Source organism: Schistocerca piceifrons, chromosome 3 (assembly GCF_021461385.2).
Source record: "Schistocerca piceifrons isolate TAMUIC-IGC-003096 chromosome 3, iqSchPice1.1, whole genome shotgun sequence".
NCBI classification, from domain to species: Eukaryota; Metazoa; Arthropoda; class Insecta; order Orthoptera; family Acrididae; genus Schistocerca; species Schistocerca piceifrons.
In genome coordinates this window covers 276766701-276910879 of record NC_060140.1, presented here as the reverse complement: position 1 = coordinate 276910879, position 144179 = coordinate 276766701, and the positions used below count along the sequence as shown (strand labels likewise).

The window sequence follows — 144179 nt, the reverse complement described above, 5'->3', positions numbered from 1 at the left end:
GCTGAACAAAGGCCACACTGTGTATTTAGATCGATTTTATTCCAGTCCAGAGCTATTTCAGCAACTGGCAGAGAAAGGCACTGGAGCTGTTGGTACTGTGAACAAATCCAGGAAAGGATTGCCTAAAGATTTAGTATCTGCTAAGCTGAAAAAGGGCGAAATGTCTTTTCGGCGTAAAGATAATGTATTGGCAATGAAGTGGAAAGATAAGAGAGATGTGTATACATTGTCTACAAGGCATCAAGCAACATTTGGTACGCATACTAAGAGAAATGGGTCTGTAGTATTGAAACCACTTCAGGTACTTGATTACAACCTCAATAAAATTGGAGTGGATATTGGAGACCAACGCCTGCAGTACAATCCGTTCCAGCACAGAACTGTGAAATGGTGGCGAAAATTATATTTCCATTTGCTGCTTATGGGAGTATCAAATGCATTTTGGCTGTACAATGCAGTGCACAGGAAGAAAATTACAATAACAGACTTTATAACAGTGCTTGCAGTTCAGCTTGTTGAAGACGACACACTTGAATTCATTCCAAGAAATGAAGGAACTGTAGGTCGGCTAACAAAGAGACATTTTTTGCAGCACATACCTGCAACTACTAAGAAGTATGCTGCTCGTGTGTGTCACGTGTGCAGTTCCAGGAGCAAGAAACAGAGTGGCAAGGCTTCTCGCAAAGAGACACGATACGAATGTGAACAGTGTGGCGTTGCACTCTGCCTGGAACCTTGCTTTAAAATTTTCCACACTAAAAAACAATATGATTCTGTGTGAAATTTATATGTAATACTGTATACTATCAGAAACATGTAATGTAGTGCCACAATTTTGGTTAAAAATAAATCACAATTGTATTCCCTTATTCGTATGACTTTTTCTAAATTCTTAAAACATCTAAGTGATTTCTATAACTGTACCTTAAAGCTGTGCATTGTAAAGTAGTTTCTTTCACTCAGAATTAAAGTAGAAATGTGCAGCTTCAAGATGGTACCAAATTTGCCACAATCCAAACAGTAGATTTGATGCAGTAATTTTTTTAATATTGGTAAAATTGCCCGGTTTCTAGGGACGGGTGCATAAAATAGGCCTGGTACAGAGAGTGTTAACTTTATAAATCCCAGCTACCACTCCACCCTATCCCAACCCCCAAACCCCTCTCTCAACACCATAAATTCCACAAACCGAGTCCCCTAAATGTTCTAATACATTAATATTTCTCAACCCGTAATCAGTCATCCTCCACCTCCTCCCATCTCAGTCTTTCCAGTTAGTAATACTGAATAAATCAAACAGTGTCACAGTTAAGGATAGAAGCTGAAGTAATGGGTTAACTTTGTGCCACAGCCGGGACTTGAACCTAGGTCTCCTGCTCAAATGTGCTTATCATTACATCAATGAAGCACTGTGAATTGAAATTAGCATTAGTGACAGCACTGGACTAGGGTAGTCTGTGCAGCTGTGCTAGCCACAATACTGTGGAGATCTAGCGATTAACACACAGACTAGTAAGCAGGAGGCCTGGGTTCAAGTCCTGGCTATGGCACAAATTTTAATTCATTAATTCAGCTTCTATTTTTATGGAAGATGAAGATTAGACTCATCATCTCCAAGAAAATGTAGTTCTGTTGTCATCATTGTTGTTGCGTTTTTTCTATCAATTCCATTTTCAGATTGTTTTTGTAGACTTTTAAAAACATTTGTAGAATTTGAAACACCTTTTTAACGACTATGTTCTATATTTATCTCTTGTGGTAATTTTATATGACCGTATTATCACCAGGACTTTGTAACTTTGTAAACTCCATTTACTCCTCTCGTACTACCAACCCCTGCCTCCTCCACCACCCCCACAATATTGAATAAATTTAAATATTGCCATCAATGTTTTTCTAAATTTTGTTACCGAATTCCAGTTTTAGAAAACTGCCTATGCAGCACTATCTTTATAAAAAAAGTTTGAAGACTTTTTGTAACGGCTTTTTAGGGTGTATGTTCTTTATTTCTGTTGTAACATTGTTGCATTAATTTGTTCTGATTGGGGTGCTGATAATAAAACCGGGTTAAAAGCTGTGAGCTGTCTGGGGAAGTTAAACTTGCATTACTGAGCAACTGTTTCACCAGGTATCCAGTCTAGCTTACCAAATTCCCAACCAGACTAACATTAATTATAATCTTCCATATGACAACCAGTGATATATACATATAAAAAGAGAATTTAAATAAAAAGAAATAAATCAGTTTATATTTGGAAATTTATTTTAACATTGATCATTGAAATTTCAGCATATTAAACTTGATTCATAACTAAACTGGTGCCTTATTTAGGATTGTGAAAATGTGAGTTTGTAATCTTACAGAACACATCAAATATGGAGCCAAGATTGGGAGACTGCATACAACACTGCATTCATAAAATAACACACAAAGAACATTGAAACATATGCAAGAGGAAATTAACCACTACCAACCGATTCAATTTTCACCCAAAGAAGTTACGTTTGTAGCGTAATCCTGTCCGTCATGTAGTTACCACACACTGGTATACTAAATTCATACTAACTCTCTGTGAAATCTTCCCAAAAAGAATAGCTGAGGGCTACTTTGATGATTACACCACATGCTCACGTGGTCAACTTGGTTTACACAAAGAGTGTAACTCCACAATAATTTTGAAAATTAAAATAAATTAGATCGAAAAGCAATTTACAAAAGAAAAACCTCGAACTGGTTACTAACGTCTTACTATTAACCTGATGGGTCAAACAACTGTATAAGCACATGGTACTGGTCTCACAAAGTACACCCCACGTGGGTTGAACATAAAGAAAAGTTGCTATATTGAAAAATATTGTCAAGACGAGACGTTATAATCTTACGCACATTCGCATTTAAGATCACACTGCGCTGCAATTTAAGATAACATTACATATTTTAGAGCTAAACCAGAAATAAAGGTGATTAAATTTTCAGTTAGGCTGAACTTAAGAAATCCATTGTCCTACGGACTTAGCAGACACGCACTTAGCCGGAGATCTTACCACTTCAGACGCTCGCCGCAGACCGACTGGCCTGCGCTCCTACCGAGCGTGCTTCACAAATACAAATGCAAGTGACCAGAGAGGCAGCTCCCTATACCAACATGACAAGGGACGGACAGGTCCATACTAAGAATAGAAACCTCTCTGCTTTTAGAAAGCGTAGCTACCTGTTCCGACGTTGGTCCTACTGTTCTCTAGCAGACAGGCTTGTCTGCTACCATCCAGCATGCAACTAGAAATATATTTGCTCATTCATCCTCTCACACAGAATGGAAGGGGGATGACAGTATCTTATCATATACAGTATATAAAAGAAAGCGGATGTAGGTTCCATATGTGACTGTGTGACATGAATTACATATAAACTGTGTTTTAAAGTGTAGTAGTGTGACAGATCGTTCTTGTTTATGTGTAAAAGTAACACGTTTCACTGCTCAGTCTCCTCCCAGATAGTCAGAAACACCACAGTAAATTTAGAAGAGGAATTTATGCCGTAAATGACAACAGATTTAAGAAATTAACGTGAAATGAATCCAACAGAGACCTTTCACTGTCCTCTTGTTCATTTATATGATTGTATTTATCTTCACTAGTTTATAAAACTACATTTACCCCTACCCCTACCCCATCTGCAAACACCCATCCTCCACATCCACTACAGTATCCTATTGCTTTAAAACTGTATAATGTAATTGCTGCATCATCTGTAATTTCTGCATCATCTGTGAGCATGTGCTTTGCCCAGTTGTCTTATCTGTCTCACGACCTCATATTCACGTGCATACAGAAATTTGACTGAGATGTCTTCTATATCATTGTTTTCAGCATTATGTTTCATTTGCTAACACCTGTGGTATCAGTATTCTTTCTCACATTGTTTCTTTGCTTTTGTGATGACACTTCACGTTGTCTACTTCCAGGTCTTTTTCTCCCAGCGACCAGTACTGCCAGCCTCTTCCACTGTATGATGACGTTGTTTTCTCCACCACTAGCTAGAGGGAGTTTCTTCATTTCACAGTCATTAGGCTGAATTAAAACCTATCTCTGTTTGCTCCATACTCGCCACAACTTATCCGCTTGTTAATCATTTCTTCTCCATTTGTGGTTCTCAAAACTTCCATCTTCTTTTGCATAGCTCTTGATCAGGGATACACGTCATCACTTTCACTTCATGACTTTCTTGTTGCATTCTTTCAGTGCATTGAAACTTTGTTTTTTGTCCTCATTCATATTTCCTTAACATCATTGTTCCATATTACTTCTTCAGATTTAGGTATAGATGGCTATGGTCTCCTCACTATTTCAACATCATATGGTTTCATTGCATTTTTTGTGGACATACACTATTCTTCTCAAAGCTGAACTCAACTTTCTTTTCTATGAAAGGGATATTTTCAGTGCATTGACAGTTACCAACCTACATCTCAGAAAGGAAGCAGGAAATGAAAACAAGAGCACCCCTCAGAGAAACTGTGAATGTAACTGCACTACAGAGTGGACAGGAACAGCAGGAGCTGTGAAAGTCATATAGGTGATTTCTGGTAACACGATCTTAGTTTCATACCAGTCCACTTGGAACGCCTTAACTTTATCAGTCCTTCCTTGTCACATTTTCTCATTGAGCAATTTAAAGTCTTCTCTAATTGTTTTTCGTTTTGTAGGAAACAGAAGATGGTTTCATAACACTGTGTTCCTAATTACGATGTGTTGTGTGTATTGCACAATTTGAATTGTATTGTAATTATAATTATTGTTATTATTATTATAAATATGGTGCTCACATTCTGCTTTATTATTGCTCCCATCTGGAACATCAAGTGGGATAAATAATTGCATGTTTGTTTTTACTTCATGTCACAGTCTAATACATACAGTCACAATACTCTCTGGCGCGTAAGTTGTAACTGCTTGGAGAGCTGGAGCGACACTAGCGCTCCAAGTGGTGAAAAAGCTCAGTCACATGCATCATAAGCAGCATGTTCGTTTTTAATTTATTTTCTATTTGATTAACGAAATAGTTATATTTTTACATACTATGCGTTAGTAAATTATCAAAAGACATGAATTATCATGTAATATGAAAATAGCCAAATCACACTGATTCAATGACATAAGCTGCAACTTATTCATGAAGAAATACGTTGGAATTGTGTATATTTGCAGTTAAACTCTGCTAAAAGCAAGATAATGCAAACATGTATTTCATGCATAGGAAGCATGTATTTCTGTTGCTGTTTGTTGCTGTTACCATAGGAACTTTCGTGACACTTAAAATTATTTCATGGAGTCTTATGATTGGTCCATTTTTACACTTCTGTCAACTTCCTGATACACGAATATTTTTGTAAATGTAGATTACTATTGGTTCAAAGGCTAATTTGTTGGAGATTCTTACTGTTTGTGACTCAGATTTAGCAACAAGTGCGGAAGTATCGCTTTTCCTTAAGCTGCAGGTGTGGTGGCTTCTTTAGTACGTTAAATAATGTAGGTATTACATTCCATATAGGTCGCCTACAGTCCACATTCACTGATTTGGCTCAAAGTGTAGCGAACAAAATTCCACTTGGTTTGATAGATGAACGACGTCTTTCTGCAAAAGGATAGGTCTTCTGATGTTCATTAGCAATTTTTTGTTATGAAAGGAAAGCGACATTATTCATTAAATATCTGTGCATTATAAGATAACCTGTTCCGACGTTGGTCCTACTGTTCTCTAGCAGACAGGCTTGTCTGCTACCATCCAGCATGCAACTAGAAATATGTTTGCTCATTCATCCTCTCACACAGAAGGGAAGGGGGATGACAGTATCTTATCATATACAGTATATAAAAGAAAGCGGATGTAGGTTCCATATGTGACTGTGTGACATGAATTACATATAAACTGTGTTTTAAAGTGTAGTAGTGTGACAGATCGTTCTTGTTTATGTGTAAAAGTAACACACTTCACTGCTCAGTCTCCTCCCAGATAGTCAGAAACACCACAGTAAATTTAGAAGAGGAATTTATGCCGTAAATGACAACAGATTTAAGAAATTAACATGAAAGGAATCCAACAGAGACCTTTCATAACCCCAACGCTCCGGGAAAAGACGGTGCAGGGAATTTTCTGACCATGCTAGGACATTCCCAAGCAGGCTTCTCACCCCCAACTTAAACCAAAAATGTAAAGAAAAGGCAAAAGGTCACCAGCTACTTGCTAAAACACAATAATTTCAACACATCTTTAGAATCTACCAATTTCAAAGAAGAAAACAATCTGTGACACCTATTTAAAATATAGTGTTGACCTAATTCAGTCAGCAAGTAAAAACAATGGTCCCTGTGTCATTAATATGAAAACAATTGCTGGTTGTTACCCTTATGGGGTTCACCAGTATTTGCTCATTGCAAGAGCCAACTGATCACAGGAAAATTTTTGACTGTTTATTAACAAGTAAAATTTATGAAAATAGTAAAGGTGCCACAGCAATTTAAAAAAATATGAAAATAACATCAGTATTATTAAGCAGAACATTACAATGCACAATCCGCAAAAGCAAAAAAAAAATGATAAGAGAAAAAAACATGTTTTACAAAGTGGTTATCGCAAAAAAATTATATATCTTATAAAACTAATAATTTGTAGAATTAAAATAACTTTGTGGCACTAATTTAATCAATCTACTATATTTCAGTTGTTTGCAAACAATGATCACTGTGTCATTATACTGAAACTACAATTAATTATGTGATTGTTACCCTTATGGGGTTCCTCACTATAAATATGCCCCATGCAAAGGCTAATCGATCACAGTCCAATGAGACTGAATAGCTACCTGACTGATAAACGAAGCAATGCCACAGGAATGAATTTACGAAACAAAATATCACAAATCTAATACATCACACAAGATCAAACATTGATCAATAAAACAGCTCTGAAAGTACAATAGTCAACATCTAAAACAAACACCAATAAATAAAACACCTGCAAAATACAAGAGCAAAGTCGAAAAAAAAACAATAAATAGAACACCTGCAAAATACAAGAGTCAGTCTAATAAACACCAATAAATCGAATCCCTGCAAAACACACGAGTCAGAGTTTCTCTGACAGAAACACACATATATGGATTGGACTAAGAACCATATAATCACTGTTCACTGACACACTCAGTAGTTCCACTGTTCCGTGGCACAATATAAGGGAAGGGGGGGTGGGGGTTCGTCGCCGCAGCTGTCAGTAGGGATTTTTGTCCATCTGTTGTGTGCAATCCCGTCGTCTCTGCCCTCTCATGAAATTTCTCTTGGTGGCCCGTGTCACGTACATCTCGATTTGGTTCCATGTTTGTGTTGTCAAATTCGTGCGGTATCCTCGTTTGACACGCCAGGTTGATATTCCTGGGCAAGGATGACACTTAATGGCTCTTCTTTGTGCCACCCTTAGCTACCAGCGAACATCGAATTATGATTTACTGTCGCTTGACAGTGGGCATCCGCCAGGAAATGTTGATAGGCGTCGTTGAAGTCTGCCAGTTTCTCTGGACAGTATGACAAAAGGCTCCACGCCCCTTGTGTTGTTACATTCTTGAGTTATCCTCGATTGGCTCGCCGGTTTGATATTCCTGGGCAAGGATGACAGTTAATGGCTCTTCTTTGTGCCACCCTTAGCGACCAGAGAACATCGAACCATGATTTACTGTCGCTTGACAGTGGGCATCCGTCAGGAAATGTTGATAGGCGTCGCTGCAGTCTGACAATTTCTCTGGACAGTACGTGTCAAAAGGCTCCACGCCCCCTGTGTTGTTAAATTCTTAAGTTATCCTCAATTGGCTCGCCGGTTTGATATTCCTGGGCAAGGATGGCTCTTAGTGGCTCTTCTTTGTGCCACCCTTAGCAACCAGAGAACATCGAACTGTGATTTACTGTCGCTTGACAGTGGGCATCCGCCAGGAAATGTTGATAGTCGTCGTTGACGCCTGCAAGATTCTCTGGACAGTACCTGTCAAAAGGCTCCATGCCCCTTTATCCCCTGTCTTCTGTCGTTTCACCGCGGCCGTCTCGTCACGGTCGCATGCGTGTGGTGTGTTGCCAGCGGATGGATTTCCATGCGGTGGACTGCTCGGCCATCTCAGGTCATCGCCTCCACAAAGGGTCGCACTGCTGCGGCCGGCCATTAGCTCCGGGCACAAGGGAAAGTGTTTGTCCCGAACCCTTCTTTTGTTATGACTGCGCTCCCAAAGTGGCCCGGTTGACAGTGTGTCCTGCTGGGAAACCCACCCGTTTACAACTAGTCCTCCTCCTCGCTGTTCCCGCTGTCTCATAAGAGTTGAGCCGGTTCGCTTTCACGTTCTCAACTGCATTCGCAGAAATTGTTCATCATAGTTATGTGATTACACAATGTCATGCATAATACCACTTAGTATTGTCTTTCACAATTTTTAAGAACAAAAGTGAGACTTAATTTTTTTTAAATAGAAAAGTTAAACGAATCGACAATATAAAAATAAAAGTTAAGTGACTTGATAATATAAAAAGTAAAAGTGACATGATTTGACAGTATAAAAATAAAAATTAAATGAACTGACAATATAATATCTAAATCCACATCACTAATGTGGTTCACTTGCGTTTTAATAAATCAAGTGCTACTTATTAATTCACTAAAATGAATAGGATTATGCCTTGTGTAAGTATAGGTCGGGACAGCATAGGGTTCAAATGTTATTTACACACACACATGCACACCTGTTGACTATTCTACAAACTAACTACCCATAAAACATGAATTACTCAAAATTCTACTTCAATCCACTACTAGTTAATCCAACAAGCTACTTCAGTGCTACTTCAACACAGTGTTTATACCACTACAACATTCTTCTAATTCGTCCTCTTCTTGACGCTTGCGGCATATGTCTTGTCACATGATAAATAGGGAGAAACTTTCCTTAAACATACATAGTAAAAAGAACAATGGTTATTTACACGCCAAAACATCTATACCAGTTGACACACCTGATAACAGACTCGCAATTATACACATATCATACTCATATGTTTATACATAAAACAGTAAGATAATTTCATCTAAAACTACGTTATCACAAGAATTAATAACATAGATGACTCTGAGAAGGGTAAAAATATTTTCATAATACAGGTTATACTACATTTTCTTACCCATTTTGCTGCAATTTCGTTCCTTCTTTAAGTTACCTTTCGCTTCCAAATCACATATTTCGCCTGTGGTGGGTATTCTGAATTCATTTCTCATGAATGGCAAAATTGTGGTCTCCTCTATTCTGTAAAACAGTTTCATCTTAACATCGTCCGCCCCGGTAGCTGAGTGGTCAGCGTGACAGACTGTCAATCCTAAGGGCCCGGGTTCGATTCCCGGCTGGGTCGGAAATTTTCTCCGCTCAGGGACTGGGTGTTGTGTTGTCCTAATCATCATCATTTCATCCCCATCGACACGCAGGTCGCCGAAGTGGCGTCAAATCGAAAGACCTGCACCAGGCGAACGGTCTACCCGACGGGAGGCCCTAGCCACACGACATTTCCATTTCCATCTTAACATCCTATTGAACTTACAACTGCCACAAAAGATCCGAATCCTCCTGTAGTTTAAATGACAAATGTTTTGCTTCATCCTTATTACATTAAACCAAGCTTTCCTTCGGCCCCTTAGTCAAAATTATTTAATCTTCCTCTACTGTCAAGAGGGAAATTTCCTCAGTACATCTCATATAGGCTGTAGTGCATCCCACACCAGCGAAAACAGTAAGCTGCAATGCTCACAGCATCAGCAAAACACACAAACGTCACTTTTCTAGGACAAGTATTAACGCAGAATAATTTTTCAGGCTCTGGCTCAACATCAATCAAGACTACAGAAAGGATCCATATTTCTGTTCCATTCTCCATTTGCTGAAAAACTGCTCGTATTTGACTACCACAATAATATTTCAGGGCCACGTAAATTACACAAACCACAATTTTTCTTTCACCTTGAAGGGAATCGATATATTCAGACGAAATCCACAGACAGCACTTTACATACTCAGCTATAAAGAACAAAAAAGACATATATCATCAATATTAACATATCATCGCATATTGGGAAGCCAGTGGTTAAACAATCGTATTATTGCATCCTGTTTTCAAGATTCCAGACTTACTCATTGCTTTCTCAGAGTTCTCCTATCTTAAAATATTCATACAGCACGCATACTATAGTAAGAGATCCTCATTTATACTGACAGATATAGAATTGTAACAGATAGATAGTAGCACTGAAAGCAGAAAATCGAAAACAGGGCTACTAACAGCTGGGGACCTGGGTTTGCCAGACCCATAATACCCACAGATCGGATATTCCCCTGAGTTTCGCATTAATTCAATACAGATCTTGCTTCCTGCAGGAGCGACTCTTTTCAATTTACCCAAAAAAAAAAGCCATGAACATCACTTCAATCAATCACATAGAAACATATTTATCATTATTTTTACCAACATGCTATTCAAAATGCATTTATCACAAATGTAAACTGATCAATTGTTTCTCTTCACCGTCCTCTCTACTCCTCACTGTCCTTTCTACTCCATGTATGGTTTTACGTTTGACACATGGTGTAGCCCTTTTGATTTCTTCGATCGAAGAGTTTAAACTTCTATGGCGTTTTCATGGGGAATCTTCCTTATCCGATACGGGCTGTTAAAGAGATTAAAAAATTTCTTGCAGACACCTGACCGTTTGTTAGACAGCTTGTGGGATCTGATAAGAACTTTTTGTCCTACATGAAACATTGTTTTTCTCACGTTTTTCTTATACGCCTTGACTCTGGCTTCTGCTACACGCTTGATGTTACGTAAAGCTAAGTCAACAATTGCGTTCCGGCGTAGTCTCGGCTCTAGTGGCCAAGGCACCACCTCTTTGATTTTGCTCAGAGGCTCCTTGTTTTTTAGCACAGTGATTGGCGGAAGCTTTGTTGACGTATTAGGCAACTCATTAATTATGTTCTGAAATCCTTTTAGGTGTATGTCCCACGATCGGTGATCACGACTGCAATATAACCTACATAATTTTCCTAATTCAGGCATAATACGCTCACTGGGGTTTGAGCTGGGGTGAAATAGATATATATATATATATATATATATATATATATATATATATATATATATATATATATATATATATATATAGGTTTAATTCTTCTCCTTCGAAGCATCCGCTGCCAGTATTGCGATCTAAATTGAGGTCCATTAACCGAGATAACCTTTTTCACACGCCCAACTTTATGCAGAAACTGCTTTGCAAATGCAGATGCCACTGCCCTTCCTGTGGCTCGCCTCAACGGAGTCAGACACACAAACTTGGAGGTTAGCTCCACCGCTACGAAAACATATGCAAAACCTGCTTTAGATCGTATTAGTGGCCCAAATAGATCCACGGCCGCGAGGTCACAAAGTTTGCTTGGTATTATCGGGTGCAATGATGCAGCATACGTCACTGTGGCCGCCTTTGCTCGCTGACAAGGTCCGCACGCTCTAAGTACACAACGAATACGCCGTAGCATGTTATTAAAATAGCATGTCTCCTTCAGTTTTTCGCGACATTTCTGTGCTCCGAAGTGACCATAACTCAAATGTATGTACCATATAAGTTTGTTTACGAGTTCCTCCGGAATCACCAACACCCATCTGGAGTCGTCCGGGGCTCGTTTCTTGAATAGTATTCTATTGCGCACTAAGTAGTACTGGCGTATTCCTACATTCTCCTTGTCCTCCCACTTCTTCTTTATATCTTTCAATACTGTGTCCTTATCCTGTTCGTCCGCTATACTCCCTAAAGAGGTGGTAACAAAGTTCTCGAATGCTACATTCTGTAAGTATAGGACGCTAAAATTATTTTCACCGAGTTCCCCTTCTTCTGTATGAACCAAATCTATAGGAATGCGCGATAAAGCGTCAGCAATTACATTTTTCTGTCCCGGAATGTATTCTACAGTGAAATTATATTCCTGTAGGTATAGTGCCCAGCGTCCTAGTCTCCCATGCGTGATTTTTGTGCTCATAAGAAACTGGAGTGCACGATGGTCAGTGTACACCCTGGTGGTCCTCCCAAATAAGAAATACCTAAATTTTGATAATGCCCATACTATCGCCAGTGCTTCGAGTTCTGTCACGGAATAATTTTTTTCACATCGAGAGAGCACCCTGCTCCCAAACGAGATTGTTTTCCAAGTTGTAATATCATCCTTTCCTTCCGTTTGAAACAGTACCGCACCTAATCCTGACAAGGAACTGTCCGTCATTAACAGAATTCTTGTGTCAGGTCGGGATGCACGAGGATGGGAGCCTCTACTAATGCCTTTTTCAATTTATAAAATTCATCCTGTGCCTCTTGATCCCAGACCCACAAAGCGTTCTTCCCTGTTAGTCCACATAGACGGGGTGTACCAAGTACACTAAAATTTATAGATCGCTTATAAAAATTACACAGGCCTAAGAATGCTCGCAACTGTTTTTTATTTGTCGGCATTGCACACTCCGCTATCGCCGCAATTTTCTCCGGGTCAGGTTGCATTCCATTTGCTGAGACAATATGGCCTAAGAATTTTATGTTCTCTCGTCCGAACTGTACTTATCTAAGTTGACTGTTACACCTGCCTTCTCAAAAACATCCAGTAGTCTGTTCAGAACGTCATTATGATCCTCCCACGACTTTCCCGCAATTAATATGTCATCCACGTAATTTGTCACTCGCTGTTTCAAATCATCAGGCAAAATGCTATTTAATCCCCTTATAAAAGCAGTTGATGAGACGTTTAGTCCGAACGGGAGACGCCGGAATTGGAAACAATTTCCATAACACAGGAACGCTGTATATAATCTGCAAGATGGGTGTAGCACGATTTGCCAAAAACTCGAACGGAGGTCGACGGATGATAGTACCTTTACCCCGTGGAAACGTTGTAAGAGTTCCTCAAGGCTCTCAGGCCTGTCCGTTTCCGACATAATAATTGTGTTTTATCTGTCTCGAGTCTAGTACCAAACGAATCGACTTGTCGCGTTTTGGTACGACAAGCAAGGGTGAGTTGTACGAGCTTACTGCCCGCTCAATTATTCCTTGTTCTAACATCTTGTTTATTTCCTTCTCCACCTGGGCTTTATACGCCACGGGAATAGGGTATGGTCTAACAGAAAACTTCTGATGGTCACGTACTCTGAATTGGTAAGTAAAACCCTTAATCGCCCCCGGAGTCTCAGAAAATACCCGTTCATGATTCCTAAGTAGGCAACACAATTTCTCCTTTTCCCTGTCCGTGGTTCTGACACCCGCGATGCTCTTTCTCAGTGCATCAGCAAAAACAACATCTTTCCCCTGCTCACCAGACGTAGAGCACGACTCACTTACATAGTTCACGAGTAGCTGCAGTCTGGGTTGCGACTCGGTTTGAGCTTGAAATTTTAGGCAACTAATTTCTGACTCGGCACGTAATATGCATTCATCAAATACTAAATTAATTGGCTGATCCCCAACTTGAACTGTCATTACTCCTCCACCCATGTCAATTACTGCATGGTGGGCATTCATGAAGTCATTTCCTAAAATCATTGCCACATTCAGCATTGGGAGCACAAAGAAGTTGTACTCAAACTCTCTTCCCTGGCAGGTAAAATTAAGACGAGTCTGCCTTCGGATTTCTACGCTCTTACCGTAGATTGCGCCCTTCACCTTTATTCCTCGCACTTGAAAAACGGGCCAAGTCCCAGTCCCTTCGCATTTTTGAAATGCTGCCTCGCTCACTATCGACAAAGGGCTTCCAGTGTCAATGACACACTTAAAACATATTTCGTTTACTGCAACTGTCACGGCTGGATTTATTCCCGAAACTTTAGCACTCGTAGTTTCTTGCAACAAATCCTCTCTAATATCTTCCCTCTCTATATACCCTATGTACTCATTTGCCATGTCGCTCATTTGTTCCGATTGGGCGCCTTCTGCGCTGATCGTTTGTCATTGCCGGTTTTGTTCATTTCCATTTGCTGGATTATGTCTAGGGTTAGCCGGCCGAATTTCAACATCATGAGGTGCTCCGCCTACAGTCCAATTCCCACCGTGTTCACCGTAGTGTCGATTCTGGTTGCCGTACCTGTAGCGTTCACGATCCTGTCCACGTCCTCGATCATTTCTGTTATTCCACCTGTGTTCGCGACTGTTACCCCAGTTTCTATACGGTCGGTCCCGATTATTGTTCCGTTCGCGTCGCGACGACCAGTCACGCCGTTGATTAGTACTACGGCCACGACTGCGATCGCGCTGCTGTGCCCCGTTATAACTTTGTGCCTGATTAGGAGGGCATTCTGCTGTATTATATTCCAACTCTTGGAGAAGTGTCTTAAACGTTTCCACGTCCTCTTTGCATCGTGCCGCAAGAATGACGTGGCGCAAGTGCATCGGCAATTTGGTGATGCATATCCTAATTAGTTCCGCAGGCCCGTATGGGTCATATAGAAATTGATTTGCTTGCAGCATGTGGTCGAATAGGCGTGCTGGGCTGCCGAAACCAGACTGGTTCTAATTTGGCAGCATAATTATGCCATGCTTGACCCTATCTTGTGCCGCTTCCGCCCAATAGGCGGACAGAAAGGGTTGTCGAAACTCCCGAGTGGAGTTGCAGTGACGCGCTGCCGACCTCATGCGAATCGGCGGTTCGCCTTCCAAATAGCCACACATATATTCTATCTTATGTGAACTTGCCCAGTCGGGGGGAAGACAGAACTCAAATTGCTCGAGCCATGCTCGTGGATGTATTCCTTTTTGCGAATTTCGAAATATCTCAAACTTTCTCATCGTAAGGAAATGTTTGAAATCAAATCCCCGCATTTCCTCCCGGTGAGGCCCTTGAATGTTTCTATTTTTCTCATGTCTGCCCCTCAAAATACATTCTTCCCTGTCGTCAAAATCTCCCTCGTGGCTGGAGTCCCTCTCTGCACTGTTCGTATGGCTATTTTTAGTGATATTGGTGAGTTTGGAATCACACTTAACGCGGCTTTCCAGATGCGCCACGCGTTCTTGTAATTCGCCTGTTACAGCTTTGTGCCGCCTGTTCACTTCGAACTGTCCCTTCTGAAATCTAAGAAGCGAACGCACTTCTTCGGTCTCTGCGACCGCTACCTGTGTAGTATTGTTATCGCTTTCCGTCACCTTCATCGTGCCTACGATGTCCGCTAATGCCGCAATCTTATCATGTATTTGTCTGTTGTCCTCCGCCCCAGTCTGCTTCAATTGTTCTACTTGCTGTTCGAGTGCGTGAATCGCTTAACTGTTGTCCGCTACTGTGTTGCTAACGGACGCAGGACAATGCGTGTCCACCTCCTGGACCCTCGAGAGTACCTGCTGGCGTTCCCTTTGGCATTCTCCTCTCAGCGCTTGGAAATTCCTAAGTAGCTGTTCTTCGCTCTCTTTCGATTCTGCATCGCGACTCCGCTTGCCCTGTTCTAAGGCTTGCAGACGGTCATCGATTTGTTCAAATGTACGGCCTAATTCTTTCATAATATCACTTTTTATTTCACTTGCCAGATTGTTTATTCTTTGTGAGATATCATCGGACACTCTCTGCATCGACTTGTCGACTTTATTTGTCTGCTGGATTAGTTTTTTGTCTATTTGTTCACCTAGTTCGCGGATCAATTTTTCAGATTAATGCGTCATTTGTTCGCCTAGCTCACGGATCGATTTTTCAGATTGCTCCGTCATTTGTTCGCCTAGCTCTCAGATCGATTTTTCGGATAATTCTTTTTGTTCTCGGAACGATTTTTATGATTTCTCTGCGTTTTCTTTATTTTGGTGCAATAAGGCTTTTATGAGTTCTGCCAAATCAATTTGGTTAGTTGGAGGCAAATTAATTTCTGGCTCTGCTGTGAGCCTGTTCGTCCTGTTTTGCATTTCCTCTGAAGTATTCCCCATTGCATTTTTGGAACCGTCCGACATGTTAATATTCGAAATCAAATTATCACCTTGGTATATGTTGCTTAAGTTGTTGGACCGCCTACTTTTAGCTTGGTTACGTGTCTGCATTAGTTCAATTTATACCCGGTGCGCAACACAGTAATCAGAATAAATGTATCCCCCAAAAATTACAACAGTCACACGAAAGGTACCCAACCTAGTACGCACTTTTTCACACGCAAAACAAATTTTTATCTTTGATCGAAGCAGTGCAATTTACAAGCGAGAAAAAAAACACACACACATATAAAACACACAAATATAGGAAACAAAACAACAAGACAAACAACACAACGCCGCTCAACAACGCTGTGAATCATTTGAAAGTCTGCTCAGAAACAACGCAGAAGTTGTTTGAGCGCTGCAGGGGGAAAAATTAAGATTATACAACGCTCGCAATCTAACGTTTCAGAGATTCCAGAGTCTAGCGCAATCACAGAACAGGGTCGCCATGTGTAACATTGTTGCATTAATTTGTTCTCATTGGGGTGCTGATAATAAAACCGGGTTAAAAGCTGTGAGCTGTCTGGGGAAGTTAACCTTGCATTACTGAGCAGCTGTTTCACCAGGTATCCAGTCTAGATTACCAAATTCCCAACCAGACTAATATTAATTATAATTTTTTAATAGTCATACGACAACCAGAGATATATATATAAAAAGAGTATTTAAATAAAAAGAAATAAATCAGTTTATATTTGGAAATTTATTTTAACGTTGATCATTGAAATTTCAGCGTATTAAACTTGATTCATAACTAAACTGGTGCCTTATTTAGGATTGTGAAAATGTGAGTTTGTAATCTTACAGAACACATCAAATATGGAGCCAAGATTGGGAGACTGCATACAACACTGCATTCATAAAACAACACACGAAGAACGTTGAAACATATGCAAGAGGAAATTAACCACTACCAACCGATTCAATTTTCACCCAAAGAAGTTACGTTTGTAGCGTAATCCTGTCCGTCATGTAGTTACCACACACTGGTATACTAAATTCATACTAACTCTCTGTGAAATCTTCCCAAAAAGAATAGCTGAGGGCTACTTTGATGATTACACCACATGCTCACGTGGTCAACTTGGTTTACACAAAGAGTGTAACTCCACAATAATTTTGATAATTAAAATAAATTAGAGCGAAAAGCAATTTACAAAAGAAAAACCTAGAACTGGTTACCAACGTCTTACTATTAACCTGATGGGTCAAACAACTGTATAAGCACATGGTACTGGTCTCACAAAGTACACCCCACGTGGGTTGAACATAAAGAAAAGTTGCTATATTGAAAAATATTGTCAAGACGAGACGTTATAATCTTACGCACATTCGCATTTAAGATCACACTGCGTTGCAATTTAAGATAACATTAGATATTTTAGAGCTAAACCTGAAATAAAGGTGATTAAATTTTCAGTTAGGCTGAACTCAAGAAATCCATTGTCCTACGGACTTAGCCGGAGATCTTACCACTTCAGACGCTCGCCACTGACCGACTGGCCTGCGCTCCTACCGAGTGTGCTTCACAAATACAAACGGAAGTGACCAGAGAGGCAGCTCCCTATACCAACATGACAAGGGACGGACAGGACCATACTAAGAATAGAAACCTCTCTGCTTTTAGAAAGCGTAGCTACCTGTTCCAACGTTGGTCCTACTGTTCTCTATCAGACAGGCTTGACTGCTACCATCCAGCATGCAACTAGAAATATATTTGCTCATTCATCCTCTCACACAGAATGGAAGGGGGATGACAGTATCTTATCATATACAGTATATAAAAGAAAGCGGATGTAGGTTCCATATGTGACTGTGTGACATGAATTACATATAAACTGTGTTTTAAAGTGTAGTAGTGTGACAGATCGTTCTTGTTTATGTGTAAAAGTAACACGTTTCACTGCTCAGTCTCCTCCCAGATAGTCAGAAACACCACAGTAAATTTAGAAGAGGAATTTATGCCGTAAATGACAACAGATTTAAGAAATTAACGTGAAATGAATCCAACAGAGACCTTTCACTGTCCTCTTGTTCATTTATATGATTGTATTTATCTTCACTAGTTTATAAAACTACATTTACCCCTACCCCTACCCCATCTGCAAACACCCATCCTCCACATCCACTACAGTATCCTATTGCTTTAAAACTGTATAATGTAACTGCTGCATCATCTGTAATTTCTGCATCATCTGTGAGCATGTGCTTTGCCCAGTTGTCTTATCTGTCTCACGACCTCATATTCACGTGCATACAGAAATTTGACTGAGATGTCTTCTATATCATTGTTTTCAGCATTATGTTTCATTTGCTAACACCTGTGGTATCAGTACTCTTTCTCACATTGTTTCTTTGCTTTTGTGATGACACTTCACGTTGTCTACTTCCAGGTCTTTTTCTCCCAGCGACCAGTACTGCCAGCCTCTTCCACTGTATGATGACGTTGTTTTCTCCACCACTAGCTAGAGGGAGTTTCTTCATTTCACAGTCATTAGGCTGAATTAAAACCTATCTCTGTTTGCTCCATACTCGCCACAACTTATCCGCTTGTTAATCATTTCTTCTCCATTTGTGGTTCTCAAAACTTCCATCTTCTTTTGCATAGCTCTTGATCAAGGATACACGTCATCACTTTCACATCATGACTTTCTTGTTGCATTCTTTCAGTGCATTGAAACTTTGTTTTTTGTCCTCATTCATATTTCCTTAACATCATTGTTCCATATTACTTCTTCAGATTTAGATATAGATGGCTATGGTCTCCTCACTATTTCAACATCATATGGTTTCATTGCATTTTTTTGAGGACATACACTATTCTTCTCAAAGCTGAACTCAACGTTCTTTTCTATGAAAGGGATATTTTCAGTGCACTGACAGTTACCAACCTACATCTCAGAAAGGAAGCAGGAAATGAAAACAAGAGCACCCCTCAGAGAAACTGTGAATGTAACTGCACTACACAGTGGACAGGAACAGCAGGAGCTGTGAAAGTCATATAGGTGATTTCTGGTAACACGATCTTAGTTTCATACCAGTCCACTTGGAACGCCTTAACTTTATCAGTCCTTCCTTGTCACATTTTCTCATTGGGCAATTTAAAGTCTTCTCTAATTGTTTTTCGTCTTGTAGGAAACAGAAGGTGGTTTCATAACACTGTGTTCCTAATTACGATGTGTTGTGTGTATTGCACTCTTTGAATTGTATTGTAATTATAATTATTGTTATGATTATTATAAATATGGTGCTCACATTCTGCTTTATTATTGCTCCCATCTGGAACATCAAGTGGGATAAATAATTCCATGTTTGTTTTTACTTCATGTCACAGTCTAATACATACAGTCACAATACTCTCTACGTCTACTACATCTACATTGATACTCCGCAAGCCACCCAACGGTGTGTGGCGGAGGGCACTTTACGTGCCACTGTCATTACCTCCCTTTCCTGTTCCAGTCGCGTGTGGTTCGCGGGAAGAACAACTGTCTGAAAGCCTCCGTGCGCGCTCTAATCTCTCTAATTTTACATTCGTGATCTCCTCGGGAGGTATAAGTAGGGGGAAGCAATATATTCGATACCTCATCCAGAAACGCACCCTCTCGAAACCTGGCGAGCAAGCTACACCGCGATGCAGAGCGCCTCTCTTGCAGAGTCTGCCACTTGAGTTTATTAAACATCTCCGTAACGCTATCACGGTTACCAAATAACCCTGTGACGAAACGCGCCGCTCTTCTTTGGATCTTCTTTGGATCTTCTCTATCTCCTCCGTCAGACCGATCTGGCGCGTAAGTTGTAACTGCTTGGAGAGCTGGAGCGACACTAGCGCTCCAAGTGGTGAAAAAGCTCAGTCACATGCATCATAAGCAGCATGTTCGTTTTTAATTTATTTTCTATTTGATTAACGAAATAGTTATATTTTTACATACTATGCATTAGTAAATTATCAAAAGATATGAATTATCATGTAATATGAAAATAGCCAAATCACACTGATTCAATGACATAAGCTGCAACTTATTCATGAAGAAATACGTTGGAATTGTGTATATTTGCAGTTAAACTCTGCTAAAAGCAAGATAATGCAAACATGTATTTCATGCATAGGAAGCATGTATTTCTGTTGCTGTTTGTTGCTGTTACCATAGGAACTTTCGTGACACTTAAAATTATTTCATGGAGTCTTATGATTGGTCCATTTTTACACTTCTGTCAACTTCCTGATACACGAATATTTTTGTAAATGTAGATTACTATTGGTTCAAAGGCTAATTTGTTGGAGATTCTTACTGTTTGTGACTCAGATTTAGCAACAAGTGCGGAAGTATCGCTTTTCCTTAAGCTGCAGGTGTGGTGGCTTCTTTAGTACGTTAAATAATGTAGGTATTACATTCCATATAGGTCGCCTACAGTCCACATTCACTGATTTGGCTCAAAGTGTAGCGAACAAAATTCCACTTGGTTTGATAGATGAACGACGTCTTTCTGCAAAAGGATAGGTCTTCTGATGTTCATTAGCAATTTTTTGTTATGAAAGGAAAACGACATTATTCATTAAATATCTGTGCATTATAAGATAATCGTAAATGAAGTGTCCTGTTATGTACTATTTCATACCTCCCAGGGTCCTTAAGAAATTAAAGAATGACAAATGTGGGGGCTTTTTTAAGTTATTGTCGATTTTAATTGCACTATATGCACACCCTATTGTGAAACATATGTTAAAAATCAAATAAACGTTAGTATTTGCATCCATTTGATATTGTATTCAGAAGTGTCACTTGCTGGCCGCTTGAGGCGGTGTTGGCGCTGTGAGTAACAAAAACGAGATAGAGTATCATGTCTGTTCACACAAAACTGAAGTTAGTATTGTCACATTGTGCTCTGTGGACACATGTACAGCACTGAATACTTATTGCTACTTACAAACCTGTGTGTGAACTGCTTTAATTAAATGTGTTGTAAGTATAATGCTCATATTCTGCTTTATTTTTGTTTGAATCTGTTTTCTGTACTTTCTTGCATTTAATGGAGAACTCATGTTACAAGCTTATGGTAGAATTGATATTCAACATTATTTCATGTTTTTATGTAACTTCCCTTTGAATGGTGTTACTTCTTACCGCTGCATATGCTTTGTAGTCTTAATGACTGGAGTATTCTTCCTTATAAATGCTAAAAATGCAACAATAGCTACACAAATGCTTTCACTCGTTATTAACAGAGACTAAAAACAATACATTTTAGCAAAAATCAATATACTAAGGTTGTGCTCCCACCAATTAAAGCTTTCGAAGATCATTAAATTAAGGAAAGTAAGATTTGGAAGCAGTAACAAATATATGTCAGTCCTCAGATCACCGTGCAACGAAACCAGCTTCTGTTTTATATTAGATGAAAAAAAATATAAAATTGTAAGTGTAGGCCTCCATGACCTTTCTCACTCTCAATAAAATTCTTTATTATATGTGATCGCATTGCCAATATGTGGAATCATTTACTTCACCCAGTACTACAGATGGAAGCAAAAATCAAGCAGAATATGAGTAACATACTTTCCATACAATTCAAAGTGTGCAATACACACAAGAAACCACAATCAGGGTCCATCATGTCAGATGATTTTTAGGTTTATATATGTACTGAAGTGCAATTATTTCCACTTGTCAATGGCTGCAATACTGGAATTTACTAATAAATAACTTTAATGAACAACCACCATGCACTAGGGAAGGTGCAATTCGACAGCTGAGGGCTATACACAAATGCATCACTTGTAGGCAGCAGCTAACGAGTATGTAAATAATCATAATTAACAGGTCACATCAGTATAGCCAATCATTTGATAAATTGGATGAATGACGATTGCTTCTTACTGGAATACTGAAAAAGTTTCATAAACAAATTATGAAACAAAGCAAAGCAAATTCCATCACCACTGATAGTAGGAAATTGCATAAAACAAAACAGGGAGGAAAAATATAATGTGTCTAGTTGTGAGCAGCATTGTTCACTATGATATAAACAATATAGAAAAAAGATGAGGAGGAAACTGTGTGTCAGTCCCCTGACAATCTTTTCGTTAAAATTACCGAAATGTTACATTTTCTTCGTCTTGTGCCTGTGTCTTTGCAAAGTTGTGAAGCATTGGAAAATGCTTGTAATTATGTTTTCCCCTACATCTTTATTCCTTTTATTGTGTGTTTGGAATAGCTAGCAGATCATCAAACACTTCCAAGAAAACTTTTTAATCCGGTTTTTGAATCTTTGTTTGCTGCTTCTGACAAAAACATAATGGTATTGAATATAATCATATGTGCCTGGTTATGAATAATGTCCCTGCAGCCACAGTGCACGACGAATTGAGAACACCGCACTATCTTTCACTTGCCGCATGCATTGGGGCCAGTGTCTTTTGTGTTATAAAGAGCCGTCCTTTCAATCTGAACACTTAACCGCTCCATCTGGGCCCATATCCGAGGTTGAGGACCTGTCAACTCCAGGACCTGCACGTTGTTTCCAAGATGGCTCACTGCGAGAAAGTGGGCCACTTAAATCTCTTGTGTGTACTATTATTTTGGTTTCCTCTGATGATTTTTCCTTTGCTATTTACAAAATGTACACAATAAAAATTATACCAACCAGATATTTTAAACTTACAAATTATGTATTGAAACTTAAAGAAGTTCAAAGACGATAAGAAAGGTTAGAGGTCAAATGTAGATTCCCACCAGAGTCCCAGGGGAGGGATATCTTGGGAAGATATCTAGCCATGTGCCCACTGTTGGTACATATTGTTACTAAGGTACAGTCTTAGACATAAAAACTTACCGCCGGCAGGCCACCACAGAGACTAAGTAAGAGTCCTTCACTTAAGGTGGCCAATAAAACCGACCGCCCCTGACGACGCTAAGTCCAGCCATCTGCACAATCTGGCAACACTGTAAGATGCCGAACGCAACGCTGTAAGACGCGGAAGTGGCAGGAGAAACTGTTGTGTGGGCCCGTGGTCTATTGGTAATTGTTGTGCATTCTAAACTTACAGTTGCGTGTTCGCTTTTTTTTTAACCACCTTTCGGCCTACATATAATGTTATGATTGAACATCGAAGATAATTCGCTTGACATTCTACCCACCATTAATAACAAATACTTCCAGAAACAATTCTGCAGGACAGCTCGTGGCTGCGTCGCGATCAGAACAGCTTACACTCGAGCGGTTCCTCGCGCTGGAGCGGCTACCGGCCACCAGCCAGACGCCACCCGCCGCCTGAAATCTGGCGCCACCGAGGTGAACGAGGCGCCACGCTGTCCGTGAATGTATCAACTGCCATTTTCGAATTTGAAGCTCTAGTTATCATCTTCCAGTTAAGCATTGGATTTTGCAAACTTGAAAATCTTGAACTATGGTTAAGTGTTGTAAAATTTGGTCACAAGTGGAAAAAAGTGCAATATCTGCAACACGATATTTACTTTTGGTATAATAGAGGGGGACTATTTTACAGTAAAGCTCCATTCCCTCAGGAAAAATTACGGCTGTAGTTTCCCCTTGCTTTCAGCCGTTTGCAGTACCAGCACAGCAAGCCCGTTTTGGTTAGTGTTACAAGGCCAGATCAGTCACTACTGAAAAGGCTGCTGCCCCTCTTCAGGAACCACACGTTTGTCTGGCCTCTCAACAGATACCCCTCCGTTGTTGTTGCTCCTACGGTATGGCTATCTGTGTCGTTGAGGCACGCAAGCCTTCACACCAACGCCGAGGACTATTCAGGAGGACGTCATTATCAGGAGAAAGAAAATTGGCGTTCTACGGACTGGAGCGTGGAATGTTAGATACCTTAATCGGGCAGGTAGGCTAGAAAATTTAAAAAGGGAAATGGATAGGTTAAAGTTAGATATAGTGGGAATTAGTGAAGTTCGGTGGCAGGAGGAATAAGACTTTTCGTCAGGCGAATACAGGGTTATAAATACAAAATCAAATAGAGGTAATGCAGGAGTAGGTTTAATAATGAATGAAAAAACAGGCGTGCGGGTAAGCTACTACAAACAGCATAGTGAACGCATTATTGTGGCCAAGATAGACATGAAGCCCATGCCTACTACAGTAGTAGAAGTTTATATGCCAAGTAGCTCTGCAGATGATGAAGAAATTGATGAAATGTATGATGAGATAAAAGAAATTATTCAGATAGTGAAGGGAGACGAAAATTTAAGTCATGGGTGACTGGAATTCAAGTGTAGGAAAAGGGAGAGAAGGAAACATAGTAAGTGAATATGGATTGGGGCTAAGAAATGAAAGAGGAAGCCGTCTGGTAGAATTTTGCACAGAGCATAACTTAATCATAACTAACACATGGTTCAAGAATCATAAAAGAAGGTTGTATACATGGGAGAATCCCAGAGATACTAAGAGGTATCAGATAGATTATATAATGGTAAGACAGACATTTAGGAACCAGGTTTTAAATTGTAAGACATTTCCAGGGGCAGATGTGGACTCTGACCACAATCTATTGGTTATGAACTGCAGATTGAAATTGAAGAAACTGCAAAAAGGTGGGAATTTAAGGAGATGGGACCTAGATAAAATGACTAAACCAGAGGTTGTACAGAGTTTCAGGGAGAGCATAAGGGAACAATTGACAGAAGTGGGGCAAAGAAGTACAGTAGAAGAAGAATGGATAGCTCTGAGGGATGAAGTAGTGAAGGCAGCAGACGATCAAGAAGGTAAAAAGACGAGGGCTAGTAGAAATTCTTGGGTAACAGAAGAGATACTGAATTTAATTGATGAAAGGAGAAAATACAAAAATGCAGCAAGTGAAGCAGGCAAAACGAAAAACAAACGTCTCAAAAATGAGATCGACAGGAAGTGCAAAATGGCTAAGCAGGGATGGCTAGAGGACAAATGTAAGGATGTAGAGGCTTGTCTCAAGAGGGGTAAGATAGATACTGCCTACAGGAAAATTAAAGTAACCTTTCCAGAAAAGAGAACCACTTGCACGAATATCAAGAGCTCAGATGGAAACCCAGTTCTAAGCAAAGAAGGGCAAGCAGAAAGGTGGAAGGAGTATATAGAGGGTCTGTACAGGGGCGATGTTCTTGAGGACAATATCATGGAAATGGAAGAGGATGTAGATGAAGATGAAACGGGAGATATGATACTGTGTGAAGAGTTTGACAGAGCACTGAGAGGCCAAAGTCGAAAGAAGGCCCCGGGACAACATTCCATTAGAACTACTGACAGCCTTGGGAGAGCCAGTCCTGACAAAACTCTACCATCTGGTGAGCAAGATGTATGAGTCAGGCGAAATTCCCTCAGACTTCAGGAAGAATATAATAATTCCAATCTCAAAGAAAGCAAGTGTTGACAGATGTGAAAATTACCGAACTATCAGCTTATAAGTCACGGCTGCAAAATACTAACGCGAATTCTTTACAGACGAATGGAAAAACTGGTAGAAGCCGACCTCAGGGAAGATCAGTTTGGATTCCGTAGAAATGTTGGAACACGTGAGGCAGTACTGACCCTATGACTTATCTTAGAAGAAAGATTAAGGAAAGACAAAACTACGTTTCTAGTATTTGTAGACTTAGAGAAAGCTTTTGACAATGTTGACTGGAATACTCTGTTTCAAATTCTGAAGGTGGCAGGGGTAAAATACAGGGAGAGAAAGGCTATTTACAATTTGTACAGAAATCAGATGGCAGTTATAAGAGTTGAGGGACATGAAAGGGAAGCAGTGGTTGGGAAGGGAGTGAGACAGGGTTGCAGCCTCTTCCCGATGTTATTCAATCTGTTTATTGAGCAAGCAATATAGGAAACAAAAGAAAAGTTCGGAGTAGGTATTAAAATCCATGGAGAAGAAACAAAACCTTTGAGGTTCGGCGATGACATTGTAATTCTGTCAGAAACAGCAAAGGACTTGGAAGAGCAGTTCAACGGAATGGACAGTGTCTCGAAAGGAGGGTGCAAGATGAACATCAACAAAAGCAAAACAGGGATATTGGAATTTAGTCGAATTAAGTCGGGTGATGCTGAGGGAATTTGATTAGGAAATGAGACACTTAAAGTAGTAAAGGAGTTTTGCTATTTGGGGAGCAAAATAACTGATGATGGTCGACATAGAGAGGATATAAAATGTAGACTGGCAATGGCAAGGAAAGCGTTTCTGAAGAAGAGAAATTTGTTAACATCGAGTATTGATTTAAGTGTCAGGAAGTCGTTTCTGAAAGTATATGTCTGGAGTGTAGCCATGTATGGAAGTGAAACGTGTACGATAAATAGTTTAGAGACGAAGAGAATAGAAGCTTTCGAAATGTGGTGCCACAGAAGAATGCTGAAGATTGGATCACATAACTAATGAGAAGGTATTGAATGGAATTGGGAAGAAGAGGAGTTTGTGGCACAGCTTGACTATAAGAAGGGATCGGTTGGTAGGACATGTTCTGAGGCACCAAGGGATCACCAATTTAGTACTGGAGGGCAGCGTGGAGGGTAAAAATCGTAGAGCGAGACCAATAGATGAGTACATTAAGCAGATTCAGAAGGATGTAGGCTGCAGTAGGTACTGGGAGATGAAGAAGCTTGCACAGGATAGAGTAGCATGGAGAGCTGCATAAAACCAGTCTCTGGACTGAAGACCACAACAACAACATAATAGAGGGGTGAATGTGGAGGAGGCAGCTCGAAAGGTTTGAACTGTGTGTGGAGCGAGTGCTTTTGGATATAAAAGGCCAAAAATAGATAGCCTTGTTTCAACAAAGATCGTTCTGCCATGAATGATTTTCCACATTATGGAAGTCGCGACTACCGATATAAGTGATGGATTACCATTTAACAGGCATGTTTCAGAAGTCTGGAGTAGGAGTACTGCATCCTCTAATCTGAAACAAGAAAAATCAGCTGAGTGACTATTATTGCAGTTTTGCTTGAACGTTATGAGGTCGCCCATTGCGCATTCCTATGCAGTACTGTTACTGCTCACGATTGATGATACCTTAATCGTTAACTTCCTAAGAAGAAATGAAAGGCTGAGTCCTACCAAAAGACGTTGACATCATGAGTCAACTGCTTGATAATGTACTCTGTTAATTTGAGAAACAAAACTATCTAGGAGATTGATAGGGAAGTCATCTCTTGGGCACTTGTATTGATAGGGATGTCATCTTTCAGACACTTGTCCCTCTGATCGTATAAACGTTAAAGTTTACCTTTCCCACTCTTGATTGATCAACCATCAAAGCAATTCATTTCTAGATGTCAATGCCGTTCACACTATACTGGTTTAATCACATCGTCAGAACCAGTAGGTTTCTACAGGCGTAGAATTTGTAAACTACTTTAACATTGTCAGATTGTTTTAGATATTGTGTAAGAATATACTGTTGCTGGTTAATTTCCCTTTGATGATTACTGTTGTGTTCAATAAACTTATGGAAAACACCATTAAAATATTCAAGTGTACTAATACTGAAAGGGTACAGTACCGCCCAATATTGAAAATAGGTACAACATTCTTCGTTATTCTTGTTAGAACACCATATTTTTTGTAATAATAACTCAATTTCACTTAACCATAGAAACACCAAGGTATTTTAGGTTACATGGAGCACCAACCTAGGGCAAATTTTGCCCGTGTTACAATAAGTTGTAAATCTTGTAATTTGCTGTAATGTGTATTTATTTTATGTAATTCTGTTTCATTGAGATATTAGTTTAACAGGAAATAGTGACAACATACTGGAAAGCTTAATTTGTTAACACTCATAGAGTGAATATAACAACCAAGAATGCTCAAATCTTGGTCAATGAAAGTTTGTGTAAACAAGATAAGAAGGTTTGTAATTGAATACAAAGGCTATGTAAAGTTTCTATGCACTCTTTAACCATAGAAACACCAAGCACAGGCAAACATTGCCCGTACATTTTTATTTTTTAAAAATGTCATGGCAAATGTCCTTCTATGTTTTTAGGTCTTTTTCTGTTTGTCTGTTACCTTATAATACACTGTGCTGTACGTTTCTATGGTTAAATTTTTATAATTGCAAGTACAAAATAGGAATTTTACGCTCAAGGGCACATTTTGCCCGGGGTTGGTACTCCACGTGACCATAATTCTTGTTATCTTCCCTACAACCACCAAGCATGGGCAAAATTTGCCTGTACGTTTTTCCTTCTTTCATTCAGTTGGCAACCTCGAACATGAGTTTTACAGTGGTTTGTTGAGCGTCTAATTGTTGAGTTTCACTTTCATTGTTGATTTTAGACTTGCCCTTATTACTATTAGCAGTTTGTCACAGTAGAGCGACGCCTTTAATGTAAAGTAGACTTTTTAAGATGAGTTATAGAGGCTTGAACGACGCAGAAGTTCTTGATTTAAGTGATTTTGAGTCAGATCATACAGAAGTAGAAAAGGATTCCAGTGAAGAAGCGAAGGACAATGAAGAAGAAACAAACCATGCAGATAACGCTCCAAATAAATATGTTACAAGTTCTGGCAGAGTATATCTTGCAGAAGCTCCAAGATATAGTAAAAGGGATTTTGGTAACATAGTCCGTGAACATCAAGGAATAACCATTGCTGAGAAAGTAACAAGCATATGTGAATCATTCAAAAAAATTTTCACTCCTGAATTAGTACGGAAAATACTTGAGCATACAAATGAAGAAGCTGAAAGAAAAAACGTATCTCCCGTTAGCGATTCTGAAATATATGCATTGATGGAAATTTTAATTCTAATGGGAGTTTACCAGGACACCAATATTTCTTTATCTGATTTATGGTCAAATTTATTGGGAAGAGCGATTTATAGAGGATCCATGGGTAAGACAAGAGCGTATTAGTTATTGAAAATTCTTCGCTTTGACGATAAAGGTACCGGGTCAGAAAGACGTGTATGTGACAAATTTGCGCCGCTGCATGAAGTATTTGAAGCATTGAATGGAATATTCCCACGGTACTTCAGAAGTGAACCTGACAATACAATTGATGAAATGTTGTGTCTTTTCAGAGGTCGTTGACCTTTCAAAGTTTTCCTCAAAGAAAAACTTGGAAAATATGGAATATTAGTCAGAATGCTTTGTAGTGCAACTGAACGATACATAATGAAATGGAAGTGTATGCTGGAAAAGACAGTAGACCTGCCAAGATCTGCCAGTGAACGAGGTCCTCTTGAGATTGTGAAGAGACTGGTGGAGCCAATAAAGAATACAGGCTACAATGTCACTACTGACTGCTTCTACACTTCTGTGGAGTTGGCGGACATTCTCTATCAAGACTACAAACTTACATTGGTTGGGACACTCAAATCAAACAGAAAACATGTACCGCAGGAACTTAAGACAACAGCAGGCAGAGAGTTGTATTCCTCCAGATTCGTATACACAGACCCGTCTTCTAAGAAGCCTCTAGTAACAATTGTCTCTTACATCACAAAGGAAAAACCAAAGAAAAATCTGTTGATGTTGTCTACACAACATCGTTATGTAGGAGTAGAAGTTGATACACCAAAAAAGAAAACACACCTAAACCTGTACTATAATTCCACTAAGGGAGGAGTAGATGCCGTAGATCAAATGGTTAGGACATTCTCGACAAAAAGGGATACAAGAAGATGGGCACTGTCAATGTTCTACAGCCTACTTGGTATATCTGATATAGCTGCAGTTAACTCATACACACTGTTCAAGATGAATGCACCTGAATGGAATGAAGGGAAACCAAACGCCAGAAAACTGTATCTCCATGAATTAGGCGACGAACTTTTGAAACCATACGTAGAAGAGTGAGCCATGAGTTTGAAAGAACTCCAATTGCTTATTATTTGCGCGATGGGGGAGATCCTAGGAAAGAAACTATAGGTAAACAAAATTGCTACAAATGAAGAGCCAACTAGGAAAGAAAGGTGCTACTTATGCTTGAAGAATGCAAGTAACCAGAGAGCAAGAGACAACATCACAAAAACCAAGTTAACATGTGGAAGCTGTGGGCGCCATCTGTGTAAGACTCATTCAGAATCAAGCATTTTGTGTGCAGGAGGTAAATGTCATCTGCAACCGAAAATATTCTCTCCACGTGAAAAGTGTTTTCCGAGAGTTTTCAATGTACAATAACATGCATTTTAGCAATTGTTTTCATTTCTGTTTTTGAAACTTTCTCTCAATGACAATGCTGTATTATTCAGTTAACAGATTAATACACCAAAGCCAGATACCAGTGTAGGGAAGAAGGACAATTTATTTATTTAATTGATCACATGTGCGCTCCCACAAAATAAATCCCTATATCCAATTTGGCGAGATCTGCGAAATGAATGAATGTATGGTCGTCTGCTAACCGCAGATAGTGAATGTGCAGTATATGATCATCTTTGAGACGGTCCTTTGGTGGAACCAAAGAGATGTAATTTACCTGAGCTTTGAGTGCCTGAAATGTGGCTGACCAATACGGTAGCAAGGTGCTCCCCCACCTCGGCGGAGGTGCGAGATGACCTGAAGAATGGCCATGTTTCAGCACTCTGGCACTGGATCTTGTGTTGGTAAGACCTGTCTTAGGTGTGCTCTGTAAAGACAAAAGAGTGGAGACATGGTATGCATGTGAAATACTTAAGAGTAGTTTGGAATAATTATTTCTCTGTTTCAGGAACTTTTTTTGGGGGGGGGGAGAATTAAATGACAGGCACGTAATATTAAGGGGATCATAGTAATCTTCGGAAGTGACCAACGGTCACAATGAAACCACATGTACCAATAAGTTGAAATACTTGCGAGTGCTAGTACTAAGTTGAAATACTTCCAAGTGCTAATGTTAAGCTGAATTACTGGCGTGTGTACTGTAAGTTGGAACTATTTAAGAAATTGCGTGTGCAGGACTTGAAATTAGAAACGAGCACTTCGACATGGTGAGTACTGTGTGAGTCTCAATCTGTGTATGAGACAAAGGATAAAGAGAAGTACTCGTCCAAAGTATCAGTTGAGGACTCGTGTGTGTGACGAATATGATCTTAATCTTACTTTGCGTGTTACATTTCTGTGTGACGCTAGATTCAAACTCTAATACTCTGAGAGAGAAGTAAAGTGAGTCAGCCGTCTATACAGCAACGCTACTTGGCTTGTATTGCACAGGAATACGTGCATATATCCTCCAGAGTTCGTAGTAGGAAAGAAAAGTTATGAAGTGGGGCAGGGTCGTGTGGAACTGGGATGAATACTAAAACCAGTGGGAAAGCTGAAAGTGATGTGATTCTGACGTTGTGACTATTCTTTGTATTGTATTGTATGTTGCCAGTGTAATGTATTTCATGTAATTTTAGCAGGCGGAGTTTCTCATGTGTAACTGTTGTATAAAATGTAATGGTGTGTTTAGTTTATCTTTGAATCATAATAGAAGTTATCAGAATAGAAAAGATAGTGAAAAGCAAAAGATTGATGGCCTTGTTTTTCGAATAGTGTGTAGTCATGATATCCAGAATTTATAATGTGTGCGCCATTAATATTCAGTGCGATGGCCACGTATTGATCAAAGCCGTTGAGTAAGAAAGAAAATGTGGTATTGCCAGAGCGTGTGTAAATTTCTAATAGTCAGATGTGCTTATCCGTTTCTGTTGCGTAATATTCAAACAGAAGAATAATTTGTAGCATAATTGTTGGTACTAGAGCTCATAATCAGTCAATGAGAAATAAGAATAATTCCACTCACTTGACAGACCACTCATCTTGCAGGCCTGACTGCTTGATGCCACAGTATGAGCAAGGCATGTGGGTGCCTCTCAGTATAAATTAAATTCAATTTACTACAGAAAAATCACGATGGCAATCTATCTTAATAAAGCATTAAGTGTCTGTAAGACGATTGGGCCTATTTTAACACGAATTAGTAGGATATTACTGACTTATGACTTTGGAAAGGTCCGTATTTACTTCATGTCCTGTATCATACTCAATTATCACGAAAATGTGGCAGATGAAATTATTTATTCACAACTACAACAAATATGTCGGCAGAATACAAAAGTGGCGTTATGAATTTTGTTGTATCATAAGGTTTTCGCTCCGACACTAAGAGGTACTGAAAATAACAAGACGAAATTTGCTCGAGTGTTGGTTTACGATTTCCTTATTGAGTTTCTACCTATCTGCTACAAAATAATTAAAAATCTGTCTCTCCGCGACTCTGGAAATGGGAACGAAAGCAGCTCGCACGTTACCTCGGAGTTAGCTCATAGGTGCAGCTGAAGTGTCTTACTTACTAGTCCCTGTAGGCGCTATGACAGATAAATCGCAACGTAAGAGACGAGAGTAGTTGTGTTTGCTAGGTGGAACAACTTTCATGAACTCAAAAGCATTAGCTGATATCCTTGTATCACATCTCAAGAGAAAATCACTCACATTAATCAACTGAAATGACACGATAATATCAAGTGAATCAAGCAGGATAGTTCTGTGCCAACAAGGAAGTAATTCTTCGCTCACAGAGTTGCCAAACATATTCTGCGTTGTTGCCAAGTTTCAGTAAATACTACTAGGAAGGATACCAGCTGATGTGTTCTATGAGTGACCTCAGAAGTGAGCATAGCTTTGTCCCAGAGTTGTGGGGTGGCAAGGGCCAGAACATCCTCATTACATGTCAATGAGGCTCATTCGCATTACTGCAACTAGGTTTAGGAGCTAGAGTGTAATTACTTGTAATATATCGATGCACTGAGTGCAAACGAAACGTCATAAATTAAAAACTGAGACAATTATTTCTGTTTTACTGTGTTAATCGGACCGAAAGCGTATTCACCAGATGCTATTCACAATTCTTACGTCTTTTGGTAGGACTCAGCCTTTTATTTCTTCTTAGGAGGTTAACGATAAAGGCATCATCAATCGAGAGTAGTAACTGTATTCCATAGGAACGCTCAATGAGCGACCTCATAACATTCAAGCAAAACTGCAATAATAGTCACTCCATTGATTTTTCTTGTTTCGAATTAGAGGATGCAGTACTCCTACTCCAGACTTCTGAACCTTGGCTGTTAAATGCAAATGTCGCATGGTGGTTAAATGGTAATCAATCACTTGCATCGGTAGTCGCGACTTCCTTAATGTGGAAAATCATTCATGCCAGAACGATCTTTGTTGAAACAAGACTATCTATTTCTGGCGTATTTTTCGCAAAAGCTCTACACACAGTTCAAACCTTTCGAGCTGCCTTCTCCGCATTCACCCCTCTATTATACCAAAAGTAAATACTGTGTTGCAGATGTTACACTTTTTCTACTTTTGACCAAATTTTACAACACTTAGCCGTAGTTCAAGATTTTCAAGTATGCAAAATCCAGTGCTTAACTGGAAGATGATAACTAGAGCTTCAAATTCGAAAATGACAATTGATACATACGCTGACAGCGTCGCGCCTCGTTCACCTTCGCGGCACCCGATTTCAGGCACCGGGTGCCGTCTGGCTGGTGGCCGGTAGCCCTGCAGCGCGAGGAAACGCTCGAGTGTAAGCTGTTCTGATCGCGATGCAGCCACGAGCTGTCCTGCGGAATTGATCCTGGAAATATTTATTATTACTGGTGGGTAGAATGTGAAGCGAATTATCTTGGATGTTCATTCGGAGTCATGACTTTAGATGAGGGCCAAAATGTGGTTAAAAAAAAAAAAAAAAAGAGATAGACTTGGACACGAACATGCGGATATAAATTTAGAATGCACGACAATTACCACTTTCTTTTTTTTTAAGAGTAGAGTGGTCAGTTCTGAGCAGGTGTAGACAAGGCAGGCAGGGATCGAAACCCGAGGCCTGGGCCTTGGCCACGTTCATCACTCCACGCCACTGAAGGCGCTGTCGTTGCGATGTACTTACGTTGCACTTCGTTCATAGGAGCGGAAGACATCTCAGCGGCAGTCGCAACGGTGGAGTCTACTGGTGCACGTGCACCTGGGCGAGCCAACTGAGTAGGCACCGGCACAGCCGCAGCCGGCGTCATGTTTACGTCATTCGTGTCGTCGTGCAGGTTCTCCGAGGCCTCGTCGGGCGGGACGGCCTATGGAGCCTCAGGGGGAGGTGATCCGTCTCGTTCCGGGACCACACGGCGCCTCCTCTTGCTTCTTTTAGGTGAACGTTGTTTGCGTGTTCGTCCCTTTGTGTCGGAAGGGAGTCGCGACGCTCTAGAAGGAAGGCCGTCGCGGGAACGATAAGTGAAAGGGGGTCCTTATCACCGGTCGGGTGGCGATCGGAAGTCGTCGCTGTTGGTAGAGGCGCCGGAGTAGCGTCAGGTTGTGAGCGCGACGCGTCGACACCAGCGGTACATGGTCCGACGGGCGGCAGCTGCTGGGAGGAGAAGAGAGCGCCGTCGTCGTCGGAGTCGGAGGCGCCACGGTAGCGGCTGGCAATTGGGTCATACGTCGCTTAAGACACTCAGACCTGAGGTGCCCTCTTTGCCGCAACCAGAACAGGTCTTGGTATATGACGAGCGCGCGGTACCCGCTAATTTGCAGGTAAGATGACACGTGGCGATGGTGATCTGTCGTACACCGTTAAGAACGGGGTACGTTTGGACTTGTGCCCAGCGTTCGGCAGTGTGGCCATCTACAGTGCCATAGCAGTGGAAAGCCGCGATAAGGTCTTTCGTCGGGAGCTCGAACGGGAGTTCGAAAATCCGTATGGTGCGCATTCCAAGCGACAGTGACCGCACCGACATTCCCGTCGGCATGGCAAAAGCGTACCCATGTTTGGTGTCACAAAGTAGCCTTTCGCACACCGCGTCATTGACGACTTTGACGTACACTGTACTGCTTAATGTGGACAAATGGATGCCCGAGATATCAGAAGCTGGGATCTTAGCAACGTCGCGTAGCAAGCGCTCCACTTCCAAGGCCTTTGGTCGTGTATAGTAATTGCAAAAGCTGAATGGAAGTGTTGATTTTCTAAAGCGGTTGGCCATGGTTCTGCTACACGTAAACGACACGTAAGTGATGGCCGCTGAAATGTAAACAACAGCGAGCGCGCGGGCCGAAGGCGGAAACAACAGCACGTCCCCACTGCACGGCTGCGAAAGCCGCACTGTCACTAGACCACGGGCCCACACAACACAACAACATCTCAAAGTAGAAAACGCTTCCTCCTAACACTTCTGCATCTTACAGTGTTGCCAAATCGTGCAGATGACCGGACTTAGCGTTGTCAGTGAACGACACGGACTTAGTCTCTGTGGCGGCCGCGCGGCGGTCAGTTTTATGTCCACGACTGTACATACCTTCTTCTACTTTGCTGGTTTTACGTGACAGTCATGGCTTATGTACTAGCTGACAAGGTCGAGAAAGTTGTTGCAATCAATGTCCAAGTTGTTTCAGTCAATTTCACAGTCTTCCTCAGAGGTGTCCATTATGTTGATTGTTTTTTGTGTCCTGGGTCTATGGCAGGTGTGTTTTGTCATTCATTTATGAAATGAGGTGAAGATTTCGATGTCATGCCATGTAGTACAGATATAGCAACGATAATTCTTGAAGTGTGCTGGTTGGCAAACAAAAGTCAACAGAGGCAGCTATCCCTTTGGAGCACTGGGATGGATTCACCCAGCATTCGCAATGAGAATGCGTTTCTGTGCAGGAACCACGTTATTTTGCGTGATCTCTACCCTGGCATGGTTCATGACCAATCTTCCCTCCTATTTGTCAAATTTCATAGAAGCTCTCCTTGCAGAACTAGTACTCCTGGAAGTAAAGCACACAAAATGACACCTTTCCTTCACAAAGAACTTGTGTTGTGATGTCTTACAGGTATCTGTCCAGTGTAGATTCCTGTGATACATACATGCAGAATTTAAAGACATGATTTTTTGGTTGCTGATGATGAGAGAGATATTGCTCCTATCATGATGATTTCAACCTACTACCTCAGAGTCAAATGTCTTAGTACAATCGTTCTCTAACGGAAGTATCTACAGAGGTATGTAGATGGTAAGATTCACATATAAGTTGCTGGATAGATAGTATCACTGAGGCCTACAACACAGCACACAGTCAAAATAATCAAGTTCAATTTAACTTACACAAAGAACCTATGGATCACTATGTACATGCTGCTATTAGAATTGTAACACCATGGTGTCGATACACAACAAACCTTACATTGCCATGAAGTGTACTACATCCTTTGATATGCCAATGATTAGCCTTTCAGTGCAACTGCACAAAGTAGGTAAGAGTAAAGCAAAGGCATCTGAAACGGGAGAGGGGCAAGAGGGAGCACCTGCACTTGCTGAAATTAAGGTTCTGACTGTGTATTCTTTACAGAATACTTACTACTGAAATTCTTCTAGCCTCGAGATTTAACAATGACAAGAGAGACAGGAAATACTATGACTTTAGCAATCACTATAAATCTTGTGTTTTCTTAGTTGTCACACACTCCACAGGAAATGCAGTCATAGAGGTATAAACTGTGGGAATTGCTGCACAATAATGTGACAAAAGGAAGAGGCCTACCTTGGTTCAGTCCTAGGCAGTTAAAAGTGAGATCTACCTGTCAATTTGAAGGCGGTTTTGTGAGGTTCCTAGTTGTATACTGCCCCAAGATTTCACTTCACGCAAAGAACCCCAAAAAATGCAGCTTCCAAAACACGTTTTGTTCAACTTGATTTATACAAGTCAAAATTAATAAATAAAAGGCATTAAATTTGAAGGTGAAAAAAAGTCCACTTACACTATTTACTATGGTTAACTGTTAACCATCTGAGATACAATATCTCTTGTATGTTCCATTTCCCGTCAGATCACAGAATGTAGGCACTGTTGGGCTTGACTCGCACTTGCGTGGGTGACTATTCAGGTCTGCCAAGTGCTGTTGGCAAGAGGGGTGCACACAGCTTCTTTAAGACTAATTGAGGAACTACTTGCTCGAGAAGTAGTGGCTCTAGTTATGAGCACTGATGACAGTCGGGAGAGTGGCGTGCTGACCGCAGACCCCTCCATATCCGCATCCAGTGATGCCTATTGGCTGACGAGACATGGCGTTCGATTGGTAGCATTAGACCTTCCAAGGCCTTTTTGGACATAGAAAACTCTTGTACATTTTCTGTCAAATTTCTTTCTTTGGACTCAATCCAGTTCCAAACTTGCTGAATCTATCATATAAAAACATGTCATGTTATCCACATTCCGTGTGCAAGATAAGATTAAGAATTGGATTTTACATACAGAAATTGCATTTGGATGTCGTTTGTTTATGAGAGGGTCGTGTTGTGCTTCACGTATAAAGCAGAAACGTCTCTCAGCATGACAGAATTCAACAGCAGCAGAGCCATGGTCTACTGACGCTGTGGTTTATTGTTCCACATTATTGCTGCCCATGTTGTTCAGAACAGCATGACAGCCACGCTACTATTGGATTGGTTGGTTCAGGAGGGCTGTACTCATCCCCATGCTGTATCTCAACTGCACTATGAGACTATCACCCAAGTGGATAGACATAGTACAGTCAAGTCACACTCTGTGAGTCAGGAAGTGGGTTTCTTTTCAGAAAGTAAGTATCCAGAGAAACAGTGTGACAATCCCTGGAATGCCAAAGACTGTTAGTATGGTGATCATTCTTGTGACTTCCCTTAATGTGGCGATACTGAGAACTTTTCCAGTTATGGTGCTCCAAATGCCAACCCTAGACACAGTAGATGCTCCATGTGGCTGTTTCAAAAGAGTCCCAATTCTGTGTGCAGCGTCACGATGGACTTATCCACCTGTACGGGTTCTCAGGAGGATGAATATTGCCAAACTGCATTCATCATTGTTATACTAGTGTGATGGTGTTACATTTATTATGTGTTATGTCCATTGGCTGTGCCTTGTCTTCAAGGTCTCTCTAATGTTATCTCTCAAGAATATAAAGCAAGACCACATATTGCCTGTGCTGTCCTATACTATATAGAGAATGTTCAACTGTTAACCTGACCTGCACATACTACAGATCAAGCTGTTCACAGGTTGGCGAGAGACTGGCACACCATCACTCGCCAGCTGCTACAGTTGATGAACTCTGGCATAGTCTTGAAGCAATGTGGAATAATGTACCCTCATCTCTCATCCAAGCACTGTTTGACTTGACACTCAGCCAAGTTAGAGTGGTTGATGCTGACAGACATAGCAGCTCTGTGTACCAAATTTCATGTTCTATACATGTCCAAATCACCTAATCATGTATAAATTTAGTCATATATTCTTCCCGTTACGCTATGTTTGCACAATAAGTAAAATTTTTTTATTTGCTCTCCATCCTGGAGTTCTAATGGCGAGAACTCTGTGTGTGGGGGGGGGGGGGGGGGGAGGGGGGATGGGTGATTGTGTGTGTGTGTGTGTGTGTGTCAAACTACAAATAGTAAATACACAGTGATAGTGTCCTTTCACATGATTGTAATATTACTTGTCACACACTAACTTTTAATTTGTTCTCAGGATCTCCTCAATGTAACTAGTTTAGCCAGTATGAATATACATGCCAGTATGAATGACAGTTCAGCTGACAACTTTGGGCATTTTATGAGCTTCATTGAAAGTCACGGGGATACCACATAAACTGCATAAACGATTGCAGTTAACAGGGAGCAGAGCAGTGTATTTTGTATCTGTCTTGGGTACCACAGGCATATTCCTAATGAATAACGCCACCCCGTTGAAAACAATGAGTGTCTTAAATCTGCAGCAATTTTCTGAATTACTTTGTGGTAATCGCATCCGAATATATAAAATATAAACTTAAAATTCATATGGACTGTAATACCACATACAAAGTAGACTTGTCAACACAACATATATCATAATTACCATAAAGCAAATATTTCCTTAGCTCTGCACATTAACGACCATTTCTTTCCTTTGGGGCTTTCACTTAAGACTTTACAACATTTGATTAGATAATAAAGAAATTCATTCATCTTATGGCATTAAACACAATATTTTCACAAAAAGTAACAATGTGGTTTATAATAATACAAGGTAAAAAAGTAACAGATTACCATAGTGTAAGCAGGTTCATTACCATTTGGTACAATCTTTTACTTGGGAAGGAGAGATGAAGATATGCAAAGAACAGTACTTGCCTGTCAAATTTGATATAACAATTAAGGAAGTTGTAACATAGATAAAAATCCTTTCATCTTTTTCTAGCTAGAATAGTAATATTTCATTTATGTGTGATTTTTGCATTTTTACATTAAATGCATATTCAGTGAGTTTTTTTTCTTTTTGCCTTTTTCCACAAATTCTGCATTTCCATTCATATCATCATTGATTGAGAGACACACTTCTATGTCACTTAAGAAATGCCAGCTCACATTCATGTCAAAACTCTTGGATTCTTGTATTTAATATTTCATTTTGCTCTTAAAAATTTTTCACCAGTGTGTACAAGCCTCTTGTACACAAGATGTAAGACAGAAAATATTTCTATATGTTGGCTTCACAATTTAGCAAAGTGTTTCTTATTTTAATTTTTATGACATATTGGATATTGCATAATGAATATATAAAAAATTTAGTACAAGCTGGTTTATATATGCTACTTGTTTGTAAAATTAAATGGATGAGTTATACATTTTCATACATGAAGTACTGTGTGACTGAGTACAGGCAGTTTTGCAGTAGGTAGGACATTACAAATTTGTTTAAAACATAGGCTATTTCTGGGTAATGTGTTGCAGTTTTGTTCCTGCATGAAATACATTTTTTTGGCACAATGTGGTGTTGTTGTGAACAAGGTGTGTGTCATGTATGATCTGGTACTATAGTCATGGAGAATTTTGTTTTAAGTAAAAAATAATTTCTTTCCTCAGTACACATTTTTACATGCATAACTACTCCCAATATTTAAGGGCAGGGGAGAGATAAAATTATTTGCTGTTTAAAAATTTGTTTTTGTGACTACCCACCACCTGCATGTTTAATTATTTTTATAATTGCTTTTTGTTACATAAAAACTGTTTTGGATTGGTGTACATTTCCTGAGATATGATGATGTTGTCAGTAACGAATTTATATGAGGAAAATATGTGACTTTAATGGTTTCAGCACTGGTGCAGTTGCAAAACATTCTTGTTACATAGCTCACTTTTACAAGTTTTGTATTTAAGAATATCATATGAGAACTCCATTAAAAATTTTCTTGAATATGAATCCCCAAAACTTCAGTTTTATTAATACCACTAATATTTTAGTTGTCCATACATATTATTGGTTGTACTGTACTTTTATTTTGCAATGTATGAAAATTCTTGGATATTGTATTGTGTATATTTACAATTAGCTTATTTCTTGTAAACCTCTCAGACATTTGTTTCATAATACCGTTTGCAGGCATCTGATCAAATGACTGGTGTCAGGTGCAGATAGCCCTAGCTCTGACTCTGACATGTAATTGAAAGACATTTTTTTTAATATACAAAAAGTGGAAAAGGCTTAAAATTGATCTCTGCAGGGCACTATGACATAGCACACACAGATTTGTAGAGTGAATCTGGAATTATTTCCTTTCGATGCATTTTATTTCCATTAAATGAGAAAAATATCCCAAACACGATTTAATCCATTCATTTGACAGGCACCTTATGCAGTATCGTCCAAGCCTTCTCAGAACACCATGATCAATTACATCAAATGCTTTTGATAGTTCTAAGAATGGCCCTGAGGTTTCTGTGTGACTGCTGGCTGCATTAAAGCCAAGGTTTACTGGTTTTAAAGGCACTCAGTTAGATGGCCTTCTTCTCATTTACCGTCTAATGCAAAACACCTCAGTGACAATCAGATACATGTTTCAGAATGTTTGTAGGATAACTTTGATGATTTTTACTGGATAACTGTTTGTGTTCTTAGCTTGTGACTCCCACAGTTTATAATGGATTTCCTTTTTCGAACTCTGTAAAATTGTTTTTTTCTAGGATCTCCTCATATGTCAGCAGGCACTTATTAAAAGTAATGTCGACCAATATGTTCACTGAAGCAATGTTTTGCAGTGTTACCAAATCAGCTTTTTAGAGCTAACTCTGGAAAAAAAGTGATTTAGCTGAGGTCCAGAAGTGTGGCTCTTTTCAATCATTTGGCTTCTTGTCTAGCTTTTTTCCCTCGACAACAGGAAGGCATTAAAATCCATGGTGATTAAAAGAAAATTATATGCCTTGAAATAACATTTAAAAAATTGCTTCAATATTCTATGAAAATGTATTATTAGATTGAATTAAAAATCGCAACAAAGCCAACTAAAGCTTTTCTTGGGGTGGATTTGGGGCTCATCAGTACACACTTACACAAGTAAAAAAGCAAAACTAAGAAAAATAAACAGCTCAAAGCCTTACTGAAAACGCTGTTGCAGCTTTGTGTACGATAGGAATTTCACAATAATGGTGGAAGCAGTTTTAAGAAAAGCAGATTTTGATTTATGCAGGATGAACCGGAAGTCTCACACTTCATAGTTGCAAGAAACAATGTGCCAGTAACTGACCTGTGGAGAGGACTGTAAAATCCTGTGAATTGCAGTAGTTTGTTAAGTGTAGGAAATAATTTAATATTACAGTGCACATAGTGTGCCATTTATAAACATTATTTATACTTTTAGTATGACTAAAAGAAGGTTATGCAGAAGAAACTGACATCAAGATGTTTATTTAAAAATCTTTTTGCACCAAAATATTGAGGTTTTAAAAATGGGCTGATATTTCATATGCATGTCATAGAAATAAAATTCAAATTGTTATTTCTGCATTTGAAGTAGTAGTGCACCTAGAAATGATTTCTCTAATAACATGCACAAGGCACACCTCTAAATTTCTATTCTTTTGTATTTTTCTCCATTAAAATGGAAGGTCATACAGGCATTAAGATAATATGCAAAAGCCTGTGGAACAGTGATTTCCTGAAACTGTTTTAAACTGAATTACATTCCTGATATGAGTAAATCTCATTAAATTATTGTTCAAAAATTTGATTCCAAAGTAAAAAAAACTCGATCAAAATAGAACCACCACTCATTATGGTAGGGAAATTGGGAAGTGGAAGTGATGTATTTGTTGCAGTAGACAAATCTCAAATCCACCAACACAGAAATTGAAGCTACAGGTGAGACTGTTTAGGTGAGCCTCAGTATTAAGGGGGGGCCATAAATGGAGAATTGGATCCTTCTATCGCCCACCAGACTCATCTCCTGATATGACCAAGAACTTTAGAGAAATCCTCAGTTGACTTGTACACAAATTCCTCAATCATACTGTAATGGAAGTGATTGTTTGTCATCATTGGCCAGGAGGTCCCTTATGGGGTAGGTCATGGTGGAGACTATAAGTATCCCACAATTAATTGGGAAAATTAGTTTTGTTAGTCATGGGCATGATAAGACATCCTGTGAAACATCACTGAAAGCCTTCTCTAAAAACTATCTAGAACAGATAGTAAGGACCCCACTAATGACGAAAATATATTGGACCTAATGGCAAAAAATAGAGATTACCTCTTTGAGAATGTCTGCATTGAAACTGGTATCAGTGACCATAACATAGTTGTGGCAACAATGATTACCAAAGTAGAAAGGACAACTAAACCGAGCAGAAATATATACATGTTCAACAAACTAGATAAAAAATCAGTGAGGAACTTGAAGCTTTCAGCATAGGACAGGAGCATGTACATGAATTATGGCTCATGTTTAAAAGAATAGTTGACCATGCACTGTATAGATATATACCCAGTAGAACAGTTTATAATTGGAGGGATCCTTCATGGTATACAGTCACTACAAAAAAAGTCTAAAGAAACAGAGATTACTGCATGGTAGGTGTGAAACAAAGTATATGGCTATAGACAGAAAAATACTGAATGAAACGTGTTTGGCTCTCAAGAGCCATCAATGACTACCATAGCAGAATATTGTCAAATGATATTTCACAAAACCCAAAGAAATTCTGGTCATATGTAAAGTCTGTTAGTGGCAACAAAATTAGTGTCCAGTCCCTAGTGAGTCAGACAGAAACTGAAATTGAGGGTAGCTAAGCATAAACTGAAATGCTTAACTCAGTTTTCAAAAGTTCCTTTACAAAGGAAAACCAAGGAGAACTGCCCCAATTTAATCCTTGTACCACTGAAAAGATGAATAAAAATAAGTATTGGTATCAGTGGCGTTGAGAAACAGCTGAAATTGTTAAAACTGAACAAAGCTGCTCGACCTGTTGGAATCCCTATCAGATTCTATACTAAATTTCCGTCTTCTACCTATTATCTGTCACAGATCCTTTGAACAAACGGTTGTGCCCCATTCTTGGAAAAAAGCATAAGCCACACCTGTCTGCAGAACAGGTAGTAGAAATGATCCACAAAACAACATATTCTGAGTTCATACATGATGAAGTATCTTGAACAGAATGACCTCTCCAGTGCCAACCAGCATGGATGGATTCCGTAAACATCGATCATGTGAACCCCAACTCGCATTTTTCTCATGTGACCAGTGATCTCCATACTAACTGGATGTACATCTTCTGTCTTTGACCATAGCGCTTATCAGTGCCGTCTCAGGAGCGTTTGTTTATATCTTCCGCCACCTTTTAGTTAGGCAAAAAGTTTCTCTTGATGTTAACGAAGTGTATGTTGTGAGTGTAAAATGGTTATTTCGCGCTCTGCATACAACTGTACGAATCGGTGAAACAAGGAAAGTAATTTAACTTTCCACAGGTAATAACTGAATGTCAAGAAATGACAACAATCTCGTAAATATCTTTGTCGTTGCCTTGCATGATACAATGTGTCTTCTGTTTTGGACATGTTTCCTCTGCAAAAAGGCGATTTGCCGAAACAGTGTGTCATTACCACTAAACGCAAAGGTTTCACGCCTACAAGGGCTAGTTTCTTGTGTGGAGATCACTTCTTGGAAGAAGATTATTTAGTAAGGCCTGGTACTTCGAGAAGGCATCTCAAGCCTAATGCAGTGCCATCACAGTTTGCGTTTCGGACGCATTTAATGCCCATGGAAAAGCAACCGAGGCGGCAGATTAGAATAACAGCTGAACAGTCTACTGTAGAAACTCATGACTATATTGAACAGGTTAGTCACTTCACATAAACATTGTTTCTGTTTTCAAACATACATGTTTTCTCCTAAGTACTTGCCAAACTTTGTTTCATGCCTGTACTACTTGTATTCTATTCTTGTTTCAGTTTTCTCAGAATTGCGAAACATCTAAGGAATGTGGATCTCAAACACAAATAGAAATGATTGACAAGGCCACTGACACATGCAGTTTTTTACCAGATGTTGTGGAGACACTGAGAAGAAAAATCAAGAGCCTGCAGGAAAAAATTAGGAGAAGAGAGAAGAAAAACTATTCAACGAAAGACATCATAAGTGCTCTGAAAAAGAAGGGTCATCTAACAGAGAAGCTGCATGAATTCCTGGATCAACAAACAGGGACTCAGATGGAATTAGTGTGCAATTTGTTGAACAATAGTGTGTCATCCAAGGGAAACAGGTACAAAATAGACATTAAAATGTTTGCAATGACAGTGTATTTTTACTCTACTAGGGCGTATGAATATTTACAGACATTAATGCCTCTGCCTCATAATTCACTGATTTCTCGTTGGGCAGTGACTGTGAATTGTGATCCTGGCTTTTTAAGTGATGTGTTCAGGTACTTTGAATTTAACCATCAAGTGAGGACTGAATTTAAAGATTCTAGCCTCATAGTAGACAATATCGCAATTAGAAAAAAGGTAGTGTGGGACCAGGAAACTAAGAGGTATACAGGTTTTGTAGATTTTGGAGGAGAACTTGAACAATCAAAAGAAGTGGAAGAAGCTTCAGAGGCATTAGTTTTTATACTTGTGTCCATAAAAGGTAAATTTAAGTGTCCTGTTGCGTATTTATAGTGAATGAGTTTGATGGTAGTGTGCAGGCGAAGTTAATAAACTCTGCTCTGGAGAGGCTAAGCAGTTCAGGCATCAGAATTTGGGCAGTCACTTGTGATGGCACAAGGACAAATATAAGTACTCTTCGTTCTTTGGGATGCAGTATTAATTTTCATCAAAACGTTTTTTTCTCAGTTCCTTCACCCAGTTTCAAACCACATTGTTTACTGTGTTTTGGATATGTGTCATTTAGTGAAACTTGCTCACAATGCATTAGCAGAAGTAGGTGTTATAGAGTCTACAAGTGACATTATTAAGTGGCAGTACTTAAAAAGAACTAAATGAGTTGCAAATTGAGGAATGTATGACATTTGCTAACAAGTTGTCAGGACAACATATTAATTATGTTAATAAAAAGATGAATGTCAACTTAGCAGTTCAAACACTCAGTTCTAGTGTTGCAGATACTATGGATTTTTTGAGAAGAGCTGTCAATCCCTGATTCCATGGTAGTGAGGCAACAGTGGAGTTTTTGAGATTTGTAGACAGTATTTTTGATGTCTTTAACTCCAGAAATCCTCCAGCTTCAGGATATAAAGCCATCCTGAAACTCAGTAAGCAGGCATATTGGCTTGATATTTTTCATCAGACAGAATCTTATATAAGAAGTTTAAAAGTAAATGGTGTTTCTCTCCTGCAGCACTCAAGAAATAGTTTTCCCTTTGGCATAATTTTGAGCACACATTCGATTAAAGCCATTGCACTGGAAATAATGACTAGGGAAAATTCTCCTCTGCAATATTTATTGACATATAAGTTTTCCCAAGATCATATTGAACTCTTCTTCTCATGTGTGTGCTATGTGCAGGTTGCTTTTAGGCACTAATGTTAGCACTGTTGGGGGAAACTGTACAAATTTTAACATGTGTTCAATGGTATCTGTAGGACTGTATGATTTCCGATCACAAAAGTGACCTCTTGTAGATGATTCTTGTATGTTTGTAGACGAAGTAGAAAAATGGTGCCCACTTATTCAAGAGGGTACTCTGTTCACCACATACAAGCAGAACATTTTGTACTACATTGCAGGGTATGTTGCCCTCACAATTTCAAAACAAGTTACATGTAAAGACTGCCTCTACATTCTTAGGCCACCTGTTGTCTGTAATGACACAACATATGCACTTCTTAGTACTGCAGAAAAGAGCTCATTCACAAAATTTGTAAGCCGAGGCAAGCTTACTGAAAGAAGTAATGCTATATACTCTGTGGTGGAGCACTCAGAAAAATTGTTTCCAATGTTTGTTGTCAATGGTGACATGAGGCAAAAGCATTTAATTAGTAAGATTGTCATGTGTGCTCTTAAAAAATTTGTGAACTATTCATTCCCTAAACTTGACCATGAATTCCATAATGAATGCGGAATTGAAGATTTGCATGAGACACAGCTTGTACATAAGATTGCATACAGGTACATTCAGGTGCAGCTGAAAACATATGGGAAAAGGTTTTCACTTGAGAAAATAGGTCACAATACAACTAGTGTAAGACAAAAACTCAGTAAGATTATTTTATTCAGTAATGTGTAGTGTTGTGCCTGTAACATTGCAGCAGTGGTTAAAAATGTATGGAAATGACAAAAATAAATTTCGTGTTTCAGTGTGTTTTTGTGTTCTCATTTCAATACCCTTGCTCATGCCTAATGTTTACAGTATTCATCATTTTACCAATGATAAAAAAGTACATAGTCGTATGAAGGTGTTCCTTGTAACAATCAGGGTAACTTTTAACTAATCATAGTATCTTTGTACCAATTGCTGTTCTTGTTTCAAATGGCTGGTGTTCCACCTGTTTGTATTATTTTGTACCAAATGCAACGTTTTTATTACCTCTGTGATTCATTCAAATGTCTTTCCACCTCCCTAAAAGCTCGTAGGCTTGTGATTTTTCTTTAATTGCTTTGATTGTGAAGTGAGCTTCTGACAGTGATTTAAGTTGAACAAAGTCAGGTTGATACAAATGTCTTGATATTTCTAAGTTAATCTGGAAACTGAATCAACACTGTTTTTACTTCTTATTAATACCTGATTTCCTTTTGTTGGTATGTAAATTTATTTAGAACATTAGATACGGGAAAAATACTATGTTTTTTAAGACTAAAGTTACCCAGAATGACTGAGTAATTTTGTATCAGTATTAAAATTGAAATTATACTCCAAGAGAGCGTTTCTAGTACATATTTCCTCATTGCCAAGCACACGTTAGCAATACGGGTGAAATTTTGGTGTCTGTTGTGATGTAGAATGAGTGTGCAGTACTTTCAAAAAGACAGAAAAAAGTGGTGCAAAGTTACCCAGATTGACTGAACTGTTTATATACGTTAGTTCTCAGTTAAATATGCACTTTAAACTAGCTGATTTCGTCGCAATTTCCGCGGTGGTACATGTGAATTAGTTCAGTAAAAGAAGAGAACAATTTTCGTGCCAGTGTCAGACGTGATTTTGGTTGTTTCATATGGTGCCTGACAATAATTAGCATATTGTTGTAGATATCCAAATTCACGTTTCAATAAACCCCATTACGTTTTTTGCCGACGCCAAATGTGATGTCACCACTGATAAATGCATTACATATGTGAATAAAACTGTTCCTTACGCCTGGGAAAAATATTGTTTCGCTTTTAGGTACTTTATATTTACGGTATTACAGTGGACTTTACTGTTCATGACCGTAAAACGAAATTCGTAGTTCGTTGCTTTAATGTTAATCTAGTTAGTTTTATTATCGTCAAGAATGTAGATAATTCCGAATGAAAACGAGTGCCGCCTTTATAACTAAAATATCACATACAGTTTCTTGCCTAACTGCAATATGGTGGCACTAACAGACGACAGCACGCTGTGACAGCCGAAGTTCGCCATCCAGTTGTGGCGACTTTTGTGTATCATCAACATGGACAAGAGCAATGAATATGGATGATACGATACTCTATGGTATTCTGCGGTTTGAATTCACTCTGTTTTTTTTAGCAATTACATTGTTATTATTTTGTAAATGATACTTACAATATTATACACATGTATAATGCATTATTCAAACTACAACTTCTCCTGGATAATTATTTTGTTCAAATTGCACAAGAAATCCACCTGACGTAGTGTAATAATGTTGACTGTAAGCTGTATTCATATCACTAAAATTACAGATCGTACATCAGAGCTTTTATATTTTTTTTTGTCTTCGATGGATTTAATTATTCTTAGCAAATTGATCATGAAGAGGAACCACAGAATACCACCCGCACACAACACTGACGTATGCTACCAAAAAATATTTTTCTCCGTGATTTGTCCGTAGTTTAATTTTGGCCTCATACATCAGCAATGAAATCTTGTTCAACAATAAATACCATCAGCACTGTTCTTAGAAAATGCGGTCTGATTCAATTAATTTTTTCTTTTATAGATAGAGTTCAGAACCACCGGTGCACACTTACTTCTTGCACATCGGAATATTGAAAGTTTGCAGTTTCAAGAAATTTAAATTTGCTGCTGTAATAAAAGTTAAGATGGCGGCCAACAAAAGATAGAGGATTTCTTTTTTAATTAAGATTTTCCTTTTCCCAATAAATCATTTAAATTGATGCCACCAATAAAGAAATTATTAAATTTTTTGCAAATTAGTTTAACACAAACCCATGCTATTTTCAACTAGAAGTACAGACGAAGTTGCTATATAATCGCAACTAACAATGGCTGTGCTTCTTGCGGCTATGATAAAACAATTAATACAAAATTATAATTAAAAGAGGAAGTGAATTTTCAATAATTAATCATAAATAGTTTTAACGCATTTGGCTCTATTTGTTCTACCAGAAAATGAACGTAAAAGTACAATAATTTTACATTAAATGTTTTTCATTTAACAGACCTCAAATCGATTCGTGTCTTGTGTCGGCGATGTACATCAGAAGAAGATGACAAAAGAGTACAAAACAAAAGAAAAGAATGACATAGATTAACAAATAATGTGAGACAAATATTGTCTCTGTTTTACGTAATTATGATCTTTTTAAGAAATAATTACAGAACTGAACGAATATTATTCACACATTCATATTCCACTTGTAATAAAAAATAAATATATCGTGGATGTTATATTGCCCCTTGGGCTGATAAAAAAATAGTTTATTCACCATGTTTATTTCCCATCACCTTTTTTTTATCAGTCCACATAATCCACGAAGATTCATTGTTTTATTGTCCGAATATTTGACTTTAATGTAACTTGTCACAGAAAATTGTATTTGATTTGAGCAATAAAAAGAAAAAAAACTCTGTGACTGTATTGTCTCGGAAATTGCTTGGGATACTTCCCGGATTATCTTATTCCCCCCCCATTTGGGTTAGCTGGAATCGGAAAACCGGGATCAAAACCGCCCAAGGGGCTTCAAGACAATACGTTCACCTACTATTTACTAGTTGAGATCATACAAACTGGAACAGAATTTATGTTTCTGTCGTATATGCGAAATATATTGAAGTTTTATGATTTTTTAACAGTTTTAATGTATTTCTTGTGTATGACAAAAATTTCTTCCACGTCGACCCGTCGGAACGCAGTCAGGTGGTGACTGCCGCCGGTCCGCCCTTGGCCGCGTCGGCGTAGCGCCAACTGCCGTCGGCTGCGTCGTGATTACGCTCTCCTGCCGGCCGGAACTACCCCTGCAGCAGCTCTGGATCCTCTTGTGCCTCGTCATTCAGTTCAAGATGGGTACATGAAATGTCAAAATACATGTGTCAGTGACAAGATAAGCACTCTTACCATCCTGTGGAGAAAAGTTGTTAGTGTCCATATCACTCGCATTCACACTGAAGGAACTAATTTTGTCCTGTATCTTGACACTGTTCAATACAATGTAGTGATTCATTTAGGAATTCATCACAATATGCACATTTCAATCATGGTACTGTTAATCACACACGTCTCGATAGCGTGCTTTGTGTATACACGGAGAATGTGATTACACTTTCTCTCTCGCGACGCACTGCGAAGGCAACGTTGCATTGCTTTTGTGCGGCGCGGCTGGCTCTACAGTCAGTCACATAATATTTTACCCGCAAAGACGCTCCGAATCGAATTATTACAGGTCACGAGTTCCTTTTAACTGCTAATATTGGCAACAGAACTTAACGTCCATAGTGTTGCTGTTACCTTCGACACTACATGAGTGTTCTTAAGGTTTTTTGATCACAGTTTGTCACTGTTCACATTTTTCGCTAACTAAATTAGTGTCCACTAGACATTTGTGCAGTTCTTGTAAGACACAGATCAAGTTTCTGATTGCTGTGAGTACATGTCCATAGTACTTACACACAGTCTATATGCGAACGACATCTTTCATGAAAAGAGGTGTGGTACATTTGCACATATTTTCGCATTACAATGACTGAATAACAAGATCAAAATTTTATCCAGTTACGTAAACATCATACAGTATAAAACTTTAGGAATCTGCTACATTGTGTGATCATTAGATCATTCTTGAACAATCGAGATAACAGTACATTTCCATGTTCATGGCAAATACACATATTTTATCATTTCTTGGGACAGAGATCCATGTTTGACTTCTTTTAACCGGAATGTCCCTGATAAGTCATTTTATATGACTTCATATTGAAATGTGTACATTAATTAGTACGCAGTCAGATACTATTCGAGAGGTGGCTGACAGGATCACACAGCTCACACATGACCAACACTTGTTGCATGTATGGCACTATATGACTCAATCTCATTTAAAATATTTTATACATATCATTGATATGTACACTACAAAAAAAATAATAAAATTTAATACATCTAATACAATAATATTTAAGTGAACTTTTATGAAGATACTGATTTCTTTTATTAAAATGTGTTTATCATGGAGATTCTTTTCTCCTTGCACAAATACTTCAAGAAAATTATATTGTGACACTTGACGTGTAAATCTACAAACTAACAAACATATAATATCATTGCATTACTAAAACTAAACATCACATTTATTAATGTTCGGTATATTAGCACCTCTTATTAGTCCTTTCTAAATACAAACATTTTATTGCAAATATTTTTTCATGTCTTTATGGAAATATAGCCCCCAGTCCAGGGAACTGAGTAAGCTGCTCTACAATAGGTCTTGTGCGGAAATACATTCATTTTATACTGACAATATTTTATGATACCAGGTTGTTCAATGAATACTTCATGATATTCAGACAATAATTCGGTCAATTACTTAGCCTCAGAAGTATTAAGGCAAGTTGTCTCCTTTATTTTTTCTTGTATTGTTGCCACAATGTCATTCGCATCACTGGGTACATCGTTATTTCGGATTTGACTACGTATCTGCGGGTGCTCTTGGTTCAATATTAACATCTTCTGTTTACTGACAGAAAGTTGTACCTTTTGCATTAATGGAAGGTTTGCACTGAACTCCCGATGCAACATCAAAGTTATCAGTCGCTATTGGTGATTAAGATCACACTTCCCCCGGGAAAGATTAATTATACCTTCCTTTTCCCGAAGGAACTCAAGTCCAAGTACCACTGGTACAGATAAGTTATCTATCAATAGGAACGTGCATGTCAAGCGATCATTTCCAAAGGTAACTTCCGCCTATGTCTGGAATTTTATGGTTTGTGTCTTATTTCCCCATGCTCCAATAACTTTGCAATTTGGGACGGGTAAGATCAGTAATTTTCCTAGTTGCAAAACCTTCTTGAAAAATTGCATATTCATTACGGATACATTTGCGCCTGCATCGAGCAGAATTGTAGTTGGTATCCCATTTATACTCCCGTTGACACTTGCTTGAATTATTTCCTTTTTTATCTTATCAGAAATGACAGGTTCTTGATATAGCTCATCGTCTAATTTATTTCCATCCTGATATCGAATCATTTCTATATTGTGCTTCTACAACCTATTGCCTTCCTTGTTGCCCTCGGTCGCCTGGCAAAGGCCTACGGGGACCGCAATTAGTTTGTCGGCTTCTGTGAATTTTGTTTGGTATCAGAAGTTACCTCTGTTATTTTCACATTTTGTGAATTTTCTGTTGGAGGTGGCCTGCTTGTATCCCACCACGGTGGATATTGGCTGTTTGACATTGGAATAGCTTGGACATAGTTTACCGGTTGGCCTGTATTAAAAGAATCTTGCGATGGTTGCCAATGGCTTGGTCCTGGGTGCCGCCAATACACGTTATCTCCGCGCATGTTCTTTGGCTTATCTTTGTACGGACTGTTTGGTCTGTGGTCATTCCGTCTTTTTCGGTTATTGATGTCACTATGAAAATTTGAATTCTGATTGTGATGCTGCCTTGGAATACCATTCGGCTGTTGGTATTCTTCGGATTTCCTGTAATCCTTGTTATTATTATCGTTGTAACCACAGTCTTGGTTGTATTGGTTTCTATTACTGTTATTGTTGTAATTGCTGTTTCCATAAGATTTATTTTTATTTTGTTTAGGACTACCTTGGCCCCTATTTACCTTGTTTGAATTCCATGAATTCTTTCCGTTTGGACTGTTTTTATTGCTGGTGACATCAGAAGTTCTTCTGGCGTCCTCCTGCACAAGATCTAAGGAATCGATTACAGACAGAAATTCTTTTAAGTCGGTGTCTGTAACATTGAACAGTTTCTCTCTAATGTGGATTGGTAGTCTGGCTTTTAGTACTCGTAACAAATCTCTAGTGGTAACTGGCTCATCCCAGTATCTGGTCATGTTAACATATTTATCAAAATACTTCCTCAATGAACCTGATTTCGGATTATATACTTCGGCATTGTATACTATTTTACGAAGTCGCTCTTGAATAGACGCCGACCAAAATTGGTCTAAAAACGCTTTTTCAAAGTCATGAAAGGTTTTACAAGTATCTGCAGTATTTAATGCCCATAATGACGCACCACCAGAGATATGTGATATTACAAATTGTATCTTTTTTTCTTCTGACCATGACTTTGGAAGAACACTTTTGAAATTATAGATAAATGCAACAGGGTGTACGTTTCTTTTGCTTTCTTCATTGAAGATCTGAAATTGGCGATGCTTGATGAGACTCTCTTCATGCATCAGTGTTGTTAGTTGCATTGAACTGCTATCAATTGCAGGTGTTGCATTTATCTTTTTACAAGTACACTCTGCTTCGTTGTCATGATTGTTTCTTGTTGTCACGCATCGCTGTGGCAAAATCATTTGATTACCAAAGTCTGGTTTTCTTTGCGGTACAACAAGATTCGGTGTAGAATGTTCTGTGTACGTTTGCCTGTCAGCATCAGTGTTGTTATTGCTGCATACTGACAGATTTTGTGGGTTACGGTTTTCAGGATACATCGCTCTGGCTATCTCGGTTTTGACTTGCTTATGTGACTAGAAACAGTTGCACACTTTTACCATACTTATCAACGCCACTCTTCCAAGATTTTGATATAGGTATTTTGAATAACTAATTTTTAGTTTAAGAGCTACCACATCACACTCTGGAGCCATTTCCTGCACATGATGCACAATTTATACAATGTTTGGTCCCAAGAATTACGAAGTTTATACGACTCGCTCTTTTGGTTACAAATATTAAGTTTAATTATCATTCCTTCGTGGGATATGACACACACACACACACACACACACACACACACTGCTACACAAAATCAAACATATGTTGCTGCTATTGTAGTTCTAGAAGCTGCGGAAGTGTACCTGCCGAGCGTTGTTTTCTCTTTTTTCAGAAATAATATAAAAACAAACTGAAATCGAATGGAGTACAACGGCAATTACTGCACGATAACTGTGACAGAATGCTCGTCTTTCGCAATATTGCCACCAGTGAGTAGTGGTGGTAGGAAAGTGGTGCAACAAAGTACAACCAAGCTGGAAGTTCTGCGGCATGACAAAAGTTGCATCTCTTAAATTGCGCCATTAAAAACTGTGAGTTCACACTTGCATCTGCAGTTTGCCACTAGCAGTGCTGACACTTTCGTTGCATGTGTGAACCCGGCTTAACTAACCGCGGAGCGAAATAGTGTCTTACCACACGCACCCCAAGTTAACCCGTAGTTAGCCTATTCCTCGGTTAGTTATCCTTGGATTTATCCCGAGATTGTACAACCGGCCCATAGGGGTCATGAGGATAAGATTAGAATAATTACTGCATTCACAGCGGCATTCAAACAATCATTTTTCCCGCGCTCCATATGTGAACTGAACGGGAAGAAACGTTAATAACTGGTAGAATGCCCTCTGCCATGCACATCACGGTTGTCAAGAGTATAGGTTAGATGTTTTTTTCTGGGTTTTTTCGTGGATGCAATTAGCTTATTTTGTTTTGGAGAGTTGGCCACACTGATGCATTGTTTACATTAAGTTTAAAGACAAGATGCAGACAATCATGCTTATCTTTTGAGTGATTTGCATGTTAGTGCATGTAAAGAAGAGGTAGAAAAGCATAATTAATAATTATAAGTCTGCAAGAGACGGACCCAGTCCTTTGTTATAGCTGGAATTAAATTCATAAGCCATGGTATTTGCCTGCCAAGCAGACAGTTTTCTGCGAGAGGTAATTTTGAATAGTTGTATTCAAGTAATTTGTTTTGTTGCGTATAACAAGAGTACGAATTTTGATTGTTTTCTTTTCTCTGTGTAGTTTTCTTCTAAAGTCGTGTCTTGTGCTGAAGCAAAACTAGATTTAGTAAAAGATGGGAAGAAACAAACAATTGATGGGTTTGAAGTGGTTTTAGAAGACACAATTTTGTTTCCTGAGGGAGGAGGACAGGTGAGTAACAGGCTGTAATATTCAGACCATGGTGATTGTGTGTAATAACGTGTTACATGAGAAGTATTCATGGGTAATGTAGTCTGCTTCGTGTCACAGCTGTTGTTAGTACATCAATTTTGTGTGACTTCCTTTTACCGAGCTGTGTTATGCAGTTTTGTACTGTGACACGTCTTTCGTACTGGCCAGTGTTCTTCATTAGTGATTAATTCAAGTTTTACTAGGAAAAAAGACAGAATTTAACTCAACATCGCTGCAAAGCATAAGATTGAAAATGCCCCCAACCCAACACCATTCTAATTCTTGGTTGTGGTGAAGCTGACGGTTATACATTTTTTTTTTTTTTTTTTTACAGCCATCAGATACAGGATACTTAAATGAAACACCAGTGATTCAGGTTAATCGACGAGGTGCTGAAGCTGTTCATTTTGTTCAATCAAAGTTCTCAGTTGGAGAAACAGTGAAACAAAAAGTAGACTGGGAGAGAAGGTTTGATCACATGCAGCAACATTCGGGTAAATTGTTGTAACATTACATCCTTTCTGCTGATTAGTGGAAAATAATTTCGTCTTGGTTTCTAATTGTTCTGTGTAACAGGGCAGCACCTTCTCTCTGCTGTTGGTGAAACTGAATTCAATTGCCCCACGACTTCTTGGTGGCTTGGTGAAGAAACGTCGTATGTTGAGCTTGGTAAGATATTACTTTTTTTAGGTGAAAAGTTACAGCTGCCCTAGATGGCAGCTCAGACTTGTCACTATGATGTAAGTAATTATCAAGCTGTGTGACTACAAGTGGTAAAAAAAAAAGGGGGGGAGGCAACAAATCAGTGACTTCCGTCATTTCCATATTACGGGATGGAATCAAAATTCTCTGGCTTTGCTTTATCACTTTACATATTACTGAAAAGATAATCATTTGGCTTTTTATTTTAACATTTCACTGTTGTGGTTGAGTAAATTTTAGTAAATGTCATCAGTTAAGCACATGCACAATAGACCTAGTAGTTTTACTGTTCAGATGAAAGGACAATCCAGAATACAGTGTATCACATTATTGAAAGCACTATTTTTTTCCCATTGCTAGTCGGGCCAGAAGGCAGTCTACATTGAAATTTATTAGTGCCCACCCACTCCTCGGACATGCACTTGTGAGGACACTGTTCAAATAATTCCTCTGGATGTTGGGTTCTCATTGTTTTCAGGAATTGCTTACAGCAAATCCTAGTGTCCTTTCTTTCAAAAGGATACAACCAATCTTTACTGACTTATGCTGCTGCTCAGTTTCTAATAATCTAATCATCATTTTACCATTAAACTGTAATCTTCGTTAACGCCCACTTTATTTGATAGACTAATCCGTAGCATATAAAAAGTTCTAAATTATTTTGAAATGTTATTTTGGTTGTGAGTTGACAAAATCATTGAACATAAATACAAAAACTTCATTGTAGTGGCAGACTGATGTTCTGCTTAGTGACGGGTCTAGATTCATCTTTGGCAAGATTTGCTCCATATTTAGTAATTACACACCACTAAGATACATAAATGATACTTCATAATTTTGCTAGCCTGTTCTAATTTTGGAAACGGTTAGCTAACATTCACAATGACTCTTGAAGATAAGGTAGTGATCCACCCCAATTCAAATACTGATCTCCCACCAATATTCCGGCCACTATTTATTCATTTACATTTTTTGCACGTACATTATCAGACTGACAACTTTTGCAAACGTCATACATAAATTGAGTAATTAACATAGATAACACGTACAGTAGTGGTACATACATTCATCTTAATATTCTAATTATATTACATGTTACAACAGAGGGCAAGTAAGATTACAGTTCACTGAGTGAATATAAACATTTATTTACTAAGAAGGCTTTTCACTCCCAGTGGAACAGCTTTGGTTTACAAGTTTTCAAAGCATGTGGCACCTTGTTGATCTATATCTGCCCATTAATATACTGACTATTGTCAGTTATTGTAATTTTGTCCTTTGCTTGAAGTAGTTACCCTTATTTCTAGTTTCATAAATATGTGTACCACTGCACTTATTTACTTTGTTTTTACTATTCAGAAAAAGTATAAGAAGTTTATACAAATACAAGGAATATACTGTTGAATATTTATATTGGACAAAGGTTTCATGACAGGTCTCTCTGCACCAACCTAATGGCTCTGTTCTGTAATACTGGTACTCTATTCATGTGCAGGTCTGCTGCACAACCCCACAGTGCAATACAATAATTAATAAATCCATTAATTGTTCCATGGTAAACAATTTTTAGTATTTAACTTGGACTACTTGCCAGGTGACTTAGCAGATACAAGCTACTGCTGATTTTCTAATATACAGTAGTAATGTGATCTACCAAACGGAGAAATTTTTCCAAGGTGGACATGAAGAAATTTGACGTTATCTGTTTCTGCTGATGTAATACCACAAATATTGTTTATGAGAACCTGTTTTACTGATGATAGTGTTTATACCCTGGTGCAGAAATTATGTGGTTACTTTACACACCTATAGTTGCAGCTGATTGTAATGTTTCTCTTTTTCATAAAATAAGAGGGAAGTGTCAACAGCACAGTGTACTAGATGTGAGTCGAAGGGTTGTGTCACGTCATTGACATAAACAAAGAAGAAACGGACTGAGGATCGATACTGGCAGTACCCCCTGGATTACTGTATATCTAGAAGACTGGAAATCCATTACCTTATTATGTATTTAACGTGAAAGTTTAGTACACTGTTCACGATTTGTCAGGTGTGTGGTGAGTAATTGTATGGACGAGACCTCAATGTTGGAAGCCTTCAATTTCTTAGTAAGCAACCCATGGTTGACTGAATCACAAGGCTTTAGTAAGTTCTAAGAATATGCTTGCTGTCTTCATACCTTGGTCTAAGACAGTGTACACTTTATGGAGAAATTCAGTAACTGTGGTAGTTGTGCACAGATCTTTCCTAAAGCCATCCTGTGTTTCTGTTAACAATTTGTTCTTTGTAAAATAAGTGGAGAGCTGAGAAAGGATATCCATTTCAAAAACTTTTCTAAAGGTAGGGATCAATGATGTTGTGATGTAGTTTGATATCTCTTTTGTATTCCCCTTCTTATGCTGTGGTTTAACAATTCTTATTTTTAGTAAATGCTTTCTCTAATACTACAGTTTATGAGATGCTGTTTGACTATTTATTTTATTCCTTTTTTTAACTACTACATTCGACGCACCATCCCATTCAGCTGAGTATTTGTTCTTTAATGTTGGGATTATCTTGCTTATATCATTTTATTTAACCTCATCAAATTCAAAACTTGCTCCTTGAGGGGTGTGATTTGGTATCTCTTGGTATTTTTCTAAAATGTGTGTTGGTTTTCCTGTTGGTGATATGAAATGTTTATTAAAAATATTACACAATACTTTTGGTTCTTTTATAATAATGGATAAGGGTTTGTTGTCCTTAGTTGCAGAAATCTTTTGTTGTCAATTAGTTTCCAGGACACCTTTCTTACAGTTGTAGATTGAGATATTCCATTGCTGTGGACTTGTTTTCTAAGGTTTGAATGTTCCACTTTAAATGTTTTATTAGCTGTGTTACATTTTTTGTTTGAAACTGTCTTCTTGATCTGTACAGGGTATCTAGGTCATGAATATTTTGCCTTAGTTCAACAATACTGGCTGAAAGTCTTTGGTTGTTATTTCTTACACTGTGTATTGGCCCTGTCTGCATTTCTTTAATGGGACAGCCGGAATCAGTGTCTCAATAGAATGTTATAAAACTTTTCCCATTTGTTAACTGATCCTTCCTCGTAGTACATTCTATACCACTTCTCCTCAGCTAGTTTAATTTTCTGAGAGTTGATGTTACTTTTGCTCATAACTCATTTCTTTTCAAAAGTTTTTGGTCTTGTTTAAGGAGGTGTCTTTCTGTTTTCTACCTGTTGTGCAAGGTTGCCTGAGAAAGAAAAGTCTATATTACTGTACTTAAGTGTCTTCAGCAGTTTCATTAATTATTGCATAATCTGTCCTGGTAGAACTAGACTCTGAGACCCTGGTACCCATGGTAGCTATATTTTTAAGATTGTATGAAGTTCATACATCTAAAAATTTCATTATAGCTAAGTTGTAGGAGTTTACATCAGTGTTAAGGTCTCCAAGTACAGCAAGGTCATTGGAACCTGTTTGCCTAGTTATGGTATTGAAGCTGTTACATTTTCAGATGTATTATGCTAAGTGATGGCTGGGTTTTCTTCTCTGCTTATATATCTCTGGATGTTGTGTTCTGTGAGAGTGGAACCAGGACTGTCTTTGCTGTTGTACTTATCTTCTATGTGAGTGATTACATTGAGTGCACATGGTTCACATACATCTAGTTTGCCTGGTTGATCACTGCTGTAACGGTTCTTTTCTCTGGAAAAGTGTACAATTATAACCTAGTGCTATTGGCTCCTTCTTCTTGGTGAATGGGGCACGGAGAACTTTTATTTCATTCAGTAACATTAATTTTTTCTTCCTGTTCTTGTGTAGCCAATGCTGGGTGTGTGCATCTTGGTTCATTTTGCTAACATTTCTTAATTTTACATAGCCTAATTTTTCACATAGCCTTCGTAACACTGAATCATGAGTTTCTGTTTCATAATTAAACATCTCCAGTTCTTTTCCTTCACCCCCTCTTCCTTTCCCTTCAACTCTTCTGCCAGAATTATTTTTCATTGTGGGTTATTCTCAAAGCAGTCATATACTTTTGTTATGATCCTGTCTACTGCTTTCACAATAAGTAGGGTAGATCTAAAGCCATACTGTACAGAACCGATTAGTTTATTATATTCAAAATATTGGTTCATCCACTGGTACATTCAGTGCTTTGTTGCAATAGAAATAATTGGGGCAAGTGAAATGAGCAGGTAATTGTCATGTGATGTTGCGCTTGTTTTGTTATGGACCAACTTTATTATGGATATTTTTAGGCATTCTGGGTACACTCCCTCTTGATCTTCATTCCTGCCAAGATACTTATTATTCTATCTTGCATCATAAAAATAAGAGTTGGCAGGATGTTGAGTTATCCCAAAAAGTATCCCCATTCTTTACGGCAGGATATACATTAGCACTGTTCAGTCCTTACGGCAACAGTTTTCAGGCACACTCTTTAAACAACATATGATACTTAATCTTCTAAATATACCATCAATATGTGTATCTGATCTAAGATAGTCTTGGAGCAAGACCCCAGAAATTTTGTACTAATGACACTTAAATTATTTTGTCTGGCATTTGAATTTTTATGTCCTCCTCACTAGTTCTCTTGACATTATGAAAAATCTACATCTACATACACTCCACAAGCCACCATATGGTGAGTGGCAAAGGGTACCCTCTACCACTATTTGTTGTTTCCCTTCCTGTTCGCTGGCCGAAGTGGCCGAGCGGTTCTAGACGCTTCAGCCTGGAACCGCGCGACCGCCACGCTCGCAGGTTCGAATCGTACCTTGGGCATGGATGTGTGTGATGTCCTTAGGTTAGTTAGGTTTAAGCAGTTCTAAGTTCTAGGGGACTGATGACCTCATATGTTAAGTCCCATAGTGCTCAGAGCCATTTGAACTTGAAGAGTATTAAAGAATAGTTCCCACTAGCGTCGCGTATGTCGTCTCCAGATGAACCACACTTTCCTAAAATTCTCCCAATAAACCGAAGTCTACCATTCATCTTCCCTACCACAGTCCTCACATGCTCATTCCATTTCATATCATTTTGCAACATTATGCTCAGATATTTAAATGATGTATCCAAATATTACTGGTTTGTTTTTCCTACTCATCCGCCTTAACTTAAGTTTTTCTACATTTAGAGTTATTTGCCATTCATCACACCAAAAAGAAATTTTTTTAAAGTCCACTTGTATCATCCTATGGTCACTCATCTTCAACACCTCCCCCTACACCACAGTATCATCAGTGAACAACCACATATTGCTGTCCACCCTGTGTGCCAGATCATTTATTTATATAGAAAATATTAGTGGTCCTGTCACACTTAGCTGAGGCTGTCCTGATGATAACCTTGTCTCTGAATGCTCACCGTTGAGGATGACAAACTGTATTCTATTACTTAAGAAGTGTCAGAGCCACTCACATAGCTGGAAATCTATTCCCTATGCTCGTACCTACGTTAAGTCTGCAGTGAGGTACCGTTCTAATGCTTTTTTGAAATCTAGGAATATGGAATGTGCCTGTTGCCCTTCATCCATAGTTTGCAATATATCATGTGAGAATAGAGAAAGCTGAGTTTTACATGAGCTATTCTTTCTAAAACTGTGCTCTAATCATGGACATAGACTTTTCAGGCTCTAGGAAATTTATTATATTTTAACCTGAATATGTTCCAGAATTCTGCAGCAAACCGATGTTAAGGATGTTTCATGCTGTATTTTATTTTTATTTATTACCAGTTTGCAATACAACTCAGTGTCTGATAGTATATTCTGAAGCACTTCTGTCATCTTACCACCAGTTATGATACTTACCATCCGTGAACTGAATAGTGTTTTTTTTTTGTGTGTGTGTGTGTGTGTGTGTGTGTGTGTGTGTGTGTGTGTGTGTGGTTTCTGATTGAACTTCCTGGAATTCATATTGGGCTGTGGATAAAATGTTGCACTTTCCAGGAAAATGTAATGTCCCCTTCTGGAAAATGTTTCCAGTAATTTAAATGTTACACAGTCTATAAACAGAGCTGCTATATCCTTTTTTCCCATTTCTGGCCCGTGGATTCAGCTTCACCACCTTTCAACAGGAAGGAAAGGTTCTAGTTGAAAATATACTGTTGAATGAATGGGCTTGTGGTACTGCAATGAGGGCACCAGAGCCAGTGAAATGGTCGAAAATTTCATCCAGCCCAATCGAATATTTTGTTTTTAACCAAACAATCGCTAACACAACCAGTGAAAAGTCCAGAACGAGCCACAGAGAAGCACAATGAAAAAGAACACACAAAATTTAGCTTTAGACACAGTCCTCCTTCAGAAGCAGAGTGCACACGCATGTGTGCCAGTGCCTGTAGACAATGGCCAAGTGTTTGTTGTGCATATGTGAATGTGTGGGTTTTCTGTTTCAGAAGGAATTGGTCCAAAATCTTAACTATTTTAGCAGTCTTTTTCATTGTACTTCCTGTGGCTCAGTGCCTCCGTATGTAGTGAACACAGTCTGTCCTTTCCTTATTGCTGTCGAGTCACTAACACAGTTTCTTTAGGGTTGATTGGAAAAAAGGAAGTTGAATTAGGATTTCTATTCAGGTTTAAAGGTAATATTGTAAATTCTTCCTCTTCTTCTTTCCCTGGCCTATGTCTCTGTCTTCATGGAATGGGCATTTTAATTATTGGATTTGGCAGTATTGGTGATGGAGGGCGGCCGAAGCCCCTCCTGTACGCTCCCCCCCGCCCCCCCCGCCCCCCCCCCCCCCCCCCCCGCCTTCCACCTACCCTCCCCCTCTAGAAATGGAATTTGTGCACCCCATCTATGTGCATCTAGTGCTATCCCATGGGAAAGTGTCCAGACATTTTATAGATGTTTGTGAATTGTGAGACTGATGCAGGGTGTGTGTACCAGCCCAGTATTTGCCTCGTCAGATGCGGGGGAAACTGCCTGGAAACCACATCCAAGCTAGCTGGCACCACAAGCTTTTGTTGTTAATCTGTCAGGTTCATTCAGTGTGGGACCGGCATTCCTCCCTGAATGCAAGAAGTGGCGTGTTAATGCCTGCAACTATTCAGATGGATCAATATTCTATATTTGTTACTGGACGATTTAGTGTTACTGGTACACCTCCCTAATATCCTGTGGTGGCGCCTTGCAAGCATGCAGAACTGCCACAACACGATGTGGCATAGACATGACTAATGTCTGAAGTAGTGTTGAAGGAAATGGCAGGGATTTCCATAAACTGAAAGAGTACAAGGGGGTGAAGATCTCTTGTGAATAGCATGTTGCAAGGCATCCTAGATATGCTCAATAATGTTCATTTCCAGGGAGTTTGGTGGCCAGCAGAAGTGTTTAAACTCAGAGTATTCCTGGAGCCACTCTCTAGTAATTCTGGACGTGTGGGGTGTCACATTGTCCTGCTTGAATTGCCTAAGTGTGTCAGAATGCACAATGGACATGAATGGATGCAGGTGATCAGACAATGCTTAATGTGTCTCCTGTCACAGTCGTATTTAGACCCATCAGGGGACACCTATAACTCCAGCTGCACATGCCCCACACCTTTACCGAGCCTCCACCAGCTTCAGTAGTCCCCTGCTGACATGCAGGGTCCATGGATTCGTGAGGTTGTCTCCATACCCATACGTGTCCATCCACTCAGTATGTTTTGAAATCGGACTCGTCTGACCATGCACCATGTTTCCAGGCATCGACAGTCCAATGTTGGTGTTGACAGCCCCAGGTGAGGTGTAAAGCTTTGCATCATGCAGTCATCGAGGGTACACAATTGGGTCTTCGGCTCTGAAAGCACGTATCGATGATGTTTCGTTGAATGGTTCGCACACTAACACTTGTTGATGGCCCAGCATTTAAATTTGCTGCAATTTGCAGAAGTGTTGCACTTCTGTCACGTTAAATGATTCTCTTCAATCGTCATCAGTCGCGTTCTTACAGGATCTTTTTCCAGCGACAGTGATGTTGGAGATTTGATGCTTTACTGGATGCCTGGTATTCACAGCACACTCATGGAATGGTCATATGGGAAAATACCCATTTCATCGCTACCTCAGAGATTCTGTGTCCCATCACTTCTGCGCCGACTATGACACCACGTTCAAACTCATTTAAATCTTGATAACTTGCCATTGCAGCAGAAGTGACCGATCTAACAACTGCGCCATATGCTTTTTGTCTTATATAAGCATTGCTGACCGCAGTGGTGTATTCTGCCTGTTTACATCTCTCTGTATTTGAATACGCATGCCCATACCAGTTTTTTTGGCAGTCCAATATATTAATACTGGATCTGTAGCTCTGCTAGATTTTTTGGTTGTGGGTTGTTCAGATTGCTGGGAAGAATAGGTACCTTGCTACAGTTGGCGCTGATTGTTGATTAGCAGGGGAGCAGGTTTGTGGAGCCAGGTGGATGTCAGACAGTAAGTTTTTGAAAAAAAAACAGCATTTACATAGGTAGAGTCATTTATTCTGTACAAAAAGTGCAGCAGTCATATTGTTGCTGGGTGTTAGTCAGTACCCTGCCAGTCAACGAACTGTGCTTGTATCAGTAAGCGGCCACGTAATGTCCAGTGCGTGATATCACCCATTAAGCAGGTGGAAGCTGAAGTGAAGGTGCTGTTAGCACACCAGCGGTGTAGCACTATCTCAGGCCCCAGACAGGCAGTTGCCATACCACTGTGACTGACTCCACAGATATACATCCAAAAGTCAGTAGATATAGGCCAGCAGATGGTCTGCCGGCTGAAAGGCACCAGTTCCACTCCTAGCAGCGTTGAGTGTAGGTGCAGCTAGTGAAGGCAGTGCCTTTACCAGCAGTTATATGACCCATATCAGGGTGACAACCAATGTGGAATACCTCTTGTAGCTGGCTGCAGGTCGTGACACACTACATAGCTGAAATGGGCATCCTTATGGTGGTTTGACCGACCACCGAGTTGTCAAGCCATCACTTCCATTGCATAGACCAAGCAAATGGCTTGGTGCCAGGCGTGAAGATGTGTTATTCGCCTCACTGTTCCAACAGTCTGCTTCTGTACTTCCACAATGTCGATAATGTTACGGCTTGGCAGCAGGTGTGGAGGTTAGATGTGTAGTATTTCGTCCATCGTGAGGCATGAGCAGTGATTCTTGTCAGGCTCTTGTAGCTTCCTGCAAAATTATCCCCTTCTGGCTTCTCTTTGTCCCATCTCTAAGTCTTCTTGTGTCAGCTTGTTGTGACATTTCTCACTAACTTGGCTGCAGGTTTTCACATGCCAAGTAAAGAAAGTTGTGATACAACATGCCTCCCCTCTTCAAAAGATATGGTCTGCTGGATTGCAGACTGGCAATATCTCTGAAAATAAATTGTTAACCTACACTTCTTTATTTTATTATTTTTTATTTTATTTTTTACTTACGTGCGTGACAGATTTTCCTTATACTAACTCATCTTCAACTATGATGTTCATTAGTTGTATATCAATAAATAACTGCTTCCTAATAGTGACCTACTTGGCTGGTATTTTGTGTACATGGAGTTCAGGTGGGTGGACAGTTCAGTCTTAAATAGTTACAGGCCACATAGACAAGAGTCAAAACCAAAATTATACCTGAGGCCGAAACATGTACTACCACGACTCTGGTGAAAATCGCTACTATATTGCTTTATTTACTGTAGCATCTGCTCTGCACAATTTGGCCTTCCTGTGTTGCTATTAACTCGCTGAGCTTGCCTTACTTTCCCACATAGCCATTACATAACAAATGAAGAGAACAAACAAATAAGATGATATTGCTGAACTCTCTCTCTCTCTCTCTCTCTCTCTCTCTCTCTCTCTCTCTCTCTCTCTCTCTCTCTCCCCCTCTCCCCCCACCCCCCCCCCCTTCTTGATGTTTTAGTACATTCCTCAATATGTTGTCTTTGCAACCAAGATTTGCCTTGAGTTTTCCCAGAAAATTCATCCATAAACTGTCCTGACACATAACCCACACATGATACTGCCAACCCCCGTTAAGACAGTCTCGCGTATGACCCGCTTCAGTATTGATTACAGGTTGAATCCTTTCTGCAATACTGCTTTTCCTCATACCTTGCAGTACTCCACCATGGAAATTGAGCCTTGCTGATTTTGAATGCAGTGTAACTAATTTGCCCTATGCAAGAGACAAACCTTGCAGCAGCTCATCATCAACGGTTTCCCCTAAGTTCTACCCTGTGTTGTACATGGCCAACTAAAGCATGATGCTTTCTCATATCCGTTCCCTCGTTTTAGGGAGTGCCACAGTCACCAGTGGCAATAAATTGGATGCCCCTCTTTAGATTCAATGTGTGTCCTGTACTGCCTATTTACCCACATTTGCAACATAATTAATATTATCAATAGCCACTGCATCCTTCGCAGTATTGACTATGAAATTCGTCATCTGTAGCTACACTTTTCATGAGATAAGGATCATTGGCACATGTATTTCCCTGTACATATCCATTTGAGAAAACACCTGCCATGGCTCCACTGCCTGCATGGAGCACTCATCTGCTTCTAGAGGGTAGACACCAATGCGCCTAAATCAGTATCGCCCATGTTGTTATTGGCATGCTCCTGCATCTTGGTACAGTGCAAATTTACTCCATCTGCAACATCAGCAGATTTAGACTGCAAATTCATGCCAGGTAGTAGAGCTGCTAACCCACATTATTTTCTTTGACTTCTACAATTTCACTGTCATCTGAATCCAATACAATCCTAAGTGCATATACTACCATTATTTAATTTCTCCCCGTATTATGCCTGAACCAACCTCCTCATACATTAGCAATCTGCTTCCCACAGTTAACCAGCCTTGCTTCATTATTTTTCCATACCCTGTCTGTAAAACTCTTGGTAGGATTAACTAAGACAACAGTAGTTGAAACTAGTGTGGGGGCAACTAAATTTGATGACGCTCTGTCCTCTTTTACAGCATTTAACTTGCTATGGAAATTTCATTACCTCCTCTGGACTGAGCTATTTGTTCCATCAGAGATTCAGTCACTTCCTGAGTGGTAACTCCTCACATCTTAGACCTTTAGTTAATACACAAAAAGCAATAGGAGAAACAAAATGATAGGATCGTGATAAGGGCACTTAAATGTAACACTATACTAACACTTTTTGCTAACTTCAGTTTCTGTGCCCGAGTGGTTGCTTATGATTAACACCGTATACAGTCACGGGTTCAATTCCCAGTCGGGTTAGGGATTTTCTCTGCCCGGGGACTGGGTGTTTGTGTTGTCCTCATCATTCATGAAAGTGGCTACATTGGACTCGGTAAAGATTGGGGACTTTGTACGGGTGCTGATGACCGTGCAGTTGAGTGCCCCACAAACCAATCACCACCACCACCTTATACAGTTCAGAATAAACTACAGTTGATGACTTAGCCACACTCCTTGGTTTTCAATAAATTACATTACCCATACCAACTGGATACAAACTAACATATGCTCCTTTCAAAATTCGCCTCATACACCTTCAAATTGTAGTCAGACTTTTTGGGCACAAATTTAACCCAAAACCCAGAATTGAAAATCTGGTAGCAGACTAGCTGATTTAGCTTTGAAAGTATAGCCCAAAACATTTACTACATTCACCCCAGTGTGTTCTTGATGTTGTACATTGCTGCTGTCACCGTTGTCCCAAGTCCAGTTGGCCACTTCTGCCTGTAGTTGACAGCATTCGGCCAATTATGAAGCCATTTGCAGTGGGTCCACTGGTCACTTTAGAAATAGTTATATCAGAGTGTCAATATGGCGGGTGAGATTAGGTACCCTGCTGCAGGTAACAGTGTCATTGAGAGTGTATTAGCAGCGCGGCAGGTTCATGGAGCCAGGTGGATATTCAACAGTAAGTCACAGAAACAGCAGGTATGTACATTCATTTATTCTGTGCAAGAATTACAGCAATCGTAGTGTTGATGGTCAAATATCCTGACATTTGCCCCCAGACGCAGTTTGGTTTTGGTCAGGGAAGTGTGTTCAGCTCAGCAAGGTGCCTCGTGTAACAACAAGCGTGTAAGGGCACCCTGTCAAGCAGGCAGTGAAACTACGTTGCCAGCACACCATCGATGAAGTGCTGCACTGAGCCTCAGGCAGGTGGTCTGTACTCTGCTGTGACAAACTCCGCAGAAGCTGGTCATGTTGGCTGTTATAGATGTGTAGCTCAGAGCAGAAAACTTGAGCACGCAGTACTGAATCAGGACCCCATTGCAGTATGTGGTAATAATGATCCACAGGGGCAAGTCTGCAGTGGCAGTGTGTGCTGCACTGGTCAGGCACTGACTCAACATTTAATGACTCCCAGGCATGAACTGTGGATCACTAGGTACTTATCCTGAAGTTGATAGAAGTTGGCCAGAAGGTGTTCCTGTAATTAAGTACTATACAGAGATGTACATATATCCTCCACCTCAATGTATTAGAGTGCATGGATTATTTTTGCTCTCCTTTTGTATGAAACAAAGGATGTACTGTAGAGTTCTACTTACTTTCCACTCCTCCTGTCTCGATACATGCCACAACACAAGGTTTATGTCTTTGAGTTAACCTTCAATAATAATCTTATTTTTTAAATAAATGATGTACTGTTTATTGAATATGTATCTTAAATATCACTAATTGTCTGTGAAAGTTTGTCATATGTTGCAGCTGCCTAATTCTGCTGGAAATCGTAAGTTCAGTGATGTAACGATTAGACGCCATCAGCGCATATCATATGCATATTTGCATCCTTTCTTGTAGAACCTACAGTCTAAATCATTTGTTATGTGAAGTCTAATTATTCTAGCCATGCACTGCCAGCTATTTTATCACAGTTTGCTACATTTTGATACGGCCAATTATCACCCAAGTTATCTCTCTTCTGCAGAAATCCCTGCACCTTGTTTCATCAGTGGGAAGAAGAATAATATTAACACGTGCAGCCAGCTACAGTGGGAGCTCATTAAAGTCATACCTTAATTGAGAACTGAATAGAATAATTTTCACTCCAGCTGCAGCTCTTGTGATCCCCCCTCCCCAGAACAACAGTATTCTGAGGCACTATGCAGCCTTGCATTCCATTTTGTTCGGACAACACACAAAATTCTTCATGGGGAAATATCACAGTCACCAGCTGGAAGGAACCAGTTTGGCTACCTGTGACATCAGGCATAGGTGCAGCCAGTAGATTCGCAGGTAGCGAATGCGGTGGTGTCTGGTAGCAGCAGTGGCGGAGGGAACTTTTCATACCACTGTCACTTAACTCCCTTTCCTGTGTGTCACAAATGGTTCATTGGAACAACAAATGCCACTGTGAAGGCTTGAACCTTTATGATTTTATGTCCATACTTCCCCCCAAGATATCTGTAGGAGGAAGAAAAGTATTGTTCTCTCTTCTAAGATCACTTGCTCTCATAAGTTGATCAGTAAATCACACCATGGGGCAGAACACACCCCTCTTGCACTGTCTGCCAATGGATTTCACCATCTCCATGACACTTTCGTGCTTATTAAATGAACCTGTAATGAAACTAGCTGCCCTTCTTTGGATCTCATCTGTTTCCTCTATCAATCGTATCTGATACAGATCACATACTAATAGCAATATTAAAGTTTTGGTCAAACAAGGCTTTCGTAAGCTACCTTCTTTATTGGCGCACTAAATTTCCTGAAGATTCTTCCAATGAATCTGTCTAGAATTTGCATTTCCTGCAATTAGTTTTATGTGGTTGTTTCTGTTAAAATTTTTCTAGAATCACACTTCTAAATATTTTGCGAAAGTAACTGTTTACAGTGATTGTTTTGCAATCATGTAATTATAAAGTGATTGATCTTTCTGCTTATTTATGCACAGTACATTATATTTGTTTATGCACCCCTGTACCAAGCATTGGTCCTGTGCTGGTCTTTCTGCTATTTGCTACACTTTCTAGTGTTGAGACTTCTCTGTATACAAGAGCATTGTTCTCAAAAAGCCTTATTGAACTAACATTGCCTATTACACCATTTACACTGAAGTATCAAAGAAACTGGTATAGGCATGCATATCCAGACACACGGATATGTAAACAAGCAGAATAAGGCACTGCGATCGGCAATGTTCATATAAGACATCAAGTGTCTGGCGCAGTTGTGAGATCAGTTCCTGCTGCTACAGTGCAGGTTATCAAGATTTAAGTGAGTTTACACGTGGTGTTACAGCCAGTACACGAGTGATGGCACACAGTGTCTGCGAGGTAGCAATGAAGTGGAGATTTTCCCACATGACCATTTCACGGGTGTACTGTGAATAACAGGAATCCAGTAAAACATCAAATCTTCGACATCGCTGCAGTTGGAAAAAGGTGCTGGAAGAATGGGACCAATGAAGACTGAAGAAAATCGTTCAACATGACAGATTTACAACCCTTCCACAAATTGCTGCAAATTTCAGTGCTGGGCCATCAACGTGTCAGCATGCGAACCATTCAATGAAACGTCATCGATACGGGCTTTCAGAGCTGAAGGCCCCCCTCCTGTGCCCTTGATGGCTGCACGACACAAAGCTTTATGTCTCACCTGGGCCTGTCAACACCGACATTGGACTGTTGATGACTGAAAACATGTTGTGTGGTCAGAGGAGTCTCATTTCAAAACATATAGAGTGGGTGTGGAGTGGGTATGGAGACAATCTCATGAATCCATCGACCCTGCATGTCAGCGGAGGCTGTTCAAGATTGAAGATACAACTCTGACATGTGACACATATGTAAGCATCCTTTCTGACCACCTGCATCCATTCATGTCCATTGTGCCTTCCAACGGACTTGGGCAATTCCAGCAGGATAATGCAACACCCCACACATCCAGAATTGCTACAGAGTGGCTCCAGGAACACTCTTCTGAGTTTAAACACTTCTGCTGGCCACCAAAATCCCCAAACATGAATATTATTTAGCATATCTGGGATGTCTTGCAACGTGCTGTTCGGATCGGAAGACATCTCCATCCCCTCAAACTCTTGCGGATTTATCGACAGCCTTGCAGGGTTCATGGTATCAATTCTCTCCAGAACTACTTCAGACAGAACTGGGGACCTAGAAACAACAGAGAGTCTTAGACTCGCCCTTTCCTTCAGTGGTTCACAACTCCACAACAGCAGTCCACCCACCTCACCATCGCCCCACACCGAGCCCAGGGTTATTGCGTGATTTGGCCCCCAGTGGAAAAAAATGTATTCATTTTTCAACATAATGTCATTTCAGCTCTATACACTTTCCCCAGAGATGTTAAATGGGTTAGATACCCTTTTTATAATAAGAACTACCTAATTCCTCAAAATAACCATTAACTGCTGACATCACATCTTTGTTGGAAAATCTTCGACCATACTAAACAATGTGGCATATTTTTTCCTTTTTTGCAAGTTTGGGAACGGAAAATGATCCGAAGGGGCTAAATGTGGCGAATAGGGTGCATGAGATTGCAATTCAGACTTTAATTCATTAATTTTGGCCACTGCAATACCGTGCTTGCGAGCTGGTGCATTGTCCTGAAGAAACGACGCTTTTTTCTTGGCCAAATGCGGCCTTTTTTGCTTGATTTCTTGGCCCAAATGTTGCCGTAACTTCGCATGATACTCGCCATTGATAGTTTTTCCTTTTTCGAGGTAGTCAATGAAAATTATCCCATGTGCATTAAAAAAAAAAAATGACGCCATGACCTTGCCCGCAGGTGACGCGGTCTTCGCCTTCTTTGGAGTCAGTTCTCCAATTTGTGTCCATTGTTTTGATTGTTCTTTTGTCTCGGGAGTGAAATGGTGGACTCAGGTTTCATCCATGGATGTGAAACAGCACAAAAAAATCAGCTTTGTTGCTGCAAAACTTCACGAAACACTCAACTGAAACATCTTCACGACACTGTTGTTGCTCGAGTGTGAGGAAACGCGGCACAAACCTTGCACACAGTTTTCTCATGTTCATAATATTCAATGTACTGCACTTCTTGAAATGCCTACTTTGTCTGCTGGCTTGCACTCTTTCAGTCGACTCTCATCCAGTACTGCTTTGTAGGTTTTCTTCACCATTTTGGGAGTAATGACCTCATTTGGTCGATCACTGTGATGCTAGTCTTGGCAGCTTATATGGCCTCATTTAAACCCAACTACACAATATTTTACTGTTGCCAACGAAGGAGCAGACTGCCCCAAAGTAGAATGTAGCTCAACTTTAATTTTGGTTGACACTGAGGCCTTTCACAAGTTCATTCACAATGTTCACTATCGATGGCTGCCAAACAAATACTAAACAATGTGGCATCTTCAAACATGAAACATATGCTTCGTAGATCATATACTTTCTAATCGAGAGATATTTTTCAAGAACTATCATCTCTGCCAGGCCGGGTACTTATGGGAGCACCCTCGTACTCAAGAGGTTTAAGGAAAGTAATTACACTCCCATCTGGACTACCATATACACAAACATTATTTATTTTTAGGTCAGTCACTTCTGTAGAAGTAGTTTCAAAATCGAGCTCTTTCCCTTATTTGTCAGTGAACTTTAAGGAATGGTGTTTGAAGCCTTTTCTTACGTATATTCATACTTCTCCACAAGTAGAGATTACCGTGCAGAAAACTGATGCTATTCACTAACATACATAACTGATATGTCTCTTATTTCCATGATAACAGAATTTCCACCTTGCTAATTTTATTTGATAATGACTGCACATTTCAGTGAAACAGAATGAATTTTGCTGTTTGCTTATTTACTTGGTTTCTTTGTGATAGTGCTACCCATTTTTTGACTTGTTGCTCATGATTAAAAGTAAGCCGAAAATGAGGAGCAGTGACAAGTAAGAGTAAGGAACCAATTGGAGATAACAGGTAGTAAACTTGGATGCAAAACTTAAGAATGAAAGGATCGCATGGCAAGTCACTGCCAGTCTAAAGTAACTGAAAGAAATGCATGATGAGACAAACAGAAATGACACTTATATTCAAAGACAATACTTACACTTAAAGTTGAGCATAATTCTTAATAGTGTGTGATCACCATGAACGCCAATGCATGCTCTGCAATGTGCTTCCACATTTTCATGTGGTACAGCTTTCCATACCTCCAACAGAGTGCCTGACAGCTGCTGCATGTCTGTTGGTGCACATGAATGTACTGCAATAAGTCTCCCCAACACCTGCTACATGAGCTCAGTGGGATTTACGTCAGGATTGGGCATGCCATTCCATTCACAGAATATCTTCTCGCTTCAAGAGCTCTTCCACATGCACTCTGTGACATAGTTATGCGTTGTCATCCATAAAAAATGAAGTCGGAGCCGAATGCACCCCTGAAAACGTTGACTGGTAGATGTACTGTGTGTTCATAGACTTGCAGACCAGTGCACACACACAACATAATGCCGTCCCACATCCCAACACTTGATGACAAAAACGGACATGTTCAACAATGCTGGACGCATCTTCACATGGCAAAATGTGGGAACACGTAATGCGCTCGGGAACATAGTTTGAACATCATCATTTTGGTGGTCTAGGTGTTATATTGTGGGGAGTCATAATGTTGCATGGGCATACTGATCTCCAAATCTTTGAACATGGTCAACTCACTGAAGAACATTGTTGTGACACTGTACTCATTCCCCATGATAATCTTTTTCAGGGATGCGTTCCTCTGTACGGACAAGAGTGGGCGACCACGTAGAACAGCGTGCATTGAAGGGTTATTGGCATGGGAGGATATTCAACATATGGACTGGCCTGCCCATTCCTCCATCTTAATTTCCATAAAGCATGTGTGGGATGTGTCAGGGAGATGTATTTCAGTGCATCAACAACCATCCAGCAGTTGTCAGCCACACTGCTGAACAAATGGAATGCCCTACCACAAGAGCTCATCACCACAGGGGCAGGATGGGAGCACATTGTACAGTATGCATTGCTGTTCATGGTGATCACATATGGTATTAAGAACCATGTCCTGTTTGTTTTGTCCAGGGGACTTTCGTAAATTGTGGATACATCAGTGTAATTTCAATTTGTCTCATTGCTTATGTTTTTTGGTTATTTTCCATCTATATTGTAGTAATTCTTTACACGCATGAGCCAAGTTTCATTAAGTTACGTTGCTTGCCAGTGGCACAGCAACAAAAGTTACTTTTGTCCTTAACTTTTGCACACCACAGTACTTTAGCTTTTATATCTGTCCAATATGTTCTGTTGGTGGTTCCCACACATTTGAGATTTTTGTTTCTTTGTATTTCAGCTACAACCAGTCTTACCGAGAGCATTGTGGATAAATGGGAAGCTATAGTGAATGAAAAAATAAGACTAGCATTGCCTGTCACAGTCAAAGTATACAGTAAGGGTGATCCATGGTTGGATGAGGTATGTAAGGTTTGAAACAATGACATAAAAAATTAAGAATCATACAAATTTTAAGTTTTTTCAGTGTGTGTTTTTCCAGAGCAGAGCAGGAATGTAAAATCAATAAACTAGAGGTATGTTTCTTTTGCATTAATGCTAGACGGGAATAAAGTATAGCCGGCCGGGGTAGCCGAGCGGTTCTAGGCGCTACAGTCTTGAACCGCACGCCGCTGCGGTCGCAGGTTCGAATCCTGCCTCAGGCATGGATGTGTGTGATGTCCTTAGGTTAGGTAGGTTTAAGTAGTTCTAAGTTCTAGGGGACTGATGACCTCAGATGTTAAGTCCCACAGTGCTCAGAGCCATTTGAACCAATAAAGTATTATTGTTCTTTTGTACGGACTGGAAAACTAGCACAAATAGGACAACCTTCTGGCATTGCTCTTATCCTCTGCACTGGTCCAGCTATTTTTCTTGTATACCACAATGACTTGCCATTAAATGTGACACACCAGTACAAATAACATAACTATACACTGGAAATAACAAAAATATTTGGCAGCGGGCACTTGTTCTCTTGATGTATTTGTGTTTTCCATTCACATTTTGAGTCTTATCAGAATGATCAACCTGCATACCTTTGTGTACACAGATATTAGTGCAGTCTTATTGGCACAGGCATTAGAGTAGTATGAAAGAGACTAAGAGATATTAATACTGTCGTGTTGTAACTACACTAAAGTTCAGATCCAAAAGCAGGGTTATCAGTGAAGTACAACACTTAGAATTGAAAGCATACAATCACAAGCATACAGCTAAAACAGAACTGACCTCCTGGACAGTGTGTGCAGCTGCTTATACAGACATACAATTTTCCAGAATGTAGGTATTTATACAAGCATTGAATATTCCAGAAGATTTTTCAAGAAACTTCCATAACTCAACAACAAATAATTGCTAGTGGGTGTGTTTGAACCAGACACGTGTGCGAGGAAACAATGCTAACCACTACACATGCTTCTGAAGTTCTTATTGGAGCCAACTACATCACTCTGCATCTCAGTCTTGCCAACAGTCCTCTGTAAGATGGTGCTGGTGGAACATTATGTTCTGGTCATGTTCTTACATTCTCTTCACTATGATGTGAATCATAGGCAGCTACTCCCATTGAGGCTTCGCAATTATTGAGTCAGTCATCTGTTTTTGTGAATGTCCAATCATTGTTCTATATTTCTGCACTATAGTTGGGCTTCTTACATAGGAAACTGACAGTATATTCATGCTTTTGTGTTCCCGATGAAGGGTTATAATCCTCAATCTCATATGTGACATCTGATGGAGACAAAGGAGACAATACAGCGTGAAGTAACACTTGGTAACTTTCTGCACAGGTGTAAAAGTCCACACCAGGTCTCTTGGACTGTATCTCCTTGTCCTGGGCATTAAAGGTCCGTATATGAGCTGTTTGTCTTGTTTCTTTGGTCCTGGTGATGGTTTTTCCTGTCATCGTCCTGAGTATCATCAGATTTAAATGGGAACAGTGTATTCATTGTTGTTTTGGCCTCATAACCATGGAGTAGAAAGAATGCTGTGAAGCCTGTTGTGTTCTAATTCACTGTGTTGTATGCGAATGTCATGATGGGCAGTATTGTATCCAAATCTCATGTCAGTATAAACATAGATAGAGAGCGTATCTGCCAATGTCTTAAAGTTTTCTGTGAGGCCATTCTTTTGTGGATGGTAAATAGTTTCCATTCTGGGATGCTGTCGCAATATGAAATTGTCTCAGATACTAGTTTCGGCTGGAAAGCTTTTCCATGATCAGAGATCTTCACCTAGGGTGCTGTGTGCTTCAAAATTTTGTGTCCTGTGAGGAAAAAAAGGAAATTTGCAATTTCTGGAGTTTCAGCATTTACCACAGCTTTATTGACAGTGTAGCTGGTGAAGTACGCAGTGCACACTTTTGTCCATAGAGTCCTATTTCTCAATGTTCTGAACCTCCCTAAGATGTAGATTGCAGCTGAGTGGAATGGTGCTGCTGGAGGCAGGATTAGTACCAAATGATTCGGAGTTAATAGACACAGGCATTCCTTACATTGGCTCACATGATGTTTAACGGACGAGGAGAGATATGGCCAGTGCTGCCCGCATCTGATTCTGTCTGCAGTCTTCATGAATCCCGGGAGACCAGATCTTGGATCATCTTGGGAATACTTTGTGAAAGCTGGCTGCAGATGAGCTGGAATGATGAACAACCATTTCCGCCCCTTCGTATCATGATTCCTCTTACATAATATTCCATTTATTAATTGGATTCCTCCTGTGGTTGGTTCCTTTCTTCAGGTTTTCATGGTTTTCAGCAGTACTGGATTTCACCTCTGTTCAGCAGCCATGTCATTTAATCCAGCGATGACTGAGATTTCATCCACATTGCTTTGGTTCAACCAATGGAGTGTCGTATTTGGACCCACTTTCATATGTCATTGTGACTATGTACAGGGAGCAGCAAAATAATATGAACACCTGTACTTACTTTGGAGTGGTGTATTGATAAGGGGTTGGACCCACATTTGCCCATAATACAGCTGTGATTCTTGTTGGAGTACAGGCATATAATGATTATATAGTCTCCACTGGAATGTTGTGCCACTCTTCAGAATCTCTTCTAACCCCTGTAGTGACGAGGGAGGTGGAAGTCTGCTCCAGAATCTGCACTCCAGTGCTGCCCATAAGGGTTTGATAATGTTAAAAGTCCAGGGACTGTGCTGGCCAGGGAAAATGCTGCAGTTCAGTTGCATGTTCCTCGTACCACGATTGTACTGTCCTGACTGTGTGAATGGGTGCATTATAGTCTTGAAGTATGGCGTCATTGTTGGGAACAACATTTGAATCATGGGTGTACCTAAAGTGTTCACATAATCGTTGGCTGTAACACGGCCTTTGAGAGAGATGAGGAGTCCATAAAAATGACTGCTCACACCATCACACTTCCATATCCATGTATACCATTGGAATCAAGCAATCAGACTGTAGGCTTCTTTTGTCATTCTCCAGATATAATCCTAGCCCGATGTTGGAAATAATGAAAATGTTGACTCATCCAGGATTTGTGTTCCTGACACAGTTTTATGCTTCTTTGCGTTGGTTGTCATCACTAATGGTATTGGTATAGCAGCCTGTCCATGAATATTCGCTTTATGGAGGTGTTGGCGGACAATGTCAATAGATGCGGTGTCTCAAAAATGGCTATTGAGCTCTGCAGTCACTTTAGCCACTGTAGTTTAGTGTTGTTTTGACACAATTTGTGTTAGCATATGACGCTCTGCCATTTAGTTTTGATTTGCACCCACTATAATGTTTACACGATGACGTCTTTCCATGTTTTGTGTAGGCTGTCATGACTGTTGAAACAGTTGCTCCTGTAATATTCAATAAGTTAGCTGTCTTGGTTACTGATGGTCCAGCTAATTGAGCCCCACAGTCTGCTCTCTTCAGAGCTCTGTTTGGTTTTCATTGTACGTCGACCTCGACCTCTGAATGCAAATACGAAGTGTGCACTACTCGTAAAAAAACCTGAACTGATGCCTAGTCCGTACCGAACACGCACAGTCCAGTGCGACATGTGCCTTACCTGCATTGTTAACTGTCACACAGCCATCCCATTGCTACCACTGTTCACATTATTTTGCGTCTCCCTTGTACTCTTCAAGCCTTAGTGCGCATCTCGCCAGTCGGCCCGAGTCCTTCAGGCTAGTCAGCCAGCATAGAGAAGGGTGGTTTGTTAAAGCAGTGAATTGTTTGCCAAATAAATATGATTAGAATTTGTGGATGGCCCAAACAACTGCAAGGGATTCTCTCTCAGTTATAGACTAGTTCATCTCGTTCTCGAAGAGTAACTTCAGAAGCATAAGCTAATAATCTTTTCAGCACCTTCCTAAATCTGTACTAGATCGGTGCCTATCCCAGAAATGCTAGCCTTTGTGTGATGTTCCATTTCGCAATTTTCAGCAAGGTGGTGTAAGAAATTCCTGAGTGGCAAGAAAAGATATTTCTTGGGCCTCATTCCAGGAAAATTCGGCATCTTCCTGCAGTAGGTCTTGCAAGGGACATGACTTGGTACAGAACCCAATTGTGAATCACCAGTAGTACGAGCACCTTCTGAGAAAACTTCTCATGTCATAAGAGTCGTAAATTCTGTGACTGTTATTTTTCTGTGGATCAGGACGGACTTAAGTGGCATTCACTATGTGCCCCAAAGATTTTTTTCATCTTGGGTGACGAAGAGTCACTTATTTGGATTCAGGCAGAAACCTGCAGTGTGAACACATTTAAACAGGGTTTTCAGGTGGCTTAGATGTATCTCAAACGTCAAAGCCTTTGTCGCCCAGATAGCAAAGATCTTGTCCACTTAAGTTGTTGAAGCAAGTTGCCCTTCATACATTCGAAGGTGGCTGGAGTATTACACAGTTCAAATGGCATAACTTTAAACTTTAGAGGTCATCAGGAGTAATGAATTCAGTCTTCTTCTGGTCAACTTCACCAGCAGCCCCTGATGCATGTCCATAGATGAAAAATACTTTTGCTCCTTTCAAGTAGTTTATGTTGTTCTCAGTGCACTGCAATGAATAGACATATTTCTCTGGAATACTGTTCAGTCTTTATTAGCCAACACAGAAATGCCATGAGTCATACTTCTTTGTTCACCAGACCCCAGGAGAGAACCAAGGACTCTCTGAAGGTTCAGTGGTGTCATCTTGCAGCATCTTCTCCACTTCCTCATGAATTATGTATTCAGTTGGTGAGACTATATAAGCACTGGCTAACTGGTGCATGGTGTTCAGTGTTTATTCAGTGTGTTACTATGGGCACTCAATCTGTCTTCTGACGATTTTTGATTTGAAAGCATCCAAAAATTTATACACAATGACTTACCTCTCATTGATACTGTTCCTCAGTCAGGCCAGATCCTATTAGCAGTTTTGTAGTAGCTCCTCCCCTCTCCCCACCCTCTGAATTGTCTGTAGTGGTAGCAGAGCAAATTCTCTTATCAATGACACTAAGCTGCCCTTCTTGGACTGGTGCGGCTGCCCCTGCGAACGCGCCTTAAGGGATGAGTTGTGGTCATTCACGACAATTAGTAATCCAAAGTTCTCTTCGACCTCCTAAAATGCTTGTGATCATCAGTAGCATGTAGAATACTTCTGTAGGCCTGAGAAGCTTTCTGCAATCAATGAAAGCTTCACCCTGTGATTGAGCATCTGTATTAATGACAGGAACTTGTCTTGTTGACGATGCCGAGACATCGTCTTCAACACCAAACACGCGCCCCGACCAATGTTGGTTCTTTGTGCTTGTTGGAGTAGCTCCAATAATCTCGAGCTCTGATCTTCCACAGTCTAAGACTGCTTATGATGCCTACAAAAAGCTCCATCTGAAAATAATATTCTGACTAAATTCTGATAAAATGATTCGTAGGATCACAGGAGAGTTATTCTTGAAAGAAATGTTCCTATCAGCTGGATGTATTTACCATTTGTCACTTTCAGCACAGGTGCCCTTTTTTTTTTATCAAGGAACATAGTCTTTAGCTGACGTAACAGAAAAAGAAGTCCTGAAGTCGACTAGTGCCCAGACAGGTTGATCGTTGATAATGTTGATGAGACTTCCTAGCATTCTGGTGACTATTGTCCATGGAGGATTTGTAGCTGTGGCTGCCTCGCCTCTGTAGATGGCCACCTATCTAAATTTTCATTGACACACAGTCAACATGGATTTAGAGAACATTGTTCTTGTGAAACACAACTTACTCTTTATTCGCATGAAGTGTTGAATGCTATTGACAAGGGATTTCAGATCGATTCTATATTTCTGGAAGGCTTTTGACACAGTACCACACAAGCGGCTTGTAGTGAAATTGCGTGCTCATGGCAATCCTCTCAGTTATGTGACTGGATCTGTGATTTCCTGTTATAGGTGTCACAGTTTGTTGTAACTGACAGCAAGTCATCAAGTAAAACAGAAGTGATTTTTAGCGTTCCCTAAGGTAGTGTTACAGGCCCTTTGCTGTTCCTTGTCTATATAAATGATTTGGGAGGCAATCTGAGCAGCCGTCTTAGGTTTTTTACAGATGATGCTGTCGTTTATCGACCAATAAAGTCATCAGAAGGTCAAAACAAATTGCAAAATGATTTAGAAACGTTATCTGAATGGTGCGAAAATTGGCAGTTGATCCTAAATAACAAAAAGTGTGAGGTCATCCACATGAGTGCTAGAACAACATAAATTGGAAAGAACACACAGAAAATGTTGTGAGGAAGGCAACAAAAGATTGCATTTTATTGGCAGGACACTTAGAAAATGTAACAGATCTACTACGCTTGTCCGTCCTCTTTTAGAATACTGCTGTGTGGTGAGGGATCCTTACCAGATAGGACTGATGGAGTGTGTTGAAAAAGTTCAAAGAAGGGCAGCACGTTTTGTATTATCACTAAATATGGGAGAGCGTGTCAGTGAAATGATACAGGATTTAGGCTGGACATCATTAAAATAAAGGCGTTTTTTGTTGCAGTGGAATTTTATCACGAAATTCCAATTACCAACTTTCTCATCCAAATGCGAAAATATTTTGTTGACACCAACCTACGTAGGGAGAAACGATCAGAATGATAAAATAAGGGAAATCTGACCGCGTATGAAAAGATATAGGTGTTCGTTCTGTCCACGCACTATACGAAATTGGAATAATAGAGAGTTGTGAAGGTGGTTTGATGAACCCTCTGCCAGGCACTTAAATGTGATTTGCATAGTATCCATGTAGATGCAGATGTAGAAGTTGGTGACTAGGTGGACGGTTGGTATCTCTGCACGATGACAGGGAAGGACTATGGCAAGGGGAAGTGATATCATCCAGGGTACAGTGATCAGCTTTGTCCCACAGGTTGACTTTTATCATCTACAGCTGACTGACATGAATAAAACTGTTATCATTACCATGTGGCAGCATTGTAGTTGTCAGAACTCTCTCTCTCTCTCTCTCTCTCTCTCTCTCTCTCCTCTTTATCTACTGTAGCATACAACGTGTCCAGGACATCCCCAGTGGAAACACATTGGCCAGTTGTCCTCTGGCCTTAAGATGTGTGTTCTTTTACAGGGCATCTACTTGATGTAGGAATTTGTTGTACTTGCATTGGTTGTGTGGTGAGTTATACTTTGATGCCTGCAATATAAGTCAGAGTTGGCAGAGTCCATTCTTCCCAGTGATTTCGGCTGGTGGTGGAGATTGCTACTAGAAATAGGTGCGCCACAGGGACCACATTCGGCAGTCAGTTGTACCTCTTTTGTCTTACTCTTTTGTGGCATTTTCTCAATTTTCTGGCAGCAATTGATGAATTCCTGTCATGACATCATTTACCAGAAGAGCTTGGTACATGTTGTTGACTCCTTTTATCAAATGGTCAATTTTGTCAACTTTTAAGATGTTGAGATTCACAATATGCCATAGGACCAAAATATTCTGTATGTATGACTGTCATTTCTCCATGACATTGGGTCCAAGTTGTTGTTCTGCTAAATAGGCTTGCTGCTGATTGTCACCAAACTGGAATTTATCCTAGCTCTTATGCTTCTCTTTTTGTTCTGGGACCAAGCTACCATGAACACCATCGTGAACGAATTATTGCAGCTACAATAGATAGGAAGCCAACACCCATATCATAGTAGTACAAGCTTATATTCCAACTAGCTCCTCAGATGACAAGAGAGATTAAAACTACCCCCTTTATCAGAAAAGTTCCAGGACAAGTTTTTTAGAAAATTGCACTTACCCAGTCATAATCCTAGCTTCTATCGAAGTAGTCCCCTTGGCTAACTGGACACATCGCCAACGTTTCTCAAGGTCTTGGGTGATCCGGGACTCTGTCATTCAGCACTTTAATGCTTCATGTGAGGGTGATACTCGTAGCACCAACTTTCATCCCCAGCAGTAATCTTTGACAGATATGTGGCATCACGTCTGACTCTGTCCAGTAGTTCAGCAGAAGCTCTTCATCTTTCCTCTTTCTGTCCATCTGTTAGTGTGCGAGGGATGAGTTTTGCATTAAGTTTCCATTTCCCTAAGTGTTCACATGAAATCTTACTACTCCCATTACAGTTCAAAGTAACTTCTTCTGATACTGCACACACAGTTACGTGATGGTCTTTTTGCAATAACTGCTCTGGTATTGTCTTGCAGTTATTCTCTGCATTCACGAAACCTGGTGTGCCACTCAAAAACACAACTTCTTTTTGCCTCACATGAATATGCTTGCTTAATCGTTATCCACATTTCACTAGGGGTTTTCCTGAGCTTAACGTAGAACTTAATGTTCACTTTTTGTTCACATCTGCATCCATTGTGTTACCATAACTATGTGAGGTAACGGGCGAGTTGTGGCGCCCTGGAAATATTCTAAGTTCAGAGTTGGTGGCCGCCGCTCGGCAAGGCACAGCTTGTAAGCAAGCGCGTGATGCCGCACAGCAACTGGACCGTGTAGTCCATCAAGCACGTGGCTAGGAATTCCTTGGTGTGTCGATAAGAGACTTGTATGCTGGGAGAGCCAAAGATGGCGGACTTTGTGAGACCATAACGGCAGACATTTCTCAGTTCGTATAGAAATTAATAGTAGCCAGACGAATCAGGATACCTCGAAAAGAAACATGTACATTACTATTATTTACACGACGATTCTGATGGCATAATCGTAGTATCTGATGGTAAATTATACAAGTAACACCCAGCAACGAATTTCCAAAATCTAAACACTTCATCAGATTTTGTTGGTTGACGTGTCTGTTGAAAGCTATTAGTGTAAACCTAAATTGGTATAAATTACAGGCATGTAACAAGAGTTATTGGAGGTCAAAGTGGCCGATTACTATCAATTGCGTCAGGCCATAAATACTCCACAGCTACACGAAAAAACAGTAGCAGCAAGCTTATAAATATATTTATTCATCTATGTCTTTGTTTATATCTCATATATACTATTCATGAAGAAATTGGTTAAATATTTACTGTGTTTCATAAAGCACAGAAACATTAGGCTACTGGCCTATCTTTTGTTGCTATTCCTTTGATATATGTTTATTTAATTTGTTTTTGTATTTAATCATGTATGTTAGTGTGTGTTTATGGTCCAGCCGTTGGAATATGTATTTAATTTCAGGTCATTTAAATGTAAATCCAGTATTTCAGAAGTGTTTCATTATATTTGTGTGGGTGCGTTGGCTTGAAGATATGGCACGAGCGCTCCAGCCAATCACAGCGCTCATGAATGGGGAGACTGGATGGAAGCGGGAGAAGAGTACGGCACAGGACATGGGAGGTGCTGGATGGAGAGTCTCGGACAGTACGGCACACCGTGCGCACAGTCGTGGAATGATTTGAACATTGGAGCGATTTGCACATGGGCGCGGGAGATAGAAATATTTTATAGCGCCGACTTATGAACTTAAGAGATCACCATGGTTTCCGCAGTGAAGATGAAGATGTAGTATGCGTTTAGAAATGAATATCTCGTGAGCTATGTTGTCGTTCATATTTAATTTCATGCAGTAGGAATCTATTGTTTCCCTGTTATTCAACTTATGTTTTATTTAATTACTGGACCATTGACACCAATAAGTGTTTTGCAGAAATATACTGCATTCTCAAAAGTACTTCTACTATCGTACTCATCATTTAAAGTCCTCAAAATAGTACCTGCAGCTTTTATTTGATTGCAATCTTTCATTTATAAAAGTGTATGTCATGTTCAAAATTCACAATTGCCAAGCGATAGAAGCCTTTGACCATTCGATTCACATGCATAGTCATATTGTATGCTGTAGACTCAGCAGTATTTGGCTGGTAATGAGGCAACTACATATTCCAGCCCCCAGACAATGAAACCAGCCAAAACTTTTAATATTTCAGCTCTGAGGGGGAAGGGTATGTAGTTGAGGGCCACCACCACTCATTTTTTTTTACTTGAAGTCCGTAACTGATACACCAAGAACCCAAATAGCTTGTTGCATAGGACAGCCCTGCCATTTAGTGAGTTTGCATGGAAACATGGGCAAGGTCATTTTAAGGTCACACACACATCACGTAACATAAAAAACATTTTTTCCTTTTTAGTATTGCGAACTCGAAAAACCTGTCCTGGAACTATACTGACAAAGGGAGTATAGTTAAATAAAGGAATACATGGGAACACCAGACAGTTTCAGATCAATTGTATAAGAGGCAGTCAAATAAAAACAAGGCAGATGTAAAAAATAAGCAAACTGTTTATTATTTCAAAAGTAATTGCCATAACTGTTATTATATTTATCCCACCGTCAGACAGGTCAGTGAGTGCATTCGTGGAAAAAGGTTTGTCGTTGCCTAAGGAACCGTTATTGTCCCCAGGCGTGCACCTCTTCATCTGAAACAAATCGACGGCCATGAATGTCTTTCTTCAGTGCTCCAAAATCTTGGAAATCACATGGGGAGAGATTGGAATTGTATGGAGAATGTGTGAGGGCTTGCCAGCAGAAGTTCTGAAACATAATCGAAACAACCTTGGCAACAGTCAACAGTCCTGGGTACTTGGAATTGATTATTTACTTCAGTTTTTGCAAAGTGTGCATGTAGACACATTGCAAAAATTTAGACACATCATAAAGTCCAAACACCCAGGAATGTTGATAAAAGATGACATTCTGTTGCAGGGTAATGCCCACCCACATGTTGCCGAGATTTAGATTATGCAGCAGAATTTTCACTGGGTAGCCCTTAACATTTTCCATAAAGTCCCGATCTCTGCTCATTAGATTTCCAAGTTTTTGGAGCCCTTAAGAAACATTTGTGGCTGTCAGTTTGCTGCGGACAAAGAGGTGCATGCCTGAGTAATCTTAGGGCTCCAGAGGCAGCCACAAGCATTTTCCGTAAAGGCATTGATGGTCTTCTCTCACAGTGGAATAATACACTGAAGGGCCAAAGAAACTGGTACATCTCCCTAATATCGTGTAGGGCCCTAGCAAGCATGCTAAACTGCCACAACAAGATGTGGTGTGGACTTAGACTAATGTCTGAAGTAGTGCTGGAGGAAATTGACACCATAAATACTGCAGCGCTGTCCATAAATCCATAAGAGTACGAGGCGGTGGAGATGTCTTCTGAACAGCACATTGCAAGTTATCCCAGATATGTTCAGTAATGTTCGTGTTTGGGGAGTTTAGTAGCCAGCGGAAGTATTTAAACTCAGAAGAGTGTTCCTGGAGCCACGCTGTAGCAATTCTGGATGCGTAAGATGTTGCATAGTCCTGCTGGAATTGCCCAAGTCTGTTGGAATGCATAATGGATATGAATGGATGCAGGTGATCAGACAGGATTGATATGCACGTGTCACCTGTCAGTCATCTCTAAACATATCAGGGGTCCCATATCACTCCAACTGCACATTCCCCACACCATTAGAACTCCACTAGCTTGAACAGCCCCCTGCTGACATCCAGGGTCCATAGATTCATGCGGCTGTTTCCACACCTGTACAAGTCCATCTGCTTGATACAATTTGAGGATTCGTCCAACCAGGCAACATGTTTCCAGTCGTCAACAGTCCAATATCAATATTGACGGGCCCATGCGAGGCGTAAAGCTTTGTGTCGTGGAGTCATCAAGGGTAGACAACTGGGCCTTTGACATTGTGTTGAATGGTTCGCATGCTGACACTTGTTGATGGCCCAGCATTGACATCTGCAGCAATTTGTGGAAGGGTTGCACTTCTATCACATTGAATGATTCTCTTAAGTTGTCGTTGGTCCCATTCTTACAGGATCTTTTTCCGGCCAAACAATGTCGGAGATTTGATGTTTTATCAGATTCCTGATATTCATGATACACTCGTGAAATGGTCATATGGCTAAATCCCCAGTTCATTGATACCTCTGAGACGCTGTGCCCCATCACTCGTGCACTGGCTATAACACCACGTTCAAACTCATTTAAATCTTGGTAACTTGCCATTGTAGCAGCAGTAACCAACCTAACAACTGCGCCAGACACTGGTTGTTTTAGATAGGCATTTCCTGCCTGTTTACATATCTCTGTATCTGAATATGCATGCCCACACCAGTTTATTTGGCGCTTTAGTGTATATCAAGTTATGGTATTACTTTTGAAATAAGAAATAGTTTGCTTGCTTTTTCCATCTGCTTAGTTTTGCCCCTTATGTAATGGTAATATAGATCTTCATGTCAGATTTTAAACTGAAAGTCATTTCCAGGGCTAGTTGTGTACTCTGCCCATAATGTATCGGTTATGAACTGCAAATGAAAACTGAAGAAATTGGTTAATGGTAAGAATTTCAGGATATATGATTGGAATAAGTTGATAGAGCCAGAGGTTTTTCAAGCTTTAGAAGTAATGTTAGAAACCATCAGGCTGCAACAGGGGGAAAAGATTACAATAGAAGACAAATGGAAGGCTTTGAGAAAGGAAATGGTGAAGAAGCAGAGGATCAAATGAGTAAAAAGACCAGGCCTATTGGAAGTCCTTGGGTAGCACAAGAGAAAGGGGGGGGGGGGGGGGGAAGAGAATGCAACAAAAGAAGCAGGAGAAAGGAAATATAGTCATTTATAAAATGATACTGACAGAAAATAAAAATAGCTAAGCAAAAATACTTACAGAACAGATGTAAGACTAGAAACTTGTGAGTAGGGGAAGATAGATGCTGCCAATGGGAGAATTAAAAATGCATCTGGAGGTAAGAGCAACAGCCATATGAATATCTAGCGTTCAAATGGAAATACAGAACTAAGCAAAAAAGGGAAAACTTAAAGGTCGAAGGAATATACAGTGTGTCTAACGGAAACAAATATGAAGACAATATTATAGAAAGAGAAGATGAAGTAATTGAAGATGGAATAAGGATGGAATAAGAGATATGATGCTCCATGAACAAATTAACAGAGTACTGAAAAACATCAATGGAAACAAGGTCCCTGGAGTAGACAACATTCCCAAAGAATTATTGAAATCCTTGAGACAGCCAGTCATGACAAAGCTATTCCAGCTGGTGTGCAAGATATATAAGGCAGGGAAAATGCCTTCGGACCTCAAGAAGCATGTAATATTTTAAATTCCTAGGAAGGCAGGTTTTGAAAGGTGTGAATATCACTGAAGCATCAGTTTAATAATACTTGGTTACAAAATATTGATATGAAGTATTTACAGAAGAATGGAAAAACGGGTAGAAGGTGATCTTAGGAAATACATTTGAGTTCCAGAGAAATGTAGGCACATGTGATGCAATCTTACATCTTATTTTAGAAGATAGACTGAAGAAAGGCAGAGAAACATTTATAGCACTTGTAGATTTAGAGAAAGCATTTGACATAGTTGACTGGACTACACACTTTGAAATTTTGAAGGTAGCAGGCATAAAATAGAGCATAAGGTTATTTACAACTTGTACCAAAACCAGACTATAATTAAGATTCAAGGGCATGAAAGGAAAGCAGTGGTTTAGAAGGGAGTGAGACAGATTTGTACTCTGGTCCCAATGTTATTCAGTATACATTAAGTGATCAGTAAAAGAAACCAAGGAGAAATTAGAAAGCTGAATTAAAAGTTCAGGGAAAAGAAATAAGAATTAATTTGCAGATGCCATTTAATTCTGAGAGATGACTAAGAACTTGGAAGAGCAGTTGACAGTATGGGTAGCATCTTGGAAAAAGGTTGTAAGAATAATGGACAGCAACAAAATTAAAAAGAGAGTACTGGAATATAGTTGAATTAAACCAAGTGATGTTGAGAAATTTAGATTACTCAGTGAAACACTAAAAGCAGTCCCCCCAGGGGGTCTACAACTCTTTTGTGGATACGTGCGTAGCGAGCACGGGACCCCAAGCTAATGTGGCCCTCCTTCCTTTCCGGGCTGCATACCTTCCCTTTCTGCATCCTTCCCCGTCCCCCATCTTCGCCCCCCCCCTCCCCCTCACCTCTGGCTCTTTCCTTCCCTTTCTCCCCCTCTGGGAGTATGGTTTGTGCCTACACCCGGAGACGGACGCTCGAAACTGTTACAAATTCCTTGCTTTCTACACTTGCAAGTCTTCGTCCTTCCTCTGTCATTCTCTTTTCCTTACCTCTTCTCTTTGCCCTTTTCTCCGCTGCGGCGTTTGAGACCCCTCTTCTTTCCTTTCCCTTTCTCTTTTTTCCTCCCTGTGCGTGTCTGAAGGCCGACCCACGCATTTCCATGCGTAGCCGGTGACGGGGTAACACGTAATTCCCCACCCCGGGTAGACAGGTAGGACACGTACGTACCCCTGGTAACGGCCAGGCCCAGGGGGGGGGGGGGGGGGGGTGATTACCCGAGCTGATACCTTCCGAAAGTGCCGATTGGTCCCTCCGTCCGTTTGTCGGGAGGTGTGACCTGAGGTGTGAACAATCACCTAAGGTGGGAGTGCCCTCAGAGAGGGCCCCCACAAGGGAGGAGCGCGCCATCGGAGACGCCGGTAATCATGGGGGATTCTTCGGCAATTGTTTCCTCACCTTCCACTATGTCTGCTCACAAGCGTAAGTTCACTGAGTCTCAGCCACAGTCAGTTCTTCCATCGTTGCCACAGTTCCTTGTTGTTTCTCGGTCTGACGAAGGTCACGACTTCTCCACGGTCAACCCTTTCATTATTCAGAAAGGTGTCGACGCAATTGCAGGTCCTGTAAAGTCTTGTTCCAGATTACGGAATGGCACCCTGTTGTTAGAAACAGTCAGTGCCCTCCAGGCACAAAAATTGCTGCGTACTTCACTGCTCCACACCTTCCCTGTCCGGGTTGAAGCGCACCGCACTTTAAATTCCTCACGTGGAGTCGTTTATACACGCTCCCTCGATGGATTGTCTGACGAAGAAATTCAGCACTACCTGTCTGACCAGGGCGTAATGGCTGTTCATAGAGTTATGAAAAGGGCTGACATGAACATCATTCCAACCCGCACTGTCTTCTTGACATTTGACAAAGTTCAACTCCCATCGAAAATCAAAGGAGGCTATGAGATAATTTCCGTTCGCCCTTACATCCCAAACCCTACACGTTGCTATCGGTGTCAGCGGTTCAATCACACCAGCCAGTCCTGTTCCAATCCGGCCAAATGTGTTACGTGTGGCAAGGATGCCCATGAGGGTGCTTGTCCACCTCCATCCCCTCGCTGCATCAACTGTATGGGTGACCATGCTGCTTCCTCTCGAGATTGCCCCTTTTTTAAGGACAAAAAGCTCATCCAGGAAATCAGAGTGAAGGAAAAGATGTCGGCCTTTGCTGCTCGAAAATTATTCGCCAGTCGACAGCCCACCGTGCCTCAGACAGGAAAATACAGCACTGTCCTTGCTTCTCCTCGGCCAACAAAGGAGGCTGCCATGCAGACTTGCGACCTCACCTTTAGTACCACGGTCGTCAGATCGGCCAGCGCAAAGATCGCCCGTTCAACCTCACCACTTTCACCTGCCCACTCTATGGCTCACCCTTCATCGGGTTCTGCTAAATCTCGAGCTCAAAAGTCAGACACCAAGACTTCGAAAAAAGAGCATACTCGTGAAGTTTTTTTACGTACCCCAACTTCACACCCATCTGTTCCTCCTTCATCTAAACGTCATACTTCCAAGAAGGCTACAAAGAAACCCAGTTCCTCTCCTTCTCCGCCAAGGCGTGTCCCATCTACAGCACCACCTGGCGGAAATCGCCCTCGCCCATCTTCTGTGTCGCCGAGGCGCACTGCTGGCGGCCGATCAACCGGCCGATCGCTGGTGGCAGGAGCTGCTCCTGAACAACCTATGGATCAGGGTCTTCTGCCTTCGGCTGAATGCCATTCCATGCTGTCGGTCGCAAGCTCTGAGCAGTCGTTGAGTTGACAGCAACCTTGGTCACATTCCTCCATTTTCTGTTCACCCTATGTCCTTTATCCACTGGAATATCTGCGGAATTCGAGCCAATCGGGATGAATTGTCGATCCTCATACGATCCTACTCGCCGGTCATCTTCTGTCTTCAGGAAACAAAGCTGCGTCCCCATGACCGCTTTGTTCTCCCTCATTTTCAGTCCGTCCGATATGGTCTCCCCTCTGTTGAAGGCACTCCAGCCCATGGAGGACTCAAGATACTTCTCCATGATACTCTCCATTATCACCCAATCCACTTAAACACTTCCTTCCAAGCTGTCGCCGTCCGTCTTTCCCTTTCTGGATACACGTTCTCTCTTTGTACTGTATACATTCCATCGTCCACACCAATGGCACGAGCTAATCTCCTTCATCTTCTTGGTCAGCTTCCACCCCCCTATTTGCTGGTTGGGGACTTCAATGCCCACCACCTGCTTTGGGGATCTCCACATCCTTGTCCATGTGGCTCACTATTGCTAGACGTCTTCCACCAAGCGGATCTAGTTTGCCTCAACACTGGGGTCCCTACATTTTTGTCTGCCTCCACGACAAATTTATCTCACTTGGACCTTGCAGTCGGTACTGTTCCGCTAGCTCGGCGCTTCGAATGGTTCGCCCTTGATGATACACACTCGAGTGACCACTTTCCATGTGTCTTTAGACTGCAGCCTGAACTGCCATATATGCGCCCGCGACGCTGGAAGTTTGCCCTAGCCGATTGGACACTTTTTTCATCTCTAGCGACATTCGATGACCGTCGCTTTCCCAGCGTCGACGATGAGGTCACACACATTACCGACGTTATTGTTACAGCTGCGGAACGTTCAATACCACGTACCTCCGAATTGCTCCGGCGCCCCCCAGTTCCTTGGTGGAACGAGGCATGCCATGACGCAACACGTGAGCGGCGACGTGCTCTCCGCGTTTTCCGCCACCATCCTACTTTGGCCAACTGTATCCGCTATAAGCAGTTCCATGTGCGATGCCATCGTGTCATCCGCGATAGCAAGAAGGCAAGCTGGAAATTCTTTATTAGCTCATTTAACACCTTCACTCCCTCCTCGGAAGTTTGGAGTCGGCTTCGACGGTTCTCAGGCGCGCCTAGTTTCTCCCCGGTCTGTGGGCTCACTGTCGCGCATGATACATTAGTGGACCCCATCGCAATTTCTAACTCATTGGGTCAGCACTTTGCTGAGATTTCGAGCTCTTCAAATTACCCGCCAGCGTTTCTCCCGAAGAAACGTGTAGCGAAAGTGCGACATCTTGCTTTCTCCTCTCCAAATCGCGAAAGCTACAATACTGTTTTCTCCATGCGGGAACTACAACATGCACTCTCTTCTTCTCGCTCCTCCGCCCCAGGACCGAATGGTATCCATGTCCAAATGTTGCTGCATTTATCAACCCATAGTCTGCGTTACCTCCTTCGCCTTTATAATCGAATTTGGACCGACAGTACTTTTCCCAGACGATGGCGGGAAGCTATCGTCGTTCCTGTTCCGAAACCTGGAAAGGACAAACATCTCCCCTCTAGCTATCGCCCCATTTCTCTCACGAGTAGTGTCTGTAAGGTTTTGGAGCGTATGGTGAATTACCATTTAGCGTGGTGGCTGGAATCCCGCAGTCTTTTAACACCTGCCCAATGCGGATTCCGAAAGCATTGTTCTGCAGTTGACCATCTTGTTGCTCTCTCCACTTATATCATGAACAATTTTCTCTGGAAACGCCAAACAGTAGCAATATTTTTTGATCTGGAGAGAGCATACAATACCTGTTGGAGGACAGGCATCATCCGCACACTGTTCTCTTGGGGCTTTCGAGGCCGGCTGCCCCTTTTTCTTCGCGAATTTATGGCAGAGCGCACATTTAGGGTGCGGGTGAACACTACTCTCTCCCGTACTTTCTCCCAAGAAAACGGGGTACCCCAGGGCTCCGTGCTGAGTGTTGTATTGTTTGCTATTGCCATAAATCCAATTATGGATCGTCTCCTTCCTGATGTCTCGGGCTCCCTCTTTGTGGACGATTTTGCGATCTACTACAGCTCTCAGCGGACCAACCTTCTTGAATGACGTCTTCAAGGATGTCTCGATCGCCTCCACTCTTGGAGCATCAAAACCGGCTTCCGTTTTTCTCCCAGTAAGACCATTTGTGTTAATTTTTGGTGACGTAAGGAGTTTCTTCCGCCCTCCTTACATCTAGGTCCTGTCAACCTTCCGTTTTCAGACGTCGCTAAATTCTTGTGTCTTATGTTTGACAGAAAACTGTGCTGGTCCTCCCATGTTTCCTATATTTCGGCTCGCTGTCTGCGATCCCTCAACACCCTCCGTGTCCTGAATGGTACCTCCTGGGGAGCGGACTTAGTGGTCTTTCTCCGCCTCTATCGCGCCTTAGTGCACTCGAAATTGGACTATGGACGCATAGTCTACTCCTCTACTCGGCCGTCTATTCTTCGGCGTCTCGACTCTATCCACCACCGTGGATTACGTTTAGTGTCTGGAGCTTTTTACACCAGCCCTGTGGAAAGCCTTTATGCTGAGACTGCTGAACCTCCGCTGTCCAATCGGCGAGCAGTCCTTCCGAGTCATTATGCTAGCCATCTGTCTTCCATGCCTGCTAATCTGGCCCATGACATTTTTTTCGACGCCTCCTTTGATGTAAGGTATGCAGGCCGCCCCCCCTCCCTACTACCACCGGGAGTCCGCTTCCGTCAACTGCTCTATTGTCTTTCCTTCCGCTTTCCTAAAACCTTCTTGACAACTTGGGGTATGGCACCGCCTTGGCTCCGTTCCCGGATCTGCCTGCCCCGTGACCTTTGTCGATTTCCCAAGGATGGTACCCCTTCACTTGTTTATCGTCGGGAATTTGCTGCTCTATGTGCACAAAGAACGGAAGCCACATTTATTTACACCGACGGCTCGAAAACATCGTTAGGTGTAGGGAGTGCCTATATTGCTGGCGACACCCCAAATCACTTTCGGCTTCCTGACCAGTGTTCGGTTTATACTGCGGAGCTTTACGCTGTTCTCCAGGCTGTCCACTACATCCGCCGCCATCAGCGGATACAGTACGTTATCTGCTCAGATTCTCTCTCCTCAGTCTCCAAGCTCTTTATCCTGTGCACCCTCTGGTCCACCGGATTCAGGACTGTCTGCGCTTGCTCCACCTGGGGGGCGTCTCGGTGGCGTTCCTCTGGCTCCCGGGACACGTTGGTATCTGTGGCAATGAGGCCAGCTATTCAATCGATTCCCTTCGCCGATCTACGGAGCATTTTATGTCGTCGTGTTGTTCTTTTATGGCACGCACATTGGTCGACACTTCCCCATAATAAATTGCGGGACGTGAAAGCTCTTCCTTGTGCTTGGACCTCTTCCTCCCGAACGCATCGTCGGGAGGAGGTAATTTTAACTGGACTCCAGATAGGGCACTGTCTTTTTAGCCATCGACATCTTTTAAGTGGCGATCCTCCCCCACTCTGTCCCCACTGCTCTCAGCTGTGGTCGGTAAGACACCTTTTAATTAAGTACCCCTATTTTAATCCGTTACGCGCCCGTCTACAGCTGTCGCCTGATATATCGTCAATTTTAGCAGATGATACGCGCTCGGCCGATCGCGTTCTAGAGTTCATTAGTGCCAGTGAAATGACGTCAGTCATTTGAAGCTTTTTTTGGGGACAACCAACCCCTTTCTGTAGTGGATTTTTAAGCCTTCCTTCTGCTTTTAGTTTTGCCAATTTTATGACTTTCGTTCCCATTGCTGCTGGTTTCCATTTTCGGTTTTTTACTGTTTCCTAAGTCACGGACCGGGCGCTAATGACCATAGCAGTTTTGCGCCCTAAAAAAAAAAACTTAAAAGCAGTAGATAAGTTTAACTATTTGGGCAGCAAAATAACTTAAGTTTGCTGAAGTAGAGGAGATATAAAATACAGACAGGCAACAGCAAGAAAAGTTTGTGAAAAAGAGAAAGTTGTCAACCTCTAATATCAAATTGATAGGGAGTCTCTTTCTGGGGATAATTGCTTGGAGTGTAGCCTTGTATGGAAGGGGAGCATGGATGATAAGCAGTTCAAATAAGAAGAGAATTGAAGCTTTTGTATTGTAGTACTACAAAAGGAAGCTGACAATTAAATGGGTATATTGAATAACTACTGAGGCAGTAAATCGAATTGGGAATTTATGCCACAATTTGACTAACAGGGATCAGTTGATAGGACACTTACTGAAATGTGGTTTCAAGGATTCAAATGAGGTATTAAGGAATAGCTCAGTTTGGTAATGGAGGCAGTTGTGAGGGTTGAAAGCTGTAGAGGGAGGTCTAGAAATGAATACAGTAAAAAAGTTCAAAGGAATGTCGGTTGCAGTAGTTATGTAGAGATAAGGCTTGCACAGGATTGTTGGAGAGCTGCATCAAACCAGTATTTGGACTGAAGACACAACATTTACTGCAAAAGTAATTCTCTGGAATGTGCAGGTTTTTGTGATCCATCAGCACTTGAATAAAATCAGTTCAAAGCTATAACAAAACAGACCTAATATACAGGAAAATGTGAAAAGATCAATACCATCCTTTATACCTCAAAGACTGAGAACTTGAGAAAAATTTGGTGTACTGTATACATAAATTTGTTGTTTCAGTAGAGCTACATCATCGTGCCTTTTTCTTATTCCACTCTTTCCACCATTTTCTCTCTAATTCTTACTCGCCTTGAACTTCATGATTGTTTACCTTAATTAGAATATTAGTAACAGAGCAACTGAGGAAATGATTATTCAATCGTCCTTTTAGATTTTTGACAAGAACTTAATCACAAAGCCAAATAAACCTGTAACTTACGTGTGTTCATTTTCAAACAGAAATATAGTTTTATAAATTTATCTTAAGTTATGTCATACCATTATATTAAATTTTAAAAATATTTTTACATTCATCAGGCACATACTCGTGGGCTCCCAAAGGATCATGAAGGTGATGTGCGTGTGATCTCAATTGAAGGAGTGGACAACAATATGTGTTGTGGTACACATGTCAGCAATCTTAGTCAGTTACAGGTCAGTATTTATCTGTTTTTGATTTGAAGGAATATATATGTATGGTTCACAGTTCACTAGCTACTATCCTAGATATATCTATTTTCACATTTTGTTGGAGCATGCTGGATGATTGTAGTGTAATATACACTTTACCTTGTAGTTTTTTCTGCTTGGTTTTTTTTAAATTTTTAATGTAAATACATAACTACACATTGCATTGGTGTCAGTCAGACTGGCGTGGGTGACATGATCACATTGCTGTGTTTCTTGTTTATGCATTCATACTTGTTAATTTATAAAACCAGACTCCAGTTGAACACGATTACTGTTTACAAGTTTGTAGTGTCAGCAGAAATGTTTTACTCATCCTCCTCCTCCTCCTCATTCTTCTTCTTCTTCTTCTTCTTCTTCTTCTTCTTCTTCTTCACATGCTAGCTGCCTTTGCCAAACATCTTTAGCACATTTTTCAATTTGTTAATGTTGTGGATGCATTTTAATTCTTGCAGCTCCTGGGGTACTTCATCAGCTGTGGCCTGGAAACTCAATGTGCCCCTAGCATGTTTGATGTTATTCTTTGCAGTTACGTTGACTGTAATACCAAGCTGATAAAACATAAGGGTTTTTTAAAAATGTGACGAGAATAGAGACAGAGGGGCTGTACATCCTTGAGAGATTCCTTGTGATATTTAATTCTGCAGTTCTCAAACTTAGCTGTAGGGTGCTGACTCCCAGGTGAAGAGCTCGTGTAATACTCACAGCTTTTCATTCTGGCTGCTAGAAATTTAGTGTTTTATCACAGTCAATCAAATCGTCTGCAGTCTGGAAAACGTATGTACATCCACTTTTTAATTTTTATATTGTTGGCCTGAAACATGGCTTACATCATCCTTGGCACTCTGAATGTTATAATGGAGGGTACTAACGGAGGAATATCATGTTACTGGTCTTTCTTCTGAGCATATGCCTGACAATGAGATACAGTTACCTTACTACTCTTAGTAGTCTTGTTGCTCTGATGCGAAACAAGGTTACTGGAAAGGTGTGGGGAATGTTGAAGATAAAAGTTTTATACAACACTGAATTCTCAAACATTTCTAGAAACCTTTTTTCTGTGAGTTTCCTACACTGAATGACAGACTTTGCATTGCAGAATGCAACAGAAAATAGCTTTAGCAATTGCCGTATGCCATCGACTTACTTGATTCTCAAGATGCTTATGAGAAACTACACCGTTCCTTTTCCATAGAAGTCATTTTGGATTCCTTTTCCCTAGAAGTCATTTTGGCAGTATCTTGCAGTCAGGGTAAATGAAAACATTTGCAAAACATTGCCAAAATAGTATCCCTGATCTTTTGTCTGTTGCTTTTTTCATTCAGCTCTTATCAGGACAAAGAAAGGGATCATTCAAACACTCCGGCAATGCATCCCGGTACTAGTTCCCAGCATAAAATAAGCATTGGCTGCAGTACACTGACTGAAATCGGCACCTAATTCTCACAGTGGGACCACCGCCTCTTTAGGGCAATGTAATCACTGCAGTATTTTACGTTTTATTTAGGAGAAAAATATGAAATTTCAGGGTAAAAAAAATCTTTTCTCAAAGATTTGAGACCTAAAATTATTCTCTCTGTGGTGGTACAGAGCAGAGTACACAGCTACATTAGTTAAGAAGTGTGTAGTCCAAAATAACAAGTCAAACTGGGGAGGTTTAGCCATCATAGTTTAGTCCCGTGCTGTTAAGTCATTTCTGCTGGCTAATTAAGGGTTGCTTTAGGAGCTCCAAAAGCTGACTGAGCTACATTTTACCCAGATAACTAAAAAAGAAACACTAATTTTCAAAAAATATTTGTTCAGCTAATTATACCAGCCAACATAATGTTATAAAATATTCGGACATAAAGTATAGTATAGTATGGAATTGAGGACCTAGAAATGGCGGAGAGACTTCGTCCCCGCTGTAGCCCTCAGTAGTACACAACCCCACAACAGGCTACAGCAGTCCTTTCACCCCACCGCCGAGCCACACCGAACCCCAGGTTATCGTGTGGTTCAGCCCCTAATGGATGACCCCTCCCTCCTGGGAACGTCTCACACCAGATGAGTGTAACGGCAATGTTTGCGTGGTAGAGTAATTATGGTGTACATGTACGTGGAGAAAGTGTTTGCACAGCAATTGCCGACTGGTGTAACTGAGGCAGAATAAGGGGAAGCAGCCTGCATTTATTGAGGCAGGTGGGAAACCACCTTAAAAACCATTCACAAACTGGCCGGCACTCTGGACCTGGACACAAATCTGCCGGGCGGATTCATCCCGGGGACCGGCATGCCTTCCCACCCGGAAAGCAGTGCGTTAGATTGCATGGCCAACCAGGCGGGCTTAAAGTATAGTAAGTAAGCAGTGTTACAGATGGCATCACAGTTTGTTATTTTCCAAAAGGGTTATCGCAATCACTCTTTTTTTTTCTGTTGGAGATATTTAGTGGTCGGTGTGAACATATCGTGAGTGTTTCAATAAACATATCTCCAGTGAGCATTTTCTACCTTTATTTCTTTACTCATTGCACACACTGTCATTTCAGACTGTTAAACTAAGAGGTAACCTACATACTTACTTAGCTAGTATAAATGATCTATTTTAGACAATCCAATGGAAATAGGCTTACCATTTAGGGGTCAGAGTAACCCACATTTCAATATATATATGTATTGAATTAGTAACTATCAGTCCTTTGAGATACAGTAAAGTTTGTGTATATCGTGCCAAATTTTATTCTTGGAGCATTACACATTCTCACTCAAAGAATGAATTACATAAAGAAATGACAATTTTGGACTACTGGCTCCTCTTGGATAAGTTTCTGTGGATACCCATAAATGAAATCTGCAAAAATTTGATCACAACACACTGTGTATCCCATAGCTGTCATGCTTCTACATCTACATCTACATTTATACTCCACAAGCCACCCAATGGTGTGTGGCGGAGGGCACTTTACGTGCCACGGTCATTACCTCCCTTTTCTGTTCCAGTCGCGTATGGTTCGTGGGAAGAACGACTGTCTGAAAGCCTCCGTACGCACTCGAATCTCTCTAATTTTACATTTGTGATCTCCTCGGGAGGTATAAGTAGGGGGAAGCAATATATTCGATACCTCATCCAGAAACGCACCCTCTTGAAATGTGGCGAGCAACCTACACCGCAATGCAGAGGGCCTTTCTTGCAGAGTCTGCCACTCGAGATTGCTAAACATCTCCGGAACGCTATTACGGTTACCAAATAACCCTGTGACGAAACGCGCCGCTCTTCTTTGGATCTTCTCTATCTCCTCCGTCAGACCGATCTGGTACGGATCCCACACTGATGAGCAATACTCAAGTATAGGTCGAACGAGAGTTTTGTAAGCCACCTCCTTTGTTGATGGACTACATTTTCTAAGGACTCTCCCAATGAATCTCAACCTGGCACCCGCCTTACCAACAATTAATTTTATATGATCATTCCACTTCAAATCGTTCCGCACGCATACTCCCAGATATTCTACAGAAGTAACTGCTACCAGTGTTTGTTCCGCTATCATATAATCATACAATAAAGGCTCCTTCTTTCTATGTATTCGCCATACATTACATTTGTCTATGTTAAGGGTCAGTTGCCACTCCCTGCACCAAGTGCCTATCCGCTGCAGATCTTCCTGCATTTCGCTACAATTTTTTAATGCTGCAACTTCTCTGTATACTACAGCATCATCCGCGAAAAGCCCCATGGAACTTCCGACACTATCTACTAGGTCATTTATATATATATTGTGAAAAGCAATGGTCCCATAACACTCCTCTGTGGCACGCCAGAACGTCTGTAGACGTCTCCCCATTGATAACAACATGCTGTGTTCGGTTTGCTAAAAACTCTTCAATCCAGCCACACAGCTGGTCTGATATTCCGTAGGCTCTTACTTTGTTTATCAGGTGACAGTGCGGAACTGTATCGAACGCCTTCCAGAAGTAAGGAAAACAGCTGTTTGAAAGCTACATATGTTTTTCTTGTATAGCCATGCCAGAATTTCTGATTATGTGGTTAAGGTTTAATTATGATTGTAGAAACAGGTACATTAGACACTATTCTTCTTTATTCCTGATGACAGTAAAGTTGTAGTTCATCTGTAAAAGCACCTGCTTCAAAATACGTACAATATGGAGTTGTGTCTTAACTGTTGCTTTGTCAGCCACAGGTGTGAAGTAGAAAAATTGTTTCTCCTTATGCAAATATATCATTATTTTTGAAGAACAAATGAGTGTAAAGTTAAATTTGCTTAACTGATTAAAAGCTTGTTGAAGAGTATAACCTGTAAAGAACATTGTCTGTAGAGGTTTTGCCATTTAGTGTCAGTGAACTACTGAGTAACTGTTTGTAATTAATGTATGCTGTGTACAGTAAGTAGATTAATTTCCTGTGTAGCAAAATTAAAACAAAAAAGTCCCCCCCCCCCTCCCCCATTTGCTGGTTGGAGACTTCAATGCTCACCACCCACATTGGGGATCTCCGTGTCCTTGTCAGAGAGGATCCCTGTTGATTTACCTCTTCCACCAAGTAGTTTGCCTCAACACTGGGGAACCTACATTTTTGTCTGCCTCCATGTCGACCTGCTCTCATTTGGACCTTTTGGTCAGTACTGTTAGGCTAGCTCAGCACTTTGAATGGTTTACTCTTGCTGATACACATTTGAGTGACACATATTCCATGTGTCCATCGATTACAGCCACAACTGCCACCTAAGTGCCCAAGATGCTGGAAGTTTTCCCAAGCCAATTGGACACTTTCTCCTTTCTAGCAAAATGTGATGACCGTCAATTTCCTAGCATCGACGATCAGGTCACTCATGTTACGGAAGCTACTCTTACAGTGCGGAATGTTCAATACCTCATAGCTCCTTTTTGCACTGGTGCCTCCCAGTTCCTTGGTGGAACGAGGTGTGCCGTGATGCAGTACATGAGCGGAGACATGCTCTTCGCGTTTTCCCCCCATCATCCTACACTGGTCAACAGTATCCACTGTAAGCAATTATGTGCACGATGCTATTGCATCATATGTGATAGCAAGAAGGCAAGCTGGGATTTCTTTACCAGCTCCTTTAATACCTTCACTGCCTCATCAGTTGTTTGAAGTTGAATCCTGCAGATATCCGGCATGCCTAGTTTTTCTCCGACCTTTGGGCTAACTGTTGCGCAGGATACCTTAGTGGACCCAGTTGCAATCTTGGGTTGACACTCTGCTGAGGTTTTGAGCTCTTGTAATTACCCATCAGCCGTTCTCCCAAAGAAACAGATTGCAGAAGAGTGACATCTTGCTTTTTCCTCTCAAAAACTCGAAAGCTATAATGCCGTTTTTTCTGTGCAGGAACTTGGACATGCACTCTCCTCTTCTCGCTCCTCTGTTCCTGGATCGGATGGTATCCATGTCCAAATGTTGCTGCATCTATTGTACCCTACTCTGTGCTACCTCCTCTGCCTTTGTAATTGACCCTGGGTCAACAGTACCTTTTCCAGAAGATGGCAGGAAGCTGTCGTCATTCCTGTTCCGAGACCTAAAAAGGACAAACATCTCCCCTCCAGCTATCACCCAATCTCTCTCACGGGTAGTGTTTGAGGTTCTTGAGTGTATGGTAAATTGCCGTTTCGGCTGGTGGCTCGAGTCACAAAACCTTTTAGCAACTGTCCAATGCAGTTTCCGAAAGCATTGTTCCACTGTTGACCATCTTGTTGCTCTCTCCACTTGTATCATGAACAATTTTCTCAGGAAACGCCAAACAGTAGCTATATTTTTTGATCTGGAGAGGGCATATGATACCTTTTGGAGGACAGGCATCCTCAACACACTGTTCTCTTGGGGCTTTCGAGGTCGGCTACCCCTTTTCATCTGTGAATTTATGACAGAGCACACATTTAAGGTGTGGGTGAACACTGCTCTATCGCGTACTTTCTCCCAAGAAAATGGCATGCCCCAGGACTCTGTGCTAAGTGTTATACTGTTTGCCATTGCCATAAATCCAGTTGTGGATTTTCTCCTTTCCGATGTCTCGGCCTCCCTCTTTATCGATGATTTTGCAATCTGCTACAGGTCTCGACAGACTAGCCTTCTTGAACGTGATGTCTCGATCACCTCCACTCAGGGATCATCGAAACCGGCATCCGATTTTCTCCCAGTAAGACCATCTGTGTAAATTTTTGGTGTCGTACAGAGTTTTATCCACCTTACCTACATCTAGACCCTGTTGACATTCCATTCATGTACATCGCCAAATTGTTGGGACTTAAGTTTGACAGAAAACTGTGCTAGTCTTCCCAGGTTTCATATCTTTCGGCTCGCTGTCTGCGATCCCTCAATACCCTCCGTGTTCTGAATGGTACCTCTTGGGGAGTGGACCGAGTGGTGCACCTCCACCTATATCGCAATGCCTCCTTGGATTTAGGGTATGCAGGCAGCCCTTACTCTCTACTACCACTGGGAGTCTGCTTCTGTCAACTGCTGCATTCTCTTTTTTTCCAATTTCCTAAAACTTTGACAAATTGTGGCATGACACCACCTTGGCTTTGCCCCCGGACATGCTTTCTCCGTGACCTTTGTCAGCTTCCCAAAGATAGTATCCCTCCTATAGTTTGTCGGGCATTTGCTGCTCTATGCACACAAATGGAGGATGCCACATTTATTTACAGATGGCTCTGAGACCATCTTTGGTGTCGGGAGTGCCTATATTATTGACCACACCCCTCTTAGATTTTGGCTTCCTAACCAGTGTTTGCCTTTTACTGCAGAGCTTTATGCTGTTCTCCAGGCTGTCCAATACATCCGTTGCCATCAACGGATACAATATATTATATACTCGGATTCGCTCAGTTCTCTTCTCAATCTCCAAGCTCTTTATCCCAATCACCATCTGGTCCACCAGATTCAGGACTGCCTCCACATGCTCCACCTAGGGGGCATCTCTGTGTCATTCCTCTGGATCCCAGGGCATGCTGGTATATGCGGAAACAAGGCAGCCAGTAAAGCAGCAAAGGCTGCTGTCTCTCTTCCTCGGCCCGCTGTTCACATGGTTCCCTTTGCCAATCTACAGAGTGTTTTACATCATCATGTTGCTGTTTCATGGGACACACATTGGTCTGCACTTCAGGATAATAAATTATAGGACATAAAACCTCTTCCCTCTGCTTGGACCCCTTCCTCCTGGCCTCGTTTTCGAGGGGAGGTAATTTTAACTACACTCCGGATTGGGCACTGTCTTTTTAGCCATTGACATCTTTTAAGTGGCAGTCCTCCCCCGCTTTGTCCCCACTGCTCTCAATTGTGGACAGTGAGACACCTTTTACTTTAGTGCCCCTATTTTAATCCACTACACGCCCATTTACAGCTGTCGCCTGAAATATCGTCCCTTTTAACAGATGACGCACGCTCATCCAATCATACCCTTGAGTTGATAAGTGTTAGTGAGATGACATCAGTCATTTGAAGTTTTTTTTTTTTTTTCCACGGAAAACAACCCCCATTCAATAGCACTCCTAAGATTTCCTTTCGGTTTTGGTTTCCCTTCTCCTTGAGTTTTCCTCCCATTGCTGCTGATTTAAATTCCTGTTTCTACCCTTCACTAAGCCACAGAATGGGTACTTATGACCATAGCTGTTTTTCACCATAAAACTATAACCCAAAAAAAGAAGAAAAAGTGTTTTTTCTGTACAGCACATACCAAACGCACTAAATCTCTCTTCCTTTGTTGTGTATTTAGTGAAAGTATCCTTTTCATTGTAATGAAACGCCTCTCATTTCCTGGTGTTGTCACAGGTATTGCACAGGTAATTCGTAGAAGTTTCACTGACTTTGGTGAAACAGTTCCTAATTTGTACATGCAATTCAGACATGTTAAAGCTCTCTTCAGTTTGGAAATCATTTCTACTGTACATGACTATCAGTTACTGTCACAGTTCATTTTCATTTAAGTTGAATAATTTAACTGTGGTCTGAAGTTCTTTGTCAGGGAATAACAGCCTGTGTTTTGGAAACAAACTGGGCTGGAATAGCTGCTGACAAGTGATTGCTAAATGCAAAACGCTCATCAGTTTTAGCTGTAATAAGGCCAAAGATTTCTTCTGCGACAGTTTTACAAGAGTCTACAAGATGCAAACATTTAGCACTGGGGATCTCTTCGTTTCCATTCCTGTTGTTCCAGTGATGATAGAGGTCAAGAGAATTTCTCATCAGTTGCATTGCTGACTTGAAATGAGACATTCTTAAGAGCTTTTACAGTCTTAACATCTCTGTGTTGCAGCTGATTTAACAAAATGTCACAGTGCGGTAGTACCTTACTGAAAATGCAAACCAAAGTAGCAATTCTTGGTTGTTGATGAAAAATTTCCAAAGTCCATCTGCTTTCCTGGTTGTTGAATGATGATTGCTATCATCATCCTCAATAATCCTAAGGCACACGTCTGTTTCATTCTTACAGATATATATGGTGTCCACACATTCCATTTTAAAATTCCATCCTGTGCCAGCATTTCTTGGGACACGATTCTTCATAGCATTATCCAGTATGACAGCACTTTTTACTGACTTTGAGATGAAAGCAGACAGTCCCTGCAAATTGCTAAAAAAAATACTACATTGTTTTTGTTGTGTTGCACAGCACTCTTCAATGAGGTTGAGTTGGTGGGCATAACAAATTCGCTCTTTTGTACACTGCTTTCACTTATCTGCATACTGTTGTGCCCACCACTCACAACTGAAGCTACATCATAGCTCTGAGCTATCGGTTTTTCTGGAGAGTTGCCAGTCTTTAGTTTGTCAAGGTCTTTGAACAGCTCACTACTTGTACCTGCAGCTGTATGATTTTTGGGTGTTATGAATTAAAAATTCATATCAAACAATAAATACGTGTTGACACAATGTTTCACATTCTGTCGTTTTATAAGTTTCAGTTGTGACGCACTCTGTTTGTGATATTTCTTTATAAATCGACTGATGACAGTGTGTCAGCAGCCCAGTCTGAATTGTTTTTAAATGTCCAAAAAATACACAATTATTAATTTTTTCGATATGTTCCTTGAATGTGGAATCCATTACTGCCACCAGATTCACCAGATCCTGAGAAACACTAAGTTTCTGTGAAGTATCCATTTCATTATTCCCTTAGTGTAAATTCACATTTCCCACAGAATATGCTACTCGCTAAGAATGTAACTATTCTTAGGAACATCTTCATTATGCTTCTTATTTCTCATACTGTATGTTGTATGCAGCTGACATCTCATATCAACTTTTCCAAGCCCAGCATACGCAATGCTATATTTTATGTGTATTTCAGTCAACTTCCTTTTTTGTCTCAAACAACTAAGTGTTTAATGTCTGTTAACCCATTAGGGGTCCAAGGACATTCCTGAAGATTTGTTACCAGACACATGTGACAGAAGAAAGCTTTTAATATTATGAAAAGGAAAGTTGCTACTCACCATACAGTTGAGATGCTGAATCACAGGTAGGCACAACACAAAGACAGTCACAAATAAGCTATTGTCGTCTCCACTATATGGTGAGTAGCAACTTTCCTTTCCGTAATATTGTTACATTCCATCCTGGATTTTCCACTGTTTTATAGAAGAAAGCAGGCAGCCAGTCTGCACATTTATATAATGTAGGAGTAAATTTTCTAGTAAAACTACTTTCACTTTTGCACACATTTTGAGTCTGTACAATACTGAAATCAGGTTTTTGGTGGTTCTGGCCTTTTCAGTTCCATCTTTTTTCAAAACTAAGATTTTGACTACCTGTAGTTAAAATAATGTTTGCGATATTTATACTGTTCATTCTAAATAGGAAACTAGGACACACATTAGCCTCTAGCTCGCAGTTTCAAGCAATCTGATTCATAATAAATAAATAAATACTAGTACACCGGCACAGCACTATTGAAGTTACACAAAAAAAGTAAAGGACAATCAAACAATTTAAAATCGTAGATGGTAAAATAATCTGTACTGAAACTGAGTGAAACTCCAAATCTGCAATAGCTGTTGATTGTGTTTTCACTGTACAATGACCAGTTTCATATCCTGGAGATATATCTTCAGGTCATATCACATACAGAATAAAACAACATAACTAAAAGCACTAATGGTGAACATAACCTACTGAACGAAGTAGACAGAAGAGCGATGTACTCACAAAACGAAACTTAATGTGCCTTGAATATCAAGATGATAGTGCGCGCAAAAACATGTCACTCCTCAGTAAAGCCTTGGATGAAAAGGCAGACGGGCATCTGCTCCGAACTATGCGTGATCAGTAATACATCTCCAAAACACAGTCAAAAGATGAGCCTAGAGAGCACATGACAATCCACATGTGACCGAATAAAACCTATAAACACAAAACACTTCAGAATGAATGTAATGAAAATTAAAATACCACTCACGGTGTTTGTAGAGTATGAAAACGAAGAAACCTATCATCAAAATCCACAGGAGAAACAAAGAATTAAGACGTGTGATCCTTTGGAGCCATCGACATTAAAATATATAGTCATGTGTCAAATAGAACTAAAAGTTACAGTGCTATCTACACATTGAATACGGTGAAGCGAAGCATGCCTCACGCCATCATGAACATGGTGACATCTACCATTAGAAACTGAATTAAAAGGACACATACATTGGACCACGGAAATAGCAGTAACACAATGGATTTCGGTGTTAAATAACAATCTGGTGCATGAGATAGAAACCATTAAGCATTACTCTTATGAAAAATAAGATACAACAAAATTTATTCTGTATGCAGATATGGCTTGAAGATACACCTCCAGGGTATGAAATCATCATCATACAGTGAAAACATAATCAACAGCTAATATGGATTTGGACTTTCAATTTTAATACAGATTATTTTCCCTCTCTGACTATAAATTGTTTGATTGTCCTTCACGTTATGAAAGTTTTTTAGCTGTTGCTTTCCAACCTAAAAGGTTATTCATAAAAAAAAGCTTGGCTTATGATCCATACTCATATACTTCACTTGTTTTGCACAGATGCCATCCTAAGCAGCCCTAACATCAACTCTCTGTGCCCGCTCAACTCGTAATTACCCCCCCCCCCCCCCCCTCCACATGTGTCCATCGTCTGTCTTTTAAACGACCAGGATGGTTTGCCGAGAGTCCAACTGTTGACCCATTCTAAAAACCTTGATCATTTGCATACAGGGGCTGGTGGTATGAGAAAATTAAACAAGCCTATTTGTGATTCACGATACTTACGTATTGCAAGCTTTTGCATGATTGATATTATTTGGAGGGTGCTGCCTCAGAGTCCTCAAGGAATGACTACCTCTGTTGCTGACCTCTTCCACGTGTCACTTCCCCCAAAACTTTCGCCCAACATCACACAAAATCCAGAAAAATATATTGGTTTCAGCCCTGTGCACAAATTCCATCATGCTAGAGGGTAAGAGAGAGAGAGAGAGAGAGAGAGAGAGAGCATCTCTTTCACTCTGTTCGTACAGAAAAAAATATTTTTTACTTACAACTCCTTCAGTCAAACCGAACTGAAAGCTAACAACTATGCATGATCCTATCCTACCCCACTCCTGGCTACCTTTGAAGAGTGGCCTCCAACCTAACGTCGCATCCTTTCTTAGATCCCTTCCTCTTAGTGGAGGAAAGACCAGGTAGCCACCATCTTTAGACAGACCCTGCTTTGATCGTCTTCCTTGCAGGCAAAGAGTCAATCAGCTTTCTGAATTTTGCACCTGAAAGTCCTGCCACCGTGATTCAATTATCACATCTATGTCATTCATAGAAGCTTGTATTGTAAGGCAACACAGTTCTCAGTGATCAGGAAAAAGAATGTCGAACACACATGTGGGCACACCCATCCCTTGCCCTGCAGATAATCACACTATTGATAAAGCCAAATAAGACACTGGTATAGGCAGAGCTAATAACTAGCAGTGTACGTTGTTGTAGTTTAAATGCTTTTTGTGAAATTTGTGTATTTGGCCCTTTATTTGCAGAGATTAACAGCTGACATGGAAAAGACTTCCTTTTTATTATTATTATTATTATTATTAATATTATTATTATTATTAACAGATGCACTGTAGGAATTTTGACACATGTTCAAAAAAAAAACATTCATTCCAGAATGTGAATCAACATTTTAAGAAAATGCAAGTATAAGAATTTACCATCTTATCAGTATCGAAATTATGAGAAGTAGGTGATGGGTAGATTAAGCATGGCCTGTTTGAAGGAATCATCTCCGACATTGTTAGAAATGATTTCCCTGAATCATGATGCAAGCACAGATTTGTGTCGGACCCCTCCCAAGTGCACATCCATGGTATGAAGTACCATACCATATCACTTTATTTCAATAATGAATATGATGATGTAATTATGAGAGGTGTTCAATAAGTAATGTAACACATTATTTTCTTGGCAAATTTTGCTTGTAAATACAGAATTTGATGTGAGACATTATGGAACATTTCTACTTCAGCCCCTATTGATCCATGAAGTTCCAGTCGGTGGCAGTGCTATATGTAGCCTTCAAAATGGCATCTGTGATGGAGGTGTATTTCAGGCAGAGGGCTGTCATTGAATTTCTTGAAGTAGAAAACCAGAACATCTCAGGTATTCATAGGCTCTTACAGAAAGTCCTAGCAGTGAACAAAAGCACAGTGAGTCATTGGGTGAGGTGTCTGTCACCATCGCAACAAGGTCATGCAAACCTGTCCAATCTTGTGTGTGCCAGCTGGCTGCACACACAAAAAAATGGTTCAAATGGCTCTGAGCACTATGGGACTCAACTGCTGAGGTCATTAGTCCCCTAGAACTTAGAACTAGTGAAACCTAACTAACCTAAGGACATCACAAACATCCATGCCCGAGGCAGGATTCGAACCTGCGACCGTAGCGGTCTTGCGGTTCCAGACTGCAGCGCCTTTAACCGCACGGCCACTTCGGCCGGCGGCTGCACACACACAACTGTGGCTCCGGCAGTGTTGGAATGTGCGGACACTGTCATTTGAGGTGATAGATGAGTCACAAACAAACACCTCACGGCTCATCTGGACATCTCTGTTGGTAGTGCTGACACTGTCATCCACCTGTTGTACTCAAAGGTGTCTCCTTTGGGTTCCTCGCTGCCTAACATAAGACCATAAAGAGCAATAAAGGACCATCTGTGCAGAATTGCTTGTGAGTTAATAGACTGATTGTGACAGTTTTTTGTTGAACCTCGTCACAAGTGTGGGCTCATCTCTTCGATTTGGAAACAAAACAGCAATCCATGGAGTGATGCCAATCCCCACCTCTCCTCCGAAGAAAACATGCAAAGCCTCAGCCAGTAAATTTATGGCGACAGCTTTCTTGGACTCTGAAGGGGTTATTTTGTTTGATAGCCTCCCTCATGGTGCAACAATAAACTCTGAAGTGCATTGTGCAAACCTCAAGGAATTGAAGAAACGACTTCAGCTCATTCATCACCACAAAAATGCAAATTAACTTCCTCTCCATGACAGCGGAAGCCTCACTCAAGTGTGCACTGTAGAGGCACCCACAAAACTTCTTTGGACTGTTTCTCTCATCTATCCTGCAGCTCGTATCTGGCAGCTTCCAACTTACATCTGTATGGCCCAATGAACACTCTTCGGGAAGCAGTACATGGATGATGGGGAGGTTAGTGATGCAGCAAGACATTGGCTCATATGTCGACCAGTACAGTGGTGTGCACATGGGTATGCAAATCCTCCCAGTAAGGTTGGCATACGGCCATCACATTGAACAGAAATTGTATTGAAATATAGGATTTTGTACCCAAGAGAGTGGGGAATAATATGATACATTGGAATCCTGAATAAAACAAGCCCACTTTCAGAAAAAAAAATTGTTTCATTACTTATTGAATGCCCCTCTTATTACTCCACATTAATAATTTAGCAATATTTGTATTCCAGGCAATTAAATTTTTATATTTTGAAAAAGGGAAGAAGAATAAAACAAACTTGCATTTCCTGGTTGGTGGACGGGTACTAAAGTATTTGTCAAGCTGTCTTGAACGAGAAAGAAAGCTTACGGAGCTGTTACAGTAAGTAATAGCAACTGGTTGCATTGCTGTGTTTAATTCCTCATCTTTACTGCATAATTATTGCTTCCTTTGACCCAGTATGTCTTCACTCCCTGGATTGTACTATGTGGCGCGTACTGACTTCAATCTTCCCAACATAAAAACTTTTATCTAAGATCATAGTAACAGCTGCTGATGCAGTCCTATTGGTACAGTGGATGTCAGTAGGTGCAGCTGACATCTTCTTTGATAATTCTCTGAACATAAATGGATTTTATTTGGTAATGAATGTTATTAAACAACTGGACTAATCTTTATCATAAATAAAATTTATTCCACATTTGAATTCAGTGAACCAGTGTCACAACAAGAAGGAAAATTAAAATTTAATTTGTTAGTGATGTTAAGTTTGTCAGAAATGTAGCAATGACAGAAAGTGTTCATCAAAAACTAACCGCAAATGACAGATACAGTTACTGATTCCCACCAAATCTGCACCTGATGCCAGGGATGATGATTGCATTACTTAAGCTTGAGGTGTATTCCTAGTTATTAGATTAAGGTAGAACATACACACATCTTCATGTGTATTTGGGAACATGCTGAAAAGATTTCCCCCCCCCCCCCCCTCCTGTACATAGTATATCCCATGCACAAATGTGTTGAGTGGATAACTGTGGTGAATGATTTTGCAATTCAGTATAGTAGTGTGTGTGTGTGTATGTGTGTGTGTGTGTGTGTGTGTGTTTTGTTGGGGACAATTATGGGCATTAAAGAAATGGAGTGCAAATAGCCCTCATTCCATGAGTGGTGAGGTTTAGAATTTATCCCAGATCCAAGAATACACAGTTCAGTAATCAGGGACTGTATGTTACAGTGTCTTCAACTCTTTCCCGTCAAATACTGATGAGATCAATATCCACCATCAGGATATGAATTAGGTACTTCTGGGTCAAGCATCTCCACTTGTTACTGACACTCTTGTTGTCAATATTTGTTGCATATCTAAATCTCGGTATATGTTTTATGTCCCTTGAATTATTAGTAAAAATTGTAAAGTATGCGTAGAAATTGCTGTAACATGAAATTCATTCTGTACAATATACAGGGTGGCCCATAGGTGTGGAATTACACTTCTACAACCAAACTGGTGGATAAATAGAAATTTAAAGTCAGGTAGTGTGAGATACAGGGGGAAGGGGGGCAATGATAACCAAACACTTCATCACACACCAGAAGCTGTCTTGCATGACGTAGGTACGTAACCAAGATGGTGACCATTTAGGATGTAACCATGTCGGGTGCAGTTTTTAAATGGAAAAGCGGTCATGTGACCTATCAGACAATTACACTGGAAAAACAATTATGCCTTTCATTTGAACATAGCTTTATTCTTTCTCAAATTACGTGTAATATTTCTTCCTTACATGTGCCATGAAAACTGGTGGGATTAACACAAGTCAAATGCATTCAGAATGTCCTGATATCAGGAGAGAGGAGCACCCATATTATTACAGATTATTTCTATCAGTGCCACCTAGACATGATCTATTGTCCACAGTGTGGAACTCTGTCTGAAACTGAAAACTGGGTGAACAAAAACAGTTGTGAATGAAACATCAACCATTGTTCTGGAGTCATTCAGTAAGAGTCCAGAGCGCATACTCACCACGTCTCACTGGAAATTGGGGTCAGCCGTACAGCAATAATGAAAACTTCCACCACATATAAATGGGACTGTTACAAAATGCAAATGTTACATCATCTCAATGAAGACAGCCTAGTTCATCATATTTATTTTGCAGAATGTGTGACATGCAGGCTGGATGAAAACTAATATTACTCCTGTGGTGAACTGGTTAAGGATGAAGGTTCTATTGACCACATGGGTGAGTGCTTAGTGTTTAAGGTCATTGATCAATTCCACCAACAATTTTTAGAGGGAGAGATATCTCAAAGAAGAATCACTCACCCTTGATGACAACTGAAAAGCTACTCTTTAACATTAAGCTGCAAAATTGATATGCAGGTAACCAAAGTAGCTGTATGCCGAAAGGATTGCACCAAGCAAGGCAGCAAAAGCATCAGCCATTATTTTTCACTGAGCAAGGTGGTGCAGTGGTTAGCACACTGGACTCGCATTCGGGAGGACGATGGTTCAAACCCATGTCTGGCCATCCTGATTTAGGTTTTCTGTGATTCCTCTATATATCTTCAGGCAAATGCTGGGATGGTTCCTTTGAAAGAGCATGGCAGATTTCCTTCCCCACCCTTCACTAATCCGACAGGACAGATGACCTCGCTGTTCGATCTCTCCCCCAAATCGACCAACCAACCATTATTTTTCGCATTAGTGAGATCCTTTATGTATTACAACTACAGATTTTATTCTTTGCAAGATTCCAGACCAGTTTTGTAGGATTTAGGTCCAGATGATATGGCATTAGGAAGGGAACCATTTTGTTTCAAATTTTACATTTGGAATAAAGAGTACAAGGTTGGTGCTCTGTCCATTTCTGCGTGATGGTCATTGAGGAAAAATTACCATGAAATAAAATTCGGCATTCACAGGAATGAAATGTTGCCTTGGTACTGATGTTTGACAGTACTCATCGGATAGTGTTACTTTTCAACATTTATTCCTAGTGTAGTGGTGTATGAAAAATAATGACTCATTTATACCGGTGTTGTGTGCAACAAAACCTTTGATGTTTTTGCGAAGATAATTTTCCCTGTATTGTTCATCATGTAGTAGAAATTGCTATCTAATAACACATTCTGCTCTACACAGCTGATGCTGCTAATAAATAAGAATCATGTGTACCCTTGCTTGATGAAGGCCTTTCGACAAAAAGCTACTTCGGTGGTTTACGGGTCAATTTTGCTGATTTTATAATTGGGCTCCTTTACAGTTACCTTCATAAGGCTAAGATCTTTCAAAAAAATAAAAAAGCGCTAGCTGCTAGACCATGCTGAAACGTTTCCTTTCTTGTGAATATTCCAATGAAAGTTTCTCAATAAGTGACTTTACAAAGCACTGTGAAGAACATAAAGCTTTGTGTAATTTGAAAATAGCAATGAGTAAAAAAGTTCCAGTAATGGTGTTGTAAAATTTCTTTTTAAAAGCACAAATAATACAAATAATAATTGTTACATTCCATCCTGGATTTTCCATTGTTTGAAATAATTCAGACTGTATGATTAATCTGTAATTTAGATTTTGTTATACCTTAGATCCATCATCATATAAAATAATTAAATATGGGGCTATATCAAGTGTGTGAGTATGTTGGCAGATGTAATTGTTACATGATGCATGACCAGTCATTCGAGAACAAGTCTTAAATGTGAAATTACGCAAGTTAAAAGAAACGATCAGCAAGGTAATCTCGGGGGCATTCTGTCTTCTTTAATAGAAGAATTGATGAAGAACACAAATAGCGCTCGGTCGTTTTATTATCAAACGATCCACTTCCATGTCCTCTAATTCAGTCTCCGAAAAGTTTTTAAAACACAATGAAAATGACTTTCGTGACAAGGAAATAAGAAAGATAGACAATTAGAAAATAATTAACACAACTACATGCAGTTAATGACAATTATTGGCCAGCAGTTTATAGGTTACATAATTTATATCCTGCTTCGAAGGGCTCAAAATGTTGAAAGGCACAAACGTAATTGTATAAAATCCGAAGAGTGCTCTCTTAATTAGTTACCAGCAATACGAAATAAGCAATTAACAGAATTTCAGAAGCTTCACTATGAATAAAAATGCTTTCTTTGACTGCATGAAATAATTCTGACTTCCTACTAAAATAAAAATAAAAAGTAATCTACAGAATACAATTATGAATTCATTGTCCTTGCTTTACCCACAGAGTTGCTTTTAGATAGCACTTAGGAGTACTGATGTTCCAGTCTGATCAACTGTCTCTTGCTGCTGTGGTGTTAGCTTTTACTGTGATGAAATTGAAAGAATTGAAAGGTGGTGTATCATGGCAAAAAATGTGTGTAATGACTGCTTGAAGGGAGACACACCCAACAGGTATGGATACTGAGAATATAATAAAATCAGTTGGTATCATGTCCATTCCTCCGTAATTTGCACATCATTGACTGACTTTGGCTAGTCAACATGTGCTTACATTTTGCAATGCGTCGCACACTATCCTCTTTGTCAATAAAATTACTGTCATTAACAGCAGGTCACCATGGCTTCCATGACTTCAATTGAAGGTATTTTGCTCAACTGGTTTCTGTGACCACTTTTTGCACTTGCACTGTGAGGTGCACTGCTTTGAATTGGAAAATGACTGTACTTGGTCATTTACCAAGTTATTTCCTGCTGCAGCCAGGTTACCACTTTGCCTTGCTGAGTAATAAACTTCAATTTTATGTCTAATAAAACTTTCGCAATATGTCAAATTACACACACATGGACTGTTTCATTAGGTAAGCAGCCATGGTGAGATGTATGAAATTAAACAAAAAAGTTTTACGGAATATGTTGTGCTTTGATTTTACGTAACGGTGCATCAGGAGGCGGCATGAAGTGGATATGTGCCTTTCTCATTATGCCAGCAGTTGTACTATATGAGTGTGCCTCACAAAAGAACTGTCCGAATGTCACAATGAGCCCTTCCATCCCTTCATAGATGTGACTTCCTTTATGAAGCGTTAAGCACATGATACTGTGAGTTATCATATCCTTTCGGCTTCTCATGCAGATACCTTGTGATACGAAACAAATTTTTATTGGGCTAACAAAATGTTCAAATGTGTGTGAATTCCTTAGGGACCAAACTGCTAAGGTCATCAGTCCCTAGACTTATATACTACTTCAAATAACTTGTGCTAAGACCAAAAATGTCTGTCCGAGACAGCAAAGGACTTGGAAGAGCAGTTGAATGGAATGGACAGTGTCTTGAAAGGAGGATATAAGATGAACATCAACAAAAGCAAAACAAGGATAATGGAATGTAGCCTAATTAAGTCGGGTGATGCTGAGGGAATTAGATTAGGAAATGAGGCACTTAAAGTAGTAAAGGAGTTTTGCTATTTGGGGAGCAAAATAACTGATAATGGTCGAAGTAGAGAGGATATAAAATGTAGGCTGGCAATGGCAAGGAAAGCGTTTCTGAAGAAGAGAAATTTGTTAACATCCAGTATTGATTTAAGTGTCAGGAAGTCATTTCTGAAAGTATTCGTATGGAGTGTAGCCATGTATGGAAGTGAAACATGGACGATAAATAGTTTGGACAAGAAGAGAATAGAAGCTTTTGAAATGTGGTGCTACAGAAGAATGCTGAAGATTAGATGGGTAGATCACATAACTAATGAGGAAGTATTGAATAGGATTGGGGAGAAGAGAAGTTTGTGGCACAACTTGACCAGAAGAAGGGATCGGTTGGTAGGACATGTTCTGAGGCATCAAGGGATCACCAATTTAGTATTGGAGGGCAGCGTGGAGGGTAAAAATCGTAGAGGGAGACCAAGAGATGAATACACTAAGCAGATTCAGAAGGATGTAGGTTGCAGTAGGTACTGGGAGATGAAAAAGCTTGCACAGGATAGAGTAGCATGGAGAGCTGCATCAAACCAGTCTTAGGACTGAAGACCACAACAACAACAACAAGACCAAAAAACACACACACACACACACACACACACACACACACACACACACACACACATGCCCGAGGGAGGACTTGAACCGGATACAAAATATTTTTTCATGTTTTGCAGTTTTAAAAATAGGTATATGATATGTCTTGTGGAAAAGATTTTTGCTACTCTCGTGAACAACATAATTTTGAGGTTTCTTCAGGTGAGCTAATCTTCAGTTCATTTCAGAGAACTTTGTGAATCCTGCAAATTTTAGTGCCAGTAATACCTTAAACTACTAAAAAAAAGCATATGCTCCATTATGAAGACTAGCTATGTTTTTGTTTTGGTGATCAGAATCTTCTATCTCAGTGCCCTTTTGACAATAGGAAATCATTGAGTACATCCACCCCTGTACAGGAGGTAAAAGTAAACAAAGCATTCTCATTGTGGTTCAGTAAAGTGCACTGTGCCTCCACTTACGAACCAAACCATACAGCCTTGTATACACTGCTCAGTCTCCCAAGGTGCCTCAAAGGGTCGTTTTGAACTTAGAGTGTGCACACAATGTCACATTATCGTATAAAGGTTGTCAGCACAATTGGCATATGCCATAGTGAGTCATTCAGCATTCAACCACTACCATGAGATGTAGAAACTGAGGATCTACCTGGTAGTAGTTGCACACAGTTCAATAAAAATAATGATATCTTCAGATTATGGCTTGTAAGCACCCCAAGCAAAATGCAATGGAAGTGTGTGCTGCCTTTTTAGAGACAACTGTGAGGGCTGTGTCAACATTCCCATGCAATTAAATTGGCCTTTAAGCATATATTATGTACAAAAGTAAAAAATCCTGTCATGTAGCATGGCAAGAAAGTTGGGTAGAGAACATCTGGATTGGAACGTGGATAAAAGAGGTCTGATCCTCTTCACCATCAGTTGTAAGATTTCACCAATGCCTGATAATTGTTACAGCTGAGTGCAGAGATAGACAGGTACCATTGCAGTTCTCAAAAAGGGCCGTCATTTTTTGGGCCATTATCACATTTGACTGTTGACAACTTTAATCACTGATGAAAGTTACAGTATTGCTGCAGGAGCTTCCAGTGTACTGTTAAGTCCTAAAGTCAATGTTTCAGCAATGGCTTTGTCTTCAGAGATGATAATGCATGAGCACACCAAACCCACCTCCTGAACACCTTCCTCCAGTATGTGTGAATCAACCAAATGGAATGCCCTGCAGTATCTGCTGGCATGAATTGGATTGAGCATGCTTGGGACTAGTTGAAACTGGATTTATGTTGTCATAAGAAACCACTTCACACATCATATGAACTCTGTCAAAGAGAATGTGACAGTCTTGACAGCAAAATCGAGACAACCTTGAGACAGTGTGCTATCGGAGATCCTTGTATGCTATAATTTGTAGCATGGAGCAACACACAATTGAATATTATCCAACAACAGACTTCGATTTCACAGGTGTGCACTTCCACATATGCCTCCTTTATTTTAGTTACTGTTGTGTTTTTGTTTCACAGTAAAGTTGTTTGTTTAATTCATTAATGCATGTTGTTTAATTCCCTGCTGTCTTTGAACATAAACCCACTCAAGTTCTGGGCAGTCTTGTGGGCAGTTTATTACACTCCGTACTCATATACTGCAAAGAATGTTACACCTATCATCATTTGTAAGTTATGAGTATGGGACTAATCTGTTTTGAAAGTGTTCGGCTTCAAGTTCAGAAACATATTTCAATTTCCCTGTAGTTACATACAGAACTTGCAGGAAGATTTCAATGTGTACGGTACCTCAGGAATTTGAACGTGAATGTTCTTGAGTAAATCATGCTTTATTACTCTTAGAGGTATGCTTGAAAATCATTCGTTAAGTCACTGTAGAAAAAATTTCAAGTAAATGTTTTTAAATGTGCCTGTCTGCTGCTCCATGCTGCTCCCATGCTGAGAGTAGCACAATCAGTTACATACTCTGTTGCCAAATACTGGGCTTTGTGTGGTAAAAACAGTGATGTCAGCAAGATTGGTGTCCACCTTAGACACAATGATAGTCGTCACTGGAATGCTAAAATAAACAGCAGTTTCCTGGCTTCATGTCTCCTGTAATTTACGTGATCTCAGTTGCTAATAGGTGGTGCACTAAGAATTGAGTGACAGCCAATGGCTCAGTTTCTAAAAACTGTACAGTCAACAAAGTTCTTTCTAGCCTGCACGAACCAGGCTTATATGTAGTAAGCCTGCTCCTTGCCCCATAGAAGAATGATGGAGATGTAATTAGACAGTGTTTGCTGGACTAGAACTGGCAAGACATTTTAACCCAACCATAACTAATAGACGTACAGCTGCCGAGAAAAACATGGAACAGCCTCAACCACATGACACAGATACACAAGATGTAAAGCCCTCAGTGTGACGGTGGTGCAGTGGATCAAACAGTAGACCACATTATTTCTACATGCCCAATAAGACAAGTTAAAGAACAGGGGAACAACTTCCTGAGGGCCTCTCTGAAGACTGTTTCATTAAGTTCTCATGATGTAGATCTATGATGATGTCTAATTAATGCCTCTACATGTAAGTTGGAAGGGGCGGAGGGGGGGGGGGGGGGGGATGAAAGAGGAAGCTGCTTGGTAGATTTTTGCACAGAGCAAAATTTAATCATAGCTAACGGTTTGAAAATCATGAAAGAAGGCTGTATATGTGGAAGAGACCAGGAGACACCGGAAGGTTTCAGATTGATCATATAATCATAAGACATTTCCAGGGGTAGTGTGGACTCTGACCACAATTTATTGCTTATGAACTGTAGATTAAAACTGAAGAAACTACAAAAAGGTGGGATTTTAAGGAGATAGACCTGGATAAGCTGAAAGCACCTAAGGTTGTAGAGTGTTTCAGAGGGAGCATTAGTGAATGAATGACAAGAACAGAGGAAGGAAATACAGTGGAAGAAAGAGTAGATTTGAGGGATGAAATAGTGAAGGCAGCACAGGATCAAGTAGGTAAAAAAAAGACTAGTAGAAATCCTTGGGTAACACAAGATATATTGATTTTAATTGATGAAAGGGCAAAATGTAAAAACGCAGTAAATGAAGCACGTGAAAAGCAATACAAACACCAAAAAAATGAAATAAACGAAGTGCAAAATGGCTAATCAGAAATTGCTAGAGGACAAATATAAGGGTGTAGAAGCATACAGGCCGGCTGCAGTGGCCGAGCGGTTCTAGATGCTTCAGTCCGAAACTGCGCGACTGCTACGGTCGCAGGTTCGAATCCTGCCTCGGGTGTGGATGTGTGTGATGTCCTTAGGTTAGTTAGGTTTAAGTAGTTCTAAGTTCTTGGGGACTGATGACCTCAGATGTTAAGTCCCATAGTGCTCAGAGCCATTTGAACCGTTTTTTAGAAGCATACACTATATGACCAAAAGTATCCGGACACCTGGCTGAAAATGACTTAAGTTTATCGTGCCTCCATTTTTAATGCTGGAATTCAATATGGTGTTGGCCCATCATTAGCCTTGATGACAGCTTCCACTCTCACAGGCATATGTTCAATCAGGTGTTGGAAGGTTTCTTGGAGTGGCAGCCCATTCTTCACGGAGTGCTGCACTGAGGAGAGATATCGATGTCGGTCGGTGAGGCCTGGCACGAAGTCAGCATTCAGAAACATCCCAAAGGTGTTCTGCAGCATTCAGGTCAGGACTCTGTGCAGGCCAGTCCATTACAGGGATGTTACTGTCATGTAACCACTCCGCCACAGGCCGTGCATTACATTATGAACAGGTGCTCGATCATGTTGAAAGGTGCAATCGCCATCCTCGAGTTGCTCTTCAACAATGGGAAGCAAGAAGGTGCTTAAAATATCGATGTAGGCCTGTGCTTTGATAGTGCCATGCAAAACAACAAAGGGTGCAGGCCCCCCTCCATTAAAAACATGACCACACCACAACACCAACGCCTCTGAATTTTAGTGTTGGCACGACACATGCTGGCAGATGACATTCACCAGGCTTTCGCCATACCCACACCCTACCATCAGATTGCCACATTGTTTACCATGATTTGTCGCTCCACATGACATTTTTCCACTGTTCATTCGTCCAATGTTTACGCTCCTTACACCAAGCGAGGTGTCATTCAGCATTTACCGGCATGATGTGTGGCTTACGAGCAGCCGCTTGAAATCAGTTCTTTCACCTCCAACCTAACTGTCACAGTGCTTGTAGTGGATCCTGATGCAGTTTGGAATACCTGTGTGATAGTCTGGATAGATGTCTGCCTATTACACATTACGACCCTCTTCAACTGTCAGCGATCTCTGTCAGTCAACAGACAAGGTCGGCCTGTACGCTTTTGTGTTGTACGTGTCTCTCTTAACATTTCCACTTCCTATCACATCAGAAACAGTGGACCTAGGGATGTTTAGGAGTGTGGAAATCTCGCATACATAGGTATGACGCAAGTGACACCCAATCACCTGACCATGTTTGAAGTCGATGAATTCCACGGAGTGCCCCATTCTGCTCTCTCACAATGTCTAATGACTACTGAGGTCACTGATATGGCAGTAGGTGGCAGCACAAGGCACCTAATATGAAAAAGTATGTTTCCGGGGTATCTGGATACTTTTGATCACATAGTGTATATCACTAGGGGCAAGGTAGATGCTATTTACAGGAAAATTAAAGAGATCTTTGAAGAAAGTAGAGCCACCTGTATTAATATCAAGAGCTCATATCCTAAGGAAAGAAAAGAAAGCAGAAATGTTGACGGAGTATATAGTGTGTTTATACAATGAAGAGGTTCATGAGGGTGATACTACGGAAGAGGATGTAGATGAAGATAAGAGAGATATACGGTGTGAAGAATTTGACAAAGCGCTGAAAGACTTGAGTCGAAACAAGGCCCCGGAAGTAGACAACATTTCATTAGAGCTGCTGATAATCTTGGGAGAGCCAGTGTTGACAAAACTCTTCCATCTGGTGAGGAAGGTGAGTGAGATTAGTGGAGTATTCAGACTTCAAGAAGAATGTAATAATTCAAATTCCAAAGAAAAATTCCAAAGAAAGCAGTTACGGACAGGTGTGAAAATTACCAAACTATCAGTTTAATAAGTCATAGTTGCAAAACACTAACACGAATCTTTCACAGAAGAATGGAGAAACTGGTAGAAGCCGACTTTTGGAAGATCAGTTTGGTTTCCGGAGAAATCTAGAAACACGTGAAGCAATACTAACCATACAACTTCTAATACAAGATAGGTTAAGGAAAGGCAAACCTACGTTTATAGCATTTGTAGACTTAGAGGAAGCTTTGACAATGTTGACTGGAATGCTCTCTTTCAAATTCTAGAGGTGACGGATAAAATACAGGGAAAGTATTTGTATGGAGTGTAGCCATGTATGGTAATGAAACGTGGACTATAAATACTTTAGACAAGAAGAGAACAGAAGCTTTTGAAATGTGGTGCTACAGAAGAATGCTGAAGATTAGATCACATAACTAATGAGGAGGTACGGAATAGAATTGAAGAGAGAAAAAAATTGTGGTACAACCTGACTGGAAGAATTGATTGGTTCGTAGGACACACTCTGAGGGATTAGTCGATCACCAATTTGGTACTGGAGGGCAGCACGGGAAAGGTAAAAATTGAAGAGGGAGACCAAGAGATGAATATAGTAAGCAGATTCAGAAGGATGTAGGTTGTAGTAGATACTCGGAAATGAAGAGGCTTGCACAAAATAAAGTAGCATGGAGAGCTGCATCAACAGCAACTTAGAGGTTTGTACCCGATTAATTTAAGAGAGACAGAACTGATCCCCATGGTATACAAAACAGGTCAGAACACTATTGCAGATGCATTGAAAAAAGCATGCCAAATTTAAAAGGATGCAAAATCCCCAAGATTGGCAAAGTTTTACAGAAGCTCAAAATTCAGTGCACTTAAAGATGAGATGCTTTCAGTAGTTTCCACGACAAAACTCTCGAAACCTGGCAGAATGGATTCTGCTCGTATGTAAAGTATACCAGTGGCAAAACACAGTCAGTAGTTCCACTGTACAACAGTGATGGTAATGTTGCAAATGAGAGTACCACCAAAGCAGGGTTACTAAATATGAGTTTCCAAAATTGATTCGCCAAAGACGACAAAGTGAATATTTCAGGATTCAAATAGAGAATTGCTGACGATGTGAGTTATTTAGAAGTACATACCCTCAGTGTAGCAAAGCAACTTAAACCATTTAATAAAGATAAGTCTTCCATTCAAGACTGCATACCAACTGAATACCTTTGAGTATACTGATAGTCTAACTCATTACTTAGCAATCATGTAAACACTTGCTTGATGAAAGATCCGTACCTAAAGTTGCACACTAATACTCAAGAAACGAAATAGGAGTAAACTAATGAATTACACACTCATATCAATGACAGCAATTTGCAGGAGGCTTTTGGAACATTTACTGTGTTTGAACATTATGAATCACCTGAAAGAAAATGATCTTTTGATACACAGCATGGATTCAGAGTACATCACTAGTATGCAACATTACTAGGTCTTTATTCTCGTGATGTGATGAGTACTACTGACAGGGCATCTCAGATTAATTCCACATCTCCAGATTTCGGAAAAGCTTTTGATGCCAATCTTCATAAGTGGCTTCAAATCAGGTTGCGTGCCGATGGCATATTGCCACAGTTGTGCGACTAGCCTCATGATTTACTGTCGGGAAAGTCATAATTTGTAGTAATTGTTGAAAAGTCATGGAGTAAAACAGAAGTGATATCTGGTGTTCCCTGATGAAGTAGTATAAACACTCTGCTGTTCCTTAATCTATATAAATAATGTAGGAGACAATCTGAGCGTCCACCTTAAACTGTTTGCAGGTTTGCTGTCATTTACTGTCTAGGGAGTCATCAGAAGAGGAAAAGCTATTACAAAATGATTTAGACAAGATTGTGAGTTCTAAAAGGAATCAGTTAAATTTCGGTTGCACAATAAATAACACTAATCTGGAGTCTGCCAGTTCACTAAATATCTAGGAATAACAATTATGGTCATCTTAAATTGGAACAATCACATAACATTGTGGCGAAAGCAAACCAAAGACTGTTTTTATTGGCAGAACACTTAGAAAATTAAATAGGTCTACTAAAGAGATTGCCTGCACTACACTTATCCATCCTCTGCTACAGTATTGCTGTGTGGTAAGGGATCCTTCTGATAGGGTATGGAGGACATCGAAAAAGTTCAAAGAGCTGCAGCCCCTTTAGTATTATCACAAAATAGGGGAGAAAGTGTCAAAGATATTGTGCAATCATTAAAACAAAGGTGTTTTTCAATGTGGTGAGCTCTTTTTGTGAAATTTCAATCTCCAACTTTCTCCTCTGAATGTGAACATATTTGTTGACACCAACCTATATAGGAAGAAATGATCATTGTACGAGGGAATGTTGAAAAGTAGCGCCTCCAAATTTTTTATTTTGTTCTCAATATTAGTTGAGATATTATATGTCATGTATATTACTTGATTGACTTTCCCACTTCCCTGATGTTAATTGCAACCCTCTGATGCTAGAGGGCTTCAAATTGTAGTGTGTAACATGGCAGATTGTAACTTAACTATGTTGGTATGTGAGAAACAGCATGTTATATATTTAAGATTTTAACATCAGAAACAAGTCCACACGTGGAGCATCCGCACCCTCTCCTTCAGCATGCCAGTGCTGCAACATCTGCAACAATCCAATGCCTTGTGTTCACTGTCATCAGCCATCCTCCACACAGTCCCAACTTGGCCTCGTACAATTTTCATCGTTTCCAAAACTCAAAGATCACCTTCAGTGACTTCACTTTGATAATGGTGAAGCGCTGCAAGTAGAGGTGCTGATGTGGCTCTGTCAATAAAGTCAGACATTCTACAGTGACAGTATCAATGAGCTGGACTCAACATGGAGACATATTTTCATTGCCAAGTTGAATATGTTGAGAAACAAATATATAGACATGAAGAATAAAAATGTAGAATGTCAAGAACTTTGTTTTATTCACACAGCTTTAAGAATCTTCACATATATATAATTCAGAGGCATTACTTTTCAGTACACCCTTGTAATAAAATAAATCAGGACCTGCATGAAAGAATTTAAGTGTTCATTTTTCCTGCGTGCTGTCTGAGAGTGGAACAGTAGATAAGTAGTGTAAAAGTGTTTCGATGAATCCTCTGCCAGACACTTAAGTGTGAATTGCAGAGTAGTCTTGTAGCTGTAGATATTTTACATATAATTTTTCTGTTTTACAGCTCACATTCGTGCATAGTTTTGTAGGATGTGAAATAGGAAATACTGCATTAGCTTGCTCAGTGTTTATTACTACTTGTCTCGGAATTGAATAATTTTACCCTGTTTCATTTGCTTTTTAGACAAATAGAGTTACACTACATATTAACTGTGTGTGTGTAGCAGAGCATTCAGCATTTGGAGAATCAGTTTTGCAACTTCATTAGAATAGCTCAGATTCTATCCTTCAGTAGACTAATTCTGCACAGTACCAGCTAACCAACATACTGAAACATTGTCAGACTAAGAAAATGTTTCACTATATATGACACTTTTTCCTGATTTCTTATTAAATGCTATTCCCAGCCACACTGCATTGCTGTAGTTAAATGGAAAAGAAAGAAATGAGAAAGTACACATTTCTAATACGTATGGGAATTGGATACATGTGTAAATATCTGTCTCTGCCTGTCTCTTTCCATCTCCTCCTTCCCCTTCTCTCTGCCCATCACCTTGTCATCCCCCCCCCCCCCCCACACTCTGTGCCCATTTACCCCCATCCCCTTGTCCGTCCGTCCCCCCCTGTCTGTCTCCCCCCCCCCTCCCCCCAAACAATCCCTCTGTCTGTTCCCCCACTTGAGTCTTGTAGAATCTTATTGCAAATTCAGATTCTGTGGTGACAGACGTTTACATTTTTATTTTATACATGAGCACTTGTCATCATCATCATCTTGGACAGTTTCCAGCCACTGGCTGGGTCTGTCGGGAACACAAGCCTCTCCACCGTGTTCTGTCTTTCCACCATTCCCCCTCTTCCACCTTCGTCCAGTTCTCTCCTCTTCTCACCACACATTCCTTCACTCCCTTCACCCATCTATCTCTTGGTCTTCCTCTGGGCCTCTTCCCCTCCAGTTGCAGATCAAACATCCTCTTTGGAATTCTTCCCTCATCCATTCTCTTCATGTGTCCATACCACTGCAGTCTTGATTTTTCTATCCTGTCCTGTACTGGTTCCTCCTTTAGTCTTTCCCTCACATACAAATTTCGCAATCTGTCTCGTCTTGTTACACCCAACCTGCTCCTCTGGAACTTCATTTCACTAGCCTGTATTCTACTTTTGTCGCTTTTGTGCATTACCCATGTCTCACTTCCGTATGTCAATATGGGGACAAAGTAGGTTCGGTATATAATTCCCTTGGATTTCTGTGGCACCTCCTTGCTCCAAATAAGCCCCCTAATGCATTTGTAGAACTGCCCTGCTTTTCTGCATCTTTCATTTATTTCCATTGCGTTTCCCCCCTTACTTTCAATCACGCTTCCCAGGTACTTGAAGTTCTCTACCACTTGTAGTTTTTCCCCTCCACAAGTTATATCCACATTTGGCCTATTCTTCTTCCTTGTTGTGACGATTATTTCACTTTTCTTTGCAGAGAAATGCATTCCATATTGTGCTGCCGTTGCCTCCCATGCATCTAACTGCTCTTGCACCTCCTTCACGCAATTTCCCCATAACATCAGGTCATCGGCAAAAAGCACTGCTTTCATTTTATGATCTCCAATTGCATCTGATACTTGCTGTAGGATTTCATCCATAACAATAATAAACAATAAAGGCGAAAGTGCACTTCCCTGTCGCAGCCCATTTTCCAGCTTGAACCATGCAGTACGTTCCCTCCCCACTTTCACACAACTCTCACTTCCCTCATACATTTTTCTGACTTTTCGTGTAATCTCTTCATCTATCCCTTTTGCGTTCAGCACATCCCAGAGCTTGTCCCTACAGATACTATCATACGCCTTCTCAATATCCAAAAAGGCCATGATTAAGTCCTTCCCGTACTCATAGTGCCTTTCCTGCAGTTGCCTTACCGCAAATATGAGGTCCGTTGTTGATCTTCCCGGTCTGAAACCGTACTGCTCCTCTTGCAGTCTACTTTCAATACTGCTTCTTATTCTCTTCTCCAGCATCTTTTCATAGATTTTTCCACAGTGGCATAGCAGGGTGATTCCTCTGTAGTTCTCACATCTCCTTTTATCCCCTTTCTTGAAGATCGGGACTATAATTCCTTTCTTCCAATCCTCAGGAATTCTGTTCTCCTTCCACACCACCCTCAGCACTCTGTATAGCCACTGGGTTCCTACTTCTCCTGCTGCTCGTATCATATCCACTGTTACTTCGTCCCAACCTGGTGCCTTGCCCCCTTTCATCCTCTTTATGGCTTCTTCCACTTCATTCCAAGTTAGATCATCAATTTCCCCACTATTATAATCGTCTGCTGCCTTAGGCTCTCCATCGCTGTTAGTTACCTGCTTGGCAGCATTCAACAGATCTTCAAAGTACTCCTTCCAAATCTTTTTGAGCTCATGCATTTCCTCCACAACTCTTCCATTATTATCCATGATCCTCAGGCACTCGCTTCTGTCATTCCTCTTATTTCTTACCATGGTGTAAAGTACTTTTTTGTTCCCTTCACTGTCCTCTTCTAACATTCTTGTCCATTTTTCCATCCACTTCTTCTTCTCCGCCCTTACTATGGTCTGTGCCGCTTTCTTGCTTTCCTTATATTTTACCCTAGCTTCCTCTGTTCGGGTCTGGAACCATTCTCTGAAGGCTTTGTTCTTTCGAAGTACTGCCTCTTTACATATGTTGTTCCACCATGGGGTTTCCCTACTTCTCCTCTTTGTGCTAGTTCTTCCGCACACAGTCTCAGCTGCCTCAACTAGAGCCCTCTTAAAATCGCCCCATTCTTCTTCCACTGTTCTCTGATCTTCCTTTGGCAGCTTCTTCCTGATCAGTGTCTGGTACTGGGTCCTCCGTTCATCCTCTTTCAGCATCCATGTCTTCAACCTTTTCTCCTGTATATCTGTTGCCCTCCTATCTTTCTTCTCTCTTAGGGTGGCTACCAACAGCCGATGGTCGCTGTCTAAGGCCTCAGATGGTATGACCTTAACATCTGTGAGGCTGCTCATCATCTGCCTATCCACTAGTACATAGTCTACTACTGAAGTTTGGGACCAGTCCCCACTGTACCAAGTTATTTTGTGACTACTCCTCTTCTTGTACCACGAATTTGCGATCGCCAGCCCATTCCTCTTGCAGAATTCCAGCAACAATTTTCCTTCTCTATTTCGGTTCCCCCAGCCCTCTGGTCCCATTATCTCCTCGAATCCTTTCCTGTCTGTGCCAACATGTGCATTGAGGTCCCCTATTATAATCTGATTTCCTCCATTTAGCTGCTTTTGCATGTCATCTTCAAATTCCTCCTTCTCCTTTTTTGTACACCCCACCTGTGGGGCATATGCTTGGATGATTTCAATGCTTTTTCCTTTCACCCGTACTCTGGCTTTTATCATTCGATCATTGATACCTTCCACCTCCTCCTGCAGACCCTCTCTGACCACTATTGCCACTCCATTTCTTCCCCTCTCATTCCCTATCCAGTACAGTTTACATCCTTTACTTAGTGGTTTTTCACCAACTCCTCTCCACCTAGTCTCAGCAAGTCCCAAGATGTCCAATTTCCTCCTTTCCATCATTTCTACAATTTCTTCTAACTTCCCAGTTAGAGTCCTTATGTTTAAGGTGCCCAGCCGTAAACCATCTCGTAATCCTTTTCCATTGCTTGGTCCGTTTCCTTTAAATCCGTTCCGTGATCCGAGGCATGTTCCCTTTTTGAAAGCAGTTGATTTATCCACTACTGGCTTGCTAGGCCTATCGCAGCTTCACCAGAGCCCCGTTAGCCGTCACGTTTCAGGGTTCCCATAGGGCCTTCTCAGCTACCGTAGCGGTCCTGGGGCACACGAAGTCCCCGCTGTACATCGCCCCTAAAGGCAATCCCCTACTTTGTGCCGTTGCCCATCTCCCACGACTTGGACGAGGGGTTGGACTTATGGGCACTTATGAGCACTTGTACTTAACAATAATGCAGATATTACTAGTAAGCAATAAGGAGCACTAGATTCTCTTTGCCTTCTTTCATTTCATGGTTGAAAATAAAATTAGAGAGAAATGTTTAACAAATATAGCTCCCAAAAATTGGTACTTTTATGTAAGGCTGAAAACTGTTTTAATGTCACATAAGGAGCACCATCTAAAAACTAATGTGTATTCTCATTTGGCTCATATTTTTTAGTAAATTATAGTGAGGCACATATTCCTGCCTGTAGAAGGAACAGAATAAAGATCTGCTACGTGTGAAAATATAACTCCTTTTTCTCTTCCTCTGTTTAGGAGCAATCCAAATGATCATGTTAGCTTAGTGGAGAAACTCCAAAAATCTGTGAAGAATGCAAATAAAGTAAGTAGTTTTATTTCCATAAACATGTCTCTATGTTTGTTAACAATGTGTTGTTAATGAATCCTATTTTTACAGAATTTAGTAAATGCCCTAAAAGAAATTGCAGCATATGAGGTAGAAAAACTGAAGAGTCAAGAACCTAAGCCCAAATTCTTCTGTCTTCACAGGTAATCTAATTTTTCTCCATTATAAATTGAATTCTCATACTAAACTTACACTGGACCCTTAACTGGCTCTTAAATAGTCTTCAGAATTGTGGCCTGGGTGACTAGCTAGATGCTTCTAACTTGTTTGGTACTGGAAGACATATTAATCAGAAAGTGAGAACAGGATATACTGCCCAGGAGTTAAATTTCTGGGCATGATCTGTGGTAGTAGATATTGAGGGATTTGGTGATGGGGCAGATAGATTTGCCAGAGATACATAATCTACAGGGGGAACGAAGTGTGTTTCATGTGGTAAGGATGACAGCTATAGTGCAGGTATTGTTGCTCACTGGAAGGTTTTGTATGCACTAAAGTTTGACTGTGAGCTTCAATGATGCAGGTGTCAACATCAAGGAAGGCGACAGGATTTGGAAGAGGACCAGTTGAATTTGAGTGGGGAAAAGGAGTTGAGGTATTCAGAAAGTTAAGGAATTATTCTTCATTGAGAGTCTAGACCATAAAGATAACACCTGCTTATGCACCCTCTCATTACCACTTACTCCAGCCCCACCACTGCTAAAACCAGCAACATAAATCAGCACATGTGATATGACATGATACAAAAGTTGATGAACATCCTCACTTCACAGCATTTTGTATAGGAATGACCCCCATGAACATAGAAAAAATTGGCAGTCGTGGGAACACTCGGTAGTCATTTGTTAGGCATGCTCCCCCCCCCCCCCCCCCCCCCCCCTTCCTTCCAAAAAAAAAAGTGTTCCCATTGGTGGTATCATTTTTATTCTTTCCTCTTACGAGGCGCATTCAAGTTCTAAGGCCTCGGATTTTTTTTCTAATTAACTACTCACCCGAAATCGATGAAACTGGCGTTATTTCTCGATGTAATTGCCCTGCAGACGTACACGTTTTTCACAACGCTGACGCCATGATTCCATGGCAGCAGCGAAAGTTTCTTTAGGAGTCTGTTTTGACCACTGGAAAATCACTGAGGCAATAGCAGCACGGCTGGTGAATGTGCGGCCATGGAGTGTGTCTTTCATTGTTGGAAAAAGCCAAAAGTCACTAGGAGCCAGGTCAGGTGAGTAGGGAGCATGAGGAATCACTTCAAAGTTGTTATCACGAAGAAACTGTTGCGTAACGTTAGCTCGATGTACGGGTGCGTTGTCTTGGTGAAACAGCACACGCGCAGCCCTTCCCGGACGTTTTTGTTGCAGTGCAGGAAGGAATTTGTTCTTCAAAACATTTTCGTAGGATGCACCTGTTACCGTAGTGCCCTTTGGAATGCAATGGGTAAGGATTACGCCCTCGCTGTCCCAGAACATGGACACCATCATTTTTTCAGCACTGGCATTTACCCGAAATTTTTTTGGTGGCGGTGAATCTGTGTGCTTCCATTGAGCTGACTGGCGCTTTGTTTCTGGATTGAAAAATGGCATCCATGTCTCATCCATTGTCACAACCGACGAAAAGAAAGTCCCATTCATGCTGTCGTTGCGCGTCAACATTGCTTGGCAACATGCCACACGGGCAGCCATGTGGTCGTCTGTCAGCATTCGTGGCACCCACCTGGATGACACTTTTCGCATTTTCAGGTCGTCATGCAGGATTGTGTGCACAGAACCCACAGAAATGCCAACTCTGGAGGCGATCTGTTCAACAGTCATTCGGCGATCCCCCAAAACAATTCCCTCCACTTTCTCTATCATGTCGTCAGACCGGCTTGTGCGAGCCTGAGGTTGTTTCGCTTTGTTGTCACACGATGTTCTGCCTTCATTAAACTGTCGCACCCACGAACGCACTTTCGACACATCCATAACTCCATCACCACATGTCTCCTTCAATTGTCGATGAATTTCAATTGGTTTCACACCACACAAATTCAGAAAACGAATGATTGCACGCTGTTCAAGTAAGGAAAACGTCGCCATTTTAAGTATTTAAAACAGTTCTCATTCTCGCCGCTGGCGGTAAAATTCCATCTGCCGTACGGTGCTGCCATCTCTGGGACGTATTGACAATGAACACAGCCTCATTTTAAAACAATGCGCATGTTTCTATCTCTTTCCAGTCCGGAGAAAAAAAATCGGAGGCCTTAGAACTTGAATGCACGTCATAATCCCCCCCCCTCTTTTGCACATAATTGCACTATTGAGTCCACTACTCATTTCTGTTCTTAATGCGTCCTTACTTTCATTCTATCCTTACAGCTGTGGACTGAAGCTGGCACAGAGCTTACCAATACACTATTTTTGTCCACTTCCTTTTCCAGACACATTTCCCCAGCTTTGTTTTTTCCTGTCCTCGCAGTAGGTGGGTCCCTCTCATTCTTGGGTTTGTATGACTTGTGCCCCCCCCCCCCCCCCCCGCCCCCTCCTTTCTAATCTTCCTCAACTTATCCCTCTTTCCTAAGTTTGAGTGCACACACAAAGAACACAGGCTACCCACATAGCGAGACCAGCATGAGGCCGCTTGAAGCTGGGTGAATAATATTGCCATGTTATCTACTAGGGCAGCACATAGTGGTAGGGCCGGCCATGGATTGGTGCCACCTGCCTAGTCAGGATGAAGGGAACATTCTTTGTGCACTTAAGCCTGGCAGGTGGCCAATGCACTACACTGATAGAGCAAACACACATGCACATTGGCTACTCAGTAATATTTCTAAAACCATTTCACAGAAACTATTTGTTGAAAATTTTCTGTTTTTTGTTATCTATCTTCTTGTTAATGGCCATAGTTACTGTTATATTTCAGAATTACATACCCACTGCCCAGGATTCAAATAGTTTGGAAGAAAAAGAGGAGTTGCTGTTAATGTTTTGTGTGTATTAGATTGTACATTGCTGCATATTGAAATCCTCTTTAAACTACGAAGTAGTTCTATATCTATTGCCAGTCTCGAAAAAATTAACTTTTTGTAGTACATTTGCATCTACCTGTGTGCACAGACGTAACGTCCATTGTATTTCATAAATGGTTGATGGTAATGAAATGAGTTAATGACAAAAGATAGCAAAGAAAGAGAAGAGTATTTTGACACGTAGTTAATATGTGAAACTTTTGTGTGTATCCCAATAGTAGTTTTTTTTGTGCCCCCTGGGGAATGTTTTTCTTAAACCACCATCAATAGCTGGTGAAAGGAGAAAATGTGTGGGTATGCAACAATGTAAGTCAAGAAATTAAATATTTATTTTTGTACCAACAACAAGCTATTTCATTACCTATTGTCCTGTCTTGTCCTAAGTTAGTTTTTTATAGGTGATATTACAATTACATTAGATAGGTAGTGAAATTATTTGTGTAAACTCCTCTATATTTTGGCCAAAGAAGCAAAATTTATTGTGGTAACAAGTGAAATATAAATGTTACTCAGAACTCGCCAGTGACTTCACTTCCCTGAAAGGGAAGAAGGGAGGAAAGATTAACAAGTCAGTCAAAAACAAGCCATTACTTCTTTTGTAGTTTTGAGGGAATCCTATTACCTCGTTCATTAGTGGAAAAAAAAAGTGGGGTGAAGGACTGAGCTTTTTCACTTCAAATATTTTGTAGCTCATCAAAGATATTGATAAACTATTTCCATTTAGACCCGTAGTTAGCTGGATTATGCAAGTCATCAGTGTGTTCACAGTATAGTGGATAAATGGAGACCCACAATGAGACCTCTTCCAAACTCTGTCAAGTGCTGATAACACTGTCTCACATGTGTACACAGAATTTTCATGTCCTTCAAGGTGATAATTCAACATCTGACGCTATTCGTGACACTTACGCACCCAATAAGGTCTGTTACAACACTAAATGTGAACAACTGTAATGCAATCTGGTTGCCATTCTGTCACTAAAAAATGCTACTCTAATCATTTACATACTCGGCAACGGTGTGAATGTGTACAAAAGTTGTCTTTACATCCATTACATCCAAATATGTCTTCCAGATGCTTCACTTTCTTTGTCAGGCAGTGTACATAAATTTGACATTTAACACTCCACTCTGGATACAGGTATGAACAGAGAGATTGTATGTAATTTACTATGAATTGTTTCATACCACACTGGACTTGCATTCAGGAGACAACAGATCAAACCCACATCCAGCCATCCTGACATAGGTTTTCCATGACTTCCCTAAATCACTTCAGGTAAATGCCAGGGTGGTTCCTGTGAGAGGATGTGACAGACTTGCTCCCCCATCCTTCCGTAATCCGATGAGACCGATGACCTCGCTGTTTTTGCCCCTCCCCCAAATCAACCAACCAACTATTTCGCATTCTGCACATCGAAATGTAGTGAGAAGGTCCTTTGCTAAGTTTCCATTCCATTTATTTATTAATTTCATTAAAAACATACAAGGTTATGTGGTTCCACCAAAATTACAACAGTAGCGGTGATTTTCATCTGACAACTTCCCCCCCAAAACTGTCATCATTGGCGAGAGCTGAGAAGCATTTGTTTTTGCTGGTAAAATTTTTCTTCTTCTACTAAACCATAGAAGTAGAGTTTACACAACTTAACTTCACTAACATGCTGTTGCAATTTGGATTATATCCTGACTGTAGCCTATTATTAAAGAAACTTTAAACAACGGAGGGCAGGATGCATTGATAGCTTATAAAAAAATCATTGTCAGTATAAAAAGTAACCTCTCTTAACTTATGTAGTTGATCATGTTTTTGAAAATATATACAAATTCTCCTTTCATCCGCTGTGTAAATGGCCATCAAAAATTACTTTCTTTCATTGAAAAAAATCTGTAGGTACTTGTATCTATATGTACAAAAGTTAGACATATTCACAAATTGATAAAATGGTATCATTTGTATGCATTTCAGTACCTGGAAATATAGTGAATTTTATAAATTATTCATGTTTTGCTGTATTGTAGAGTACGTGAGTGCTCTACATAAAATCCATTTTCTAGAAATTTGAGTTAGATGCGGACCTTCTCCCAAGCCTGAAGAAAATTTCAATACGGTAGCTACATTTCACCTTAAAAGCAATAGAAAGCCTAATTTGCACCAAACAATAGCTCATAGACTCCTACATTTTATTGCAAACCATTCAAATTCCATGCTGTGATTTGCTTAGTTTGATAGTAACACAATGACTGTGGCCATTAATTCTAAAGGTTGGAAGTACAACACTGACTGGGGAGGTAACCAGCGCTCTTGTAGGTGCATATAACTGAATAGTGCTGCAAATTTGCCGGCAGATTAGCAGCTTTGTGTTCCCACACTAATGAAAGACCCATTTTCTGTCCTTGTAGTATTGTTCCTGTCAATATACAATGTTCCTCTTCAGAAATTTCTTAGAACTTGATTAATCTTGGAAAGTATATTGAATTTGTACAGAATAAAAATTTGGCATATTTTATCTGAGGCAGGCCATTAGAAGAGAAGAGGGGAGATGCGATAAACTATTGCACTCTACTAAAATTGTTGATATTTTTAAAAATATTGGGAATCTGCTGTATCAATATTTTTAAAAAATGTCGTTATTGGGCCTTGATATATTGAAACAATTCATTGATGCTTTGATATATTGACAGAGAAAATATCGATTTACTGGCAATATAAAAATATTGGCTGCACATTGTAAATATACTGTCAGTTTTAGAGCTATATATAGCACAATTTTTAACACAACTGGTATGCTATTTTTTCATATCGGAAATCTCATTATTCAATCCCCACCTCTCCCCCCACCCCCAGCCCACCACCTCCCGAGTGCAATCGGACATCTTATTTGTGCCACCTATACTTGCATCACACAGTCAAAGAGAAAGCTGAACATAATGCAAGTTCAAAAAGTAGTAAGACTCCTCCACACAGTGAAAGTAAAAGAACAAATATTTACTGAAAACTGAGGAAAAATGTAATACAACATAAAAATATAGTCACTCAATATTGCCATTCCGAAATCAATATATCAGAGAAATAAATTTTGTTGATATATATCAATATTTTTCAGAATAAATATCAATAAATTGATATTTTATCAGCAGCACGACCCTACTGTAACAGCTAAGCAAATAAACTGTCACTGGGCACTCACTGGAGAGCAACGAGATGTGGTATACGAGATGTGGTATACGAGATGTGGTATACGAGATGTGGTATACGAGATGTGGTATACGAGATGTGGTATACGAGATGTGGTATACGAGATGTGGTATACGAGATGTGGTATACGAGATGTGGTATACGAGATGTGGTATACGAGATGTGGTATACGAGATGTGGTATACGAGATGTGGTATGATTTAGGATCATAGTAAAGACTTCTAAGATTTTGTGACTTCATGTCGTGTGCACATAGTATATGACAAAGATGGTGAAAATAACAATCAGTTAAGTTGTGCTTCAGCACATGTCAGACTTTAAAATCCTGCCACACTTATACATGTGATCTTCAAAACTAAATCCTTTCACTGTAGAAATACAGTAATATTGAACAAGTTCTGTACAGCTTGAAATGATGGATGTTAACTCAGAAACAGTTCTCGTAATTTACATCATTTCATGGTGTACACAGCTCTGCTCTCATTTGATGTTACTGTACTTCTGTGGTGAAAGGGCTTAGTTTCGATAATGTCATGAGGTTTTTAAAGTCCGACATGTTCTGAAGCAAATTGTAACTGATTGTTATTTTCATTATTTTTGTAATGTGCTACTGTCTACATGACATGTTTGAGCAGTTGTCTATATACACTCTGTGCTTCATTTTTTGTATTCTTTTAGCTTTTGTAGAACCACTTGATACAGTTAAAGAGCCAAAATTTCAATTGTGAAATCAAAAATTTCTACAGTCGCTGTGAACCCCAATAGTGAGACTTTAATCAATATAAATAGAGCTAGAGATTTCATTTTAAGCAAGACTTAAACTGATTTATTAAGAACTTGCCATTTGTCAAACTTGTCAAAGCCAAAAAGGTATGAGACGAAGATGTGACTGCATTGGAGTGTTTTAGGTGCAGGAAAACTGTTGTTCTTCACTAGGCATAGCAGGTGGCAGGAATCAAAGTTTCCTGTAAACATGAATGACACCAACAATTCATCATAGTATGATTCGAATCCAGGCAGCTTACTGTTGTGACCTTGTGAAGAAGATTACTATCTCAGTCGCTAAACATCGTGTGCAGAACTAGGATCATTAAGTTAGCTACAAATCTAAAAACATACCAACACTACCGCACTGAGAATATAAAAAATTGTAACATTTTCCTAGCCTTTCTGACCTAGAACCAGGTAAGATACCATATCCCTTAACTTGAAAGTGATAGTGATTGGAAATTATGTCTGAACAGGGCCGACAGCTCTTTGCTGTGGATGATGCAGCTTCTATCCGTCACATTGTATAACAGTAGTAATTGTATTGTTGAATATTATTACTGTTATCTAGCATTTAATTGGAAAGACTATTTCTGTTTATTATCTTGGTGGTTCGGACATTTTTTTTAATCTTAACAAATCAAAGTATTTTATATATAATTTAGGCACATACTGCAGCACGGTTTTATTTTCATTGTATTCATGATGTTGAATCATATTTTGCTGTGTACTATTGTGTTTTTTTTTTTTTTTTTTTGTCTTATTCCAGAAGCGAGGCTGAAATGGATTTCATAAATATGTTCCTTAAGCTGTTTGCAGATGAGGCAAGTATACTAATCAAGTAACCTGCTTGATATTTGTGCAGATGTTCTCTCTCTAAAGCAATAAATATAATAGTGTCGTATTTTTCTTTCACATCTCTGGACGTAAGTATTTTCAGTTTTAACAAATGTCCCAATCATTACTTCCACATATGTAGATACTTAATACACTTACCTGTTCTGCATATTTAGAGTGTGCTGCTGCTACTTACTGTTGGTGAACCTAAGGGCTCTGGGCACATGGTGTTGCATGGAGAGCAAACTGCTGTCTCTGCTTTGGGTCAACAGTAAGTAGAATCTCATAATTTTATCCTAACTGCTTAGATGCTTCCTTTCTCAGAAAATCTTGAAGCTAAATTTGTCATCTGCACGAGAGAGAGAGAGAGAGATAGAGAGAGAGAGAGGGAGGGCGGGGGGGGGGGGGGGGGGGGGGGGGAAGAAAGGGGAAGGTAACCGCTCACTCATATAAATGTTGGGCAGTGCAAGGTACACTTACCAAGTCAAAGAATCATCCTTGCTATAGAGCTGTTGACCATGTTCTTGTTATCCAAACACCCCCCCCCCCCCCCCAACCACACACACACACACACACACACACACACACACACACACACACACACACACACACACATTCTTCTGTGGGAACAGTAATGTTCATCTTCTTGCCTACCCTCATTTTTGTTTCTTCCTTCTTCCGTCCTCAAATTTCCATTACCATATTAAATTAGCACTTTTCTCTTTTCACTTTTAAGCATCAAAATCTGATATTATAGATGCTCAGAAAAGTTTTGGCCTAAACTGGTAGCTGCATAAAATTTATCTATACCAAAGTAAATAATATTAGTGATAAGAGTAGCACGTGTTTACTATCTATCAGAGCAGAACTGAAGCAGGGCTGGTAAGTTAAAAATATTATTGAACTTCTGAAAAAAATTTGTTGGTGATGCAGTGTACATTATAATTAATAGAAAAATGAAAGCCAAAATGTCACATATTTTGTCTTCAAAAGTTCCTCCACTAAAGAAAATGTAGGTCTGTAACTACAACACAGTTGCTATACTACTTCCAGGATGAATGATATAAATTTAAGCTCCTGTAGTGCTGAAATCCCAAAGTTGCAGAATTTTAACAGATATTCCATGTTGAAACATGATAAACTACTTGAAATAAAATACTATATGGCAGAAAAAAACCTTGAAGTGAAACACAGCTTTATATTATTCAGAATTGTTCTAGAGGCCTAGGATATCTGTGCTGCCTAACTTGACTTTTAGCTGATACCATGTGTTTATTTACGATTTTAGGTGTTTGTTTACAAGCATGCATATTTATTTCCTGTTTTGCGTGTCGCTTTGCAATCAAACATATCGATTTACAAGTGTGCCTAATATTCTGACCTTCTTTATAAAAATTCTGACCTTCTTTATAACTTCCCACATATCTCTTGATACAGTACCTATCACTTATATCCATTACCTTTGGTCAGACTTCTTATTTTCAACCTTTTTTAACTATTCTTTTGTCACTCCTTTTGTCTCCCATCTATCCAACCAACCATGAATCCCTGTTCATTCTACCTCCGCCAATCTTGAAAACTCTACTTTGCCCCAGTAAAACTCCAAACACACATCCTCTTCCTGAAATCTTGTTTGGTGCTTGGTATCCCACCTAGTGGGCTTACTATTAAAATTGGCTTCTCGGGCTGTCACCCATGCTACTGCAAGAATATTTTACAATTCTGTCAGTCCCTCACCCTCACCAATCTGATCATTCATAATGATACAATTGAAGCTTAAACCATACCTGGACAGCCTCTATGCCTTTTGGAAAATCCTTTTACCCCACCTCCCTTTCTCTCTTGTCTCCCTCTTCATCTCATATCTTCCTCTCCTTTTTTCCCCATAGCTTTCCACCCTCTCTTCCATCTCTTACAAGCTCAACCATCTAAACTACTTCAGACTTGTTGTGCAGCCACCGAGTCATCTGTTGCAATACCTGCCTCACAATATCCCATTACCTCCTCCTTGCCTCACGCATCCTTCACTAACCCTCACCACCTCCACTTCCTCCTCAGCACCATCTAAGCAGGCAACTGCCCTCTGTAATCAGTAATTAATAGTCAGTCTCGCCGCCACCCCAGGAATGTGTACTTGGGTGTCTGTATGGTTGTGTACATGAAAGACTGCACTTTTGTGAGGGAAAGAACAAGAGCTTGAAAGCTAGTGTGACTACTGACCATTGTGTGTCCTTTGGCCTCCAGTGCTTCACATTGGAAGATTAGACGTGGTGTGGTTTTATCCCTCACCAAATAATCTACATGTAGGGGCTTCTTTCTCTACAACCATTGTGTGCAGGTGTTTCCTGAAATTCACATGGCCAATTGTTAGTCCACTGTTAATTCAATCACTCTCCCGTTCAAGCCCAGGATTCCAGAACTTCCTTTAAAAGATTTTACCATTGCATTAATGATGGTTAAGACAAGTTCCAATCCAACAAATGGAGGTCTCGCTACTGTCCTCATCATCCTATCAGCTTGTTCATTACCAGTAATTCCTGAGTGACCTGGTCCCTCAGCAGGTTTACCTTGTTCATTTCCCCTAGCCTCACAAGGGATTCATGGCACTCTGTAGCAATCTTTGATCTTGTTGCAGGTCTAATACAGATCGCGGAGTTGCTTGGCTGCCTGAATGAATGTAGACGACACGATCCTTGTAGCACCTGTGCAAATTCTCCTCCACACACACTTTTATAGCAAATATATCCATGGAGAATAGCGTGGTTAGCTTCTCCAAAGAGACTGCCCTCTCTAGTCTAGGCAGTACCCCACATACTCCAGCTCCAGCACTTTCTGTATATGACCTGTTAGTAAACCATACTATGTCCCCTGAACGGTAATGTTCAGTCTTCTGCTGTTACCCATTTTAAATTATTACATTGAAAGATTTATTGAAGCAGCTGGAAGTTATTGTATGATTAATTGGTATTTCTCCGGCCTTCCCAATCAATTTTTATTAAATTCATTATATTGGTGTGGGATTTTGATTATCCTGAAGGTTTCCAGTTTTGAATGTGTATGCCTTGGCTGATTCCTCCATTGTAACCCAAAGATATAATGGGAGCATGTCCATGGTCTCTATCCCAGCAGTGGATGTGTTGCTAATTCCACCTGTTATGGCTAGGTAGGCCAATCTTAGCACCTTTTCAAGCACCTTATCGGCCACCTTCTGCTCTACTTTATTCCACCATACTATGGTACCATAAATTATCACAGGTCCTATTACAGAAATTTGTATCCAGTATATGATCCTGTGGCTTAGACCACAGTTTCATTAAGGGCCCTTCTAGTGCACATTAGAACACCTTTTGCCTTGGAACATATATTATGGAAGGGGTCCATCTTAATTTAACATCCAGGGCTGCCCCTAGATGCTTCACTGCCCTCTCTACTAGTAGTATTTTGTCAAAGAGCTTAAGATTCCAATGCATATCCTAGTATGCTTCATTGTGAACATTACAACAGCAGTTTACTTGGGACTGACCCTTAGATTATGTTTCCTGCATCAATTTTGCAAGATCTTCAGAGAACATTGTTCTCATGGTACTTTAAAATTTGCCAAGTGTTACTGTGATTAAATTGTCTGTGTGTACCTTCATTGTTCTCCAAGCATTAGGAATTAGTTCTGCCACTAGATGTGACTGAAAAGTCCTGCTTGTTGCAGTAGAACCAGCCAAAAAGATTCCACCGGGGCTTGGTGACTTGAATGATTGAAACAGTCCCACTGCCCACCAGATTTTGTTGAAGTCAGTACATTCTCAGACATGTCACCAGTACTCTATTTGGTTACCAGTACCCAAAGGGATCAAATCTGTGTCTGAGCACTGTACTTGTATGTCAAACATCCTCCTCCTTTAGAGTGCCTTCTGGATCTGTTGGTATTCTTATGAGGATTTTTATAAGTCTACCCCCTGGCAATTGTATCTTCCATCTTCTTGTGGAATACTTTCAGGTTGGTAGTTTTGCTTGCTTAATAACAAGGTTGAATTTGGCAAGGGTCTCCTGCCATTTTGTCCATTGTCCTTCCCTTCTTGCAAAGTTGAACAGTCTTCTTAATTGCTTCCTTTGCAATTCTGGATTATTGTTCCACCGAGGTACACTCTTTTTTGTGCGTTTTTTGGTGACTGGATCCATTTCCTCAAGATCTATTGGATTTCTTATCAAAGTTTTAACTTCAGTTAAGCATGCATTTAGGTCTTTCTTATACGAGTCCCAGTCTGCTTTCCTAGGACCTGTATAGGCCATGGTCTGTTAAACACCCATTTCAAACCAAACTTATACATGTGGTCAAATAAGGATGATTCAATCACCACATGCCAGTGTTTGATGTAATTACATATTAGGATGAACTCAAAAGTCTGAAGTTGGTAATTACTCCCTTCCCCACCCCCATTTTCCTTTTCTGAAGGGTACCTACTCGTATTCAAAATCTCTAACGTATACTCCAGTAGGTATTCAACTATGGCCCACATCTGCTGTTGTCACTGCTTCCCCTTGTCAGTTGTGGGCAGTGGCATCACAACCAACAGTTGTTTATTCAGCTGCAAGCTGCTGTGCGTCTCCTCACTTCCTGGGAAGGAGCAACACTGTCCTCGGAAGGTAGGTAAGCGGAGGCGAAAACAAATTCCCTCATGCTTCCTTCCTCACACTGTTTCATCCTGATGGTCACGAACTTCAGTTAGTACACAAGAGATTCCTTTGTAAAAGACTTAACCCACCATTTATAGGAAACTTGCTAAAATGCATGAAATCGGTACTGGGTTAGTCTTGTCTCCATAGTCCCACTTGTAACAAATCATACCATTACAAAATAGTTGCCACCAGGGGCAGTAACCGACCTACACACCTTTCATCAGTCTCACCAAGATCACTTTTTTATGACTTTGGTCAGATGTGAACAATATATGACGTAAGACTTCTGGTATTTCTTTTTTCTTTCTTTGTTCCCAGTACCACTTCATTTACTCTCCAATCAGTCATCTCTGATCATCTTTCCACACCACTCTCTCTTTGGTCGAGGTATTGGCTAGTTTTGAATTTTCTACCAGTAGCCATAAGCAATTCCTGTCGTGTATTATTTTTTTCTGTAACGCCTATTTTGTTTGCATCTTTCTTCACTGCTTCTATCCATCCTACAGTTTTCTTCGATTTATAAGTGTAATTAAAATTTTTCTTTTTAATCCATGTTGCTTCCATTATTTTTAAATGTCCATTATAATTTAGATGTCTCTTTCTCATTGTATCTGTGATTTTTTTTCTGTATTTTTATATATGTCTTCATTTCTACTTTTAATCCATAAATTTTCAATGTATTCCTCAGGACCTAGAATTTCTTAGTATTTTCCACTCTTTTTTTTCTAGCTAGTTCTCTAAGTTTGCCTTTCTTATTCAGTGTTAGGAACTCTGATCCATCATATGTTATTTGTGTCCCAATAACTGAATCTGATCTTCGCTTGGATGAACATTAATTTCTTGTTGTTGTAGTTTCGTGCTAATTCGTTTGCAAATTTGAACTTCTTTACTCTTCCTTTATTTTTTGTGTTATCCAGTTTGTTGGTTTGGACCCATTCTCAAAGGTATTTAAATTTATCAGTTCTTTTAACTTTTCCATGCTTTTTCTCCATAAATTTTTCTATATTGTGTTTTTGTTCTATATACTGTTTTTTTCATAAGCTACTTTCAGCCCAGTCTTTTCAGCAGTCCTATGTAATAGATCAAGCATAACAGTTGTCTGTTCGGTTTTTAGTTATCAGTGCTATATCATCCACAAAGGCAAAACATTTTACTTCAAATTTGTTCTTTTTGTGTCCCACCTTTATACCTTTTATGGCTCTGTTTTCTAATGTGTTTTCCCAGGTTTTTACTATTTTATCTAAAACCAGGTTAAAGAGAATTGAGGACAGTCCATCTCCGTGTTTTGATCGTGAACAGTTCAGAAATTTTGCCTTGAAACTTAATTCTTGATGTTGAATCTGTGAGCGTTTGTTCAAAAAGTCTTCTGGTATTTTCGACTATCATTGATTCATGAAGTATCTGAAATAGTGTTTGTTTTTCAAGTGAGTCATAAGCCTTCTTGAAGTCTGTTAAAGTAGCTGCTGTGTTGTTATTTTCTATAGCTCTCAATTTCAAAGTGGTTTTTAAATAAAGAACCTGTCTCCACATGACAACCTTTCCTAGATTCTGCTTGGTACTCTCCTGTATTAGATCTTACTTGTTCCTCTATTTTAGTTAGAAGTGCTTTAGACAATATTTTCTATGTTACTGGTAACAAGGAGGTATCCCTTCTGTCCAAATGTCTTTAATTACGTCATGAATTTTGTGACATGTGGATTAGCCCCTAGTTTCCAAAAATCACTTATAGTTACCAATATTACTAGCACAATAAATTTAACTGCAAGAGAACAGTTACATAAATTCCAGGTTATAACAATGACCAAAAACGAGGAAAGGAATGCTTTACACATTTTTAAAGGACTGCAAAATAACGAACATACACATATGTGGCAGTTTTTCTTCAACCTCATCAATAGCTAACCACAATAACAAAACAACGGACATCACAATAACAAAATGTACTTCAGAATAACATTCATTTAACTTGCCGAAACTGAATCTGGCATGTGTAATAAAAAAGGACCCCCTCCTGTGGAATATAGCCTCCAAATTTGACTTATACGGGTTTGCGTATGGTGCTGGTTTCATTAGCAATGTTATTGAGCTTTAACTCATTATGCCAATTGGATTGCATGAGAATTTCAGGAGATTACCTAATGAAGTGAAGAAATATTCAAAATTATTAGTATCTAGTCCACACATGGAATTTTGCTGTAATTGGAAACAATTATCTCCTGCCCCCTTCTGATGAAGTTCACTTGTACCATAGAGAGATAAAATGTGTAACATCTTCCTTACAGAATCTGCAAACTTCTGGATGGTAAAGGTGCAGGGAAAGGGACTCGATTCCAAGCCAAGGTCAACAATCTTAAAAATATTAGAGCTGCAGAGAGGTTGATCAAAGAATATTTTCAAACAGGTCAGAATGAAGTATAATGCTGCATTAAAGAGTGAGAGTTAATTATTGTATTATAAATTTTTGACAATATTTGCTGTGCAATTCATCATGTTTCACAGTGTTATAGATAAGACTCAATTTCATATAGCAGATGAAACTGAGATTTGTAAATAAAACTGACATAAAATGTGTAAGATGTTTATCATGAATAAAGTGAATTGCTGACTATGGAGGCTTCTTTCCTTTTCATTTTTTAAAACTTATTTGGTTGTGGTTCAAAATCAGATTGGGAAAAAACTAACTGTTCTTGGATAATTAAAGAAGTGCAGCCTTTCTTAGTTATTCCACTAATGTAATCTCAGGTCATCAGCTAAGTATCAGGATTTCCTTCTTTGTTAAAGGATGTCATGTAAACACCATAAGCTGCATTTAAAATGATGTAAGAAATTCATTGAATGTTAGAATAAAGATAATTTAGCTACCTTGCATAGCTCAAGATGATTTCCTTAACATTAGGTTTTTCTAGTTCTGTATGCAGCAATGCCTTAGAAGACCTTTTTCATTGGCTGTCGAGTAGAATTGAGAACACTTATTTCCTGTTTTTCCTACAGCTGCATAACAGCTCCAGTTTTCACCTGGGGAACATCTGATTTCATATTTCAGCTCATTAAATTAAATTTCAGGTATAAGTTTGGGTAAGGCATTGTAATTGCAGCTACTAAACAACTGATACCTACCCTGAGGTGACAAAAGTCGTGAGATACCTCCTAATGTCATGTTGGATCTCCCTTTGCCTAGCACAATGCAGCAGTTAGATATGTCATAGACTAAGTCATTAGAAGTCCTCTGCAGAAATATTGAGTCATGTTGCCTCTGCAGCTGTCCATAATTACACAAGTGTTGCTGGCAGGATTTTGTGCACAAACTGACCTCTTGATTATGTCCTATAAATGTTTGATGGCATTCCTGTCGGGTGATGTGGGTGGCCAAATAATTTGCTTGAGTAGTCTAGAATATTCTTAAAACCAGTCGCAAACAATTGTGGTCAGGTGACATGGTGCTTTGTTTTCCATAACAATTCAATTGTTGTTTGGGAATGTGAGATCCGTGAAAGTCTGCAAATGGTCTTCAAGTAGCCAACCATAACCATTTCCAGTCAATGATGGGTTCAGTTAGACCAAAAGACACAGTGCATTCCATGTAAACACAGCCCATGCCATTGTGAATCTATCACCCACTTGCACAGTGCCTTGTTGACAACTTGGATCCATGGCTTTGTGGGGTCTGCACCACACTCGAACCCTGCCATCAGCACTTACCAGCTGAAATCATGACTCACCTGACCAAGCTACAGTCTTGCACTCGTATGGGGTTCAACTAATATTGTCATGAGCCCAGGAGAGGTGCAGCTGTTGACAAACACACTCACATCGGTCTTCTGATGCCATAGCCCATTAACACTAAATTTTGTCACACTGCCTTGATGGATACATTCGTCGTTAAGTCCCACATTGATTTCTGCGGTTATTTAACACAGTGTTGCTTGTCTGTTAGTACAGACAACTACACACAAACACTGCTGAGCTGTTGGTCACAGCATTGTCCGTGGGAGAGGTAATGCCTGAAATTGAGTATTCTCAGCACACTCTTGACACTGTGGATCTCGGAACACTGAATTCCCTAACGATTTCCAAAATGGAATATCCCATGCATCTAGATCCACCTACCATTCTGCTTTCAAAGTCTGTTAATTCCCGTCATGTGGCCATAATCGTGTTGCAAACCTTTTCTCAGGAATCACCTGAGTACAAATTGCAGCTCGGACAATTCGCTAACTTTTTATACCTCCTGTACATGATACTACTGCCATATGTATATATGCATATCACTGTACCATGACTTTTGTCATCTCGATGTATTACAGAAAGAGGAAAAACAGGGGAGATAGGCATAATGTTTTTCACTGACGTTAAGCATTGCAAGTGTGCTAATGCTCAACCAACCTTCAGATTGACCACTGAGGGATGAATTATCAATCTTGTACTGTACTCACTATAAAGGAAGTGAAAATGATACTTAGTGATCAATTTAGTGATCATAGTCTTACAAGGGGAACTTACAGTGGCCCTCTACAGTTTTCTTTATGGTTGGATTAAAAGCTCATTGTCCTGTTATCAAATTTCCTGAAGCCATATGATGCAATTACTAAAAGAAGCA

General features: G+C 40.2%; 2 protein-coding genes across 2 annotated transcripts in view; both read left to right on the top strand.

Annotated features, from left to right (window-relative positions):
- Nucleotides 1-781, top strand: part of LOC124788588 (piggyBac transposable element-derived protein 4-like) — a 1653-nt gene extending 872 nt beyond the window's left edge. The window contains exon 1 of the mRNA XM_047255858.1: nucleotides 1-781. This exon is cut by the window's left edge and continues 872 nt beyond it. Coding sequence (XP_047111814.1) covers nucleotides 1-781 — 781 coding nt within the window.
- A 53484-nt stretch (nucleotides 782-54265) lies between these two features.
- LOC124789357 (alanyl-tRNA editing protein Aarsd1) lies at nucleotides 54266-142192 on the top strand. The gene is made up of 12 exons (XM_047256684.1): nucleotides 54266-54526; nucleotides 54614-54742; nucleotides 55098-55257; nucleotides 55340-55432; nucleotides 73716-73837; nucleotides 94671-94787; nucleotides 108769-108899; nucleotides 127013-127079; nucleotides 127155-127246; nucleotides 134844-134898; nucleotides 135088-135182; nucleotides 141865-142192. The coding sequence occupies exons 1-12, from the start codon at nucleotides 54488-54490 to the stop codon at nucleotides 141998-142000; spliced, it is 1236 nt and encodes a 411-aa protein (XP_047112640.1). The 5' UTR covers nucleotides 54266-54487; the 3' UTR covers nucleotides 142001-142192.
- Nucleotides 142193-144179: the final 1987 nt, after the last annotated feature.

Bases quoted from the DNA above. Each gene is read 5' to 3' on its own strand.
- LOC124789357 (XM_047256684.1), top strand. From the start codon at position 54,488: ATGGTATTTGCCTGCCAAGCAGACAGTTTTCTGCGAGAG. The intron at 55,433-73,715 runs GTAAGATATTAC...TTTGTATTTCAG, and splicing joins AACGTCGTATGTTGAGCTTG to CTACAACCAGTCTTACCGAG. The intron at 108,900-127,012 runs GTAAGTAATAGC...TCCTCTGTTTAG, and splicing joins AAGCTTACGGAGCTGTTACA to GAGCAATCCAAATGATCATG.